The sequence below is a fragment of the Halichoerus grypus genome, chromosome 15 (genome assembly GCF_964656455.1).
Source record: "Halichoerus grypus chromosome 15, mHalGry1.hap1.1, whole genome shotgun sequence".
NCBI lineage: Eukaryota > Metazoa > Chordata > Mammalia > Carnivora > Phocidae > Halichoerus > Halichoerus grypus.
The window spans coordinates 31,998,934-32,140,753 of NC_135726.1; the positions used below are offsets into that span (position 1 = coordinate 31,998,934).

Consider the following 141,820-nt stretch of genomic DNA (forward strand, 5'->3'; position numbering starts at 1 on the left):
CCTATCAGGATATAGAGAACTTGTCCCCTACCAACCACTGTCTTGTCGGCAGGACAGAGCTTGAGGCCACACTTCTCAGGTGGGGACACCGAGGCCTGGAGATACTAAATAACTTGCATCGGACCCACAGTGGGTCAGGATGGAAGGCCTGACTCCTTAAGGGCAGAAGCACAAACGAGGTGTGCAGGCTCTAGCGGGCTCAGGTGTGTGCAGCCCTGGGCCAGCCATGGCCTTGCTCTGTGCCTCAGTTTCCCCATCTATATAAAGTAAGGTTGGACGGAGCTTCCCGGGGAGACACGCGCTGCGCAACGGCACAGAACCACCTGGAGGATGGCCCAGGGTTCCTTTCACCTGAGCCAGCAAGAGCTGCCCCCCGAAGGAGGCACCCTGGCCCCCGCTGACCTCAGCTCTCCCCAGGCCAGGCCTGTCCAGGGGACCCCTCAGCCCTGGAGGTGGGATGGGCTCGGTCACACCCAGGGACAGAGCTGGGACTCCAGTAATCCCACCCCCTCTAGGCCATAGTCAGCAGAAGGGTTCAGACACGGGGCCGGGAATGCGGCAGACCCGGCAGACCAGAGTTCGCGTCCCAGCTCTGCCCCGTGTGCCCCTTGCAGCTCCTCCCTCGGATCGAGTGAAGAAGGACGTAAGGTCGCTTGCACCCTTCTGATTTCAGATTTCTGTGCCAAAGGGGTGCCCCAGCTACTCGCTCCATCTGACCTAATATTCTCATCATCCCGTTTCTAATTTGTCTATTCCAATTTACACCTTAATTTAGAGTCACTGATTTTCAAATATTTCTCCAAGTATTATCAGGTGTCCAATATCAATAGCAGGGACTATTATACAGCGCCTGGTGCGTGCGGAGCCCTGAGCACGGTCTCCCCTACTTGGAACCGTCACGCCAGCCTCGTGAAGGCAGGTTCTGTTCTTATACCCATTTTATGGGAAACTGAGGCACAGAGAATTGCGGGCACCAGGTCCTCTCGTTCACGGATCTGGGTCACAGAGTTACTGCATAAAATAGCCCCCGGCCCTCCTGCTGGTTGCCCTCCCCTGGCCCCGAGGAGGGGTTCCACCTGCGTCCTTGTGCTTCCCCTACTAGCCTTCGGATCGTGGGCCAGCCCCAAGTCTTGGTTCCTTTATCATAAGATGGAGGTAAGACTCCTTCTGCGCACAGAGTCAGTTACATGAGCGATTGGGTGTTGAAGGCAGAGCGTACAAACTGACACGTCACAGACATTCGGCTTTGCTTGTGGGGCAGGCTCACCAGCCGCGTCACCTTGGGCTAAACCTCAGTTTCCTCTTCTGTGATTGGGAGTCACGAAAGATTTTTGTGGGTCTGAAATAAGTGGATGTGAAGAACCTAGGTGTCTATGAAGTGTGTTCCGCAAGTCGTCAGTAAGTGTTTGCTTAGAGAGGGAGAGAGATGGGAAGGATACATCCCTGGACCCCTACTTTGGGCACTGAGATTTTATTTACATGTGGAACATAAATGGAGTATTGGAATGTTCTTCAGGACAAGCCGGCATCTTTCTCCAAGTAATCCCGAAAGCCACTACCTTGGCTTGAAATCACGGCATTTAAAATTCATAGAACTTGATCATAGAAGCATCGTAACAATAAGAGAAGGCCTTGGACTGATCAATCCAGCCAAGAGGCAGCAGACCCAAGCCTCGCATGTGACAGCTGGGCGGACAGCTAGGTGGGCAGGGGAGGGCTCAGCCATGGGGACTATGACACAGATCCTAGCACCCCAGGACCCACCAGGAACCCCAACGTGAGCGGGAAATCACTGTTGTCTCTTGTCCCCCTGGCAGCCTTGGAGCATGGCAAGTCCCAAGCATCCTGGGAGCCCTGGATGGACGGGACCCATAGCCAAGTGCACGGCAGGGACCAAGCAGGAAGCATCAGCCGCTGGCCGAGACCTCCCGTGTCCAGGACCCGAAGGGCACTTAGGTGGGTTTGGGGCTTGGTCAGAGATAGAGGTTTGAAGATATTTGGAATCCAAACATTGGGTACTTCAACATGTGCCATGGAAGAGGGGGTAGCTTTCTCAACTTGGCATAAGAACTTGGTGCCTGTTGTTTTTCTGGGAGAAGTTCCCAGGAATCATAAGGGTACATCGAGGAAAGGAAGGGCAGGAAGCCAGTAAGGTGTTGATTACTGCTGCGGGCAACTGGGCTCAGTCCCAGCGGGGGTCTTCTGCAAGCCGTAGGGAACGTATCTCAGAGTTGTCCCATCCAGGAGGCGAGGAGGCCAGGCTACTACCCACCAGCCCGCCAGTCCCATCCTTCATCCAGCTCCAGAACAGCCTGCTTTAGCTCAAGAAAGCCCCCTGTGTGAGAGCCCTAGGTGCCTCTAGTAGGAAGCCGGGGGGGCCATTGCAGAGCACTGAGTGCGAAGGGGCCCAGCCCCGCGCTGACTGTGTCCACCGCAACGCCATCCCCTGGAGCAAACTGATTTGCTCATTCATGCGGTGGTTCAGTCCGAGCCTATGCCTGCTCTGGCCTTGGCCCCGGGGAAACAGGAACCAGTCCAACACTGCTGGCCCTCAAGGTCGGTGGGGAAACAGATCTGTGAAAAATAATTCGAGATGTCACCAGAAAGGTTGTAGGGAAAAGGTGGGAGGCTCTTACTCTAATGCGAGGGGACAGTCGAAGTGACATATGTGCTGGGTCTTGAAAGACACCATGGAGAAGGGACACCCCGCCCCCTCGGGGGACCCCACATCCTTTGAAATAAAATGCACAATGATCGGTGCATTTTGGTGGGGAAGGATTCTAATCTTTCCCGAGATGATCAGAATGGCGCCCGGGGCACCTGAGGGCTAAGAGACGCTGTGAGTTTTCCAGGTAGGGAAATAGGAGGGTTGCATTTAAGGCAGAAGGCATAGCACGTGCAAACAAAAGCAGGGAACGTGGGAAAGGAGATGAGACAGTGGGGAGGGGCCCACCAGGCTGAGCCTGGAGCCCAACATCCTCAGTGGCTCCCTCCACTGGTCGCTGATGCATGTGCTCAGGCTTCCCTCCCCCCCCCCCCCCCCCACACCACACCGGGCGAGGACACCGTGTCAGTGCCCTAGGGAGTATAGAAAGGAACAGCCACCATCCCTGCTTCTCAGGAGCATGGGTCTCACAGTGGCCAGTCTGCAGGCCGGAGGTGGCTGGTGCGACACACACGTGCGGCATTTCCCAATGGAGAAACTTGCTGGGGGACGCGGGGCTATTTCAGGTTGCGGGTGGTGGGATGGCTGCAGCGGGGTTTGGGGCGCAGGAGTCTGGGTGGGCGGGGCCGGGGAGCGGGAAAGGCATGGCCCTTCCAGATTCGGACTTCCCATCCCCAACAGACCCAGCCATCTCCCCAGACCCTTGTCCCCAAAGTGCACTGACCTGGTGCAAGTGCTGACGGGTGCCGTCCCTCCAGACGCTCACGGCGGCCCCAGCCCCAACTCCAGCATGACCACCGGGGAGCTGCAGGAGTACTGGCGGAAGGAGAAGCGCTGCTGGAGACGCGTCAAGCTGCTCTTTGAGGTCGCGTCCGCCCGCATCGAGGAGAGAAAAGTCTCCAAGTTTGTGGTAAGCTGAGATCAGACAGGGAGGGCGAGGCTTTCACCACTTCCTTCCCGGCCCTGGGCCTCAACTTGCCCCACTATGAAATGGGCCGATGCAGCTTGACTGACAGAGTTCTAACAGAGACAACGGTCAAAAAGCAAGATTTTGCACTGGGCATTGTGTTAAGCACTGTGAGAATTGGAGAGGAGTGAGTCACGGTCCCTGATCCTGGGAAGGAACTAGCCCAGATGAATTCCACGGCAGCCAGAACTAGCCAGCTGTGTCCCTTCGCCACAGTTTTTGATATCCCCAATCATTTATATTATTATTAATAATTATATATTGCATAAAATAATGATAGAGAATAATTAACCTCTTTTTCTTTAAATCTGATTGTTTTTTAAAAAACACAAAATCACTATCTTTCAAAGGGAAACCAGTATCACATAGCATAAAGAAAAGGTAATCTTGAAAGTAAATACAAGGAAAGCTAAATGCTGTCATTAGATTCTAGCTGGTTACGCCATGGCTGGCGGCAAGCTCTGGGCTTGGGGGGCTGCTCTCTGTTAAAATGGGATTTGAGCCCTTGGCGGTGGGGGTGTGCAGGTCCAAGTAGGAGCCACGCTCAACCTTTCTCCCCTCCTGGCCCCTTAACTGGGACCAGGATAACAATAGTGGGGGCTAAGTGCTGACTGCAAGTTGAATCCAGTCCCCCGTGGTTGCAGAGCATTAACTCATTCCATCCTCACCCAGCGAGGGAGGTACTATTACTATCCTCATTTCCTGGACGGGAAAACTGAGGCCCCTTGCGGTTCAAGTACCCACCTAAGACCACACAGCTAGACCGTGGCGGGGCTGGAATTATAACCCAAGGAGCCTGAGCCCTCATCAGTATTCTCTAACTGCAAGAGAACTGAAAAGCAATCATCTCCTTACCATTGAACTTCACCGCGAGCATACTGCCCAAAACCACCTCTCCCGTGTGGCCGGCTCAGGAAACGCAGACCGAACCCCAGCTCCCCAGTTCAGGAACCCGAGGCCCAGTTCTGACGATGGAAAGTCCGGAGCACCCCCAGGCGCCCTGTGTCACCTGCTTCTGTGCTCCTAGTCCCACGAGCCGCCTCCGTGCCGCTGTGTTTGTTATTCTTGGGTGGCCTCTTGTCCCGAATCGCTTGTACAGCTCAGCCGATGCTGATAGCAATTTACAACAGAATTGCATGGAACGGTAACCCATTTTCGGGCTCCGCTTTAAATGATCATCATCATTATTTTTATCTGCCGGGGCTCACTCTGCCGGGGAAAACCTTCCATTAGGATGTAGTCAAATGCTCGCTCTCTCTCTCTGTCTACACTGCAGATGTACCAAATCGTCGTCATCCAGACAGGGAGTTTTGACAGCAACAAAGCCGTGCTGGAACGGCGCTATTCAGACTTTGAGATGCTCCAGAAAAGCCTCCTCAAGACGTTCAGGGAAGAGATCGAAGACATCGTCTTCCCCAAGAAGCACCTGATGGGCAACTTCACCGAGGAGATGATCTCCGAGCGCAAGCTGGCCTTCCAGGAGTACCTGAGCCTGCTCTACGCCATCCGCTGCGTGCGGCGGTCCCGCGAGTTCATCGACTTCCTCACGCGCCCCGAGCTCAGGGAGGCGTTCGGCTGCCTGCGCGGGGGGCAGTACGGCCGGGCCCTGGACATCCTGGTGCGCGTGGTGCCCCTGCAGGAGAAGCTGACGGCCCACTGCCCCGTGATGCTGGTCCCGGCGCTGTGCGCCATGCTCGTGTGCCACCGGGACCTGGAGCGGCCGGCCGAGGCGTTCGCGGCCGGGGAGAGGGCGCTGCAGTGCCTGCAGGCCCGGGAGGGCCACCGCTACTACGCCCCCCTGCTGGACGCCATGCTCCGCCTGGCCTACGCGCTGGGCAAGGACTTCGTGTCTCTGCAGGAAAAGCTGCAGGAGAGCCAGCTCCGCAAGCCCAGCCCCTGGGGCTTCACGCTGAAGGAGCTCACGGTCCGGGAATATCTGTACTGAGCCCCTCTGGCGGGCAGGCCGGAGACTGCGGATGGCCGCGGCTCGGGGCGCTGTTTGGGGGGGGTGGGGGCGGGGGGGGGTCGTGTTTAGTGGGAGGAGCCACTTGAGGCTCTAACTTGCTGGGTGACCTTGGACAAGCCCCTCCTCTGGTCCTCCGCATCCCCATCTGTGTGGATCGGAGGTGCTCCCCGGGGGTCCTCGGAAACCTCTGCTTGTGTCGTGGGTCCCTTTGATGCCAGGCTCACCTCGTCTGGAAACCACAAACCCAGTTGCCAAAATGCCGGAGAGTAAGATCCAGCTTCCTGATGCTTTTGTGCGTCACTGGAGGGGAGGTTTACATTGCACGCCGTGGACAAAGCTTAACCCACTTCCTCCAGGCAGCTCTCCCCACCAGCTGTCTGTCTTTCCTCTCTGCTCCTCCTCCCTGGGCATTGCCTGCAAAGATCCCCACCATCATCCTAACTCTTCTAGCTCTTCTCTCAGCCTGTAGACCCGGCTCAGCAAAACAAAAGCTCACCCATGGCTCCTCAAGGCCAGCTTGTCACCGGGGTGGGGTGTATGTTACCCTTTCAAAGGTGGGAGGATACTGGGCTAAAACGTCATCCTGTCATAAGATTCTGTGAAACAAGGCATTTTTAGGAAAGGAAGTTGCCAACAATTCTCTGGTTAGGGTGCTATAACTCAGTGTCCAGGTGGGTTTTCATTTATAAGGCACCTGGCCCTTGACGAGGCTCCCTGAGTTATATAGACATAGCCCCAAAAGGAGGTGGGGGTGATACCCAGTGCAGCCTCTGGGAAGAACAGAGATTGAATGCTTAACACCTTCCCATTTGAGGGGCAATGTTCTTGGAAGCCCTCTGATGGGTTGGGATGCCCTTGACTGAAGTCTGCTCTCAGGAAAGGACACCAGGAGCCCAGAGTGGAGGGGGAGCCTGGACCTGTAACCTAGGTTCAACACCGGGCCTGAAGCCGATGGTCCAGGCTGGTTTGGGGCAATATGTGCTTGAGGCTGGAAGTCCCTGAAGACCTAAACCATCTGGCTGAGCTTATCAGAGTGAAATAAAGAGCCTGTAACTTGGCATCCTCATGCACGGCACCAGTTTGGCCCGTGCAGGGATCCAGGCTCAGCAAAGGGATCCCTGTAGCAGGGAAGAGGCCTTCACCAAACTGCACCAGAATGTGTTCAACAGCGACACCGTGTGGCAGCAGCTGGACTGGCCCAATCAGGCTCTGCTCTGGAGGCGAGAAACAGCCTGACACCTTGGGATAAAGCCTCAGGTCTCTCAATTTACTGCAGGAGAAGGACACTTTGAGTGGGAGACGTTGGACCTCTTGAAAATCTGGGCATAGAGAAAATTAAAGTGTTCAGTGGAAAAATAAAAGGCCGTGACTCTATTTGCAAAGGTAAAGAAGACCTTCCTGATTGTGTAAGTCATTTCATCAAATATAAAATGCCACCTCGCCTCTCAGGTGCCCCAAATAGTCACTCAGAAGGAAAAAAAAAATGCCCAATCCGGGAAGTTTAATAGGAGTTTCCAGCAAGAAAGCTGAGAGAGCAAAGAGGTAGCTCTCCATGTAAGGGTCGACGTGGGAGAAACCAGCTTCAGAGAAAGGGACAATCAAGAAATGCAGGAATCAAATTTGGCACGAGGTGAGGGGTGGGAATCTCCTCCTCAAATCCGAACTGCAAGGTTTGGGGTCTGAACACATACAGTGTGGTGCACAATACTTCAAGCAGAGAGGTGTCTTCTCCCTTCCCAGGCTTCCTCCTGTCCGCGTGCCCCCATCCAGGACCCAGGGAGTGCCAGGTGGGAGCACCGTGCCAGCCTCACCCAGGTCCAGGAACCCCATTCTGGGCACTCAGGCCCTAAGCCTGAGGGGGCTTGTTCCCATGAAGACCTCCTGTTGGCTGGGGTCAAGTTACCTGGTGAGCCCATGTGCCTGGGATGCGGGTCTCTTGCCTGCCCCCGAGCCGGGATGGGAGGATGGCACTGCGTGTGAAAACCCAGAGCTCTCCAGCACTTTTGGAGCCCAGCTATGTGTCCTGGGCTTTCCTCATCACTGCGGGCCCAGCTCTGCTCAGGAGATATTCTTATCCTATCTTACCAATGAGGACACAGACACCCTGACGGCTGAAGTGACTTGCCTGAGGTCCCACAGCTCACAATGGGTAGAACAGGAAATTAAACTCAGGCCGGTGTGACCCCCAGCCTGTGCCTTTCCCACTGAGCCCAACTTTGGAGGGGAGAGAGGAGAGGAGGCGGTAGGGATATGTCCCCGGTCCTCTCATCCTTAAAGGGCCCTTAAAGATCATTTCTCTCATCTCTGTTTCTAGGTGGGAAACAGGCCTGGAGAAGGAACTCCCTCAAGGTCACCCAGGGAGACAGGGACAGCTCTAGGACCAGGCCTGGGGTGTCCACATCCAAGTGACACGGTCTGGCTGGCAGGGCAGACAGAATGATCCCGGGCTGGAATTCCAAGAGGTCATTGGGGTCACCCAGCAAGACCTGGGGGCGTGGTATCAGTCTGGAAGCTTGGGCCGGGGCCGGCCAGCCAGGAGGCTCAGTTCAGGGTGGGCTCTCCCCAGCATGCCCCTCGCTCTGGAGGTTCCCTTGGCTGTAACTCTGCCCGGGAGCTGCAATCCCACCTGCTGGTGGGGGAGGGGTACTCGCTCAGGGGCTCTCCAGATGCTTCCTGTCCTTCCTGCAGCAACTCAGCAAAGCGCTGCCTTCCCGGCATCCTCCTGCTCAGCCACACACCCCCTCCCCTTGGGGCCCCACAATGCTGCCACCTGTTCCATCATCCACTTGCCATTTTCCTTTCGCTTATGTAAATTTCTTTGAAAAAGAAACTTCCGATTACTGCTCTAGATGGAAAATCAGAATCAGAATCACTTGCTATAATTAGGAAGGTAGCTCTAAAAATCCTCACAATGAAACCTATTGCCGTTAGTACACCTCACAAGCCTTTGTCTGCGACAGGCCTTGAAGGTGAGGCCGCCAGAGGTTCTTTGTTCAAAGAGACAGAGAGACAGGTGTTAGGGATCCGTCATCACCAAGTTGAGACTTGTCTTCGATTTACGCAGAAGGACTGGACAATACTGCAAGAGGAAAGAAGTTTCTGACCATGTGGACTGGATCATTCGATGTTGTCTGTGCATTATCCCCTACCATCTGGGTCTTGCTCCCTGCTGCTGGGCCCGTGGCCCTGGTCCCCCACCCCCGGCCCTGTATTCAGCCCTGCTGACTCTCCAGCTCCTCAGTCGTGGGCCTGGTTTTGACTTTTGTTAACATTCTCGGCTTTCTTTCTTTCTTTCTTTCCTTTTTCTTTCTTTTTTTTTTTTTAAGATTTTATTTATTTATTTGACAGAGAGAGAGAGAGAGCGCCAGCATAAGCAGGGGGAGCAGCAGAGGGAGAGGGAGAAGCAGGCTCTCCCCTGAGCAGGGAGCCCGATGCGGGGCTTGATCCCAGGACCCTGGGATCATGACCTGAGCCAAAGGCAAACAGTTAACTGACTGAGCCACCCAGGTGCCCTGACATCCTCGGCTTTCAACACCCCACTTGGAAGGCGATACCTAGGCTCCAGCTCCTGGCTTCATACCTGATTTCAGGTCAGACCCCCCAACTGGAAGGGAAATTCTGTCTCAGTCAAAACCTGAAACTGCAGTATGTCCTCTGGTTGGTGTCACTGTGCACCCCTGGTATGAACAAGAAAATACTGCTCCCCCAAAGAGGCCCTGCACAGAGCCCTACTCTCATGGTCTGCACGCAGAATAGGCTCTTGCCAGCCGTATCCATCTATCTGTGCATATTCTCATTTTCTCGGTAAACAGTGATTGATGACACTCCCACTATTTTGCTAGACTCTGCCAAGATCTGGGGACACAGGGGTGAATGGCACAGCCCCTGTGCTGACCTTATCGAGGTTAGAAGGGAGTCACTCACAGAGCAAACAGAAGCTCTGTTTGACAGAATGGTCTCCCTCAGCCAGGTAGTCAAGGAAGGCTTCTCAGAAGAGGAGGTGTTTAAGGAAACCACAGAGAAGGCTAAGGAGGTGGACACTGCAGCATGGGGAGGGGAGAATTTTAGGCAGAGGTAAAGCAGAAGCACCCCTAAGCAGGAGCCTCCTCTGTCCCTGGGGACCCTTAGTTGAGGCCCTGGGCCCAGAAAGGGGGCAGGCCCAGGATGCCCCTTCCCCGATGGGTCACACTGACGGTACCCACTGCAAGAAAGGGTTCCAAGTGCTGCCAAATAACGCCTGGCAAGCCCCATGTATGCCATCATCCATCTCCAGTGACTGGCTCGTTGCAAAGTGAGCAAGCTGGGAGCTTGTGTTTAGGGAGCACAGACCCTTTTGGTTACAAGCAACAGAAAGCCAGGGGAGGAATTTATTATCAGAAAAGTCTAGGAATAGACGAGCTTCAAGCCAAGTTGGATCCAAAGAATCAAACCTTGTCATCTGGTCTCTAACTTTCACTTTCTGTCTTTCTCTGTTCTACTTCCCTGCTTTGCCTCTTTCTCTCGACAAGCTCTCCTCCTGGTGACAAGATAACTGTAGCAACACAGGCTCATAGGCTCCCTTCTTGGCAACCCCAGTGGCTCCCCCTCCAAGACCTTGTGAAACCCCTCATCTGCAGGATATATACCAAACACCCTCATGTCCTTTTCTGAGGGGCCAGGCAGGGCAGATCCTGCCCCCAAGTCCGGCAACCACAGTGAGCTTGCCCAGCCTTCAACAGAAATAAGTCTTAACGTATTGTTTCGTAAGCTGCTTTTCAAATTTTAAAATAGACTTTGTGGTTGTTGTTGTTTTTTTAGATCAGTCTCCAGTTCACAGCAAAATTGAGTGGAAGGTATGGAGATTTCCCACATAGACCCAATCCCCACACACGCATAGCCTCCCCCATGATCACATCTTTCACCAGCGTGATACATTTGTTACAACTGATGAACCTGCACAGACACGTCATTATCACCCAGAGTCCATAGTTTCCATTAGGGCTCACTCTTGGTGTTGCACTTTCTGTGGGTTTGGACGAATGTAACACCCACTGACATGTACCCACCCTTATGGTATCATACCGCATACAATAAAATTAAAGTATGATTAGAGTATGATTAAATTTTATTTATATATCATGAGCACTTTACTATAATATATAACATTTTCCATGTTGTTTTTTATTTATTTTAACCGTCTTGTAATGTAATTTTCCTCATTACAGGCAACACCACAACAAAGCCCTGGATGCAGTGTCTTTTTGTATTGGTACACTCTCGAGGCAATTTCTAACTGTGGTGTCTCTGAATCATAAGCACTTTCCATGGTTTTGCTAATGTTAATTTCTCTCCAGAGAGTCTGTGCTAACTCACTCCTCTCCCAGCTGAGTATGAGAGATGCCCGTTTCCGTGAACCTCCCATAGCACTGGGATGGTAGCTCTTTTAAACTATTTCCAGTGTGAACGATGAGAAGTGGTATCCACGGCTTAATGTACATTTCACTGGTGCTAGTATGAACATTTGTCATAGGCTTATTGGTCACTCTCGTTGTACTGAAGGTTATTGAAATGTTCTTTTTCCCCCTTGCATCGGGCACTTCTGGAGGGAGGCGGGACCGAGGCGGGATCTCATCCCGCAATTTAAGAAGCGGCCAGCAGATGGCGCTGCCACACTGGCGGCTCCGGGAGCTTCCGCGCAGTGCTGGAGGAACGAAACCGGAGGGAAATTGAGCATTTCTCCCAAAGGGGCGGGGCGGGGCGGGGCGGGGGGGGGGGGAAGTCTTTGAAAAACCGTTCGAAGGGGTTTGAAATAATATTAAGAAGAAAGTTTTGCTGGGAAGGCGCTGACGTTTCGTTGCCTCCTTTTCTGCCACCCGTCCCCCTCGCCCCCCCCCAAGGACCCTCACTTGGGGTTCAGGACCTCACTTCCCTTTTCTGCTCCCGCATCCTCTTGCTGCAGCACACAGACCCAAAGGGGCGGAAGGAGGCCTCCTTGTGGCCGTTTCCCGCCCCCCCCTCCAGGGCCTATCAGAAGGAAGGGAGCGAAACCGCAACTGCGAACAAAATAAGGTGCCTAAAAATATAGGGCGGCCACCCCTTGCGGTCAGACATTTAAGCTGCTGGCTCCTGGGGGTGGGGGCTGGAGTAAGCCTCCCTTGGTATGGGGGCAGGGCCCTTTCTCAAGTATCGGGGGAGGGAGCGTAGGCACCCCCAGAAGCCCTGCCACTTGGCTTCCCAGGAGGGAGGGTTTGGGTGCTACCTCCGACCTTCTGAGGCCCGGGGTGGTGCTGAGAGGTTCTCATCCATCTGTCTACTGAATTGGGGGAGAAGAGGAGCCACACTCTTTGATTTCTTTTCACCATGAGATACCTACCCAGGGCCTCGCCCAGAGGCTGTGTGGCTTGGATGGATAAGGGAATGGAAGGAAGGAAGAGGGAGATAGAGTGGGAGGAGAAAGAGAAGAGAAATCTACCTTGCTTGTTAGAGTGGCAATGGGTACAACCACTAAGGAAAACCATCCCCTGAAGCTGACCATAAACTATTACATGAGGACCCATCGATTCCTTTCTTAGGCGTATGCCCTACAGATGGATAGGCAAGCCTGTTCACCAGAAGGCATGAACCAGAATTTCCGAGCAGGACTACTCCCGGTGATATCCCCCAACTAGAAACAGCCCAAATGTCCATGAACAGTGAAACAGTTCAGTAGATGGTGGTGTATTTATATTTATATTTATATTTGTAAGTTGGAATATTATATAGCCACGAAAGCAAACTACACTTATACACAATGAAGCAGTCGAATCTCACAAGCAGGGCCAAGTGTGAGCAGTTGGACACAAAAGAATAAAGCCTATATGACTCCACTGAATGAAGTTCAAGAAGACGAGAAACAAAATGATGGTTGTTAAGGATGCTTACTTAGATCGCAAAACCCTTAAAGGGGGGGGAAAAAAGCAGAAGGGGTTAATACGAAAGTCAAGATAGTGGTTCTTACTTCCGGAGTGGGGGGGGGGTTGTGTGGGGGGGACAGGGAGGATCTCAGCCCATGGGTAGTGTTCTGTTCTTAGTCTTGTGTAGTGGTTACAATGATATTTGCTTTGTAGTAATTTGTTAAGCCATGCATGTATATTTATGGGCTTTCTGTTTGCATTATATTTCACGATAAAAATATTTCAATGAAGGAATGGATGGATACAGCAAATATGAATTCAGTATTTATTATGCACCAAGTATGACAGCACACAGGGCTGGAATTTGAACCCAAGGTTTCCGCCCCCGGCCTGTGCTACACCACTGGGTATGGGGCGGGGGTGGGGTGATTACATGAACTTCAGGCCTTAGACTAGAGAACAATGCAGCCTAAGATACTTCACACACACCCAGCTAACATGGTGCTCTGACTTAAGTCCATACTTGCCCTAAACCACAGGAAGGAATCATGAAAGGTGGACACTCAGGAATAGCAATCAGCCAGTGGGGCAGAGAGATCCCTACAGGTACCTCATTAAAATAATAGTGTGTGGTCAACTGGGGGGACGGCCCGAGTTCTTCCCCGCTCCCTGTCTCCGTGCCATTACTATGTGACGCTGCAGTTCGTCTCACTGCAGAGGCGGGGTCAGTTTCCCCACCCCTTGAGCCTGGGCTGTCTTGGACACTTGCTTAGGCCAGTATGATGTGGCACAAGAGACATCAGGCCAGTTCCAAGCCTTGGACTCGAGAGACCTTGCATGTTTCATTCTGCCCCTGTCATGAGAAGAACATACCCAGCGTATCTGGAGGAGGAGAGATTCCAGATGCAGAGCCCAGGGAAGCTGAGATCAAATGACAGCCAGCTACTCCCAGATGTGTGGGCAAACTCCATCAAGATCAGCCACCCTCAACCGTGTGACTTGTGAACTTGAATAATAAATTGTTTTAAACCACTGGATTTGGGTGCTGTTTGTTACGCAGAAATAGCTAACTGAGACACCGTCTGGAGATAGCTGTGGGGTCTGGGGGACTTGCTGGGAGAGGGTCCTGAAAGGAGATGCCCAGGCTGGGAAGTGATCGGTGCCAGTCTGCCCAACACCCCCGCCTTTGCTGGATTCCCTTCCAGGCTCCAAGCAGCCTCCATGTCACCATCACCGCTGAGGCTCCTGATGCCTGGTACGCAGAGAGCACTCATGCCAGGCCCTTGGTTTAGCACCTTACACTCCTAGACTTATGCTACACTTAACCCTCACAGCAGCCCTATGGGTTAGGCGCTGCTACCACCCCTGTTTTACAGGTAAGGAGGCTGAGATCAAGAGGTCAGCTGGCTAGCCCAAGGTCACATGGCTTGTAAGAAGGGGCTGCGATCAGACGTCTGAGCCTGCGCTTTACTCACCTCTGCCATCCTCCTCCCCATCCCAGCCCGCTCCCCTAGCAGCGCTTCCCCAATTGCAGGACACCAAGCCTCTGGGCTCTCAGGAAGACCACCCGCCTCCCTCTGCTTGCTTTCTCCTGGCCCTCAGGGCCCCCCAGTTCCCCAGCAGGGAGATGGTGCTCAGCAGCAATCCTGTCCCAGAAGAACATGGCTCCTACGGATAAACAAGATGCTAGTTGACAGGAACCAGCAGAAAGGATGTTTTGCAATAGCTCCCAAACAGGATGAAGTGTATAGGAACAGAGTTTGTCATTCTGACAAAGAATCTTGGAATATTCGGGTTGGAGGGGGGACTCCAAAGCTAATCCTGTTCAGGTTTCAGAGTCTTTTTTTTTTAAAGCCACAGGGTCGTTTTCAAATGAAATTTGATATACAGAAAGCCGATACATGAGAAATGGGAGGCCAGGGGGCTCTACCTCAGACCCTGGGGTACTCCTGGGGCTCTACGGACCACTATTTGAGAACCACTCTGGTGAACCAGTCAGGTCATTTTGCTGATGGGAAAGAATCTTAAGGTCACAGAGCACTAGTGTAGAAGAGCCAAGACTTGAACTCACATCTCCTGCCTCCCATCCCTGGGCTTGCTCTTCTGTGCCAAGCATCCAGAAATAAAAAAACACTCATTCCAAAAAGAAAGGCATAAACCTGATGGGTTTTTTTACATCCATTTTTTCAAAATGGTGCACTTGTCTTCTCACCTAGTCACTAGGATAGAATTGTTCGGCCATCAAATTTCAAGACCCTGTTTATCACTTTGTTGTGTTTAGCTGGGGGTCCACTGGGACCCTAGGCTCTTTTCCATGGGATCATCTCCCTTGACTCTTATCCTCTCACTTTACTGTGCAGTCCTTGTGTAGCTGGCTCCCTGCAGAGCAGCTACCCACTAGAGCAGCCTTCCCCTGGTGTCTTCACAACCTCCTCCACCTCCTAAGGTGCTGAACAGGCTGCAGGTGCCTGCGGATGCGGGAAGATGCTCCAGAGCATTCCCCCGGTCCAGAGGGAGCCAGAGAGGCCAGGGAAGGAGCAGAGAGTCAGGCATTGGGTGTCTCTGGGTTTCACCCGCCTGCCTCCTTCTGGAAACAGCAGCTGGTTATTCTCCTCTGGGGAGCTGCTCCTCCCTGATTGCAGTCTGTGTAATTGGGGGGGGGGGGTGCTGGAGCACTGGTTGTCTTTGAGCCAGCCCCTCTGTTTATTGGGCTTCAGTTTCTCTGCTTGTAAGTTATATTCGTTTCCTCGGGTTGCTGTAACACATCACCACACACCGGATGGTTAAAACCACAGAAATGTATTCTCTCCCAGCTCTGGAGGCCAGAAGTCTGAATTCAACGTGTCCGCAGGACCACACTCCCTCCGAAGTTGTAGGGCGGGACCAGCGCAATGCCCGACTCTGGGCTTCCGTGGCAATCCTCGGGCTTCCTTGGTTTATCGAGACATCACTCCCGTCTCTGCCTCCATCTTCACGTGGCCTTGTCCCCTCTGTGTGCATCTGTGTCCAAATGCCCTTCTTCTCAGAAGGACACCAGTCATTGCATTAGGGCGCATCCCAGTCCGGTAAGACCTCATCTTGACTTGATCACATCTGCAAAGACCCAATTTCCAAACAAGGGCACGTTCCCAGGTACCAGGGGTTAGGATGTGAACATATCTTTACAGGGGACGCGATTCAACCCCCGACATAAGTGGGTTATGTGCCTACTGGGGAGTGGCATCCCTGGATTTTGTGAGATAAATGTGTCAAGGACCGAACCAAATGACAACTTACCAGCGTCCTCCCCTCTCGGTCCATCATGTGACCCCACAGCCCCCTGCGTGGGCCCCCCTAAAAGCAGGTTTCTAGTCCTTTGTGCTACTCTCTTCAGTGGTGGGGATGGGTCTGTCTCCTCCTTGTCTCCCCCTGGGCACCTGGGGCCACTCCTGGGGGGTGAGTGAGCGGATGACAGGCCTTAAATCCATCTGGGAGTCCTTTAGGTTTGCCCTCCACATAGGCCTTGGACCCCACCCCTTCTCTGCCCCCACAATTCCTGCCTGGCCCCAGCTCCCCTTGACAACTCTGGCACTTCCTGGCTTTCTCACAGCCTCCTCCCTGCCACCAGAGAGAACTTTCCCAACCGGAATGGATCATCTCACTCCCCGGCTCAAAGCCCACCTCGCTGTCTTGAGACCCCAGTGATCTTCCGCTTCTTTCTTTACCAGCCCCGGATCCCCACGGACATCAGCCTGGGGACTGCTCACTGTCTCTCCCTCCATTGTGAGAGAGTTCCTCTGGGGCACAGCTCACCAGGCACTCGCCCTTGGTACCTAGAGGAGGGTGGGGCAGGGCTCGTATCATGGGTGGTCGACCTCTGCAATCCCACGTGACCCCTACCTAGAAGGGCCTCAGGCTTTGTGTAAGACTCCATTGTCACTGTCAGAATTCTCAATACTTTTTGAACAAGGGTCCCCTATTTTCATTTTGCACCAGGCCTTCTAAATCATGTAGCCTCTCCCAGTGTCTGGCCGATAGAAGGTGCTCAGGAGGTAACTGCTGAGTGGTGCCGTAGGCACCCCTTGTGGGGGGAAGCAGATCTTGTGCCCTGCCCACCCCCCACCCCACCACCTCCAATCTCCTTCTGAGAGACTGGGCCTAGACCCTTCCCCGGGCTGAAGCCTAGAAGAGCTTGCAGGGGAGGGGAGGGAGAGAGCAGGGTAGGACACAAAGTGAACCTGAATCCCCTGCCTCTGTCCCTGGCTCCCTGAAGACACCTCAGAAAGAGCAGTGGCAACCAGGAGGGGCTGGGGGGCGGGGGGACAGGCTGCTGGAACCTCCCTGATGTGCCCGCGGGCCCCTCAGGAGCCCACATGATGAACTCATTCCTGCGGGGCACAGCGGGATGGCCAGGTGCGCGCATGCGCGACCAGCACTGGGCGGGACCTCCCGCTCCCTGGGTCCAGTTCATCCCAGACCGGGGTGCAGCCTCCCCAGTGAGCTCATTCTTTAATGATCCCATTCTTTAACCTGAACCCCAGGCTGAGACGTCAGCCCCTTTCTCTCCTGATCATGGCCAGGAGAAAGCCTCCCCTCCCCGGAAACCCACCTCCCTCTTGCCAATCCGGATTTCTACGGAGGGAGCCGCCTCCGCTGGGCAACGTGACTTAGCTAGGATTTGATGACATGCTCTTTTCTTGGTTGTTTTGTCTTCTTATGGACCATTCATTCCCCCCCCCCATTTATGTGGGTGACATAAATATTCCTTATTCAATTAAAAGGCTTACCTTAGGCAAAGGGAATCTTTGTAAATTGTAGCAAGGTGGGGGTGGATATGGCAGGCATTGTGGGGGACCCCGAGGGAAAGGGGGCGCTTCTGAACTCTGGTCCCGGCCCTCAGCCAGAGTGGACACTGAGGCTCAGAGCAGGGAGGGGACATGTCTGGAGTCCCACCTTGGGTGGTGACCCCAGTGCTCTCCCCCAGCTGACCATTCAGCCTTACCGTCTGCAGTTTCTGACAAATCAAAGGCGGGGCTGCCACTTTCCTCCCAGAAACCCCCTTCCACCAAGTCCCTTGGGGCTCCCCTCTCCCGACATCGGGGCTCCTTGGCCCATTTAAAAACCCAGGCTGCAGGCGAATCCTCCTTAGCAATCCTCAGACAAGCAAGTCTGGAGACTGGAAATCATGTTTCTGCTTTGAAAACTGCCACTGACTACCTTCCCCACCTTCTGCTCAGTGAATCTTCACAGGCCCTGTTTTAAATACTCTTTCTCCTTTTGCTGTGATCAAAGGACTTGCTTGTTCCCCTGATAGGTGACAAAAGATGTCAGAAAGACTAATGAGAGAATGTGGTTGCCGCCCCCCCCCTCTTTCTCCTAGAAGAAGGGGGATCACAGGGCAGAGCTTCTTGGGCTGAGTGGTTAGGGTTGCGTTTAGGATTTAAGCAGGGGAGAGATAAGGGTAGAGGCTAGAGCAGGGATGGAGGAGGGGGCCTCAGGCAGGCTGATAATTTGGCGCCAGTGGTTGACATCAGTTGGGTGGGCCTCCCAGCATGCATTTCCCCCCTGGGCAGAGCATCCCAATTTTGCTTTGGAATAACCACCCTGCCTCCACCAACATCCAGCTCAGGAGGCGTGTCTCCAGCCCCAGCTAGGGGCTGTGTGTGTGACTCAGACCTGGCCCAGTGGAGTCTTATATTCTTTTGGCCCCGAGGTGGGTACGTGAGCCAATCAGAACCACGGAGAAGCAACCTTGGGGCTCCAATGGGACTGAGTGCTAGGAGGAAGGACAAAACTTCCAACTCTCCTCTTGCTGCTTCCGGTGGGCAATGTGACCTAGCTAGCATTTGATGACATGGTTTTTTTCTTGGTTCTTTGCATGGGGATGCAAGCCTGGAGCTGCCGGGGAGCTTGCCCAAGAGGGACTAAGGAAATAGAGCCAAAAAAATGGAGGGAGAAATGGTCCACTGAGTGCTGATTATCTTAAGCACCTAGATCAAACCACACCTGCGTACGGACACAGGAAACACCCTTTTTTGCTTCAACTGCTGAGGTTTCTCTTTCATTCTGACAAAAGATGACCATTTCATGATCATCTTTTAACACCTGAATATGTGTCTTCAGATGCCTCGCTCCCTACCGTGACCCCTCCCTATCCCCAAGGATCTGACAAATACAACTTCTTCAATCACATTTCTAGGCATAATTTCAGCTCCTTCCAGGTTCATCACATACTAACACTGGAAGAGTCTCTGTTGGAGGGCACAAGTTCAGATGGGGAAACTGAGGCTCATTCAAGTGCATACCACACAGAGAGTTCCTAAGATTAGTCACACCTCTGGAGTTGTCTCTGCCGGGGTATCCTCGCACCCAAGAGACAGCCTAGAGGAATGGATCAAAAGTCCTCACAGCCCTGTGACTCCTGCAACTTATATCACTCTCCCTGAACTTAAATGTCCCATTTTATAGGTTCAGGGACTGAGGCAGCAGGGATAAGGAATGTGTGATACTCCTACTCTCATCTCCTTATCCTGACACACACTCATCACTTAACCTTACAGCTAGGAGAGAAGGAGACTGAGCACTGACAACATTGATTGTGCTCCTGGATCCAGCCATGCCTGAAGGCCCTAGAACTATCTCTTGGATCTTTCAAGAGCCAATAAATCCTCCTTCAAGATTTATTTCAGGATTTTGTCACTTATAACCAAAAGAGTCCTGATTATATAGCTGTATTCAAATCTCTGAGGGGCCATATGCCATGGGACAAAGGGAACAACTATGCCCAGCCAGCCCCAGAAGTCAGGAAGAAGACCTGTCATAGAAAGTTCAGGCATTCCATGGTCTTCCCCAGTTATCTAGGTGGGTTGGGAGCCCCCGGAAGCAGTGGGAGGGGAGGCCGGCCATGTGGAGACTTGGTGGAAACCAGCATGCATGGGATGGGCATAAATACCAGGACGAGGTGCCCTTGGGAGAGGGCCTGGTCTTCCGGGAACTGGGGCCATAGATGCCCCAGACCAATGGTTCTCAAAGTGTGGTCTCTGGACCAGCATCAGGGTCACCTGGGAACTTGTTAGAAATGCATCATCTCAGGCTCTGCCTCAGACCTACTGAATCAGAAACTGGGTGTAGGGCCAGCATGCTGTGTTTTCACAAGCATTCCGGGTGATTCTGATGCTGCATAAAGCTTGAGCACCATGGGCTTAGACATTTAGATAAATTAACTTACTCGGTGAAGAGAGGAAAGTATTTACTATTAAGAAGAGATGTGGGGAGCCCAGAGCCCAGCTCTTGATCTTTCCTGCTCACAAGTGTCTCAGGGACCTTCAGCAGCTCTGGAAGCTGGTACAGGTTCATCTGCCTCAGGCCCCTTCTGAGCACCCCGTACAGCAGCCTGCCAGGACTGACCCAGAGAGGAGGCAGGGCCCACAGGGCGTGAGTGCAGGCAGAGGTTGACCAGGTGAACTTTAACCCGACATGCTGGGATCATACACTAGTCAGATCCCTGACTGCAGCCCTGTCCCTAACTCAAGTTCAGTAACTGCCTCCAGGTAGTCAGGATAAGGCTGCATTTTGCAGCAGTAACAAACTAATCTGACATCTTAGTGGCTTAACACATGGCACGTTCCTTTCCTGTTCTCACGAAGCCCAGAGCAAGTCGGGACACTTTCCAGGACAATACAGTGTCTCAGCAGACCAGGCTGCTTGGCTCTTGCAGCTCGGCTATCTCAGGGCAAGCCTTCAGGGGCACAGAGAACTGCAAAGACACACACGGACTCTTACCATTTCCACCCACGTCACTCCCGCTTGTAGTCCAGTGGCCAAAACTAGCCTTGTGGTCCCAACTAGCTTTGAGGGGGTTGGGACATACGAGAAGCATGTGGAGAGTTGATGATCGATAGAAATCTCTGCTACTTACCTGTTGGACACCCCGCAGCAGCTGCCCACTCTGCCACCGCCCATGGGATTCCCCATTTCCTCAAAAACACCTACTGAGGATTGACAGAGCCGGGCACTGTGAGCAGCATGGGATGTGGATGGACATAAACAGGACAGACGTGGTCTTAGTCCTTCAGGAGCTGATGCGTGGGGGGAGGGGTGCTGGAAGATAGACAGATCCTCCTGAACGTTCCCCAGACCCCCGTTTCTATGCCACCATCCTTCCTGACTCACCAACTAAGTTTAGTCAGCTTTCAACCCTTGACTGAGGCTCAGTTATGCCATCTGTACAATGGGCATAATAAATGAACCGAAGTCATCCAATAATAGTGATAAGAGTGACTCTCAGAGGGACGCCTGGTGGCTCAGTCAGTTAAGCGGCTGCCTTCGGCCCAGGTCGAGTCCCACATTGGACTCCTTGCTCAGCAGGGAGCCTGCTTCTCCCTCTCTCTCCCTCTGCTTGTGTTCTCTCTGTCAAATAAATAAAATCTTTAAAAAAAAAAAAGTGACTCTCAGATTGGTGACACCTCACAACCCTGGGCAATGGGGCCGGGATTCAAATGCCATCTGTCTGATTCCCGTCTTCCAGTCCCCTGAGTGGTCCTTCCTCTTCCTCCCTGGGTGAGCGGCCCCTGCAGAGTCTCCCTCAAACTTTTTTTTCTTCTTTTAAAGTAGGCTCCGTGCCCAGTGTGGAGCCCAACATGGGGCCTGAAGTCACAATCCTGAGATCAAGACCCGAGTTGAAATCAAGAGTCAGGCACTTAACCAACTGAGCCACCCCGGCGCCCCTAAACCTTTTAAGCTTTCTATAAGAATGAAGATCTGACAGCCCAGCCTCCCTGCCACAGCCAACATTAACCAGGCCTGGCCTCCAGCCAGCCTAGTCCCCTGAAGACAACTTGAGCCAGCCCAGCCTGATCTCCGAGGCATCCTAGGAACTGGCTCCCGGCTCAGGTCATTCCAGGAGGACCAGAGCGGCCCGCCTACCACCGGGGATGCAGACAGGGCCCGCTCCAAGCCCCTCACCTCCCGCCCCCCTTTCTCCAGACTTAGATGTTGTTGAAAAGCTTACCACGGGACCCAGCAAGACCACCACTGCCACCATTAGAAACCTGATCCCGAGTCACTGATTAAAACCAGGAGGGGGTTTTAATCAGCCGGGGCCATATGCTATTTAACTGAAGATGAAAGTACCAATGATAAGCATCATCTCGGAAAGGATGTCGTTAAAGGAAGAGCAGAACAGCGAGTGGTATCTTTTATCATTACAGCAGCCCCTCGCCAAGCTCTCGTTAGGGGCCTGGAGGCCCATCTGGGCCCTGTCTTTATTATGCAGCGCTTACGGTTTCATTGTGTCTGAGATGGCTCCCGAGCCCACGCCATGCTCAACTTCTAAATATACAATTAATGCCTATTAATTATAGTTTTCAAACCCGCAAAATGATCCTTCATTAACTTAATCGCCTCTTCTATTTTATCAGGAAATTGTATTCTCGCTTTCCATCATCGTCGCATCTGAAGCCCCCCCGGGGGCGGGTGGTACATGATGCTTGGCTGACTGGCGAGGGGAAGGCCTGCCTGTCCTCTGGCCATCTCGACACCCCCCTCCCCAGACCACCCTCTGCCACGAGATGGGAAGCCACGGAGCCGGGTCAAGCTGGATCCCAGGTCATATGGAATCGGATTGACATCAGTGTGTGTGGGGGTGGGGGATAGAGAGCCTTACCTTCCTCATCTGTAAAATGGACATGACAGAAAGCCTCCCCCCACAAAGTTGCCGTGAGGATTACGTAGGCAGGGCTTTGTCTCCAGGGGGATTTTGGCACCGTGGCATTGCAGAGAGCCCAGAGCAAGGAACGGGCTGCTTCTTCACCCCAGCTCCGTGCATCCCCAAGCCCGTCTAGACTCTCCTAAAACCCTATTCCAGCTTTCTGTACATTTAAAGCATCTCTACACTTCTCTCCCTCTGTTTCCACAGCTTTATTTTAAGCCCTGTCACCTCATCTCATTTGTGCCTTAGTTTACAGCTAAGCAGGGAAGACAAGTAGGTGTGCTATGAGGGATGTGCCGGGAAGCCTACGAGGGGCATCTGCCCCAGGTTTGGGGGTCAGGGAGGGCTTCCTGGAGGAACTGGTCTCGAAGGAGGCATGGGGCAGGGGCAGCACAGGCCCATGGCCCCCTGCTGTTTCGGCATGGCCGTTAGGGATGGTCGCACAAGGACAGATTCACCTCACCACCCCACCCCCAGCAGAATCGCATCCCATGCTGTGCCCAGTCTTCCCGCAAGGGCCCCGGGCCTTCTCCAGGCCTGCAGGGGCCTGCTTGCAAGCACACAGCCTGCCAGTGGGCCCTTGTCCTGAGGGCGATGGGGTGGGTTTGAAGTAGGGTCCGAAGGGTGACCTTCTGGGTGGGAAGTGGCAAGGTCAAACTCGTGTTTGCTTTCTGTCTGCACTGTGGGGACTGACAGGAGAAGCGAGGCTGGGAGAGGAGCTGACCAGGCCGGGGGACAGTTGACAGGCTTCTCTGCCCAGCTCGGTGCCGCTGGGATGGAGGGCCTAGGTACAGGTGAACTCTCTTCTGGATGGAGAACCGACAAGTCTCAGCGATTGGATGAGGGGTGAGGAAGAAGAAGGAGTTGAGAACCCCCAGGCTTCTGGCTTGGACTACTTGGTGGATTGTATCACCCTTTACTAAGCTTGAAACACGTTTTGGGGGAGGATGGCGACTTTGTTCGGGGGCATGCAGTTGGAGCCCCTTGTTAACAGCCTGGAGGCGGTCATCAAGGCCATGGCCATGGATGAGATCCCAAGAGGTGAGGCCATGGAGAAGAAAGGGGGCCAAGATCAAGACTGAAGCAATGCCGCCATTTTAAACACTTTTTATTTTGCCAATACTTACAGATTCCGCAGAGATAGTACAGAGAGGTCCCACGTACCCAGTTTCAATGCAGCAATTTTTAAAGGAGGATCCGGCAAAGCCTCCTGCTAAATGTGGTCCAGAGGGGCTAGAGGATGTCCAACAGGGCTTGGTGTCAAGAAAGTCATTTCACTGAGGCTTCAGTTTGGTTGCAAGAGAAAGTGGTTTAAACAAGCGAAAAGTTGGTTTCTTCCTCGTTGAATAGTCTAAATGTAGGTGTCCAGGTCTGCAACAGAAGTCCTGTTCCTTGGGGGCACAGGCTTCTTCCAGCCACTCCACCATCTCTAGGGCATTGTCCTTGTCCTCACGGTCCAAAGCGGTGGCTAGAATTCCAGCTATCACATCTGCTTTCCAGGCAGCAGCATGGGAAAGGGGATGGAGGAGAAAAGGGACAATGGGAATAAACAAGCTAGCTTTTAAAAAAGATTCCCAGAGGGCGCCTGGGTGGCTCAGTTGGTTAAGCGACTGCCTTCGGCTCAGGTCATGATCCTGGAGTCCCAGGATCGAGTCCCGCATCGGGCTCCCTGCTCAGCGGGGAGTCTGCTTCTCCCTCTGACCCTCCCCCCTCTCATGCTCTCTCTCTATCTCATTCTCTCTCTCAAATAAATAAATAAAATCTTTAAAAAATAAATAAATAAATAAATAAATAAATAAAAATAAAAAAGATTCCCAGAGCTGCCATATGACACCTCCTTTTGACTAGAAGTTAGTGACGAAATTGAGTTGCGAAAGAGCCTTTATTCTTGAACTCAAAACCAGAGGTTCTATTACCCAGAAGAAAGGGAGAATGCATACAGGGGAACAACAAGCAGCGTGTGCCCAGAATCCAAGAGTGGAGGGAGAATGTGAAAGGAAGAGAATACGGTCACCATCATGAAACACAGCCAAGAAGTCAAGAAAGGTAGCTACTGAAATACCCACTGGGTTTAGGAACAGAAAAGGCCATGGCAACCTCGTGAGGATAATGACAATTGTCCCTCTGACTCCAGAGCCCTTGATCCTGAGTTCTCTACTTTTCCCAGAGGTGGTGGGGCAGGTTTGTCAGGTGGTGGGGCAGAAAGACAGAGGTGACGGCCTGGAGGGGGCTGTCTAGAGAGTGGTGGCAATCCAGCCCGGGGGCTGCTGCAGAGCAAGCAGGAAGTAGAGACAAGGGCGTGAAAGGACGCTGGTGTGGGGAGCAGAACCAGAGGGGACTGTGAGAAGGCCAGCAGTGAGGACAGGGGAGGTGGCAGTTTTTGTGGCTTCTGAGGTGGGGCACTTCTGGGCCCACAGTGACGCCCGGGAGTGGGAGCTGGCTAAAGAAGAGGGAAAAAAGGAGGTCTTTGGGGAGTGGACGGGTGGTTACAAAATGGGGGGGTATCCACTTGAGTGCCCCCACTGTCCACGCTGCTTGGCTTCCCTGTCTCACTTCCTCGGTGCCCTACTGGCACTTCCCAGGATCACTTCGGAAGAAACGACTTGATCTCAAATCTTCACCTCAAGGAGTTTCTCCTGAGAAGAGCCAAGCAGCCGGAGTGCCCATGCTGAGCAGCTGCCAGATACTGTACGAGTGGTACTCAGCGACATCCTCCGGGAGCGGGCCTCCCTGTCTCTGCTCTGCGGTCCTCGGGCCCCTCGCAAGATGGCTGCCACCATGACGTCTCGCAAGCCCGTCCGCAGACTTCCCTTCGGGTCCCATTGGCCAGAATAGGATCACATGACGTTTCCTGAGCCAATCACTGGCAAAGGGGTTGGCTTTGCCGAGGTGGCTTAGACCAATGACAAAAGTAACACAGAAGGCCTCCTGCTTCCGTGAGAGTGTTGAAGAAAGAGGAGAAAGAGGAAGAGGGGAGGAGAGGGAGAAGAAGAAAAGAACAAAAAGAACAAAAGAACCAAAATTTGTAATGCCCAAAGAACAACTTTATGAGCTCAAATATTCATATTTGGCTATGTTATAAATATTAAAACGTGAAATAGTGAAAAGACGGAACTGGTTGATCCTGCATGCCCTTCCTTCCTTCCTCCCTCCCTCCCTCCCTCCCTCCTTTCCTTCCTTCCTTCCTTCCTTCCTTCCTTCCTTCCTTCCTTCCTTCCTGCATATATTGAGTGTTTACTACGCCCTTGCCCTCAAGGAGCTCAGAGGCTACTTGCTGGGGGTCAGGGTGAGCAGACAAGAAAAGCACAGAGGACTAGTGTGCAAAGGACAGGGTGTCAGAGGCATAACCTGTGGATCCCCTGATTCAGCTGTCTCCTCACCCGGTGCGCACCTGCCCCTCCTCCCAGCCATCCAGGATCATGCCTGCCCTACACAGCCACTCTCCTCCAGGAAGCCTTTCCCGATTTCCCTTGGTGTCCAGGATCTACCTTGTCCCTGTGTCCCCTGGGACCTTGGTGGACCAGGTGCTGGGTTGACAGTGTCTTGGCTGCCTTGAAGTGTCCTTATGTCCATTTGTCCTGTCTTCCCCATTAAGGGTGAGGGCTCCAAGAGGGAGGGCGCTGTGTCCCCAGAGCTGACCCACAGCCTAGGCTGACCTGCCCTGCCCAGGCCCAGCCCTCACACCTGCCTCTGGACTCCTCTCCCTGTCTCTCCCATCAATTTCTTATTTCATAAAAATCAATTTCTGTCCCGTTTTTGCCATGTACATAAAAGACTATGGCATCAATTAGCCTTAGTTCTCTCTCTCCCCCTCTCTTTTTCTTCCTCGTCTTTTTTGGAAACCTCTTTGTAGGGAAAATCTCATATTTCAGCAATTTGCATTATCCACACACTCAGCTTTGAAGTTCTAAGTTATGGTAAGAAAAGGACCCACTTATCTGCCCATAAAAAATGTTCAAAGCTTATAAATTCCCTGAAACAGATGTACATTATCATTGGATTTGCCTTTCTTTTTGCTAGAGCATGCCTAATAGAGTTTGGCCGCCCCCTGGCCCCCTTCCCCCGCCCCTGTTAGCATCTTGTCTCCACAGAAGCCCGCTCCCCACTGGGCCAGACTGACTTCAAAGGTCCCAGGCTGTCTGTTAGAAGCAAAGCACAAAGTGGGAACATAGGGGCCTTTTAAATCCCCCGCGTTTAAGTCAATATCATGCCTCCCTTCTTTCCCCTCTTCTGGTGGAAGGACATAAGTCAGCCATTCCTTTTCTGCCTTCACGAGCACCAATTCAGCAATTACCCGAGAGAGAGAGGAAATTGAGGCCTCTTTCTCTCTCAGCCGCTGTATTTGCCCTCTTGTTCTTTCCAACTTTACTTTCTGTTCCTTTCCCCACTTAAGAAGATGTTGCTCAACAGCAAAGGAAGGTGTTGCCGACCCTCGGTGTAGACAAACAAGTGGATCCTTAGCACTTTTGTGGGCAAGAGTGTTACAAGCAGCTTCTGTCCGACAGGCTGCCATGGTGTCTTATGATGAGAGCCCCCTCTCCAGGCGACAGTTTACAATCTCCCTTAACTGACCAGAGAGTCACACCCTAACCGCCCTCCCCACCCTGACCTTCCAACTTTTTGATGTGTCCTCAGAGTAATGAGCAAACTCTCCACGGTGACTGCCGCCCCCACCCCCAGGCCCTGCCCTCCCTGGGCCTCCCTCTTGCTGTCTGTGTTCAGCCTCACTGACTTCCATCAGTTCATCCAATGGCCCACCCTTTCTCCCACCCCAGGGCCTTTGCACAAGCTGTTTCCTCTAGCTTTTCACCTGGATATTTCCTCCTTATCCTTGAGGTCTCCACTTGAGTGTGGCTTCCTGGAGAGGCCCTCTCCAACCCTGGTCTCAATCATGTCTCCTCTGTTATTCGCTCACACATCTCCCCAGAAATGATCACAGTTGATAACAATGTAATTTTTTCTGACTGTTGTTCCCCTACTAGGTTGAAAGCTCTGTGAAGGGAGGGAGGATGTCTATTTTATTTGGCGCTGAGCATGGCTCCTGGTACATAGTGGTTGATCAGTAAATATTTGAGGGTACAGACAGAAAGAAGAATGTGGAGATGAATTTGGGCCAGGTGTGGTCCAGGGAAAGGCCAGCTGGGCCTGAGAGGAGCCTCTCTGAACAGTGAGTACCAAGTTTGGGTCACCCTTTCCTCTGACCGTGTCAGTTTTGGAGTGGTCAGCTCCCAGAGACAGACTTGCAGGAACTAAACCACACAGCAAGGCTGAGTGAGATACTTGAATGCCAACTTCTCCACAATGAAGGAAGGAAGGAAAGAAAGAAGAAACAAGGGAAGGAGGGAGGGAGGGAGTGAGGAAAAAAGTCACATGGACCGCACTAGGATATTCCGGTTAGGAATTTCTGAACAAATCACAGTCAGATGTTGCCTTTTTGAGGATAGAATCAGAGGAAATGAAATCAGGTGACAATGGTCATCTGGGGAGGATCTGGCCAGGGGACAGAGCCACCCAAAGTCACCCAGGTCCCGTGTGCCTGGGACTACCCCAGGAGCCCACAGACCAAGCCCAGTGGTGTTACCCCCCCTCCCCATGCTACCCAAAGCATCCCCAGTACATTCCTGGTTTTCAGTCTGTCCAAATGCCACGACCCATCCCCGAGGGCAGAGTCAACATGTTAATGAACCTGAGCACAATCTGTGAGAGGGGAGACTCCCTGCCCACTTGTCTTTATGAATGCAACCAGCAGAAAAGCCTGGAGCACTAGAGCGGCCCTATGCGAGCTCTAGCCCGGGGTCACATGGGGAGGCCAGAAGGCACTCTAACAAGTGTCTATCTTTTTTTGGTTTTGTTTTGTTTTTAAGATTTTATTTATTTATTTGAGAGAGAGAGAATGAGAGAGAGAGAGCACATGAGAAGGGGGAGGGTCAGAGGGAAAAGCAGACTCCCCGCTGAGCAGGGAGCCCGACGTGGGACTCGATCCAGCGACTCCAGGATCATGACCTGAGCCGAAGGCAGTCGCTTAACCAACTGAGCCTCCCAGGCGCCCCTAGCAAGTGTCTATCTTTGCGGGCCTTTGGGATTACAAAATAATCTTTGGTGAGCAAGACCGTGCTTTGGTGGCCACAGATGTTAACTAAATAATCAGAGGCACAAACAAGAATATACAGCCGATTCTGATTATTCACAGAGTCTTTATTTATGAATTTGCTTACTCTCTAAAATGTAGCGACTTGTAACCTCCAAATCGATACTCACGGTGCTTTCACACTGGAGCAGCGAAAAATTTAAGCCCCTTACATGTGTGGATTTCCAACTGACGTCAAACAAGGCGATGTTCTGCCTTCTTGTTTCAGCTCTCATGCTACAAACAAGTGTCCTTGCTGTTGTCTACTTCATGCCACACTTCTTGTATTTGTGTGCCTTGTGTTGGTGATTTCGCTGTTTAAAATGCCCCCCAAATGTGGTGCTGACATGCTGTCTAGTGTTCCGAGGCACCGGAAGGCTGTGAAAACGCATGTTAAATCAGCTTCATTCAAGCATGAATTACACTGCTGTTGGCCATGAGTTTGATGTTAACGAATCAACAATATATTGTAAATCAGGTGTCTTTAAACAGAAACACACACACAACAAGGCTAGGTATTGACTGGTGGATGAAAACGTTGCAACCAGAGGCTCGCAGGAACCTAACCCTTTACGTCTCCTAAGAGCGATGGTTCAGTATGTGCTAATTCAGGGTTAGCAATGACTGTACAGAACATAACAGGACTCGACTGCAATTATGAACGTGATCGGTGCTATGAAGAAGGGGACCAGCAGGGCACCATCTTGCTGCAGCTGGGGTCTCGGGCTGGGCCAGCAGGCCCACCTCCCAGAGCTTCCCCTTCACTCACATTTGCCCGGACTTGGCTGGTAGAGGAGAGGGTAGGACCAGTCTTTGCTCATCTTTGCCAATGTCCGAAGGCTCCTGGAAAGGGAGAGTCAAGTGGCTAACAGCTTGCCCCCTCCTCAGGTGTCACTCTGTGTTTAACCCTACCGCACATTAACCGTGACCTTGGTATAAGTCACTTAGCAGAATAGTCTCATGGTTTCTTCACAAGGGTGTCCAAAGGTTGTCAGCAAATGCAGGCTGAGCATACAGTAGGTGCTCCATAAGTGATAAGTATGGTGATTTAGACTCCTCAGTGATCCTGGGGCTCAAGGCCTGGTCCCAGGGGCTGGACCAAACTCTCTGAGGACAAGGAGAATCCCAGATGCAGGGCAGCTAAGAACTGTCCCAGAGGCTCCCCGTTTCCCCCACCGGTGGGGGGAAGGAACTGCTGGGCAAAGCTCTTAGGGCGCCAGTCCTAGCGCTGCCACATCTCTTTAGGGCCCAGAGCTGCCACTCCAAGGCCCACTTGTCTGAACCACGGGCAGCCTCATTATGTAAGTGAGATTTAAGGCCCAGAGAGCCGGTGGCGGGGGGGGGGGAGTTATGCCCAAGTTCACACTGCAGGTCAGGTTTGGAAGAAATGGAGTGACCCCATGGAACATGGAAAGGAAAAGTAATAGGGCAGGTGGGGCAGCCCTCAAGACTGCAGCTCCTTCCCCAGGAACCCAGGGGGCCAGATTCTCATAACAGCGGCTGCCGTTTCTTGAGGGCCTACTGCGTGCCAGGCTCTGAGCGGAGCACTTTGCACTCACTGGATCATTTACTCTGATCCTTACAACGCCCCAGGGAGGTGGGTACTCTGATTAGCTCCATGCTGCAGAGAAGGCAACTGGGGCACAGAGAAGTTGGGCCGCTGGGCCCATAGCCGTCCCACTGGTCACACAGCTGGGAAGTGGCAGAACCAGGTTTCAGTTAGGGTCTGCCTGACCCCAAAGTCCATACTCTCAACCACCAGAGCTGAGCCCCCAAGCTTGCATTTGGGGCCTGGCTGCTGGATCCCATCCCCTCCTCAAAGTTCATCCACCAAACCAGAGGTGCAGGATCCAGGAGCCACATCTGGATCTGCAGATGGCGAAGGGCCAAACGCCCAACCTGAACGGTGAGACGCAGCCCAGAGTCAGGAATCACGGCCAGTGCCGGGCCTGGACAGGGCAGTGCTGGGCTTCCCCACAGGCCCACCCTGAGAACCCCCCTCATCAGCAGTCTTTCTGCTGCGTCCTCCAAGAGAGCTGAGCCATGTGGGGATTTGTTCAGGGACTGTAATGTGTAAGACTCTCCTCTTGTATTTCTCCCCTTGCTTACATCTCCGAAGACCCTGGAGCTAAAAAGCAAAGCGGATCTCATTAGGCCCATTTTACAGAAAAGCAAACTGAGTCTCTGAGCAGTGAAGTCGCTGGCCCATGGTCATCAGCTCAACCCAGCCAAATGGAATCCAGCCAAAGTCTTTTGAGTTGGGACTCTTTTCACCCACTTTGCCTCTTTACACAGCGATGGGCATGGTCTCACGCAGGCTGGCACCCTCTGCAAGGGGCCCCAGCCAACCCTGCCCCAGCTAAAGGAGGAATGGGGCCATGTGCTGAGGGCAGATTTCTAGAACTGGCCCCAGAGATCTTCCCCGTGAAAATCCTCCCGTGCCTGGAACGCCCCCATTAGCATCTAAAACTCTGCCTTGAACAGGCCCAGGTTTTCATGAGCATCGCGGGCCCTCAAAGGTGCTTGAGCATCTTCGGGGTCATGAGCTGAGATGCTGCAGGGGCAATCCAGGGAAGGCGCACGGGCCCCAGTCTGACGGGGCGCCAAGACACTGGCGGGCATGCGCACTATCTGAAGGGGCATCCCAATAGCTCCTGGGGATCCCTGCCTTGTTCGGAAGGTGGGCCTGGTGGAATGGCATTTTTTGACCTTTATGAGAAAACCTGAAAATCTAGATATATAGATGAAACCTTCAGATTTGGGAAATTAGTTCAAAATTTTTGAAACCCCAGATGGGTCAATCATGACATGTTGATGGGCATGTGTTGGGTACAGCCCAAGGGATCAGAGGGTAGAGGAGAAAGCCTGGGGAGGCTCAGAGGAGGCAGGGGATGGGAAGGATGGGAGGGCGACAAGCTCTCAGGCAGGGTGGCTCTGAGCCCTGCACCATGCCCGCCCCCCCCCACCCCCCAGGCACCGTAGACGGCTGACTGTTGGACCAGCAGGACAGGCCTCCAACAGTCTGGCTACACCCAAGCTTTGCCTAGGCAAGCAGGATCTCCACAATGGCCCTGGCAGAGTCCCTGGCCCGGGACTGAGGCTGTGGAAACCCTCTCCCCAGACATCACAGATGCCGATCCCCACGTCCCCCAGCAGGCAGCTGAGGTCACAGACTGGAGAGGGGGCCCGGGAGCTGGTCTGGACTCAGCTGCAGGAAGGAATGTCAACATGGACTGCACACGCCTCCTCCGGACTCAGTTCTCACATCTTTAAAATGGGGACAGTAATTCCTGCCCAACCACAACCGGCTGTTCACAAATACGATGAACATTCAGCCAAATGTTCACTGGTTTCCGACGGGGGACGGTGGGGGGGCTGGGGACACCAATGCAGTGAGGGGTTGTTTTTTTCAAATAAAGCTCCATTTTGTCCTTTCTTTTCTTTCTTTCTTTCTTTTTTTTTTAATTCTTTAAACGGTAAAAGACTGCAGTTTTCTTTTCTTTTCCATTCTTATTTAACAAAATTAGAAGCCGGTGATGCTGTGTTGCTTTCCCAGACTTTTATCTGAACTATGACTGCTTTGTACAGCTCCACAGTCAAGGATTCAGCCGCAGGAGAATGCCCATAAACCCTCCAGTCACTAAAGGACTCCCAATCCGCAATCCCCTCCCTCCTGCCCTCCTTTCTCTGACATTCCTTCTTTTCCCTTTAGTGACCACCTACTGTGCGCATGCTCCAGGAAGGGCAGTTCCAGAAGTCCCTGCCGCGGCAGGCGGGCACCTTCCAGCCTCGGAGGAAGCCAGCAGCCACAGTGAGACGCTGACAAGTACTGCTGACTGCCCCTTTGTCTGGGCACCGGCTAAGCTGGCTCCAAGAAGTGAGGCCTTGTTGTTCAAGAAACAAATAGAGTCAGCTTGGATGAACTTCTCCAGAATTTTGCGATGAGAAATATCTAGAAGGGAGTTGTTTTAGTGGAGCAGGGGGGAAGTCAAAGCTTGGGGTGAGGGTAGAGAGTTGGGGGTGGTAATCCTATTGTAGCGCTCACAGCCCCTTAAGGTCTTCATCCTGCTCGCCTCCTCTAGGGGCTCCTCAGATCCTGGTAGTTATTCCATGGCTAGATAATCATACCCTGATTATCCTTCTTCTAAATCTCTGACGCCCCTCTCCACATACCTCTTCCCTCCAGACATGGAGGATTAGGAAGGGCCTTCCAAAGGGTCAGCCCAGACATGGCCCCCAATGCAGACCCTTGGAGGGGCGGGGCAGGGCGCCCTAAGCTTGACCATAACCAAGCCTGGGTCTACAGTGCTGCAGAGAGGGTCAGCTGGTGGTTGCACCAAGCCCCTACTCCCCAAGGCTGGCCTTGACCGAGGACACCAGTGCCTCCCGCATCGAGCAAGGACCCCAAAACAAAGTGGGAAGATCGAGAAAAGGCCACTTGCATCTCCCTGAAGAGCCAAGAAGGAAGGAGAGTGTGGTCCACACACCAGGGGTCACTGTGGACCCATCCTAGTTGGAAGACACGCCTGGGAATCTCACTAGAGCTGGCTGTCCTTGGGTGCCTGTGGTTTTGCAGGGAAGGGTATTGAGGGCCCAGGTGGCAGGGCAATGAGGAGAAGAACTCGGCCTGCACCCAGAGGGCTGTTACTGAATTATCCAGTTTTGTCCTCTGGTGTGGCCGTGGCCACTTGTTCCAACATCAGAAGGCTTTTTGGAGGCTCGCGGTGGGACAGGGGCGTGGGGAGCGCTCTCTGCCTCATTTACACCTCAGTGCACACGCTCCTAAAGGTAGGGCCCCTAGGGTTCCACCCCGATTGCTCCAAGGTGTAGCCGCGGGGTTTCTCACGCTGTGGCCTCTGGGCCCAAGGGCAACAGCACTCCCTGGGGTGGGAGCTGGTCAAGGGCACTCATGCCTGCTGCCATCACAGCCCAGGCCCACATGATCTCACTCTCTGCGGGGAGGTGGGGGCTGGGTATCTGCATCTAACATGCTCCCTGGGAGAGTCGTATGGCCCCTGAAGTGAGGGATTTCCCTCGAATGGGGCCTTCTGAGGTCATCTGGGGAGAATGCAAGGCTCAGGGTTCTCAACCTGGCTCATCGGAAGTCCGGAAGTCCCCTGGGAGCTGAAACACCTTGATGCCTCTTCAAGGTCAAGGCCAGCCTTGGGGAGTAGGGGCTTGGTGCAACCACCAGCTGACCCTCTCTGCAGCACTGCAGACCCAGGCTTGGTTATGGTCAAGCTTAGGGCGCCCTGCCCCGCCCCTCCCGGCTGTTTCCTTTGCCTCTTCCCTCCAGACATGGGGGCTCAGGAAGGGCCCTCCAAAGGGTCAGCCCAGACATGGCCCCCAATGCAGACCCTTGGAGGGGCGGGGCAGGGCGCCGTAAGCTTGACCACAACCAAGGCTGACCGCCCCCCAGACCAGCGAATCAGCATTGGAGGCGGGCCCAGGAACTGGTATTTTAAAAAACCTCCTGGGGTGATTGTGAAGCCCTCAGGATGAGAGTTAGAGGCTGTGAACGTTCCGCTCCACCCTCCCTGCCCCCACCCCCGACGGGGTGGTCTATGCCCAAGTCATGTCTGGAGGGTCTCCTGTTGTCTCCACCAGGCTCACAGGCTGAATGCACCCGGATTCTTCCCCTTTGTGGAGACAAAGTGGAGGGGAAGAAAGCCCAGGGGATGGTCAGTGGGAGCTGGGTAAACAAGGCCAGGCTCTGAGTGTCATTTCCTCCCTGGAGTCACCTTCTGCTACTAGAAAATGGGTCTCACACTCGTTCCCCCTCCTCACGTTAAAGGAAGATGCTGAGGGCAGAAAGCCCTTGGCGGAGACATACATTAATCCATAAAATCATTCAAGGGCACAACAAGCCCCTGAGAACAGGGGCCAGGTTCAGAGGTCTGCGGGTTTGGGAGAAGGTGAGAAGACAAAAACCAGATCAGAGCCCCCAACAAGGCTAGTGATGAAACTTTAATGACTGGGGAAAGGTGCTCTTGGCAGCACTTTTAGGGGTCACTAAAGCGTTCGTCTGAACTACCCATATTGGTTCTGCAAAACACAGCACTTGCACGCGGAGAAGGGGTGAAGCCAGGCCGCGCCCACGGGGTTTGGGGGGCAAGGGCAGGGCTGGGAGGGCAGAGGCTGGGCCTGGACTGGACAAGGGCAAGGCTGCCGTGGGGTCTTTTGGGGCCTGCCTCCCCCAGGTGTGTGCTGGGTGCAACCCTGCCTTCAATGAGCAGGTGAAGACGGGGTGGGGGGCCAGAGGGTGTCCAGTCCGCTTACACCAGGCACCTCTCAAGGGTCCTCTTTCACCCCCGCGAGTGCTGACGGGCCTCCCAGAAGCTGGGGTCATTAGTGGCGGCGGCTGACGGAAACGGTACTTGAATACAGGCCGCCTTCCCCTCCTCCTGCCACCTCCAAGGCTGCCTTCCCTCCGGCCCTGTAATGATGTGACATCTAAACGCTGAGAACAACGAAGGAGAAGCCAAAGAAACTGCTCCCGGCTGTTTCCTTTGCCAAAAACTGTCATTGGCATGGCTGGGTGGGAAGGGCACGAGACCCCCAGGCTCCCCGAGCCCCCAGTGCTCCCCAGGAGATGAGAGCAGTGCTGGGCAGCTGCCAGCCTCACACCTCAGCCCGGCTGGCTGCCTGACACCCCAGACGTCCTCGGGGCCCCATGACAGGTGAGCAGGAACGGGGCATCCTAGCCACCAGCTAGTGATTGTGCGCGCGAGCGCGCGACGCTGGCCAAGCCGAGTCCTGTCCCCCCGACACCTTCTCCCCAGGCCCCAGAGGAGCTCAGAGCTCAGCGTCCTGGAGAAGCGGCAACGGTTCCTCGGGAAAGGATGTCAGGAGATTTGCAAACAAGACAAAACTCACCCATACCAGCCTGCAGGAAAATGTGCTCAAAGCCTCACCAAGAAGTGTGGTTGACCCCTTCTAGTTTTCTTTTCGCTCCCTGCTTCCTTGTTTCCTCCCTTCCTCCCTTGCTCCTCTTCCTTTTTCTCTCTCTTCTTCCTTCAACTTGTAACTATTTGGAACAACTTCTTTTAGAGGTCATTTAAAATCTACCAACATTGAAATCACACATGCCCTTGAACTCAGCAGTTCGGGGCTGGCGCTGTCCCTCTTGCTTCTGCTGGTGGGCACCGGGTCAAGCTGAGCACAAGGACCCTCCGTGCCACTGGGATGAGAGACCCACAGGCCTGGCAGGAGGGGATGGGGCAAGTCCGTGATGGTGCCTCTGAGCAAGAGAAGGCTGAGCAGCTGTTAGAGAGAAGGGGGCCGAGCTCTATAACCACGGGGGTTAGCTCTCCAAATACATGAGGTCACAGAGGAAAGGCCTGAGTATGAAGACTATGTTACTCCTCGGGTAAAAATAAAAAAGTGGGGGTGGAAAGGGGATTAAGCAGCATGGCAGTGTTTTCTTTCTTAAAAATAGATCTGAAATAAATATTGTAAACTGTCAGCTTTTGTCAAATCTGGGCGGTGTGTTCAGTTACTGTTACCGTTTTCTGTTTCAAACCTTGTTTGAAATATTTAATAAAATAACAAAACGGGGCAGGGGAGAGAGGGATGGGTGGGACACAGAGGATTTTTAGGGCAGTGAAAATACTCTGTATGATATTATAATGACGGATATGTCATTGTATATTTGTCCAAACCCACAGAATGTCCAACACCAAAAGCGAACCCCAAGGCAAACTATGGACTTTGGATCATTACAGTGGGTCCCTGTAGGTTCATCCTTGGTTAAAAAAAAAAAAAGTACCATTCTGGTGAGAGATGTTGATGATGGGGGAGGCTGTGCATGCATGGGGTAAGGAGTATGTGGGAAATCTGTGTATCTTCCCCTCGATTTTGTCGGCAACCTAAAACTGCTCTGAAACAAGTCTTTTCAAAGAATTAACAAAATTTGAGCAGGAAGGTATCTTACAGAAATGCATTTATCTTGTAAATAATAATGGCAGCTAACATCTTCGTGGTGCTCCTCTGGGCCGGGCTTAACTCGGTGAATTCTTGCAACAACCCCATGGGCTAGGTCTCTTATGATCCCCCTCTGCAGAGGGGAAACGGAGGCTTGAGAAGTACCGTGTATCGCTTGAAGCACAGAGCACTGGGGAAGTCAGAATTTGAACCCAGGCAGCCTGGCCCCAAAGTCTGGGCTCACAACGCCCAAGCCTCACTGAATGATTCAGCCCAGGAGGGGCCCGGGAATATTAGAGTCAGGGATTCTTTAGGAAGTGTACATTTTACTGCACACCCGCCCATTCTGTACTATTTGAATCTTTAACATGTGCACAGGTCACGATTTTTCAAAATGGTATTTTAAATACATCCCCAGGTCCTAAGAAATCACCGAATCCTGGCGGGCGTGGCGCTGCGAGAGGTGGCGTGGAACCCCCTCTCTGGGGCTGAGGGAACACTCTACAGCCCCTGCAGGGAGACTCCCCACGTGGACCCAATCCCTGGTTCCTTTCCACCTTGCAGCAATTCTAGTCCTGGGTCCCTGCTCAGCACCCTGCCTTTCCTTTCTTCCCGCAGACTCCGCCCCCTGGCCACAGGGGTTGGACATGTGACCCGAGGTAGGCCATAGTGATTGGCCCAGGAGTGGGTACCGGATCTAGCCCAGCCAATCAGAATCCTGCCCTGGACTATCCCTAGCAGAAGATCCTTTTCCAGCTGGTCGTGGGGCTCAGAGGGCCCGCGGCGCCCCACAGCGTGACCAAGCCTATCGAGGTAGAAGTCTAAACCGAGAGCGGGAGGGGTAGGACCCAGCGCCTCTCGGCTTCATTCCCACCCTGGCTCCTGTCCTCTCAAAGCCAGCTCCCTCCCTGCCTTGGTTACATTCCCATCGGTTTGAGTTGGATGCCGACTGATAGAAGCCCACAGCTCAAAACAAGGGAAGCCCTGACCCAGTGGTTAAACCCCCCAGTGGTTACAGGGGTCTGGGAAGTCTAGAATCCCAGCTCGGCCACCTGCTGTGTGATCTCTAGCGAATTAACCTCTCTGAGCCTGACGCTCTCCCTGAGTTCACTCTCAAAAATAACTCCTTACCAGCCACGTTAAACCAAACCCGGAGGCTCTGGAAGAGGAGAAGCTAGCTGGCAGCCACGCAGCAGAGAGCCAGGCAGCTGGCCACTCCTTCATGTGTCCCTCTCTGTCTAGAAAGAACGTCCCTGTGGCCCTCAACAGCTCCCTGGCCTTGTGGCTCCCTCTGGCTCCCAGGGGCTTCAGCCAATAGTGTCTCAAAAGGATGCAGGGCAGGAAGGAGTGAGGCCAGGAGATGGATTTCCCTGTAGGGTCCCCACAGGCTGGCTGCGTCCCCGAGTGACAGCCCCACGGCTCTGTCTGAAGATGACTCCCACCCTCTCTGCTCCACTGTAGGGGCGGGAGTGGCCCCACATATCGCTCGCCCCGGATTCTGCACTCTTTCCGGAGTCTTGGCCCACACTTTGTAAGTATTCCCTCAGATTACCCAGTCGGAGATTGTGTCATGTTTCCCACGGGACCCCGACTGGTTGACAGTGGTCCTTTTCCTAGTCTCCCCAGGCTCTCATCAGACGAAGTCATGCTCTGTGCAGGACACTGCTCCGGGGCCCCAACTCTGGCCACTGTCCCCATTGCCCTCCCAGCTTGTGGACTCCAGCAGGCCTCTCTAAATCTGTCAGACCCCGAGCCCCGAAAAAGGACCTGCCGAGGAGAGGCAAGCGACCATTCGCATCTGATGGACTGTGGTCCCACCGGGAGGCACACAGGGTGACATCTGGGCTCCGAACATGTCTAGAGAAGCAAGCCACTGATTTCGGCACACCGGAAAAGTTACCTGAGAGTGTATATTTATAGAAAGATACATGGAAACGGACAGATGGCGCCTAGCTATAGATAAGGAAGCTCTGGTAGAGAACCACGTAGGTAGGTCTGTATTTGCCAACGGTAGAGAACATGAGGTTTCCACATCTTGGGTCACAACCGACACACACAAATGCCCGATCTGGGAAAACCACGCTTGTTTTTGTGGTCGGGTTCCCTCTCCAGAGGTTTCCAAAACGAGAAGGCTGGTTTCAGGGGCAGTCTTTAAATATGTGTGTGTGTATCGTTCTAAAGAAGAGAGAACAAGGGAAGGGAGGAGGAGAAGCGTATTTTCATGTGGTGCGCGGCAGAAAAGATGGGACTGGTTTGGGGCGAGGACGTGATCCCGCTGGAGGGGCGGGAAAGGGAACTCCAGAAAGGACAGCTAGGGTTTCTAGGCTGGGACATAAAAACACAAGAGCCAGGAAGGTCACGCGTCCGCGGTCCGCTGAAATCCCTTGTAGCACATTACAATCAGTTAAGGGCAAAAGAAAATCAGAATAATACTAAGAGGTAGCAGCTGTTTATCTTCTCGGAGATTTCGAGGGTCTCTGGAAGCGGGCCAGGTAAGGGTGTTCTCCTGGAAGAGACTGGGGTAGGGCACAGTTCTGGCCGAGGGCTCCCCCAGAGCCGGGAAGGGTGTGGACCAGCCTGCGTGGAAACTGCCCCTCGGGAGCCCGAGCGAGCGTCCACCCTCAACAGGCCACTTCCAAACCCAGAGTCATTGTCTTGGGTAAGTTATGCAGTCCTCACAACATATAAATAAGAGTTTAGTTCTGTGTTTCCATATATCTTCTACATGGAGGCTAGCTGAATATTAGTGGAGTAACAATAATTATTAATAACAATAATCGTCATAATAACAATAATTAATAGAATAATAATGCCTTGGGGGGCCTGGGGAAGGGGGGGTCCTTCATATGGCCGGGGTGGGGGCTTCCGGGGAGGGGTCTATGTCTGGTAAAAGTGGTGGTAATGGTGGTGGTGTTCGTGGTGGTGGTGATGTTCATGTCTCTGGACCGCCTGGCCGGCCGGGCTCTCATACACCACCACGGCCGGCAGGTCCCTCACGCGGTCCCTCCCCACGACACTGCCGCCCACGGCCAGGGGCGCCTGCAGACCCCGGCAGCCCTGCTGGCTCTCCTTGGCTCGGTGCTTGTGCTTCTTGGGCCCGAGGGGTGCCAGCGCGGGGAGGAGGGCGGGGCTGGCGGCCAGCTGGGCGGCTGGGGACACGGCAGGGACGGCGGGGCCCACAGGGGCTTTGCTTCGTGCCCCTCTGGCCACGTGGCCCACACCCACGCTCTTGCCCTGGGCCTTGGGGGACCTCACAAAGTGCTTGCTCCCGTCCTGGGCGCCCCGGAGCCGCTGCTGGACCTCCGAGACCTTGGCGAATGGGGTGTCAAGGAAGTGGAAGGAGCCCGGCTCCGCGCCTTGGGGCTTTCGGTGTGGGACGTGGATGGCTTCTGGCTCATGGGAGCGAGACCGAGTGGGGTTGGAGGTGCGGGGGGGCAGCTCTGACTTCTGGGCCACTGATGGGGAGCCTAGGAACCAATTTAACAGATATTTAATGAGCACCTACTGTGTGCCGGGGCTGCCCTGTGCCCCAGAAACCCCCTCCAGCCCCTGTGCTCCAAGACTGGTAACTGTTCGGAGAGCTCCCCTCCCCGCCCTGACTGCTCCTCGCTGCCTTGGAGGAACCTCTCTGGAATGGAACTTGGCCATCTGTGAAGGGGGAAGATCTGTTGCTTTGTTAGGTCCTTAAAAATAAGTAACTCCCCTTCCAAGAGAGAGAAGAGAAAGAGAGAGACACTGGTAGCTGTCTGAGGTCATGGGAACAGAAGGAAATGGACAGGCATATTCTTTAACTTGCGGAGGTGACCAACAGGGACTACACGTAGGAGGAGGAAGGGGAGAAAGGAGTTGGGGGTGTGAAATTAAGTGGGCTACCTCTTCATTTATCTTAGCAGGGGGTCAACAGATGTCAACAGCTGATGAAGACAGAGCAGCGTTTTGCTCATGGAACAGGGGCGAGGGGGGCAGTGGCCTGGGGTGGGGCACAGAGCCACTGTTTCCATTGCACGACAGGCCCTGAGATACTATTTGATTTTGTTCAACTTGGGGCATGTGTTCGTTTTTAAAACGTTTTTAATGTCGTCTCCTCCAAGAAGATTCTTTAACCCGTCCAGTAAAAGCTGCACCTTCCCCCAGCCCAGGGGGGTGTAATGAGCGCCACCCAGCACGCCTCCCCCCCCCCCCAGCCCTCCCCTCGCCCCGCCTCGCAGGTAGCAAGAGCTCCCTTACCGGGCCCAAACTGGGACGTGTAGTTCTCTATCCCGGCGAGATCTAAGTAGTGGTTTCTCCTCTCAATGTTCTCATCCACACAATGGGGGTAGCAGCCGGACTGTTCCAGACGGCTGTCACCCTGGAACCTAGGGCAAGAAGGCCAGTGAGGGGGTGGGCACCGGCCCTCGGTGGGGGTAGCCCCACGGTCTCCTGGGAAGCCACCAGGACGGATCCTTCTGGACCCTTCTTTCACCTCCTTCTGGGTCTTGGGAAAGGGTGGGGACGGGAGGGAGTGGTCATCTTGGCAATCTGTGTCTCTAGTTCCTTCCCTGGCCGTGGAGACGTAGACCTCTGCTGGCCTCCCTGGGCCTTCTGGGAGGACTGGAGAGGCATTTGCTTTGAACAGGTCCAAAGTAAAGGTGAGAGGTTACTGGTCAAAACTTAAGCCCAAAAGTCAGGCTTCGAACCATATGCGCCCTGGGCAGACAGGAGACCTCACCCGTGGGTTGGTTTCCCAGACAGTGTGGGCAGCGGAAGCCCCCAAGCCACTGGAGTTGAGGGGGGCAGGCTCTGTAAGCCAAGAATGGAGTGTGTGTGTGTGTCAGGAGGGGGTGGGGAGAGAGGTGCCCCCAGAGGCCACCTTTCTCCCACTGCGGGAGTCTGGGCTCCCTGCCTCTCCCCTGCAAGGCTCTCTGAGCTCCAGCCCCACCCCTCTCATCCCCCCCCACTCCCCAACACAGCTAGCCTGCAGCCTGCATGCCCCTCCCCACACCGAGCTGTGGCCCCTGCTGGGACTGCCTTCAGTCTTTCCCCTCTGGGCGGGTGCCTGTCCCAATCGGGTCACTTCCTTTCCGTTCCCCGGGGCAGGTGCTGCCATCCGGCCCCTGACTTCCGGCCACGGACGCCTCCTACATCCTCACACCTCCTACACTGCTGTTACTTTATATTCTTGTTTACTCGATGCTTTTCTTTAAACACGCTCTCTCTTCGCTTCCCTCCCTCCTTTCCTTCCCTCCCTGCAGTTAAAGAAATAACAGGTGGAAGAGAATCGCAGCCTTACAGTCCCTTAGCCACAATTCTGAAACGCAAAAAGCCTGAAGACAAAGATTTTTCATAACTTCTTTGGCAGCCGAGCCTGCCCTAAACGGATGTAAAGGGAACTGTAGCCTTTATATCACTGCGTGTGGATATTCATACGTGTCGGCGCAGAAATTTCAGCGTGTGAAATCCCAGGGTGCTGCCCAGACGCCAAGTAGAATATATGAGAAATGTGCTGGGAACATCTCTTCTAAAACCCAATGAATGCTGAATTTCAAAACATTTCTGGCCCAAAGCATTTTGGACAAAGGAATGTGGAGCTACATTGAGTCATTTTCTAAAAACAGAGTTTGATTTGTGAGCCTGTCCTCTGAAATCACTGCCCCCTGAAGAGAAAACAGACTGGCGCCCCCTGCTCAAAATCCCTCAGATGCAGGTACACAGCTGGTGCTCAATATGTGCTCAGGGGCACTAGGCTGTCGTCCACCCCCCACCCCCCGCCGCACATACACCCACTGTACCTGAGTGGGGCTCGCTGCTTCTTCTCCCAGCTTCGAAGCTCCTCGGCGGGCTTGGTCTCCGCTCTGGGCCTCGTGCTCTGCAGGTCTGAGTCCCACCCGAGAGACAGCCAGGTGAGCCGCTTACGCCTGTGCCCACCAGCTTCCTGGCTCTGGTGAGGTTTTCTAAGCTCCCCGGCATGCAACCCTTGACAACTAGCCCCCAGTGGCTCACCATGGCTCTGTGGGAAGGGTTCGCCAAGCCAGGACCAGACAGAGGGGTCTCACAGCTACCTGGCCCCATACCTTCTCCCCCCAGACTCCCCTCCTCCCCAGACTCCTCCCCACCTCCAAGGCGGTGCCTACACAGGGCCTCCCACCTGTAATTCCTTTCTTATCCAAATCCTGCTCTTTCAAGAACCTGCTCAAATTCCACCTGTCCACAAAGTCACTCCCAGGAAAAGACCCCAGGGCTCCTTTCCACTCTTCCCAGGGCAGGGTGTGATCCTTCCTGAGAGCTGGGAGTGGACTGGCCTCTGTGGCCGGGGCGGCCCCCCAGCCCCTCACCGGGGTGATTGAGAAGGATGCCCTTCTTGCCCTGGCTTCCGTCGGGGGCCACCGTGAGCTTCACCCGCAGCGTCTTGCTTGACGTCGGGGAATGGTTGACGGAGGAGTCAACCACCTCGTAGATGGTGTGCAGCAGGCTGGTGATGTCCTGCAGGGGAGCGAAGCAGAGAGCCACCCGGGGCTTCAGCCACAGGGCATCCACAGCCCCGGGAATCAGAGGCCCCAGTGAAACCTGAGGAAGGGAAAGCCCCCTGGCTCCCCCAGAAGTCAAGCCTAAGGCAGAAACGTGCATATGAGGTTCACTTGGGAGGGGATCCTAGGATGCAGGAGCAAAGGGGCAGGGAGCGGGGGATGACGTGAATGAGCGGGTCCAGCCACGGGCAACTGGCCTCAGTGGCGCTTGGGTCCTCGGAGGGACTGTGTGGACCCCACCTCAGAAAAGTCTCATCCCTCCAGGGTAGAGTTGCCCTGGGGGTGACGCTACATTGCCGGGACTTCCGGGCTGTCCTGCAAAGGCTGAGCCAGCGCCCACTTGGAGAAAGCTCTCACGGTGGGCACTGTCCACCAGCAGCAGGTGAACTGAGAGGCAGGTCAGGGAGACTGCTGGCAGAAGGGCCCCGACAGCACCTACTTCGGGTCTGATGAGCTCCTTCTGAGTGAAAACTGGAAAACTAGATGTGTCGCTAAAGATAAACTACTCTGTGAGAACTTGACCCAATCTCATCTTCTCTCTGGGCCTCAGTTATGCCCTCAAGCAGAACAGGGATGTCCAACCCATGCTCCGTGAAGCGTCTCAGAGACTTCTGACTGGGGAATGGAGGGATAAAATAGGTCTCCCTTTGTTCTGGGCGTCTGTTAAGGGCGTTTGTCTGGCGGGGGGAGCATGCAGGGGAGGCTTCCAGTTTTAAATGATGAAGCCTCTGGAAAAGGTATTTGCTCTCTATAGATTGGGCCCACAGATGGCCAGTTATCAGCCCTGCGGCTCTTCATAAACAGACAGACTCAGCCCTCACCTTATTCCCCACCCCTAAGCCATTCAGACAGAGGCGACAGCAAGCACTACCATGGCCAGGCAGGTATACGGATGAGTGACCCGGAGTGGGGAACCCACAGAGGTGGCTCCCACTCGGCACCGCCGACTGGCTCCGTGGCAGTGCTGGCTAAGGGAGGGTCATTCCAGAAATCCAGAATCTTCGGCTAAATCTTCAGAATCTCTGATACTGGAAACTCATTTACTTTTTGTCAACTCCCCGTTTTCCCATCTCCCCAGCCCCTGCTGACCACCATTCCACTTTCTGACTCCATGAATCTGACTCTTCCAGGTACCTCAAAGAAGTGGAATCACGTGGGATTGGTCTTTTTGTGACTGGCTTGTCGCACTTTGCGAGAGGTCCCGGAGGCCCATCCCTGTTGTGGCACCTGGTAGGATTTCCTTTCTTTTTAAGGCTAAATAATACTGCATTGTATGTATATGTTTATCCACCCCTCTGCTGCGGGAAGCCAGGGACACTTGGGTGGCTTTGCCTTTTGGCTCTTGGGAAAAATGCTGCTGCGGGCCTGGGGGTCCAGGTATCTCCTTGAGACCCTGCTTTGGGCTACAGAGACTCAGAAGTGGAATCACTGGGTCATACGGGAATTCTGTGTTTAGCTTTCTGAGGACCTTCCACGCGGCCTTCCACAGCAGCCGTGCCATCTGAACATTCCCACCCACAGCACACAGGGGTTCTGCTGTCGCCGCTTCCTCGGGGACACTTGTCATTGTCGGTCTATTGGGTTTTTTTATAGTAGCCATCTTAACGCATATAAGGTGAGATCCCACTGCGGTTTTGATTTGCATCTCCCAATGATGAGTGATGTTGAGCACCTTTTCATGGGCTTCTTGGCCATTAATTTGTATCTCTTCTTTGGAGAAATGATCAAGTTCCTTGCCCATTTTTTAATTGGGTTGTTGGCTTTCCTGCTGTGGAGGTGCAGTTCTTTTTATATTCTGTATATTAATCTTTTATCAGATACGTGATTTGCAAATATTTTCTCTCTTTCTGTAGGTTGTCTTCCACTCTGCTGTGTCCTTTGATGCACATTAGTTTTGAATTTTGATGTAGTCAATTCATCTATTTTTACTTCGGTTGCCTGTGATAACTTAATTTTTAACAAAACCTTCTGGGGGGCTGGGCCGAAACATCTCGGGGCTACGTTGGGATTGTGAAGGCTGCCAGTTTGAGACCCAGGCTCGCTGGCTCACTCAGCAATCTCAGCTCCTCTGGCCAGGCCCGCGGAGGACTCCTCTTCTCGCCCCTTCTTCCCTTGAGCTGCTCTGCATACCCACGTTTGCCCCCTCCTTCTTAGGAAGTCCATGCAGGAGGACGCAGTGTCTCCATTTTACAGATGCGGAAGGTGAGGTCCACCAACATCATCCCCCAAGTGTCCTATCCCAAGCCAGGCGTGGGGGGCAGGGACTCAGGGTCTAGGAACAGGCCTGCTCGGCAATCCCAGCTGAAAAATCGACTCTTGCCTGTACGGGGCCCAGCACACAGAAGTAGATGCTCGTGAATATTTATTGCACAAACGAACAGGTACTTTCTTCTGAGTTGGGAAGTGAGCCCAGACGCCAGCTCTGGGCCATAGCTGCAGTGAGGTGGGAGCCTGTCTGCCCCAGCGCACAGAAACATGCCTGCAGACAGCCAGAGAGCATGGAGGGGACCGGTATTTATAGCCAGCTTTGAGGAGTGGCCTTGGGGCTAAAAATAGACCAAGGGGAAACACGAGGCTGGGTTCTCCCTGGACTGGAAGCCAGCCCCCTCGCTCCTCGGCAGGAGGAAGACACGATCCAGGGATGGCCTTCTCTAGGCCAGGCTGGGGCACCCTCCTCGGGAACCCTCACCTCCCTGCTCTTCCTCTCATTACCGAGGGTAAAGAAAGGCAAGATGCAGAACCAGACGGCAGTGTCTGCCCGCGGGTTTCTGCAAGGCCTCCGAGCGGGGGGCCATCCCTCTTAAGGTCAGCATCTCCGAACCAGCAAGGAATGAAGGCGGCGGCTAACAGGGCCAGCGGGGTCTTGGCCGCCACACGAGTGAGAAGACAGGGCAATGCCACCCACCGCACCCCCGAGAAGCCCAGCCCAGCTGCCTGCGTGGCCTTGAGAGACAGCTGGGGCCACCGCCATTCAGCTCAGTTAACCAAGCTTCCAGACTGCAGTGTGCTTCCCCGTGAAGATAATTACACCGCAGCGGCCATTCCCAAACAGGATGGGGAGGAACGGTGGCCGCTCACTCCACACAAAGCATCACAGCTGGAGGGGGACGGGGGTTCACCTAAACCATGCCCCCCTCCCCGGCCTCCCCAACATCTCCAACCAAGAAGGGTTTCCACTGCTTCCCAAGTACCCAGGTCCCTCTTGGGGCTTTGCCTGCCCGGAATCCATTCCCCTGCCCCCTAGTAACTGCAGTAGCTCAGACCAGGTCCTGCCCCTGCTTGATTTTATATTGTGAGCCGATTACACGCCCCCTCTCACTTTCAGTCTTCGTGGCTCACATATCTGATAACTTCCCCTCGGCTCCACGACCCGGAATAGGGCCATCTCAAGCATCGCAAACCCACGGCAAAAATGACTGGGTCGGGGCCACTCGTGTGAGGGGGTCGGAGCCAGTGAGATTTAGTTCTGGAACTTCTGAATTGCGAGAGCTGCTGAGGGTCCCGGATAGAGGGAAAACGTCAGCCAGGGCAGGGCTGCTGGGCAATGGAGGAACACAGAGGAAAGAGAGCCACTAAAGGTAGCTAGTCTTGAAGGCACCGAGCCTCTGGATCCAGCCATGCCTGAAGTCAGTGCCCTGGACCACATTTCGGTTATGTGAACCAATATATTCCTTTTTTTTTTTTTAACCTATAACAGTTTGCTGGGATTCTGTCACTTACCTCCCCAAGAACCCTGCATGATTTTAAGTCACTCACAGTTTCTTCCCCAGCCCTGTTTGAATATTCCTTAAGCCACGGCCTGAGGAAGAGATACCCTTTTTTTCACCCAGGCGTCCCCTCTGACAGCTTCTCCTGCACCAGCCACAGAAAAGAAAATCTGTAGCCCTGAACCAGGCAGGGAGAGAAGACAGCAAAGCTTCTCTGGGGACACCCCGGACGCCCTCGTGAGCTGCACGTGAGGCGGGCGCGGAGCCAGCCATGCTGCTCTCAGACCCCTATGCAGACCGGTAGCAGGTCCCATATCTGAAAACCAGGGCCTCCTGGGGAGGGAGAGGATGTCGCAGAGGGACGGTGGGAAAAGCAACAAGGAGGCAGAAGGGGTGGCACCCAGGCCCAGGGTGGAAGGGAGGCAGAGACCGCAGTAGCTCCGACCAGGTCCTGTCCCTGCTTCCCCCAACCCACCGGTGGCTTCCCTGAGCCCCAGGACCCCAGACCAGGGCCTGACACACGGGTCTCCTCCAGCACCTTCAACACCCCGAGCACTCCTGCTCTGCACCTGCCGGGCGCCTCTCCCCCAGCTGCGCACGGCCACGCTCCCCTAGGAGGTTCCCTAGACACACGGGCCCCTCTCTGTCACACTGTTGATCTCCTTCACCTCACAACCGTCCTGTTAACTGTTTGGGACCGGCCTCCCTCAGCAGCTGTTGGAGCCACGGGCTGGGAGCTGTGTCTGAACTGTTCGTCCCCTCGTCCCCACAGCTGGGGCATGGCGGATGCGCACAGTGGGTGCTCAGTATTCAGACAGAGGCGTGGAAGAAGGGTGAGAGGCACACAGGGGGGACAGAGGTGTGGCAGGAGGGCTGAGGGCAGAGACGCCGGCGTTCAGAGGGAGAGGGTGGTGAAGCACAGGCCCGTGGCCAGGCCAGGCATAGAGTTCTCGGTGCTGGGGGTGCTCATTCCTGCCCGGCAGAGGGAGGCACTGCCTGGCCTCCGTGTGCCCACCCGGCCCCAGCTCCTGGGCGCACTGGCTGAGGTGGGAAGTGGCCTGGGATGGTCGCAGCCCCTGCCCCAGCCAGAGCTCTGGGACTCGAGAGAGGAGGCAGGATGGGACGTTGTTGGGACTCAGGGTCCTCCTCTGGGGAGCCCTCAGGGCTCTGCGCCTGCCTCCCGCCCTTCCCCTCCCCTGGGGGGGGGGCAGTGCCTAGGCTGAGTGCAGGGGAGCCCGGCCACCCCGTCCTCTGTCCCTGCTGCCCACTCACCAGGTCTCCCTGAAGCCCCAGTGGCCCGGCAGGTGCACTCACCTCACGGGTGACCTTGCCATTGTTGTCAAAGTCGTACAGGGTGAAGGTCCACTCCTGCCGGCTGTCCTCTTCTACGGACACGTCACACTGTAACTCCTGGACACAGACAGACAACCACGGATGTGGCTGGGGTACCCAGAGGCCAGGTCACGGGGCGGCCGCCTCCCCACTGCCCTCCCCAGACCTCGTGTGAAGGAAGAGCACAACAACCACGACACGAGGGACCAGGTGGGGAGGCCAGGCCGGGCAGGGGAGGTCTGGCCCCGGGAGAGACGCCTGCAGGGGTGCCGGACAGCCTCTGGGTCTTTGAAGGCAAAAGAAACACGGGCCGGGGCGGGGGTGTGAGCTGGGGGTCTGCGAGGAGGCTTCGTGGCCTCAGGGCGACGGAACCTGGACCAAGGGACAGAAGTTACTGGAAGACACAGGGACTAGTAACGGGAAGCTATTACAGGATGCCCAGGGTGGCCACCTGACCTGGAAGGCAGGGGAGGGTGAGCGAGCACTAAAAGGTAAAGCCCCAGCTCAGCCCCGGGTGCCAGCAGGTACATGGCCCTCCATGGCTGTGTGACCCTGGGCGTAGCTTCTCTGTACCTCAGTTTCCCCTTGTGTAAATTATGGGAAAGGCCAGTACTGATCTCACGAGGCAGATGGGAGCATGAAGCGCCCCACCCCGCATCCCCTCGGCATTCCCGGGCAGCTGTGGTGGACGGTTCTTGACCTCCCACCTTAAGCAGCCAGCTTCTGTGTCCAAGGAAGACCCGAAGAGCCGGGGATTGAGTGCCCGGGGCAGTGTGAGGCATTCTGCACGGCCCCAGCTGCTCTGGCACCAATCCACCCATTCACCCACTGGTATTGGCTTCCCTCCTTTGCTGCTCCCTGGGATCACCTGCCAAGTCCTTGCCTCGGGCTCTGCAACGGGGGAACTGGAAAAAGCGTGGAACTGTTTGGCACCTAGAGAAGTCCAATTAATGATAGTAGCTGCCATTGTCTTTGCTGTCATGTTAACATATGATGCACGTAACGTTAACAATGACTTCATTATCATCGCTCACAGGACCCGACGTGTCTAACCACAGGCACCCGAGCTGGGCAGTGATGAGCTCTGTCCCTGGCAGTGCGTATGCAGGAGCCAGCTGAACACCAGATAGAAAGTTCGAGAACGGCTGGCTGGTTTGCCAAAGAGGGTCACAAGATCCTATGAAAACAAGCAAAGACGCTCCCAGGCCATTCCGTTCCACGTCTTGCCTCAGCTGCCCTCTCCTTTTGCAGGAAGACGGGCTCGGGCCCCCAGAGAGGAGTGGTACCTGGCCCCTGAACGCCGGCAGGGATGTGCCCGAGCGCGGCGTCCCTGCCCCCAGCCTCTGCAGCTCGAAGCCAGTTCCCTCCAGCAGTCCTCGGGCGGCCCACGCGGAGTTCAAAGTCAGCCTTCCCTCAGTTGTGACATGCCCGTCTGATACCTGCCAAGTGCCCGCTCTGCTCTGTGAGGCGCCGTTTCATGTAGCACAGTGCTCGCCCTGCACACGTGCCCCCCCCCCCCACTCACACACTCACACTCACACAGCGTTCATCTGATTCCTTCTCGCTGGCCCTCCTGCACGGCTCCAAAGACAGCTCGGGGTTCAGTAACTATCCCCCTCTCAACTTCTGTCATATATGTCTTTGTCCCCCCAGCCCCCCACCACCTGGGCTTCTCAGGTGAGTCCTCCTCATGGGCCGTGAATGAGTCCCGGACAGTCAGCCGGGCCCTCCCCAGAAATCGGCCCACTCGGGCCTCCAGGGAAGTGAGACGTCTCGGTCTGAGCCTTCCCTCTGCCGCTGCACTCGGCCCTCGGCTCTGCCAACCACCCCAGAAGACACGCAGGGACGCTGGTGGGCTCCGGGAAGCAGCTAGCAACCCCAGCTCCCCAACGGGATGCTGCCCGCCCCCCTCAGCTCCTGCATTCAGGGCCCACTGTGACCTGTCTCACACCCTGTCCTGAGTCATCTCCCCAGACCACCCACCATCACTACGCAACACGATGCAGCTTTGTGTCCACACAGCTTGCGGCCCCGACAGGCCTCTGGGCCTTTGCTCCTGCTGTTCCCTCAGCCGGAAGTGCTCTCCTTATCCCAGGGGCTCCGTGTCCTCACCTCTGCCAACTCCTACTCCTGCACTCAGAGGCTCAACTCAGACCCGCATCCGCCCCACCGTCTGCTTACAGCCACCGCCCTGCACACACCCAGGAACTGCCTCCAAACCCTGCACGCCCCAGCCTGACCGAGGCGGCCACCCCTCCGCGTGCTCCCGGACCCCCATCACATCCCCAGCTGTGCAGTTACTGGGTCTAGGTCACTCTCCCGTCCCCCTCACCACACCGTGCTCCGGGAGGGCAGGGCCATGCCCCGTTCACTGTGGCGTCCCCTGGTAACCGGCAGGTGTCAATCAAGCTTGGTTGGAAGGAAGAAGGAAAGTGCTGACGTGATAGTGGACACCCTTTTAAGCATGTTAGGCGCATTAACTCACCAGGCCTACAATAAATACCCCGATAAGAAAGACTGAAACTACCCGCATATCCCAGGGGAGGCCAGTGGGGATGGGAACCCTAGGCTGCTGGCTCCAGAGCTATGCCCCAGTGGCCTCATGGAGGGAAGCAGAGAAGAAGGGAGGAGAAGGGAGGGCAGAGAGAAGCTGGTAAGCTCCGTGCCAACAGGCCCGGGTTCCGCTCTCCGGCACCCGGCCCTGCTTGGTACACAGAAGGAGCTTAACGTACTGTTTGGGATGGGGCAGGACAGACAGACTGCAAGCTCTAGGATGACGTGTTCCTTTAGCTGTTGACCGCATGGGGAAACTGAGTCCCAGATAGGGCCTCCTGCCACTCTGCATCCAGCCCACCCGAGAGCCCCGACATGTTCCCCAGAACAGCCCCAGGAGTCGAATCAAAGGCTTCTTCCAGTAACGAGGAAACCGAGGCCCAGAGGGGAAGGCAGGCCCCTAGTACAGTAATGGCAGCGCCAGGGCCAGCCGTCCCCCCAGCCCTCGCTCACGTCCTCCCCCAGACCGCCGGGTCACAGCCCCGTGGGATGGCGGTGCTGAGTCCTCAGGGCCCACGCGGAGCTGGGGCAGCCCCAGACGTGGCGGGACAAACCTCCCACAAAGGGCAGCTGTTCACACAGGAGGTGAAAGCCCTCTGCATCTGGACGGGCCTCAGCGCCCCTCCTCGAAAAGCACCGCCGAGAGGATAGAAGCCCTACTCTCCAGAGCCCAGCGCCAGGAAAGGGAACTTACTTCAAATTTCAGCTGCTTCTTGGAGCCCAGGCAAGATTCACTCGCCTTCTCCCTCCTCTTCTCATCTCCGCTGGCCAACCCGTCTGTCTTCTCGGGAGGCAGGGCCACTGCGGGGAGGACAAGTGAGACAGCGTGAGGACCGTCCCCAGCTGGGCCTCGGGGCCACCACACCCACTGGGGCTTTGGTCTGGGGACCAGGCCCCTTCCTGCCCTGCCCGTGCGCTAAAGTCAAAATCACTTGGCTCTCTGGCCTCGGGTAATGTCCAGGGCTGCCCGAGGGGAGCCCCCCTCCCAGGTCACCTGTGCCGGCCACTCAGATGACCCCAGGGCGCCTCAAGGCCGCCATTCTCTGCCCCAACTATACAGCCCAGATAAGCAGCCTGCAGCCAGCCAGACCAGAGGCAGGTGGACAGGAAGCTCACAGACCGTGGCCACTTTCCACACAGTCTCACTGCCTTCCCTGCTGACATTTTGGCCTCGAAGATGCTGCCGGCCTGGGCCCAGGCAAAGGCACGCCGCACGGGCAGTCAGGAGGACTGAGGGAAACAGGAGGCGCGGGGCCTCCCTCAGGCGGCCTGAGGAGCAGCCTCAGTCTCTGCTTGGGTCCTCCTGACACTATGTGTGACCCAGGGTGGGTCGTGTACCTTCTCCAGACATCTCGATGGTTTCCCTGTCAACAGGGATCAGAGCAGTCCCCTCCCAGAGGATCCTTGGGTGGATTCAGTGAGCTAGGACTGAAAGGGCCAAGAGCCCAGGGCCAGTACACAGGGTCCTAGCAGCTGCGAATAGTTACAGTCAAGGGGAATGATGTCCTCTTCTCCCTCCCACCCCAACTCGATCTCTCCAGAATCAGCACAGTTGGTAGCTAAGTTTTCTCAAAATGGAGGCCTTGGGAATGCAAAAGGACACAATTCGTATCAAACACAGGCAGCCTGGGATGGGGAACAGCAGGGAGGGAGGAGCTGAAGATAAGGATGCTCCGGTCACCAGTCCAGACGGGTGGGGACAGGAAGGCCACGGCAGCAACAGACTGACCTGGCTCCATCCACAGCTCCCCTCCCAGAGGGGCCTGAGTATTCCCTTTCTCTTCACTCCGGGTACACCCAGACGGATTCAGGGGGACCCCCCCCCGCTGGCCCGCAATGCCCCCACAGCAAGGCAACAACTCCTTAGAGCTGTCAGGGATCCAGCGGGAGACCCTGTCTCAGCCCCAGACCCCAGCTCCCTCCTGGTGCTTTCACAGAATGAGGCTGATAAGGACAAACCTAAAAGGAGATCCAGCTCCTTGGAGGCCTCCAGGGCAGGGGGGGGGGGGTGGGGGGTGGGGCCTTGACGGCACTGACGGCTTCTGATCTAGTGAATAAAACCAGGTCCTGCCCTCCCTGCTCCTCCAAAGCAAACACCACCATGGCCAGGCGGCACGCCAGCCCAGTGCAACGCTGAGTCCTGGGGCAGTCGAGCCGGCGGGTAGCCAGTGACCCAAGGACAGCCAAGCACGCAGCCTGGGCCACCCTGATTCCCCCACCCCAAATCTGCGGGTCCTGCTGGGCCCGAGCATCCGCCATCGTGGGACCGGCCGGGGTGCAAGGCAAAGCGCTCGACCAGGCCACAAAGCAGTGGGCACTACGGCCGCCCCCACTTAGAAAAAGGCAAAAAGGTCTAGAGAGGCTTGTCAGAGCGAGTCAGGGAGCGGAGTCTCTCTCCATTCCTAGCCCTCAGCTCTAGGAGGCCCCAGCATCTCCGGTGGGCGCAGCTGAGCTCGGCGGGAGCATCCTGATGAAAGGACTGATACTCTGGGTCCATATCCCAACCCTGCTACTGACTGGCCTGGGCAACGTTGGGTAAGGCCCTGGACTGCTCAGGATCTCAGTCCCCTCGTGTGGAAAATGGGGATGAAATGGTTTCTTCCTCACAGGGTTACTGGGGTGGGTGGGGGGAGGCAATGAGGAAAGTCCCTCCTTAGCACAGTGGCCTGCGTGCAACAGGTGCTCAGTAAAAGCTTGGCTTTGCACAAGATGGAGAGGAGCCGTGGTCCCAGCCGATAGCCCAGATCCAGAGGATCCCCCTCACCCCAAAACCGCCCCACTGGAGAAACCATGGTGCTCTTCTGGCCGGCAACATCCTCTTTTCGGCCCCCCTGTGGGGGGCGGGGGGAAGAAGAAAGGAAAACAAAGCCCAGCTCCATCTTCAAAGCTGCAGCCTCCCTCCACAGAGGTCCTGGCTGGAGATGTAAGCCAGCCAGGCTTATCGAAACCAAACTTCAAGTTCAAAGAGAAGTTATCAGAAAACCACCTTCAGGTTCAACATTGCCTTTCAAGTTCCACTTGATAAAACCCAAAGAAAAGAAAGCTCTGTCCCTGCTCCCTCCTTCTCTGGAGCACCCCTCCCCACATGCAGGCCCTCCCTGCCTCCCCTCCTTCCTCCTCACCCAATGGGGTAGAAAACGCCCCCCTCGACCACTCACCCTCTTCCTGTGTCTTCTCTAAAGACCAGTGTGGTCTGGATTGCCTTCTCTTCACCAAGGGGTCCCTCATCCCATCCCAGCTCAGAAAACCCCTCAGACACCTATGGGGCTGGCCACCGATGGGTAATAGGACTGGGAGCCATCCTGCCCCCGAGCCCTGGGGGCTAGGAACAGGGACAGTCAGCTCCCTCCGCCCCCACCGAAGAAGGCCCTTCACCCTGTCACTGTCCCCCGCCCAATGGCCAGAGGAGGTGTCAGAGATGATCGGAAAGCCTAGCAGACCCCAGTGCCAGAGGCAGGGGCTGGGACTTGGGGCCCTGCTTCTACACCCACATGTGAACCCTCTCAAACCAAACATCGACCAGCAGCCAGCCCCGCCACCCCTGCACAGAACAAACTGCCCTCCATACATCCATCGTTGGGCTCATGGGCAGGCACAAGAAGGGTAAAGGGTACCCACTTCGGGCTGCCAAGGTCCCACCAACCAGCAAAGAGAATGGCATTTTTGTCGAGATGGGCTTTGGCGCCAAATTCTGAGCCCATTCTCTCTCTCCTACTCCTGCTCAGCCCAGAGATTTTTTTTCCCCCCGAGATGATCTTCTTGGGGGGCATAATTTCAGAGGGACTCTGATCATTCTTTAATCACTCACAGCAACAACAGGAGATACTGCTAACTTGAAAGAAGAAAGGAAAGCTGGAGGAAGAGTAGAGAAAGGAAGGGAAGGGTTGGAGCAAGGAAGAAAGAAAAGTCTTCACGTTCAAAGACTTGTATTCTGGGTTTATAGCCTACGTTCCTATCATACCTTTAGATGTGACGTACCTGTAGATGACTTAGAACAGCCAGCCCACCCACCACCTGTTTTTGTAAATAAAGTTTTATTGGGACACAGTCACGTTCATATGCACTGTGTATGGCTGCTTCGCTCTATGATGGCAAAGTTCAGTAATCACAACAGAGACTATATGGCCCGCAAAGCCTTAAAGTTGTACTCTCCTGGCCCTTTATAGAAAAGTTTATGAACTGCACTTAGGTACCCTTCCCACCAGGGTACCCTGATAAGCAGGGTGCAGGCTGGATTTCACCTGCTGCTCACCTGCTTACCTGGAAACTCTTGTGCAGTACACAACCTGCCCAACCATACACAGTAGGCATGGAAGAAAGAAAATGTCAACTCTGATTTCTTCAAACCAATTCTCAGCTCAGATGAGTCTGGGGGTGGTGTGTGGAGCTCCTTCTCTTTGGAAACCGCTCCCTGTCCCTTCTCACACCACGGCTGCGAGGAGCCTGCTGGCTGTGTTTACCAGATGATGGCTCTCTCCCACATTAGCTCCCAACCTGGCATCTCTCCACCCCCAGCAACTGCCAGATTAAATGCATTACTTGACCATCTTCACCCGGCTCCCTTTGATGTTCCCTTCTCAAGCTTCAAAATACCTTTTGGAGGGAGATCAGACAGCATTAAACAGAATTACTAATTAATTAAGCAAAGTTAAATTTTAAACACTGTTTGTTGTGTTAGCCAAAAGCCTGAACAGAACAGACTTTTTTCCTCCACTGAGATCAAAGACAGTCTCTTCCCTGTCCCTCCCCCAGTTTAAAAAGAAGAGGGGGCTGGGAGGGAAGAGAGGGAAAGAAGAGAGTACAGAGGAGCACCAGGGAGCGAGGAAAGACCCGAGTGGGGATGAGTGGGGATGGTTGGGATGGTCATTGGGGGTGATCGTGAGGTCGAGACTCCCAGCCCTCACCCCGCAACCACAATCCCAATAGGAGGCATCAACAGCTCATTTGGGACCGCATGCTGGGAGAGACCCGGTCACTTCCTGTAGCCTGTTTAGCCTGGCAAATAGCAGTGACCCAGGGAGCAGGATGGCACAGCCGACCCAGCACGAGCTGCTGATAGCTGGCACCACCCAAACGGCATGAGAATCAGCTACAAAACAAAACAGATCTGCCCTCCTGCAGCCGCACCCTCCCTGGCACCCAGGCAGGACAGGCACCTCAGGGTTCTTCAGGGAGCTTAGGGTCATCTGAGAGATGGGTTGTGCAGTGTACAACTCTAGGGGGCGCCGTTCACAGGCTGGACCTCATACGCTTGTATATCGCCAGTGACATTTTTTGGACAGATGGCAGAAAGGTGTCTTGAGGCCGGGGGGAGGGGGTGGGGGGGAAGCTCCTTTCTCTACATTGCACGAATGCATTTGTTGCGAGCAGAGTGCGGTCTCTCCCCATCCGGCCCAACACTTCATTCTGTGCAATCTGATCTGGGATCTTCCGATTCCTTCACAGGAGCCTGCCACATCCTGGCGGCCAGACTGCAAGTCTCCTGGGAGCCGGGGTCCTGCCGGCTAGTGCCCCTGGGATGCCCACAGCACATGCACAGGGCAGCCAATCCACCCCAGCGTGCAAAACTGCACCAAACCCCACAGGCAGACACAAGTAAGGCTGCATAACAAACACACCATAAATTCTGGCTTGACTGAGATTGGGAACCGGCGGGGAGAAAGGTAGGTCTGTTCCTGAATCCCATACTTCGGCTAAAATCCAAACCCTGGATGATAGGAGCAAACGCCAGCTTATTTTAACATAATCCAGAAAGGCCTGGTTGATAATAAACTTAGGACGTACGGACAAATTTGAAATCCCGTTATGACTATTATCAGCCCTCCCCCCCTCCCCAGAGACCAGAAATGACTGACACTCAGACAAGCGGTTCTCTCCTCCCGGTTACCTGCCACGTTCTTCTCCGTTGATACGACGTAAGATCTAACACAAGCCAGAGCTTCCTTGCTGGAGTTTGGACACCCGCCCTAACGTCTCCACTGGCCTTTCTCAATTGTCCGCGTGCAGATTATCTGCTGCAAATATTTTAGTCTCGGGGTGGCTCGCCAGGATGTTTCTGACTCCCCAGCCCGCCACCAGCAGCTGTTAGAGGGAATGCAGATGAATTTTAATATTAGCCTATGCCAAATATAATTAGGTGGGTAAATCTGCTGCCAGTAAAAAGAGAAAGATATCATATGTGCATTCCAGGCCAAATGGTTTCTCGCATCATTTGTGCGAGGTTCTCCTGAGGGAGCAAGGGTCCGGGAGGCACGCAAATCTGTTCGTTCAACGAGCACGGCAGCGGGCTGGTGAGGTTAGTGGGTACGTGCAGTATTCCATTAGGGCCTGTTAAGAACACCAGGCAGGGTAGGTTCCTGTTTGCATCGAACCAAAGAGGAAACTAATCTTAAGAATCTTAGCAAAATGGATTTAGCCATGTAGTTCCCTGCTGAAAGTGATCTTCCCGCTGCTGTCTCTTGGCCCTGTCTCTCCCATGAACTGCTTTTTAATTTGTAACCCAGCCGTGCTCTCACACTGTTATCCCTGCCAAGAACACTCGTCCTGGCTCGCCAGTTCCTGCTCATCCTTCAGGTCCTCAGCCCTCCAACCTCTGAGAACGTGCCTGCACGCTCCCAGGACCTAGGTTAGGGCTCCCTGCTCGGTGAGTCCGTCTTACTCCACTATTAGCATTATTCTGTTAATTCGATCTTCCTAAAATAGCCCCAACATACAGCACAGTGTCTGTCACCCCACATCTAGGCGTATCAGCACTGTCATCATCATCATCATCATCATCAAAACGAGACAACAGTAAGTAGCACAAGCGGGATTTGAACCCAGAAGTGTAGAAACAAAAGAACGAAAATCCCTGTTTCCTGATTCCCCAGCCTCTGGTCTGTCCACTCCATCACCCAATAGTAGACACCTGCTCTTGCGTGTCCTGCAACCATCGTCCTCCTTCTGAGAATAGCATCTGGGTTTCCTCTGGTGGGCCACCCCTCTCCCATCTCAATCCACATGGATTTATGGAGGGCTGATCTGACTCCGGCTTTGGGGATGCACCCAGCACCCAGTCGACACAATGAATTTCATCCTGACGGCCACTGGGGCTGCTCCTAGGTCAGTACCGAGGGAGGGTGCATCCTGAAAGCCAGTGAAGCTGAGCCTGTGGGCCCCTCCCTTACATGGGCCCTGGCAATGTGTTCACATGGTCGTTTGGTTTTCTGATACTTTCAAAATTAGGTATTTTAACCTCAGTTGGTTACGACCACTGTCTCTTTCCATTCTGACTCCCAAACGTCCTAATGTGTCACGCAGTGTTGGAGGGAACACAGGCATTTCTGGAATTGAGCTAAGGGAAGGTTGAGTTGGAGATATATTTCTTCAGGTTTAGGGGGATAGATCTATCATCTGGTTCAAAGTTATAAAAGAATCGTGCAAAAATAAATAAAAGAATCATGTATTCTTTTTTTTGAAGATGGCTCCCAAACTGGGATAAACTTCAGGTGCCACACAACCTAGATCCACCTGGTGAGAACCAAACTTTTGCAAGAAGAATTGAGACTTGGGGGCTCTCTTTCACCTGAGGGGGCTGAGCTCATAGGATGGGAGTGCCCAGAGCTGGGTAGCTACCCTTTGCCACCTTAGCGGGAGAGACCAACACAGGGGCAGAGGGAGAGGTGACTGAGGGAAGGAGAGAGAGAGAGAGAGAGAGAGGGAGGGAGGGAGTGGATGTGTGTGTGGATGACATGTTTTGAGCTCCAGGATCCAGCTGGCCCTTTTTAGGCAGGATCCACCCTAGGATTTTTCAAGATCATCAGCCAAAGCTTCGTCGCATTTGGGTTGAGTGTCAAAAGAACCCAAAGAATCCTGACTTAACTCTAAGCCCCTGCTTATCAGGACAAAAACCACCACCACCCAAAGAGGAATTGACCTAATGCGGCGGGATTCTCCAAGGTAGTTTCTGGCCTTTCCGCCAGTGGGTGTCTACCCCTTCCTGAGACCAGACATGCCAGCCTGGGGTTTTTTTCCTCCACAATCTTGCCTCTCCAGGCTGCATTTTACTGTAGGGAGATTTTATTTAAGGACCAGTGGTGACTGAGGAGAAAAAGGAAAGGAGAAAAGAGAAAGGAAAGAAAAGAAAAGAAAAGAAAAAAGAAAAGAAAAGAAAGAAGGAAAGAAGGAAAGAAAGAAAGAAAGAAAGAAAGAAAGAAAGAAACCTTCCCAACAAATAGCATTCCAGCCTTTTACCTCATCAGAGCACAAGGTTGATGGCCACTCTGCTTTGAGGTTTGAATCGGTTGAAACGAAACATCTGTTCAGGGGGCGACAGGGGGAGGGGGGGATGCCGGCAGAGAGGGAGCAGGAAAGAGAAAAAAGCTTTTTTTGGGCTAAAAATACCATGTCCCTTCCACTCTCCCTCCATCCCTGCTCAAGTTAAAACATGTGATGCAATTCAACTTTTAAAATCTAACCCCGAGCTACTTGAAACTACTGAAGCCTGCTCGGTATGTGACACAAGTCAGAATTTCCACCGTTCCAGCTGAGCTTTTATGAAGAACAGACTCCAGAGTGGTTGCCGTCACCCGGGCTGCTGAGGGGACTGCCGCCGAGCGGAGTCGGGCCCCACTGACACTCACAGGAGGACGGGCTCTGAACTGAGAGCGCGCAGCCGGCGGGGTGTGGCCCGCCTGCCCTCCGTCGGGGGGTCCCCGCTGCTCCCCAGTCATCTCCTCCTCCTCTCAGACTTCCAGGGAACCACCGGCCAGCCCCAGTGATTGACCAGCCTTTGCTGGGGAGACGTGCAGGGCCGTCTGTGGAGACGTCCTTAGAAGTCCTTCCCCCCCTTTCCCTCTCACTGTCTCCCCGCCCCCCAGCTGCTCCCTGACCTCCAGACTCAGTGTCCAACTGTCTGTCTACTTGGCATCTCTACTTGGATGTCCAACAGCCATCTGCCACCTGACATGCCCCCAACAGACAGTCTTCACTGTCACCTGCCCAAACCTCCACCTCAGAAGTGGCCCCAGCCTTGCCTTTGGTCCTTAAGCCGGTGGTGGTGGTGGGGGGTGCCCAGGATCCCTTTCTTTCCCTCATCCACCCCCTCACCCCACCTCCCGTCTCCCACGCCTACCCCCAGGCCCACCCACTGCTCTCCAGCCCCATGGCCTCCACGCTAGGCCGACGCCCCCACCCTCGCCGGCACTACTGGAATCATGTCCCACTGTCATGGCCTCCGTCCTCCTTCCCCCGCAGGGCCCATCCTTCCAAGAAGCCACAAGTACTTTGTTAAAATGGAAGTCAGAAGCTGGCACTCACGTGCCTACAATTTTCCAACACTTTCTCTTCAAAAGCAGCGTAAAAGCAAGCGCGTGGTCCCACCCTTGCTGACGGGCCCACAGGTCCCCCTTTTGTGCTTCCCTAAACCCCAAGTTCCTTCCCGCTTGGGGTTCTGCTTGCTTGCTCCTCCTGGCTGCTCTCCCTTCACATCCTCCACGGCTGGCTCCTTCCCGGCACCTGCATCTCTGCTGACACGTCACCTCCTCAGAGAGGCCTTGCTACCCTCTACCCTCCACTGGGTTTCACCTCTTGGCAGAGCACCACTACCAGAAACTTGCACGGTCCTTCCCGCGTCCCGCGTGTGACATCCTGCCAGCAGGTGCTCAGTAAAGACTCCCCGAATGAGGAGGAGTTACAGACCCGAGTTCGGTTCTCAGTGTGCTGTGTGACCTTGCACAGGTCACATGCCCTCTCTGGGCCTCGGTTTTCCAACTACAAATGAAGTGGACGAACAGCCTCCTGAGGGCTCCTCGGGTCTGTGAGTGGTCGATATGCCACACCTAGGGGCCGGGACAAACTGACCGGGGCCGCGGGGTGGAGGGGGTGGTACATGGGACCTGCCTGGGTGGCCCTAGGGAGGGGACTGCCTGACTTCAATGACTTCATGCTGTTGACTTCATTCTTCCAGTGAGTATTTATTGAGCACGTATAGCATGCCAGACTCTATGTCATGCACTGGGAGGAGAAGGAGAGGTTCTAATAGGATTAAAGAAGCTTTGAAAATAGGTCTTCTTTGATCTGGACTAGTAAATAATTATAAACACCAGTTGGCTCCTCTTCAAGAAGGGACGCATGAAACAATAAGACTCCTCCCAGCTCACATAGGCTGGGCACTTACTCCGCGTACCAGGGCTGTTCTCTGCACTTGCATAAACGACCTCACTGTCTTCACAGGAACCCTGCAGAAGGGCTCTGATTACCCCCAAAAAGGCAAATGAAAAACAGAGTCGTGAAACGATTCACCCAAGGTCACCCAGAGACTGGTGGTTAAAGCCAGGCTGGCTCCGGGGTCTGACTTGCAAATTCCCAAAAAAAGCCCGAATAAAGGTAGGAAGGTGCCTCTCACGGATTCGGGGGCAGTGGTGGTGAGACAAATTTCGGGGCCCTTGCAGAGTCAGACGGGTCCTGAGCTCACAGTGGGGCTACTCAGACCCCCAGAGCCAGTGGGGCTACTCAGACCCCCAGAGCCAGTGGGGCTACTCAGACCCCAGAGCCTCAGGCCCAACACCACTGCCCTGCTTGGCAGGCCCAACTACTCTAACACATCCATCCTGGGACCAGGGAAGTGGGGACCCCCGGAGGCCCAGCCTGGGGGGAGAGAGGCCTGCCCCGCAGCAGCCCTGGGGGCCTGGAGGGAGGGCCTGGGCCCCCAAGGGGTGGGGCCGCCTGACTTCAAGCCCTCTGACAGTTCCTTTACGGGCGGTCTGTCGAATCAGTTTTCCAGAGATGCCAGGCAGACGGCAATGTGCCTGCTTCCAGCCCCAAGTGGAGGTCGGAGGACAGGAAACAGACACGGTGTTGGGGGTCTGTGGCCAGAGACTGGAAGTCAAGCCCCCTGGGAGGGGTGGGGACATCCCTGGGTGGCAGGGAGACAGGGGACACAGAGAGAAGGGGCTTGTGACCACGCACAGGTCTTTCCCTTCCCAAGTGCCCAGAGCAGAAGCTGCACCGAGTGGGGAGGACGCCCCCAGACCAGTGCTTCCGGGGGGGCCACTCAGGGTACGATGGGTCTGCCAAACAGGTGTGGCTCCAATTTGTACCTCAGGCCACAAGCCACAGGCTGCCACCACCTGTCGTGTGGCCCAACCGACGAGATGGGGAAGCCAGGTGGGGACCGGAGTGAAGGGTGGGGTGGGCCCTCCCCTGTGCTCAGACCCCTGCTGGGTCAGCAGAGGGAGGGTCCCTCTCCCCTTCTCCCCTGGAAAGCCAGCCCCGCGAGTCCCGCCCCTGCCACGCCCAGCCAGCTCTCAGAGCTTGGGACTTTTGATGTTTACTTTGTTCTCTCCACAGTTCAAAAGGAGCTCGGCAGCCCTCGCACCAAGCCCAGACTTAATCTGCCCTCCGCGAGCTCCCAGCTGGCCAGTTAAGGCGGTTAAGATGCTGGATTAGGGCCGGCTTTACATAACAACGCAGGAGCTAAAGCTGTCCTCTCCTGGGATGGCTAAAAGACTTCTTTTTATCTTCACGCCTCAGATGGCCTTTTTTCTCCCTTAAACAGCCCTCCAGCCCGCCAAGAGGCAATGAACTTGGCCAACAGGAAGACAAAGAAGAGATTCAGGATTCGGGCGGGTAGCACAGAGGGGTGCCGCAGCCCCCGCCCCGGGCCAGGTGGGTGCTTCTCCGTGGCCGTGGCTGGGACCATGGGTGACCGTGGAACCACAGACGGTCATGGGTCCAGCATCCCTCCCACCAGTGTCAGAGCCACGCAGGCCGGCCCAGGCGCAAACTGGAGCAGCCTCACCCACTCACCGTTTTCACTTTTTAATTCTGCTTTGAGTCTTTCAATTCGTTCTTCTTGGAAAAGTTAAAACATTCATCCCCGTTAATACTACAGCCCTCTCTCTTTGTGAGCTCTTTCCGGTTTTAGTGTCCTCTTCCCAGGTCCAAGAGGAGCCTCCTATCTTTGTCTGTCGAGCCCTCCAGCTACACAGTAATACGCACGTGGTCTCTACTCACACACGTAGGAAATACAGAGCGTTCTCTCATGCCCCTTTTTACATAAAACATACTGGCCATGGCGTACTGAGTCTCTCTGCAATCTGATCTGGTTTATGTTCTCTGCTTCTGTGTAAACTTTTGTTTGAAGAAAGAGGCCGAAAAGCTGGACCACCAACAACTTAGTCTGACCCCTAGTTGGGAAACTGAGGTAGGAGAATGGCTCCTAACCCCCTCCCTCATGAGTGGTGGCACCGATGTGCCCGGATATCACCAGGGACTAGCAAGGTGCCTGGGCTGCCCTTCGAGCCTGGCGTGCGGCTGGGGGGCCATGGGGTCAGACCGAGTGCCGCCAACCCAACACCCTTTCCCCATCAGGAGCCGGGACCCTCAGGCGCCTCATCTTCATCCCCCATCCATCAGCCAATGTTTGTAAGTGCTGCCCTCCCCCCTGCCGCAGGGCTTCCTTCTCCCTGCAAGGAGCCCACGGCCTTTGCGTACCCACAGAGTCCAGCTTCATGTCCCCACTCATCATGTGACAGAGGGCAAGGGGGCTTAGAGCTGGGGGGACCTGGCCGCGATCCACAGTGGGCTGCTACCAGGGCTGGGAGGGGACCCCGGTCTAGGTGCTCCTCGGCCAGCATTCCTTCTACATCATTCCAACGGGACTCACGCACTGAATGTAGACAGTGAACAAAGTAACCCTCCCCTCCAGAGGGAAGTGGATTCCATGGGTAGGCCATTTCGTGTCTGTTTGCAGGGAACGACATCCCATTTGAAATCAATTACATGGTTGTAAACTGAGCCTCGACGGACAGAGAAGTGCCCCCTATGGGGCAGTAAGGAGGGGCTCAATACATGATGGATAGGCAGACAGACGATGATTGGAGGATGGGTCCATGGATGAAGGGATGAATGACGGGGGATGAACACACAGGCAGAGAAGGGAGTATGGATGGCTGCATGATAACTCAGAGTGGCCGGGCTGGTGGACGGGGGACAGGAGAGTAGGGCAAACCATGGATGGACGGATGGGTGGGACATGGCCAGTGGGTGGGTGGGTGGTGGGACAGTGAGGAGTGAGGGATAAGTGATTGAAGGGACAGACAGACGAGTGGACTGGTGGCTGGTTGGATGGGTAGCGAATGGGTGATGGATGGAGTAGGTGGAGGGATGGATGAACAAGAGAATGAACTTGCTACTGAGTCACCATGCGAATGAGGGGGAACTGAATACATAACCGGAATGAGAGCCGCAGCCCATGGAATCAGTGTCTGGGGTCACTCCAATCCCCAGGGCTTACATCCTGCCCACCTTTACCTGACTCCCCAGATGTCAAGGCACCAACTCTTGGCATCTCTCCACGGAGCCAAAGACAACAGTTGAGGCTTGGGGGAGCCCAGGGGAATGACAAAATCAAGGCTGCAGAGCCTCTGAGTGCAGTTACCAGCTCTGTAGGCTGCACAAAGCCTTCCATCCATGGGACTCCCCCCAGCCCTTGATTCAGGACCTGCTCATATTTGAACAAAGTTTGATAGATACCTGGGTCCCGGCAGGCCTCCATCTCGTAGGCAAAGAGTGAATCTCTTAAAACAGCGCTTCTCAAAGTGTAATGTGCGCACAAGCCACCCGGGGAGCCTCTTCAAGGACAAATGGCCTGGGGCTGACAGCTCTCAGGCTGCATGTGGCCACAGCCCTCAGGTGTGGCCCAGGCTCCCCTCGAGAAACTCTTGGCACTATCTGCTCCTCTCAAGGCCCTACAGGGCACCAAGGCCTAGATTCCCGCCCCGCCAAGCCCCTGGGCCCCCTGGCTCTCCTGCGAGCTGCCTGTCCTCACCTCCACAGCAAGGCCCCTACTAACCTAAGGCTTCCCCAGTTCAGTGATTCTCTTCTCTGAGTATAAAATGGAAATGCTATCCCACGTAGCAAATGCTTTCCAGTGCCATCTGTGCTCCGTACCCAATGCAGGGAGTCAAGCAGGGAGAAGGCTCTCATTCCCACTCTGTAAGTGTGGCAACTAAGGCTCTTCTAGAAAGGTGGCGTGCCTTGCCCGAAGTCAAGTGAGGGCACCAGTGGCCGGCCGGCCCTCTGCTCCAAGATCCTCATCCTTCTACACGGTGCCTCCCCTTGAACAAAGGCAGGAGAGAGAGCTACAGATATGAGAGGGGAGGGGCTGGTGGGGGGCTGTTTGTATGTGTGCTTGTTTGTGCTCCAAGTGAGTGATGTGAACTGAGAAACGGGGAAATACAACAGCTACTTTATGTAGTGCTTACAGTATGGTCACCCCCCACCAAACGGGAAAGCTGAACTAAAACAACCTGTCCAAGGTTCCCCGGCCAATACAGAGTAGGGCCAGGATGTGAGCCTCAGGAACCTGGCTCCACTCTGGGCTTGGACCCATGAAGGGCTACACTCACTCCCTTCTTTCTTCTCACCCCACCACCCCACCGGCAGTCAGGGTCTTGTCCTCTGCCTGGTCTGCAGATTTTCTGGAGCGTACCTAGGGCATGTGGTGGACCAGATGGCCCCTTCCCCATCTCACTGCACCCTAGGAAGAGACCAATGGATTCCAGTACCTTCTAGCCGAAAGTCTTCCTCTTCCTCCTCACTGAGCGTTTCTCTGAAAACTTCACCCACGAGCTCCTAGAGGAAGATAAAGCAGGGACGTTAAGTAAGTATCCGACAGAGTCAAGGAGGAAACCAATATTGGGACGGTAAAGGTGGCATCATGAACGTGTGCCTGGCTGGTCACAGGGAAGCAGGGATCCTGCTCTGATTCTTCTGATGGGAAATCAGGTCAACTGAGGTGGATCCTCTCGCTTGAAAAGTGAATTGTCCCCATGCTTTTTAGGAAGTACCTTTTTCTTAGCCTACAGCTCACTATAAAATACTGCACGCTTCTCCCTCAGAAAGGAAGTTCCACCCTCTGCCCTGGAAAAAGACAGAGACAAGATGGGAAAACGTCCCTCATCTATCCCTCGGAGTCAACTTTGATGGACTCAGGACCAACAAGCCTCCTCTGTGGGGCCCAGGAAGGGATCTCAGTGTGAATCCTTCCTCCAGCAGAAGATTCCAGGCGGGCTGTCTCCATGGGTTTGCAAAGAGGGCCTGGTGTGCACAAGAGTGGGTCTCTACAGCCCCTAACATAACCCCCCAACTCTTCAGCATCACATTCAGCAGCCTGCATGCTCTGCCTCCTGGCTGATCTTCAGACATGCCTGCCGCCTCTCCCCAGTGCACACACATTCCAGAAACGAGCCTGATCCTTGCACTGCCCCACGTGTGAGTTCAGGATGCCCGGTGGCAGAGTTGCTCCCGACCAGCCTGGTCACGCTGCCACTCGGGTGTTGTCAGGTTGGCAAGGGGAGTTTGGTTAGCCCACAGGCTGGGAAGTTTCTGGAAGGTCGACAAAGGTACTACTTATCTCACCCTAACCCAGCAGGGTGACCCTAGATATGGAAGAAGCAAGACCAGCACTTGTCAGACCGCCTTCCGCATTATTGGTGTTCTGCCGATAAGAGTTCTGTGATCCAAAAAGATTGTTTTCAAGTCAGAGAAGATCCCTTACTGAAGAATTTACTATGGTAACGGACACCGTGAATATCCAAGTGGTAACTTATGCTGCATTCCTCAAACCTATTGAGACCATGGAGTTTCGTGTCTCAAAAGCATCCCATGGGATCTGAGTTCCAAGGAACCCACTTTGGGAAATGCTCCTCTTCTGGGGAAGAGACAAAGTTGGGAGGGTTACACCGCCTTATCTCTTTTGATGCCACGACAATGCTCTGGCAGTGCTTCTCGAACCACAAAATGACAAGCAATAAAAAAGCCCAAACTCAGCAGCTGTCACCAACTTCTCTTTTTTGGGGGAAAAAAAAGTGCAAAGAGAAAGAAAAAGAGAATGCACCCTCTCCTTGAAAAATTAGGAGGGGGAAAAAAATCCCACACTTCAGATACTTAACAGAAACACCAGTGCTTGTCTTGATTAACAAAACCAAAATCACGCTTGGTAGAGCTGATCTTACCAGCTGGACACAGCTGGAGATAAGTCTCTAGTTTTGTTTTGTTTTGTTCTGTTTGTTTTGTTTTGAAAGGATCAACAGCTAACATTTTATGGATTAGGCCTGGTGTTCTCCATTCTCCCTCTTCTTCCAAATCGTCCTGGGGCATCACACTCTTTCCCCTGCAGGTTGTGAAAATGTGGTCATTCAGACTCCTGGTGTCCCATTGACTTCAAAACCAGGCTCCTTGATTCCTGGAGTCGGGGTGGCTTCTCCCTCCACCTCCTCCGCCAATTATCATAATCACCGAACACTTCCTGGGCTTGTAAACTGGCTGTTTGTGTTAACAGCGCCGGAGTTGACAGGGAAGCTGGGAGCCGGTGACAGGGACGGCACGCGCTCAGGCGGCATCATTAGGTGGCTGGGACACTCCGGCAGCCAATTAGAGCCCATCTTTCATGCCAGAGGAAGACAGATGCTGCCTCCCCCAGACAGGCTGGCAGGCAGCACTCCCAGGAGCTGGCGACCGGCTTCAAGGGGCTCGTGCTGAGGTCTTCTGGAAAGCGGGGGCTCAGCGCTGACCTCGGCCCGCCACCCTGGCCGCTCCCAGCGAGGCGACCAGGACCTGCCAGGCACACCCCTGCGAGCGCTCACGTCTTCTTGCCGGCACACTTGGAGGAGTTTAGAGACTGCCAAGGTCTCCCGCAACAAAGCAGCCGTCTGGAACCCCAAGTAATGATGCCTCGCGGTGTGCATCACGCACTCTGAGAACTGTCTGCGGGGAGGACCAAGCTCCCTGACACAGTAAAGGCATGCCTCTGCATATGAAAGCAGAGTTCTGGCAAGTTCCGGGGTCCGCCTCTTCGTGCTAAACCCTACACTGCTCTGTAGAACCGTAAAAGCTCCCCAGCACCAGGGTCCGCGGACTCATTGTGAGGCACAGGTGATTGATGCCGGCAAAAATCCATTTCACCCGGGGCGCCCGGGTGGTGCAGTCGGATGAGTGTCCAACTCTTGGTTTCGGCTCAGGTCGTGATCTCATGGGTCGTGAGATCGAGCCCCGGCATAGGGCTCTGTGCTCAGCAGGGAGTCTGCTTGAGATTCTCCCTCTCCCTCTGCCCCTGCCCCCACTTGCTCGCTCTTTCTCTCTCAAATAAATAAATCTTAAAAAAAAAAAAATTCATTTCATCTGCTAAGCCAGACGCCCAGGGAGTGCACTGTCCGTGGTCCTCAAGCTTTGAATCACTAAGCCAGCAGCAATGCGGTGCTGGGGCAGACACAGGATCACGTCCTGGCTCCATGGCCTCCCCTCGCCCTGGGACGTGGGGCCAGCCACTGCTTTCTTGGAACCTCAGTCTATCTCTCTGTAAAATGGGCACAATGACAGGACAGCTGACCTTACTGGGCATCTCCTCAGTGCCAGGCACCACGCGAGACACCTTGTAAGGATATTTATTATCTCCCTCAGTCTTCACCATTGCCCTGCACTTTCCATCTCTCCAGGAATAAACGCTCATAAAAATGATCTGCAATTCGTAAAGTGAGAGTTATAATTGTTACCCTTTTTTTTTCCTACGAAGAAAGTGCCGTCAGTCCTCGAGGGACATAGGAGACAGGAGATAATGGGACCGAGGGAATCCTCACAAGAACCTCCAGGGAATGGGGTTCCCAAAAGCCCTGTATTTAAATGAGGAGGAGGCTCCACAAGGCCAGGTGACAGGTTCTGGATCCTCAGCAGAGCCAAGATTTGAGCCAGTTCTCCCAGAAGCCTGGCCCGAGCTAGTACAGTGGAGTCAGGGTTCCTGTGGGCATGGGACAGAGGCAGCCAAGAGCCCCGGTAAGTCACTTGCCAGGGACCAGGGATCACATTTAAAGATGTACAAAGAGAACAGCCCTGCCACCAGCTCCGAGGGTGGTGGCCAAGGCCCCCTGTTTGTGCTACAGGACTCAAAGGGCCCACAGCTCCTCCCCACTAAGGTTGGGGACTCAGCAGAGCCCCGGCCGGGAGACCCGCAGACAAGGTGTGGGGCCAGGCCCTCGGGACCATCCTGCAGGAAGGTACTCAGACCCCTCAACAGCCACGGGCCCCACGCGGAGCCCCAGTGCGGAAGGTGCAGGGCATGGAACTGGAACTGGTCAGACCTCGGTTCAAATCCCAGCTCTGCTTCTTACCAGCTGCACCGTGTGGGCGGAGGAACGTTCTCAGCCCCCCATTAGTACACAGGGATAGTGCTCGTGATGTCTCCGGGGGGTGTGAGGATTAAGTCAGTCATTGCATGGGAAGTGCTTAACGTGACACCTGATACCACGACTGGGGCTCCATAGACCAATAGTTATTGTTTATCGCTTCTTCTACTCCGACGGTCAAATAGCTACCAGAACATTGCTCAGAGAATCTCAAAGACTCACCAGCCCCAAGGCGCCCTCAAAGACACTGAGAAACACTCTCCTACCCGGCACACTGTTTTTAATGCTTCGCATTTAATCCTCATGGCAATCCTTTGAGGTCATACCACTATTATCCCCACTTCACAGATGAGCAAACTGAGGCACAGAGAGGTTAGCGACTTGCCTAAGGTCACACAGCTAGTAAGTGTCAGAGCCGGGCTGGAAGGCAGGCGCCTGGCTCCAGAGCCCACACCCTTCCCCACTGCCCTGTAGGAAGCCCAAGTATGGGGCTTGGTATGAGTGACTTCCCTTCACTGCTCCTTTATTCAGCCATCACTCCAGCCCCTGGTCCCCAGCCCCCTCTCCTCTGGCCTCCACGACAGTCAGCATCAGACTAGGCTCTAAGTTGTTATCAAAGGCCTTCCTGGATCCCCGGACCTCCTGCTGCACCCAGCCTGATGCCAGGCTACCCCCTGCCTAGTGGCCAGGCTTGGTAGCCTCTCAGGCCACAGGGCCCAGGCCTCCCTCCCTCCCTCCCTCCCACGCCCCGGCACTGCTGCTACTCTGCCCCACGCTGGGCCCCAGGAAGAAAGACCATCTCCTTCAGGCACTGAGTGTGCAGTCAGCACCAACCCAGAGCCCAGAATTGCAGGCATAAGGCCTTATAAGGCCTCCGGGGACGGGAAACCACATCAAAGCAGGGCTTGGGAGCGGGCTGGAGTTCGGTTAGGGTTTTTCCTCTTTGTCTTTGAGACTCCTACTCCTGAGCTTCATATCTTCCCCCCACCGCCTGCCCAGCAGCTCTTTGTCAATGTTTCTGTTCTCTAAGAGCTAACAGATGTTGGTGCCACGGGCTTTCAAAGCAAACTCCTGGTGCCCAGAGAACACGGCGCAACTTCTAGATCCCAAGAATGCACAGGACTGGGACATGCCGGGGAAGAGAGGGGTGGGAGGCACGACCCAGCCACCCTGTAACCCTTAGATCCGAGCAGTCTGCCCTGGAGCTGCCCCAGGAAATTCCTGGCGAGCTCCGTCTTCCCAGCACGCTGTGCAGAGGCAGGCCGGCCGGGCGTGCCTGGGGGTCCGGCGCCACTGTGGGCAGGCCTCGCCGAGAGCAGGCTCTGGCCGTCCAGGGCAGGGATGCTCCATTCCCAGAACCCGGCGGGACCCGGGAGTCAGGGCGCCCGCCCGCCCGCCCGCCCGCCCACCTGCCCGGCCTCAGCAGCTGAGTGACAGCAGATGCCTTCCTGAACCACTCTGGCTCCCGTTCTGCTCTTCTGTAACCTGGGGATTCAGATGTCAAGGGTCAGTGAGAAAACGTAGACAAAATACACGTAGTGGGAAACACTAAGTATGAGCTTCTCTGCACCTTTTAGAGCGCCCTACTTCTGCCCCACGCTTGGAACATTCTCACATTTTACTCCTGCAAAAACCTCACGTCCAGTGATTCAACACCTCAGTGTCCACCCCGGGACAACATTCTCACGGGAGCACCAGGGAGGCCTGCTCAAGTTCACCAACAGTCTACAACACGCTAAATGCCTGAGAAAGGAAACTGTGCTAGATCCGCACCGTGAATGCCACACGGTGGTTCCGAAGAAACAGGCAGATCCGTAAATCCCGGCATGCGGAGTGCCACGCTACATGGGAGACACACAAAGTAGAGTGCGACTTGTACATCTAAGAAAACACCAGACACACACGTACCGTTAGGGCACCCAACGTACAGGTATCCCTGTGGTTACCGCCAGGGAGAGAAGGCACGAGAGGGGGATGGGAGGCGAGAAACCTCAACGTTCTCAGAAGCGTTCTAGTACATTCCTGTATCACTTGGGCCACTGAAATCTGGTTTAATAAAACCCCACACAATAACCCCCTTTATAAGAGGGATTAGAGTGTGTGACTGGCCCCAGGTCACTTAAGGAGAGAAAGTGGCAGAGCTGGATTAGAACCACCCAGGCCCTGGGGCCCTTGTCTCTAGTATGGGGGTAGTGGGCCAGGATGATGCTCGTGGTCCCCTTGAGATGAGACCTTCTGGGGCTCCAGCCCCCTGACCCAGCAGGAACCAAGAGTGAGAAGAAAGCTGGGGCCATCCACTTTCTGGGCCTCAATGTCCCCATCTCCACAGTGCACCTTAATCCGTGGACCTCTGTTACTTCTGTCCCTGAGAGCCACTCTGCCCAGGAGCATGGCAGGTCAAAAATGCGGGGAATTACCCATTTTACCCCCACCTGTGCAACGTGCAAGCCTGGGCTGAAAGATAACCACTGACAAAGGGCTGGGGGTGGGGAGGCTCCTGGGGGCCCTGGATCCAGTGACAGGCCAGGAGGGGCTGGGGGTTCCCTCCTCCCTGGGGACTCACTCCTCCCGGATGTCAGCAGAACCTAGACCTCACGGCTGCTGCCAGAAAGAAATGGCCCCTCTTCTCAAACAAGTGACATGGGGGGCAGAGGCCTCAGACACTCCCCTGAGGACACCGCAGCCTCCCATGGCCATGGAGCCCCCAGTGAGGGCCACGGGTTCTGCCTGCCCCAGCTAAGCAAATTGAAGTCCTCCCTGCAGATCCTTCTCATAGGAGCTGGCAAGAAAGAGGTCTTCTCTGGTGCCAAGGCTGCATCCAATCTCATCTCCAGCTGCCTGAGACAGCGCAGCCCAGGTGAGAGCTCACAAAGGGACAGACGCCCAGGCCAGCGCCCAGGCCAGCACAATCATTCAAGGCCTTAGGTCAACTCGTTTCTAGAAGTCAGCTCCCCGAGGACAGGAAACTGGGGCTGTGCTGTTCTAGAACAGGGCCTGATGTATAGTAAACAATAAATATCTGTTGGATAAACCCTGGGGCCAGATCCACCCTCACCTGCCTTCATCGCTTACAGCAATTCAGGTTGGGCTTCTACTTGGAACTGAAAGCTCTGACCCACCCCCCACCCCCAGACCCTTCAGAACCAAGCCACAGTCCCTTAAAACCAGAGCCCAAGATCCCAGCCAAGCTTGGAAGCCAGAAGGAGGAAGGGTCGCCACCCGCTAAGCCGTGGGCACCTGCACAGGTATCTCCCAGCTGGAAGGGGTGGGGGTGCTGAGCAGAAGAGGGGACGGCGGCTCCGAGGGCTTCCGTGTGCAGAGCTGGCCTGCGAGGACCAGGCCTTCAGGACTCCAAAGATGTGCAGCAGGAATTAAAATTCCTTGGCTTTCTCCCCGACTGTTTTTATCTGCTCAAGATGTAATCCCTGTGCTCCCATTGGCACATCCCAGCCTCTGCCCCCCCACATCTCGGGGGCTCCAGCCTGAGCTGGCTTTCTGGACTTGAGGGACTGCTTATCAGGAAGGTGGATGACGGGGAGGGAGTGGGATGGCATCACTTAGCAGGAAGGATCTCCAACCCTGGGGTCTGACTCCGGGGCCACCACACTCCCTTTCTCTGAGCCTCAGGCCCTCCACCCTACAGGGTGCAAAAAAGCCCCAAAGATGGCTTTGCCCAGTCCCCGAGACACAGCCAGCCAGAGACAGCAATGGGCCAGCAGAGTCTACTTCCTGGGCTGTTGTCACACCAACAAGCTGCCAGCATCCACACACCATCATCCCAGCTACCCCCAGAACTGGGTCTCACCTGGGCTTCCACGAGTAATTCACATTTTTCTTTAGATTGGCTCTCTTTCCCTTTTTCTTTCTTTTTAAAACCTAGTCTTGCCAATAAGATCAGTGAAATCGTGGGTGTGATGTCCTAGTTACCGTTGGGGTTCTCAAAAATATATTTTGTATCAAACAAATGCAGAACCATTAAAATACAAGCTGTCCACCACTTACCTCAAGCCTCATCCCCCCAGCAGAATGCGGATCATGCTTTGGGAACTATAAGGTTTAAAGAGCCCAGAACTGAAGTCTTCTGCCCCCCTACCCTACCCTGAGCAATCGGACAGGTAGGAAGGGGTGGGGGGAGGAAGGAGGGTGACCCCAGGTAAGCGGCCAGGCCCAGCGGACACTCCCCCCATCCGGTCCCAGGCCCTCCTCCAGGGCTTGTGCTTTGGGAACAGGAATCCTGGGCATGGAGAGAAAAACAGGTAACGCCAAGAGAAAACAGCAAAGTTTGCCATTACCCAGAGCCTGCCTTAATCTCCAGGCTGCGGGACTTGAGCGCTCTCAGGAGGACATGAACCAACACAAGGCAGGTTGTCCAGGGCTGGGCGGGACATGGGGCTTTAGGGCTTCTCTGCTGGCGTGATGGGAATTTTCCTACTAGATGGCAGTTCAAAGGAGTTTCTACAGTGGAAACCAGGATCCGATGGGCTTGTCGGGGCGTGGGAGTAACTGAGGTCACGAACATAAAGGACTCAGTGATAATAATTAGCAGCATTTCTTTCACAAGTGGCTGACGTGGGCCAAGTGCTCTGTTCAGCACGCTGGTGCCTAGCTGAACGCTCCAAACAGCCCCGTGAGCTGGGGTGTCGCTGTCACCCCCTGTAGGCAGGAGGGAGCCCAGGCCTAGGGAAGTCAAGTGACTCCCGTGAGGGTCCGACCTGAGCCCTGGCTCCTCTGCCTGATACTGTGTGACCGCGTACACGTGATATCCCTGTCCGTGCCTCAGTTTCTGCACCTGAACATGGGAATGACAGCAGTGCCAGGGAGGAGCACTTGGAAGGAGAAATGAGATCGCATGGGTAAGGCGCTCAGCGCACCCACCAAGCAGTCAGCAGGCCATAACGCAGCCGTCCCCTCTCCGCTCTCAGGGGGCGGGGAGGGGGGCCCCCGTCCTTCCCCCTCCGCCCTCCCATCTTCTCCCCCACCCCCGCTGCCTTCAGGGATGCCCCACAGCTGACCAAAGCCGGACCCAGGAGCGCCCCAGCCGGCTGCCAGCACTCGGCGCTTCCCCGTCTCTGCCCACCCCCCCTGCCTGGCCACCCACCCTTCCCCGGCCAGCCACGCCGCCGACGCCGCTACGCCATGGACCCGCCAGGCCCCCGCCTGCCACACGGCTAGCCTGCCACACCACTGACCTGCCCCACCGCCGGCCTGCCGGGCCACACAGCCGAGTGCCGAGAACAGGAGAGGCCTCTGATCCCTGAGCAGCTGGGGCGGCCTCTGCTAGCAGCTCCTGGCCCTGGGACAGGCCGTGGGTCTGCTGCCAGGGTCCGGCGGGTGTGCCCTGCTGAGCGGGGTGGCCGGGAGCCAGGCTGCTCAGGCCTCACAGCACTGTCATCTGTCGGCCAGGGGACGGTGCGTAGAGCCGGGGCCACCGTATTGTGGGCAGAGGCCAGCACAGGAGGGGGCCCTGTGTGGCCTGGGGCCCTGGGGAAGCATGATGTCTCTCTCAGCCTTGGGAGTGAGGGGCTTGGGCTTCCGGTTTCTCCTCACTTAAATAAATACAGGGAAGAAGCCCGTCTCATTTTGTACATGTAAGGAGGCTTCATTTTCATGAGAGAACAAGAGAAAAATGGTTTGGGCCAGACTCTGGGACCCTCCTGCTAGACGCGCGCGCGCGCACACACACACACACACACACACACACACTCAGTCCACCCCATCTGGCCTGAAAGCGCTTGCAAAAGTCATCTTCCTGGCCCTCCGATGCCTGTCCACACCAGACCTCCCTCTGTCCTGGCCTCCTTCTCCTGCCCCACAGCCCAGCTCGCAGGACCTCTCCCCAGCCCCCTCGCTGGCCGGACCCCACCTCGGGGCCTCCCAATCCCCTCCCGTGCTGCTTCCTCCACCCTCAACTGCTGACTGCCTGCTGGTGAAGTCTCCCCCCCCGCCCCCACCAGTGTGACTGCTGACTCCCAACGTCCCCACCTCGTTGCATTTGGGCAGAATCAAGGGTGGCACGTCTGAACTCCCAGAGGAGTCCGTGCCTTCAGAATCTTAGCCGTTTCTGTGCCACTGGATCTGTGGTTGCAAGTCTCCGTGTCCACACCCACAAAATGGGCCTGTGACACAGGTGTGCCTTGAAGGTCACATAAGAAGGCGGACATGGAAGAACAGAAGGGTTAGCAGCGCTGCTTGGGAGCCGGGGCTCCCAGGCTCCCAGGTGCGCTTGCACGGGGGAGAGCAGGTGAGGACAGCTAGATCCCACTGGGCTCATAAATAAAAGAGGCATTTTCTCCAGAACGTTTCTGGAAGGACACGCTACCCGTCGGTAACAGAGGCTCCCCTGGGGGAGCAGGAATGGGCAGTGGGGGGAACTGTCCCCTTCAGCTGCCCAGCTTTCTGGACAATCTGGATTTGTGCTGTCTCTCCTCCCCTCCCCTTCTCTCTCTTTCGCTCCATGTTTTGTAACCAAGAACATGCAATGCTTTTATACTCAAAAGACACCAGGCTTTCTAAAGCACTGTTCCATCGAAGAGACTGCTGTGGCTCCCCGGCCCACTGGCCATGTGCACCGAGCTGCTCCACAGGCCCCTGCAACTTCACGTGTCCAAACTGACTCCCGACCGCCCCAAACCCGTCCTCCCAGACTGCCTCCCTGCACTCGACCAGGGCCGCGCCCCCCTTCCTGTTCCTCAGGCCAGCAACCCGGGAGTCAGCCTGCCGCTGCCCTTCCAACCCTTCCAACCAATCCCCACTACATCCTGTTGGCTCTACCTCCAAAACATACCTGGAAACCAGCACATCCTCACCTCCCCCCTCCCTGCACCCCTGGTGCACTCCAGGCCCTGCACAGAGGTCATCCTCTCTCATTGGGACGATGGCCACCATTGCCTTTTCTCTGCCCTTGTACCCCCTCGTCCATTCTCCAAAGTCGTACGAATGCCCTACAAAGCCCCACCCGGCCAGTCTGCCCCATCGTCTACCTGCCCTGCTCTTACTTCCCTGCATGCATTCTGCCCCAGCCACCCTCACCTCACCCTCACCTCCTTGCTGCAAACACACTCCTACCTCAGGGCCTTTGTACATGCTGTTCCCGCTGCCTGAAACTCTTTCTCCACATACCCCCTCCTGCAGCAGCCCCTTCAGGCTTTGACTCAACCTCATCACCTGGGTGAGGTCTTCCAAACCCCTCTATATTTAAACTGCAGCGCCCCCCCCTCCCTTTACCCCTTCTCTGCCTCAGTTTCCTCTGGGGCACTCACCACCATCTGACATACCACATATTCCCTGACAGAGGAGGTGCTCGATGAATGTGTGTGAAACAACTAATGTGGCTCTGACTAAATTTACTGACTCAGAAAAACATTCCCCACATTTTCCTCAAGGAAAAAAGCAGTCGCCAAAGCTCAGAGAGAAGGGATGGCATCCGCTAAAATTATCTACACGCGTTTCCATGCGCCGTGGTCAGAGAGGCCCATCTGGAGAGAGTGGCCGCCAAATTCCCAGAGGTGGTACCTGGGTGCTGGAGTCGAGGTTGTCAGATGGCTCACTGTGAACCTGCACCATTACTTCGACAATCAGAAATAACAGCGAAGTGCTTGGAAGAAAACATGTTACAACACACGGCAATGGGCCACGTTGGTTCAAGAAGGACTCGCCCACACAAGTCGGCTAGAAGGGTCTTGGCCCTAGCAGGGGGTGTGGTCTGCCACCTCCAAGGGAAATGGGGCGGTTTTTGGATCCCACCTGGGAGGGAGGGAGGGGGCAAGGGACCTCTCTGCACCCCAGACCCCACTGCTCCCTCCCATGCCATGCACACAGCCCACAAAGAGAACCCACCAGGAACCCGCCTGCTCCCGAGTGCGCTTGGCTGTGGGTGCAGAGGAAGCCGGTGGGGGGTGGGTGCAGGCAAGACCTTCTTTGTGGTCATGTAATGCAGACAGGCTTTGATTCCAGAAACGGCACGAGGCCAGCTGAGCATGTGAACCCCGGCGGGCTGTCCTTGGGAGCGGGGGAGAGTAGCAGCTTTCTCTCCAGACCCCTCAAATTCTACTCTTTCCATTCTCAGGCAAGCCAAAATCTTTGGGGTTTTTTGTTTGTTTGTTTGTTTGTTTAAAGAGGGGGGTTGTAGGGTGGCTGCCTGCCCCCACAGGTCATACCAGGGACCCCTGCCGCCATAGTGGTCCCCCAGGAAGCCCACGGAGACCTAGGAGATGCTGTGTGGCCAGCATCCAAGGTCAGAGGATGCACTTGGGTCTGAGGGCAAGAAGGCATTCACAGCAGTGCCCGCATCTGTCGCACCCTGTCCCACTGCAGCCCCTGGGTCGTCGGACTCACCCACAACCCTAAGAGGTCAGGAAGGAGCCCTCACCCCCTCTTACACATGAGGAGGCAGAGGCTCTGAACGGGGAGGCAGGAACATGCAGTGCAGGTGAGAGGGACCAAGACCCCCCAAGAAGAAGGCCAGGGGCTCCTGAGCCACGAACCCTGACGTGTTTCTGGATGTCGAGGAACAAATGCCTGCAGATGCACACACACAGTCCCTTGGACCACAGGGTCGGGGCCAGACCAGAGCCCTCGTGCAGAGCTTCTGACCAGAGGGAAGGTCCAGACCCCCCTGAGAAGTCCCCCTGGAAAAACACCACACAAGTAAAACTGCACATCGAACCTTTCTGTGAACTTCAGTTTAAGACCCCCTCAGAGAACAGACGGGGAAACTAAGGCCCCAGAAGGAGACTGCACTTGCCCAAAGTCACAAAGCCGAAGAGTGGTACAGCCACAGTCAGGATCCAGGACAGTCAAAACCGGCAGCAAGAGCCGGCAAAAATCAGTCCCCACAGGGGCCAGCAATGAAGACGAGAGCGCCTCAACTCCACCAGAAGCCAGGGGTTAGGTGCTCCGAGTCAGCAAGCTCAGACCCTCAGACCAATGTCCCCACGAGCAGGGTCCTGTGGCCCATGTGGTTGGGAGAAGAGCCCAGGTCCTTCGCTGTGGGACCTCTCAAATATTATGGACGATCTGCACGAGGAGCCACTTGAAGTGCTCACAGTGTGCAGGTTTCCCCGACTTCCCTAGGCCCTTTGCTTATGGCTCCCACTTGGATCTCTTGCCATTTCTGCATGGCCCCCACCCCCACCTTCAGTAAGCTTTCCCCACCACCAGCCTGAACCTGTGAGGCATCTTCAGAGGCCTTCAGAGAACTGCAAACCTCCCCATCCCACCCTCTGCCAGGTGGCCCTGAGCCCAGCTTCCTCACCTCCAGTGGGGACCAACTCTGAGGCAGAAGTCATACTCCAGAGCTCCCTGCAGGAGCTCCCTCCCTTCCTTCCTGGTCTGCCCTGGGAGATTATCCTTCATGAATCACTTGCACATAACCCTTGTCTCAGGCTCTGCTTCTATGGTATTACCTGATGGCTCCCCACTGAACTACCTGGTTCTTTGGAGGAATCCTGACACATTTGGTAAATTCACATGGAGCAGACAGGCTGACCAGCAAGCTGGTTAGTCTCAGACAAAGGTATGGGTCACCCCAAGGCCAGTCCAGAAAGGTGATGGGCAAGGAGCCCTATGCCAGGGCTCAGGCCTGATTGGCAGACAGAAATGGACATTTTCTCCCACCCAACACTCACCCCACCCCCATTTCAATATATGCCTCTCCCCATCTCTGGGGCCTAATTCAAGTACAGGGAGCCCTTCCTGACCACCTCATCCTCCAGTGACTTCTCTCACTGAATATCCCTAGCTATCAGGGCTGACTTCAGGAGGAATCCAAGGCCGAAGGAAAGCTTTCTATCCCTCTCTCTGACTCTGTAGTGGGCTCCTGTGATTTGGACAAACAACTCCCCACCCCCCACCATCCATTCCTCCTCCTTCTGGTAACACTTTGATTTTCCCTGGAGACCCACCCCTCCACAGGCTGGCCAGACCTCACAAACAAAAACACAGGACACTCAAACTTGAATCTCAGATTCAGTCATTGTTTAATATAAGTATGTCTCGTGCAGTATTTGGGATATACTTATAGAAAAAAAAGTGTTATTTATCTGAAATAAAACTGGATGTACTGTATGGTATCTAGAAACCCTACCCCTCCACCACTTTCATCCATGAGGCATGGACAGGGCTGATTTCTCCCCCTCACCACAAGGGTGGGTACATGATCCAGGCCTGACCAGTGAGAACTTTGCACATCCCTGGCCACAGGGATTAGTCAAGACTGGGCACATGACCCAAGTTTGGGTCAAATAGATGCAATCCCAGGACATCAGCTCTTTTTCTGCTGACATTAATGAAATGGGAGAGTGGAAATCTGACACTGAAAAAACATTTTACCTCTTTACAGGGAGATTCTTTCAAAGAAAAAACCAACATGAAGGAAAACAGATGCAGGAGTTGAAACAATAGAAAATGGGTCCCCACAACACTGAGTGCCTGGATCAAACCATGCCTGAAGCTAGTCCTTCCCCTAGACTTTTCAACAACATGAACCACTAAATCACCCCTTTTTACTTAGACCAGTTTGAGCTTGTTTTCTGTTTTCACGGGCCACTGAAGTGCTGCTCAATCCAGCCTCCCCTGACCCCATGCAACCCTGTACAATGTGGCACAGAGTCAGGCTCAGTGAATATTTAAGTTACATACATCTCTGACTTTACACTTTACTATGGAAGGTGGCACGGGATTATGGGAAAGCTGAGCTTTCAAGTCAGACAGGCCCGGTTCCCATTCCAGCTCCATTCCCATCCTCTTTCCAGGGCCTGGCCCAACTTACTCGAGTCTCTGTGACCCTCAGTTTTCTCATCCGATAAAATGACAACACTAGTACCTAGATTCTGGGGTGCCCATATAATTTTATTGCCCAAACCAGGTCACTTTTGAGAGTGAAAGGGGGCGCTATTAATAACTGGGCCAGGCCAACAGGAGTGAGTTGCACGGTCATGGGTAGATGGGCCAGTGGTAGCCCTACCTACAACCGGCCTTGCCCACCTCCACCCACCCCTGTGGTCAGTGCCTTCCAGGCTGTCCACCCCCCTCTCGCCCCATCACTGCCCTCTGCCCAGGCCACTCCCACCATTCTCCACTAGCTGCCACCTGATTCCTTCTCCCAGCGCAGCTGTAATGTTCCCTCCTGGAGAAGCCAGCCCAGGAGCCCCCAGACTCAGCAGGGCCCCCACTCTGTGCCCCCCCCAACCTGTGAGGGCCTCACTGTGGTCCTTAGTGCTCGGTAGGACTACTACTTCTGGATCGCCAATCTCCCCACGTGGCCGAGGACAGGGACCGTACATTTCTTCCTCGTTACCGAAGGTCCTACAAACCTGGCATAGAGCCTAGAGCACATAAAACAGCAACCCAAAAAGTAAACGACTAACCCTCCTTTGCCTCCTCTCCACAGGTCTTGTGTTTCCTCCGTGCGTCGCCAGAACCATCCTGGGGGAGATATCAGGAAGGGACGAACGGGGCTATGAATCACGGAGCAGGGAGAGTGTGGGGCGGGGGGTAGGACTGGGCCCTGGCAGGCCCGGATGTGCTGATGACTGTCTCGGAGCCAGGGACTCTGGGGACAGCAGCGCTGGGAGGCCCCGCCCATCTCAGCGGCCCGCAAGCGGCGGCAATGCGCTGGCCCTACGACAGTTTTCATTGATCAGGGGCCAGTGTGGACTGGGCCTGGGCCGGTTGCCTATTCCAGAATCCAGCCCTGGCTCCTGCTCAAAACACAGGCCCGGCGTTTCCCTGCAGCCTCGGCCAGCTCTGTCCTCGGCGGCAGCCAAGTCACTGCCCAGAACACAAATTGGGCAGGTGCAAAGGGCCTCTCCAACCTGAAACCAAGGCCAACCCACGCACAGCCCGGGTTGTTCCACTCATGAGCAGACAGCATCCCCTTAGGTTGCCTGGCCCCCACCCACACGGCTCTTCTGGCCCACCCTGGGGCAGCCTCACCCGCCTGATTTCTTGGTTCATCCAGGCTCCTGGGCTGAGGTCAGCTACCTGGAAAATGCTTTGCCGACCAGCTCCTTGGCTCACACCCCAATCCAGATGACACACTACTTCTTTATTTCCACAGGCTCCCTCCCCTGATCTGCAGCCCTCAATGGCTCCCTATTTCCAACCAACTCAGATCCCTCTGTAGGCTTGTCCTACCTTCCCAGTCCTGCTCACCAGGAGACAAATGGTTATGGTAGGGAAAAAAAACACTGGCCTGGGAAACTCACGTTCTGCCTCAATTTCCCCATTTGTATAAAGGGAGGAGGCAAGGGGGTGTCTCCAAAGGCCTCCCTGCTACAACAGGCCATGATTCCATGGGCTCATGAGAGGGTTGATTCAGCCAGGCCCTGACCTCCATCCTTCCTCTGCTGTCTTTAGGCCACCTCACGGAGCCATCACCCATTCACAAAGCCACCCATGTTAAATACCCGCAGAAGGACCCCAGCAGCCTCAGCCTGACAACATGCACCTCCAAAGATAGCAATTATCAGGTTAATTTTACAATAGGTTGAGTCCTAACGGCTGTGAGCTCATAACAGCACCGAAAGGAGCCTGCAGCATCGCTGAGTGGGGTGGGACCCAGATTCTGCCCCAGACCACCTGGGGTTTGGGTCTTGGCTCTGTCACCTTCCAGCTGCAAGATACTAACTTCCCTGAGCCTCAGTTTCCTCCTTTGTATCACAGGGAAATGATATCTACCTCATGGAGTTGCTGTGGTGATTAAAGTGAGTGATATTTGCCAAGCACTTAATGCCTGGCTTATCGGGAGCTCTACAAAAATGTTCATTTAATAAACAAAAATAAAGGTTCCTATAAAGTGCATAAAGACATACTTACAATAGAAAGGAAGGAGGAGAGGTCATCCAACAAAAAGAATACTGTTTGTAAATATCTTGTGAGCATCTGTTGGTTCTGACCCATAGGAGGGTATGAAGGCATGTGGGTGTTTTTGCTTCTTCTATTGGGCATCTGCCAGTTTTCTATGAGGTATTGATATGTTCCTGGATTCTCTGTGCGAGTACAGGAGGATAGATATGGGGAGATGAAGTTAAGCCCAGCAGTGCTGGAAAGGACTGGGCCCCTTCCGAGGTGGACTGGCAGGAGAGGTCACTATAATGCCAATGTGCAAAGAGTGCATGACAGAGGGCTCCCACATGATCTGTTTGCCTGATCCCATCATAGGGGAGCAGGACCTGCCCAGACTTGAGCTACCTCCTCCTCCAAGGAAGAGCCACACACGGGGGATCCCTCTAATTATAGGATGGTGCAAGCAAGGCACAGCCCTGTCTTAACAGTGCCCCTGACCGGGCTGATTTTTCACAAGGCCAGGGGAGTGAGCTGTGAGCGCTAGCCACACGGGGCTTCCATACGGAGCATGCCGGGCCACAGAAACCCAAACGCAAACAAAACCTCCAAGTTTCTTGTACACAGCACATCATCGGGTTATTTTTTTTTTTTTAATCCATTTAGCCACTCTGTCTTTTGATTGGAGAGTTTATTTACATTTAAAGTAATTATTGACAGGGAAGGATTCACTATTATCATTGTTTTCATTGTTCTCTGTTAGTCTTAAGAGTTTTTTTGTCCATCTTTCCCTCTCTTGCTGTCTTCCTGTCTTCCTCTGTGCTTTGTTGATTCTTTGTACTACTGATGTGCTTTGATTCCTTTCTCTTTCTCTTTCATATAATTTAAAAATTTTCTCTGTGGTTGCCATGGGGCTTACATAAAACATCTCATAGTTCTGGGGCGACTGGGTGGTTCAGTCGGTGAAACGTCCGACTCTTGATTTCGGCTCAGGTCATGATCTCAGGGTTTTGAGACGGAGCCCAATGCTGGGCTCCACGCTGGGCATGGAGCCTGCTTGAGATTCTCTCTCTCCCTCTCCCTCTGCCCCTCCCCCGCTCTATCAATAGATAAATAAATAAATAAAAATATCTCATAGTTCTAACAGCATCCATTGTTTGAGCTGCATACAGAAATTCAACTTCTCCCCTTCCCAGCCACACTTTATGTGATTGCTGTCACAATTTACATATATTTGTATTGCATATCTATTAACATATTTTTCTAGTTTTTGTTCATATTTTTGTCTTATAACTTTTATAGTAGAATTCAAAGTGATTTACCCACTGCCATTACAGTATTCTGTATTTGTCTATATATTTGGAGTTTTATGCTTTCTTATGCTATTGCATTGCTATTGAATGTGACTTGCACTCTCTTCAGTGTTCTTGTAAGGAAGGTCTGGTGCTCCTTACCCCAGCTATTGTTTGTCTAGGAAAGACTTCATCTCTCCTTCGTTTCCGAAGGACACTCTTGCTGGGTATACTAATCTTGGCCGGCAGTTTTCTTCTTCAAGCACTTTGAATATATCAGGATCCTGAAGATATATTAGCCCTCCCATGTTCATAGCAACACTGTGCACAATAGCCAAGTATGGAAACAACCTAAATTTCCATCAATAAATGAATGGATAAAGAAAACATGGTGTAGGGATGCCTGGGTGGCTCAGTTGGTTGGATGTCTGCCTTTGGCCCAGGTCATGATCCCAGAGTCCTGGGATCGAGTCCCACATCAGGCTCCCTGCTCAGCGGGGAGTCTGCTTCTCCCTCTCCCTCTGCTGCTCCCTCTGCTTGAGCTCTCTCTCTCTCTCTCTGACAAATAAATAAATAAAATCTTTAAAAAAAAAGAAAGAAAACATGGTGTATACATACAATAGAATATTATTCAGCCTTAAAAAGGAAGGAAATTCTGCAATATCTGGCAATGTGGATGAACCCCGAGGACATTATGCTATGTGAAATGAGCCAGTCACAGAAGGACAAATACTGCATGATTCCACTTATGTGAGGTACTGAAAATAGGCAAATCTATAGAATCAAAGAGCAGAATGGTGTTTGCCAGGGGCTGGGGAAAGAAGTTATAGGAAGTTGCTACTCAACCGGCATAAAGTGTCAGCTAAGCCAGATGAATAGGCTCACAGATCTGTTGTACAACATTGGATCGATAGTCAACAATATCGTATTGTACACGTGAAAATTTGTTAAGAGGCTAGGATCTCATATTAAGTGCTCCTACCACAATAAAATGAGAATAAAAAGATTTTTCTAAGTCTAAGTAAATAAGTAGGAAACCTATGAGGACGATACAAGCTTAAAAAGCTCTATTATCCCACAAGTAAAGTTTACTCCTTAAAAAAAAAGTCAAGAAAAATAAATAAATAAATAAATAGAAGTCAAGAAAGCTGACTGGTTGTTGCGTCTGGGCGATTACTTCGAGGGGATTCATTTCCATACTCTCTCTAGTTTTGTGTAGGATTGAAATTTTCTTAAATACTTCTTAAAGTGGTGGGGGTCGGAGGGGAGCGGATGCAGCAGCCGGAGGGCAGCTCAGCCGGAAGAACAAGAGCTTGACTTTGAATCATCTCGGCAAAAGCAGCCAAGTCCAAGACTCACCACGGATAAGCTGGTCAACAAGCAGGATCCTGTGATGCCAGGTCATGGGAAGAGGCTCGATTTCTTTCAGGCACAATGAGATCACAACATAACGGGAAAGGGCCAAATCTCGTGTGGCACTATGGGCCAGACACCCTCCTAAGCACTTTGTGTTTATGAGCTCATTTCATGATGACAACAACTATGAGGTAGACATTGCTATTTCCCCCATTCTACAGATGAGTAAACTGAGGCACAGGGTGGTGAAGAAATTTGACCGAGTGGCGTTGGGATTTAAGCCGAGCCCCCTAGTCTCGGAGGCTGTGCTGGATCTAACCACCATGCTGAGCGGCCACTCCCTTTCTGCCCAGAGCAGATCACAGCCCAGCAGAGTCAGATAAGGAACAGAGAAATACTGGTTAAAGCTACAGCATCATGGCAGCTTTGGAACAGGTTGAATCAGAAGTGCACTGATAAGTCCCTAACCATCGTGCTCTTGTCAGCGGGTTCGATCTGTCATTCTCAGGTTGTCTCCTCTGCCCCACAGGTTTCCGGGAATGCAACTGGAAATTAGCATTTAAGTCTTTAAGAAAAATCGGCTTCTCTATTATGTAAGTTGAACGAGCCCTGTAAGTACAAACAGGTGTCGGTGGTCTTCTCTGTGAGCAGCAGTCCCTGGGACACGAGGGGGTCCCACTGGCAGCAGGGCACCGACCCATCGCCCACACCAGGCTGCTTCACTCACTCGCTGCCCATGGCGGCCACGCCTGCCGCGAGAAACCCCACTCCACAGGACCCGGAGGGACTCCCCTCACTGACTTAGCTTTGGCTAGCCACATGATACACCCCAGGATCGGGAGCAGAGGGACTCCCAGAGGCAAGGCATGTCCCTCAGAGATCCTCACATTCTTTCAGATCCATGAAGGCTGTATGCAACCTACAGGACAATTTCTCCATCGATCACTGGCTCAGACTCAGAAGCCAGAGGACAAAAGTTACCTTGACATCCAAGATAATACTTCTCCCCCCTTCGAGTACTACAATGTCAGCCTGCTTTACTACAAGTATTGTATCTTCTATCATGGGACATGATGATTCTACCATCACTGGAACGGAATAGCCCCTACCTGGAAAATGAAGTTTCATTCGTAAAGAAAGACACAACTACACGAGCCTTGCTATTCAAAGTGTGGGCTGAGCACCAGCAGTCTCCACACAGCCTGGGAAGTCGTTAGACATGCAGGGTCTTGGGCCTCGCCTGATCTACTAAATCGGAATTGGCATATTTACATGAAATCCATGTAATTCATATATACATTCAAGCCTAAGAAGCCTTGGTCTAGGGGTGACCAGAAAGATGACTGCATAGTTAGAGCTGATATTTATTTACTCAGCAAGCCCTGTTTGAAGTACTTTATAGGCATTAACTCATTTAACCCTCCCTCGCAAGAAGTCTGAGCTAAGGACCATGGCTATCTCCATTTTGTATTATGATAAAATGACTCAGACTAAGACATAGACTCAGACTCAGAGAGGCTAAGTAATTTATTCCAGGGCACACAGCTTCCAAGTGGTAGCACTGATAACACAAGGGTAAAGGTTGAGAACTTTGAGGGTGGAAGAGGCCGGTTTCCTGCCTTCACACACGTCAGCAGACAAAGAAGGCCAATTCGGAGTGTCTCTCGAAGACAGAGCAGGACTCAGGGCAGAGAGGGCCAATGTTCTCTATCCTTCCAGGAGCTGAAGCTATCCAACAAAGGAAGAGGCCACTCAGAATAGTGAGCTACCTGTCACAGGAGGTATTCAAGCAGAGGCTGGGTGGCCTTCTGTACGGGATGTACTGGAGAGGGTTCCTACTCTAAGAAGGAGTCAGGCTTGATAGGGGGGACTTTCCTCTTTAATTCCAGAGTTCTGGGAAGACCAGGAAGTGAAAATGCCCCCCTTTACCACCAAGGGCTGGCTGGGGACAACAATGGCTCATGGACGCCTAGGAATCCTCTCTGGCCTTAAGAGTCTGAACAGAAAATGGGGCCTATTTTTAACCCTCCGGCCCAAACACCTTCAACCTGGATCGCCGATAGTCCACAGACAGCAAGCAGAGCTAACTGACCCCTGGCTGGGGACGGGTGGGGAGGCGGGCAGACACCCCTCCTCACTCCCTCTGAAGCAAGGAGACACCTCTGTGGCTCCGGGATCCGAGCTTTCGCAAACAGGAGAAACCCCTTGAAGAAGATCCTCATTCATTCATCCAATGGCCCACACCTTGACTAGGCAGACTCTACCCGCCGGCATCTTCAAGTAACTGCAATTTCTACCCGGCTCACAGAACAGGGTGCAAATGGAAAACTCTGATGGGGACTTGTCTTCTAAAATGTCAGACCATGGGAGCACCTCGGTGGCTCAGTCTGTTAAGTGTCTGACTTTTGATTTCGGCTCAGGTCATGATCTCAGGATCCTGGGATCGAGCCCTGCATCAGGCTCCACACTGGGCATGGAGCCTGCTTGAGATTCTCCCTCTCCCTCTGCCCCCTCCCTACCAGCCCCCTGCGCCCCCCTTCCCGCTCACACGCTCTCTCTCTAAAATAAATAAAGAAATCTTTAAAAAAAAAAAAAAAAAGTTAGGCCACGGACATCATTCAGAGGGACCCAGCATGGCTGAGGGTCAGAGCCTGCCCACTAGAGTTGAAATCACAGCCCCACGTATGAACTGACTGCTCTGTGCCCCCAGTCCTCGTCTGGAACATGCAGATAAGAATGGTGCCCAGCGTACCTAGAACAGTACCAGGCACACGGTGAGCACATCTGATGAATAAACACAACCAGTGGACGGAAACATCCTCGCAATTCCAAAGAAGGGCGAGCTTTACCGGTGAGATTCACTAAGCAGCACAAAGATGCCACGAAATACTGAGCGTGGTGCGCTTGGCATGTCCATGGCACATGGAAGTCTCTCAGTAAATGGTCATGGACATCCCTGCCCATCCTGCTACTGTCGTTCTTATTACATTACCAGTTTCTAACTGGAGAGAAGAGGAGAAAATCAGCACCGACCACACTGTGCAGCCCAGGGAGGGCTGAGGCGCGGAGGGGGGCTGACAAGGGCAGCGTGGGGAGGTGGGGAAGGCCCTGCCTGGGTAAATGCCTGGCGGCTGGATCTTGGAGGCAGCGAGGCCTCCGGAGGGCCAGCTCCACAAGCCTTAGAAGTTAGGCCAGCTTTCAGTTCCCGGCATTCGGGCCCCAAGTCCCCCCGTCGGGCCTGCTGCCCAGGGCACTCAGATTCTTCCAGGGCCTGGGATGTGCTTCCAAAGTGGCCTCATCTCCAACTCAGACCCAGAATTCCTTGGCCAGCAGGGACCATGTCTCCACGAGGCTGACAGAGCCCAGCTGCCGGGACGCTTTCTGCTACACTCCCACAAAGGCCCCGTCTAGCTCCTGAGTGGACAAAACGGGAAGTGCCAGCGTCCCCAGGCCCTGTGCCAGCCACAGGTTTGGTACACACGCCGGCGAGGGGCTATGGCCACCCCTCTTGGACCCTTGGTGCTTGAGCGGTGGCGGGTACTGTGTGGTCAAACTCTGAATCTAACGACAGGAACGCAATTCCACAACAGGCCAAGTTTGGAGGAAAAAGAAACAAAAGGGAACCCTCTCTTTCCTCCAGAGCGGCACATCCTGAATCTAAACAGCATCCTTGATGCTCCGGGGAGCCGGGGGCGGGGGGGGAATGCCATGGCCTGGGCCCCCTTATTCCTGGTGTCTGGGACTTGCTACCATCCACAGGTGACAGGCTGGACACTCGGGGCCACGGGTGATGCAGGACAGGTGCTGGGGTGTCACGAGGCCCTGCTGCCCCCAGTCAGGGGGAGATGGGCTCAGCGGGGGCCATCCTAGATGGAACAGACCCCTTGTTTATCCACGAAGGCCAAAGAAGAGAAACCAACCAGCCCCGGAAGCTCCCAGTTACCACGTACCTGTGACGTAGGGTCACTCATACGTTGGCTGATAATTATAATTGCTGATATTCACCATGGGCTTACTCTGTGCCAGACATTATACCACCCGCTTTACATTTCTCTTCTTTTGAAGCCCTTGCAATAGTCCTTCTATTATTATGCCCATTTTATAGATGGGAAAACTGAGTCACGGCCTGAATAATAACTAAATCACCCATTTGGAAAGTCGCAACCCGGGGACCAATGGGCAGGAAACAGAGCCCTCAGCCCCATTGTATCAAGCCGATTGTATTAATGGCCCCGATTTGTCCACACTTCCCTGCACTCATGACCCTTTGGTGGTGTCCTCCCACACGGACGCCGGGCTTAGCCATGTGACTTGCTTCGGCCAATGGAACTGTAGCCAACGTGAGGCAAGCGGAGACTTGACACGGCACCTGGGATTTCCACTTCCTCTCTTAGACATCCGCCGAGATGATGAGAGGCGCCTGGGCTTACTGGCTGCAGGGATGTGAAATGCACGTGGAGGAGACTCACCTTGTCCCAGCCAATTCTCTTCCAGACCAGGCAGCTGCCAGTCGACCTGCCAGCCATCCTCGGAAGCCTGAGCAAGCCCAGCCCAGAGCAGCCCAGCCTGGCCCAGGTCAGTAAAACTGCTCCGAACAAACCGTACATGTGTGAACAATAATGAATGGTTAAGTCACTGAAGTCATAGGGTGGCTTGTTACCCAGCAAGAGCTACCTGTATGTATTTGGTTATGTGCATGTATATAGTTACAGTTCTATATAGTAGATATATATCTACCTGTACACATATAGTTACATGTTAAAAATATATATACATATAGATACTTAGATACTCTTACTGCCCATTCTCTTCTGACATAGGAAATAAACCTCCTGAGCTTAACAGGGTGACGAGTGATACTATTTTGAATGAGAAACCCATTAAATCAAGGGGTTTGCTTTAAATGAGGGATTCTCGAGGATTTTCTGTATTTGGAGGAGGCTTTGAATCCCAGAATTCTTGACAACACCCGGGAAGGGATGGAGCCGCATCTGCGGTCCTGACCCTGGTCCCTCCACCATACTGTGCACCAATGTCCCTCAAGGGAGACCATTTGTTGCTCGGCCCTTCTCTCTTCGATACTTAGGCGATGCTCCACCACGTGCTAGGGGACACATCATCTTTCTTCCATGCAAGCTGACATCAAGCCACCCGTTTTGATTTTCTACTGCTGTGTAGCAAACCACCTCCGAACTTAGTGGCTTCCAACTACCACCTTCTAACCCCTTGTGATGCTACGGATTGACTGGACTCAGCCAGGCAGCTCTGCTGGTTGCCCCGAAATCTCCCACGTGGCTGCTGGAGGCTGGGGCTGCAATCATCGAGAGCGGGTCTGGGCCGGAACACCCAAAACCGTTCACCCCAGATGTGATTCTGGGACAAACACCTCAAAGCAGCAGCCTGGGGGCCCCAGGATCCCTGCTGGGTCATCCAAAGACCCCGAGGCCCCTTGCAGACTGAACGTGTGAAACGACTAGTGAGTGGCACTGCTCCTATTCCTGCACCTACACGGCGACGTCTGGCAGGTATGAGGCCACCATGCTCTTTGCAAAGACCTCAGTCTGGAAATGAGCACCTGCAAGATCCAGCTTCCCTTGGGCCCTGGGGACCCGGGACAAAAAAGAATCACATCTCGGCAAGCGCTCTAGGCAGAGGCCTGTGGGACTGCCGTAGGAAGGGCAGCCCTGGGAGAGCCCTTAATCGTTTAACTAAAATCACATTTGAGGCATAATTAGCAGACGGCTCCAAATTCATGATCTGAGGCCCATCGGTTCGAATGGACTAATTAGCTGAGACATCCTTGGGCGGGCAACGCACTCTGGCCTTCTCAGGAATATCCCAGGATGCTCAGCAGATCAAGGCTGACATCTGGTCCAGGAGCTGTCTTACTGGGGCCAGGCAAGGAGACAAAGGCGTTACTGGGCAAGAAATACACCTCACGGCACACACAGCTCAGGGAGATGGACCAGGCAATCTCCCGATACATGATTCCTCCCTCCCCAGATCCCACTCGTCGAGCCCTTGTAGACTCACAGCGACTGAGAGCTGGTGCCAAATAGCCCAACATCATCCTGGATCAGAAAACAAGTCACCAGCTCTGTGGAAGCCCACAAAGTACCCAGAGCCACAAGCTGACCACAGAGAGAGGGCACTGGCTGTTCAGCCAGCTCGCTCAATCCAAGTCGCTTCTAAGCAAGTGGCAGGGGCCCCACACAGCAAGGAGGACTCGAAATCTCCGAGGGGAGTTGGCAGAAGACAGCTTTGCCGAAGCAGAGTTTGCATCTTGGGGAGGCCCTCAGTGCATCTAGCCTAAGAGCAGGTACACGCAGGGGATGCAGTACGCAGGCTGGGTGAATGGGAGAGACAGCACTTAACAGTGTGAGAGCACTCAAACCCTACAGCTCTGCTTCCCAAAGGGCTCCCTGGTCAGAGAACATTGGGAAACTGGCCACCAAATCGAAAGAACACCGAGTTATGCTTAAAACCCCATTTTGAGATTCATAGTGTATCTTGGCACAATAAAGGCACTGAGAATTCCTGCAGTAAAGAAACGTATTAATTTGGTTAGTAGATCTACTGTTTCCCAAACCCTATTTTAACATAGAATCTTTGACCCCCCAGAATTCCTAGTGGGATACTGTATTTGGGAAATACTGTCCTATAGGAAGCAATACATCAGTGTAGGGCAGATGTGACAAGCTCCAATCCTATTGGAGCTAGGTTATTTATATGAATGAAGTGGGCCACATTTAATATTCACATAGGAAACATACAGAACCTTTCATCGCCACGGAGAAATACGCTCTCATTTTGCTTAAAGAACCATCTTGGTTCATCTCCACCCCTCCCCCCATCTTTGATAGCAATTTTTTTTCTTTGCGAGAACTAGAAAAACTTATTAAAAAGAAACACATCTCGGAGCGCCTCGGTGGCTCAGTCAATTGGGCCTCCGATTCTTGGTTTCGGCTCAGGTCATGATCTCCTGAGTGGAGGGATCGAGGCCCGCATGGGTCAGCAGGGAGTCTGCTTAAAAATTCTCTCACTCTGCCCCTCCCTCCACGCTCTCTCTCTGGCAAATAAATAAATAAATCTTTTTTAAAAAAAGAGAGAGAAGAAACATATCTCTATAAGAAAACATGTGCAAGAACAATGATGAAGGGCCGAGAGAGAAACAGGATTGGCGGGCGCCACGGGGCTCTGGGAGGCGTATACCGTGTCCAAAGGCCCAGCCACACTCAGCCCCAGCTGAATGTTGCCAGGCTACAAAGCTGATGCCAGTATTACCAGCTTTTCCAATTTTCAAAAAGGAGGCAGAAATCTGGACTTCTAAGTGAAATCCTCTGTTTTGAAGCATTGATCCTTTTTTTTTTTTTTTTTTGCAATTAAATCAGTCAAATAAAACAAGCCGGGGGTTAGATTCAGTCCACCCATTTGCAATCTCTGCCGAAAGGAAGGGAGTAAAACACACTAAGTAAAGTGCTGTCGGCTTTCCTGAATCTTCTCCGGCCAGGGAGCCCTCGGGAAGCCAAGCTGCAGGGTGTGGGCACTCTGGCTGTGTTGGGTGCTGTTACTTACATTCACCCAAGCCCGGGCACTGCCTTCCCTGTGTGTACGGGTGCCTGGGCCCGATGCATCGAGGGCCTCCCAAAGATGCAGGCTTTGCCTTGGCGAAGGCTCCACCCCAAGCACTAGGCCCCGCCCCCTACTTGGGCTCGCCCTGGCGCATGTGGGAAGGGGTGAGCTATGAGCCAGCACATGATGAGAGGCCAAGGCCATCAAGAGAACCCGTCATGGTGTCGTAACACTCAGGTCTCTTTAAAAAAAAAATGGGATTTGTTAATGCAATATATATTAAGAAAAGAAAAAAAAAGAAGAAGATAGCAGGAGGGGAAGAATGAAGGGGGGGAAATCGGAGGGGGAGACGAACCATGAGAGACGATGGACTCTGAAAAACAAACTGAGGGTTCTAGAGGGGAGGGGGGTGGGAGGATGGGTTAGCCTGGTGATGGGTATTGAGGAGGGCACGTTCTGCATGGAGCACTGGGTGTTATGCGCAAACAATGAATCATGGAACACTACATCTAAAACTAATGATGTAATGTATGGTGATTAACATAACAATAAAAAAATTTTTTAAAAATGGGATTTGTTCTCAAACTGAAAACAAAAACAGAAAACCAACCTGGAAAGACCTACAAAGGCAGGTGCAGGCCACGGGATAGACAGAATGCATGTGTGTATGGGGTTAGACTGCACAGTGAGGGACGCCGGGGACCCTCAGGATGGCCAGGGTTTTATGTGAGCACGTGTTTAACTTGTACAGATGAGGCCGATGGACATAAAGTCACTTCTCCAGGGTGACACAGCGACACTTGCATTCCCAGAGACAAAAGCTGCCTCTGATAGGACGAGGCATCATGAAAGCAATGACCCAGCCCCAGCCCAGCCCCACAGCCCAACCAGCTCCCAGGCTACCCAGGAGGACCACAGGCCTGCAGGAGGCCTCCTGGGCATTCTCAGAATGTGACAGCCAGCCACAGCAGTGCGAGAAGTACGTGCAGTGTGGGCATCCAATCAGAACCTGGGTGTGAATCTCCCAGAAGGCACCAGCAGCCCCCTAGGGGCTACGCCACTCCACATGGGAACAGAGGCAGAAGCTTCTGTAACATGGAGCTAGATACGGCCAGCTGAGAAAATCAGCAGAAAAGGAGGCCCAGGTACCAAGAGACCCTGCAAAGAATACAAGGACGCAAGCGGGGGCTGTGACAGATAGACACCTGCCCCCCAAAGAGTCATGCTCTCCCTTCCATGGTGTGGGGTTGCCACTGGGAGGTGGCTGCCCAGAAAGAACTACATTTCCCAGCACCCCTTGCATCAGGGTCAGGTCATGTGATCTCAGCCAGGGATCTTAAGGAGTGGGTGTTTTTTTCATTCTTTCATTCCCCCTTTGCCAGCTGGAAGCGGATTTGGAGAACCTGAGCTACAAGATGGAAGGAGCCCAGGCCACTGAATCACTGCCTGGGCAAGAGTCACCTTCCAAACAAGATACCTGTTTTACACTGGTACATGAGCGATAAAGAAAATTCTAGCCTCATGAGCCACTCCAACATCAAGGTTTATGTGCTCCAACAACTAGGGTCACCCCGTCTAAAACAGGAGAAGAAAGAAAGAAAAATGCCAGGGGTCAGGAAAACAGATCCTCACCAGAGTGAGCAGCTCAAGGCAAAACCAAGGCAGGAAAAACTCACCTTGCTAAGTCAGATCAGCTGCCACCTCCTACATGCAGCCCACCCTGAATGCCCCTACATAGAGGTGCACTTTAAGACCCCTGGACACTCAGTTATGCCTACTACCTTGATCAAGAATGACTTAGGAAAACTTATTTTGAAAAAAAAAATAAGTGTTCTGCCCACTCAACAACCTGCTAGAAAGTTACTCCTATTATGTCCATTGACAAGTGAGGACCACGGGATCAAGAAATTCGGTGACTTGTCCAAGGTCACGTAGCTGGGAGAGGCAGACTGGGTTTTGATTTGTTTCTTCCACCAACCCTTCCTGCTCTGGAATATTTTACACCTTTTCCCACAAATCCCTTTCTGCACCTCCCGCTACACTGGGTTCTTCCTGAAGGGGGTGCGGAGCCTGTCCTTCTGCAGCTCACAGTGCCCAGCTACAGACCCTTAACTTGAACTGTAGGGAGTTATCGATATTTAAACCAGGAATCACTACCACTGAGGGGCATCTTCTTTGCTGCCTGGGGAAGGGGAAGGGGAAGGGGAGGGGGGCAGGGAGGGGCCAAATGCCTTCCTATACTACGGCAGTAGGGGTAGCGGCTCCTATAAGCTCTGTTCTGGGTCGTGCCTAGCGGTCAGTACACGCACGAGCCACCAAGCACCCATGTGTCTGGGGCCGGGGCAGGGCCCTGGGAGGAGTGAGGGCAAATTAGCACACAGTCCCAACTTTGAACAAAAGGCGGGAATAAGCCAAGAAGCTAGCAACCAATCTCGGGAACTCAGAACCTTCTAGAAGCCAGGAGTGGACTTGGTGGGCTTTGCAGGTGCTGCGCCATAGCAAGGTTTGTCAACCTTGGTGCTGTTGGGGCCAGATAATTCTTTGCTGTGAGGCTGTCTGGTGCACGTAGGGTATCCAGCAGCATCCTGGTCTACCCCCCAGATGCCCGTAGCACCAGCCCCCTGGCGTGATACCCAAGAATGTCTGCAAACACTGCCAAACGTCTCCGTTCCCATGAGAAGCCCTGCTCTAAAGGGCACAGCCACTGGTGACCACACGGAAATGTAGGCCTGCTGTTTTGAGGGCACAACCCCCTTCCCAACGCTGCAGCCCCTGAGCTCCCTAAGAGCCAAACTCGGGCCCCACAGCCCTGGCAAAGAGCTCCTCAGACGTGAGATTCATACCACTGAGGCAGAGGCAGATCAGGAATCTGCCTTATTTCTTGGGGAACATTGTCACGACATCGCTGTCTTTCCAAACACCCCTCCCAGAAATACAGGCCGGCAAACCCGTCCCCAGAAGCCCAGACCGGATTCCCTTTGCAGGAACGCTGACTGTCCCCAGCAACATCCCACCCCCCACACTTCGCCCCTTCTCCCGAAAACACAATTACCCTCCTGCTGATGCTCCTAAAGCCCGGGCCCTGAGCGGTTCTGGTCTGTGAAGCGAATACCTGCCAATAAACCCAGCCGGCCTCTGGGCACGGGTGAGTATTTCAGTGCCCGAGTCCCCCCAGAGGACTGGTCTCATCTTCTAGCCCCTAGTTAAAGAACTTGTTCTGAGCAAGTTTCCTTTACTTCTAGCAAAAATCTGGGTTACTAGGGGGAGGGCAGTGGAGAATCTAATAAATCTTAGAATATACTTCTTGGCTAAAGGGGAAAAAAAAAAAACCTACTTACTGGTGTCATGAAACACCTTTCCTGCTCTCTGAAGAGAGCCCCGTTCAGAAGTTACTATTGTATTCAAGCTGTATTAAATCAAGCTGTGAGCAGCACCAGGGTTATGCTTTTAAAGAATGCCCTGAGCCAATTCTGCTGTTTAAAGGGAAAAGGAAAAGTTTCCAAGGCTTCCATAAATTCCAGCGAGAGGAAGTTTCAAACTTGGGTGTTCACAGTCCGTGGCCCCCACATGGAAACAGCTTGGTTTCATGTATTTGGTTTTACTGTTCAAACTTGAGGGTCTTTTAACTTTTTATTTTTACAGGGCTCAGAAGAAAAGGGAGAGAGAGAGCCATTTGCTCACCAAGTGCCAAAGAAAACCGCCGAGCCTCCCTCCAGAGGGCCTCTGCCTGAGGCGGCAGCAAGCAGGGGTGTGGGGTGGGGACCCCCTGGCTCCTGGCATACCCCCAGCACAGCTCCTGCCCGCTGGAGGCCAGGCCAGCAGGACCAGCTGCTAATTAACTCCGACAAGATCAATTCAGGCCAGAGCGTGAGTGGAGAGCGGGCAGGGCAGTCATTTGGCTGGGTGGCTGGGCTCCGGCCGCCCGAAGGCAGCAGGAGGAACAAAATGGAGACTTTCCAAAAACAAGAGGAGGCCCAGCCAAGAGCCGAGGAATCCTAAATTTAGTCCCCGGGGGGGGAGACGGCTGTGTCTCCTCAGCCAGGGCACCAGTGAGGCCCAGCATCTCTCAGAAATGTCAACCAAACCAAACAGGCCCTCCCAGGCCACCTCAGCCCCAAGCCCCGACTCCAAGGAGCTCACCCCTCAGTCGGGAGGGGTGACTCACACACGCGGGTTCCCAATCCTCAGTCCCGCTCTCCAAGTGCTGGCTACCCAGGAGGTGGCCAAGGCAAGTGGAGTGTGCCCATTTGACAGGCAGGAACACTGAGTCCTAAGAGAGGCAGTGGTGAGGCAGGATGAGCACAGCGGTCCTGAGTTTGGATCCCATATCGAGGTCCATTGCTCGATACTGACCTGGAAGAAGGGACCCTGTCGCTCAGAACCTCAGTTTTACCATCTGGGATATGGGAGTAAGAATGCCTACTTCAAACAAAAACCTAGAAATGTATATGTATCAAGATGCATGTATTATACATACACACATACATGTGTGTGTTTTAAAAAGAGACTCCTGGGCTGCCCCCCAGACATACAGTCAACAGCTGTCGCTCATGCGGCCAGGCACCCCTCCCCCATCTGTGTGATACTCCTCGGGGCACCATCCCTCCCCTCTCTCAGTCCCTGTGGCTGATATGGGCCTGACCTGTTTCCACAAGCGTTCTCATACCTACTGAATCAGACTCACAGGGGGTTGAACCCAGAAGTTATTTACTCACTTAATTTCCCCAGGTTATTCTGATGCACACAAGGCCATCTAGAGCTGCCAGAAAAACCCCAGAGGGCTCGGAGAGGGTGTTAATCCCCCCAGGAAGCTGCACATCTGCAAAGGGTCTCAGATTCCAAAGGGCTGTGAAGACGGGACCCTCTCCCAGAACTGAGCCAAGAGGAGCTTCCAAGAGGGGAGGTCCCATGGGGCAGAGAGCAGGCAGCACACTGATCTGACTCCAGAGAGCCCTGATTCTTCCCCCACCGGCACCCGCCTTCACACTGCAGGGCAGGTCAAGGGGAGGATGGAGGCCCAGAGTCTCCAAACCGAACCTCCCTTTGTCCCCTTGACCGTCACCTTCGGGCCCTAGGCGGGCATCACAGGATGTCCACCCAGCCACAGGGCAATTTCAGCATAAGGGGGTGTCCATAGCAACCCTCCAGCTGGAGTAATTAATGAGTCACCTGGTGACCAGACAGGGTGCAGAGGGACAATGGAGGGACGGGGACGGGGTGAGGCTGAAGGTAGAGGTGGGGGTTTTCCAGCAAGGAAGGACATAACAAAGACCTTTCCATGGGGTAAAGAAATTTCCAGAAAGACTTTTCCTTCTCCTATTTCCTTCTCCCTCACAAGAAGCAATTTTTAAAGGGAATATGTATTAGTCATAATAAAAAGCAGATTTACTGAGCACCTGGCCTACACCAGGCCACAGAGGTTCACATGCAAGATCTTACTGAACTCATACACCAACCCCAAGGGGGAGGTTCAACTGGTAGTCCCGTTTTACAGATGAGGAGACTGAGGCCTCAGAAGGATCAGGAAAGCTGCCTGAGGTCACATAACTGGTAGGAAGCAGGCCCAGGATTCCAATTCCCCTGATCCCAGAGCCCATTCTCCTGCCCTCTTCCAAATAGCCCGTCAGCATCCCTTCTAACCTCCGCATGCTCTGGGCTGGGCAGAGACTGGCTTCGGATCCAGTTCTGCCTGACTCAGAGGTTCACTCGAACCCAGTGTCACGCTGCCTCCAGGCTGGTTAAGAAGAACCATGGTGGTGGTGATGAGCACCCATTTTTACCAATGAGGTAGTTGGCACACAGAGGATTTCTCTTTCTCCCGGGGTCCCACAGTAGACCCTGTGAGCCCCAGCCCAGCTAGAGCACAAAGGAAGAAGGTGGGGCATGTGACCCTGCCACACCCAGCCTTCCAGCCAGCCCCAAGCACCATATGGGGTCTCAGAAAAAGCACATTAATTCCAAAGAATATCCAAGATGGAAGCGACTTAGAAGCGACTGAGTCCAGCTATCCCCACTATTTACAGACAGGGTAGTTGAAGCCCAGAGGGGAAGGAATGTGTCCAAAGCACAGAGCAAAGCAATTCCATTCTGCAAGTTGTTGTGTTTGTTTGTTTGCTTGTTTGTTTGTTTAAGTAGACTCCACACCCACCGCGAGCCCAACACAGGGCTTGAACTCACGACCCTGAGATCAAGACCTGAGCTGAGATCAAGAGTCAGATCCTAACTGACTGAGCCACCAGGCGCCCCCCATTCTACACTGTGGTAGGCCTGGAGCTGCAGGGGTTAATAACAGCACCTGCCCCGGATACCACAGAGCTGATGTTCATGTGGGAGGTGAGCAGCAACTCAATCACCACATGAATAATTTGCTAAGTCTGAATGGTGATAAGCACCCCCCAAGTTGAAGGAGCTGGGAGAAGGAACAGCAGGAGGAAGGAAACTCACCGTGAGTGGGGTCTCAGGGAAGGCTGCGCCGAGGCAGTGATGTGGAAGTTGTGTCCTGAAGGGTGGGTGAGGAAGAACCAGGCAGAGAATATCAGGAAGAACATCTCAAGAGAGGGGACAGCATGTGCAAATGCCCTGAGGTCGGAGTGTGATGGGTGTGTTCAAAAAGGACCAGAGTGGCTGGGACCAAGGGAGTGAGGGGAAGGCAGTGGGAGAAGAGGTGGGGAAGGGGCCAATCGTACTCAGTCTTGTAGACTATAGGAAGGATTTGACATTCTTCTAAAGGCTGCAGAAAAGCACAGTAGGGATTTAAAGAGGGGCATGATTCTGTAAAATTCCAATGTGTCCTGTAAGGTCAGCCTGGCTGAATGACAGAAGGTAACATCAGAGGCTTTGGAACCCTCCAGGAGGGATATGATTGTGGCCTCGACCAGACAGGGACAGTGACGAGGCAGCAGACAAATCGAAGAGGTGTTTGGTCACAGAATTGACAAAAGCTGTCCATCTGCCGGCTATTCAGTTAAGAGGGTTGAGAGGAAGAGCCGGGAATGACCTCCAGCTTCCAAACGGAGCAACAGGGGAGTGGAGGGCCGGTCATGGGTTTCCCAGGAAGATGGAGAGAGCTGTTTGGGACGGGTTATGTTTGGGTGTGTGAGCGGCATCGAGAGCAGGTGTCAAGCAGTGGGCACCCAAGGTCTCCGGATCACCTGAAACCCCCAAGACCCCCACTTGCCCCCCCAAAGCCACCATGTGTGGAGACTCCAGGGTTGGGGGGGTCCAGTGGGCTGAGCGCCCAGCAGGTCTTCCTCACCCTAGCCGTGCGGCCCAGCGGCCTCGCTCACCACCTCCTCATACAGAAGGCACGGCCCGGCATCTGTGCCTCTCAATGGTGATCTCAGAAGAGGGAATCTGGTTTTGTTATTAAAAGGCAGCAGTCCCCAGGCCAGGGTCCATGTCACTAACAATTTCCAAGGCCTTGAAAGGGACCTTTAATCCAATTGTCTGTGTCGGGCAGTCAATGGGGCAGCCCCTCCTCCCCCCTCCATCTTCCCGCAGGCTCTCCCTTTGAAGGCGGCCCCAGGGAGGAGATGCCCAGCACAGCCCTGGCCCGGCCCTGCCCTGACAGCTGGACACCCCGAGCCCCTCTGCCACGAGCCTGGCAAAGGCCACTGATGAACGGCCCTCAGTGTGGACCCCCCCGCACCCAGTGCCTGGCGCACCGCTAGCATGATTGGGGATGGGGGCACCCAGCGCTCAAATACCCTCCAGCCACATGTCCGTGCCCTGTACAAAGTGCTCTGCAGACGTTAAGGTCTTCCCAGGGATTCCAGATGGAAAATCGGGAAAACAGGCATTACCGTCACTCTGTGAGTTGGCCTTGCTTATCACATACGAATAAGAATTAACAATAATAACTGCCCTGTTTATCAGGTACTGAGCAAAGTGTTTCACCTTTAATCTACACAACAGCTCTGCAGGATAAGGACCATTTCTCCTCCCATTTTACAGATGAGGAAATAGAGGCACAGAGAGGTTAAGGAACTCGCCCAAGGTCACACAGCTAATAGGAGGCAGAGCCAGCACGTGACTCAGGTCTGACTGTCCCTGGAGCAGAGTTTCTCAGGCCTTGTTATCTGCCCCCTGCCCCACACAGAGCCTACTTAAACTTTTTTTTCCCAATCACTTGAAATTTTAATACCACAAATATTCTGTGTAACTATTTATGTAGACCAATATGTATATTTGTGCTTCATTCCTAAAATGAATAAGAACTTTTTGCCCCTGCCCCCCCACGGCCCCAAGAACCAACTGTTGCCTACTTGGGGACAATACCATCATCGAGAATGGTCTAGCATCTAGACCAAAGCTGCTCAATAGGAAATGCAAGCCATATGCGTAGTTTAAAATTTTCTAGCAGCCGCATTAAAGAAAATTAATTTTAATAACGTAATTTAGCCAATGCATCTAAAAATTGCCCTTTCTAAGTATTATCATTATACGTCATCAATGTAAAAATTGTTCATGAGAAATTCTACATCCTTTGTTATCATACTAAGCCTTTGAAATCTGCGCAGTAGTCACAATCCAGCCCAGCCGTATTTCAAATGCTCAACAGCCGTGTAAAGCTCACGGCTACCATAGTGGGCAGCGTTCTAACCACCCTGCTGAAGCAATATTGTTTCTCTTCCCCAGAACCTTAAAAATTAGGTTTGAGAAATTTTCTCCATCCAAGGAACCCTAGGGAGAGTCACTCCCCCTCCTAGCCAGTGGGTTCCACTTACTATGTTCTCAGGGCGTACTGTGGATGAGACATGCTGAGATGCTTTCAAGGAGCCACAAAGAGGAGTAAGAACTGGCTTCTACCTGGGCAGCTTATAATCTAAAGTGGGGAGCGGAGGGGAGTGAAAAACGTGCCAGACCCTTCTGTACACGTGGCCTTGAGGCTTCCCACCCATTTCCTGATGGTCCTCATCCTCACCCTAGAAGAGGGGGGAGGGAGTCCTGTTATTTCCAGCCCCTTTTATGGATGAAGAAACTGAGGCTGGAGAGCATATGGGTCTTGCCCAGGGCCCATCTATGGGACTTGGCTAACCCAGGTCAGGACACAGCAGGTGTCAGCAAAGCGACAGGAAGGCTTTTAGGAAAGAAGGGGGCAGACTCGGAGAATGGCTTTGGGAGGGGTGGGGTTAGTGAATGAATGATGGAGGTCTCATGGGAAGAAGAAGGACACGAGGGTGTCAAGGATAAAGAAGGACCGGGTGTATCTGCAGGGAGTGAATGAGCAATGTGAGGATTCCTAGCGGAAGGCACAGCACCTCGAGCCTTTAAGAGGCAGAGATTCTGGGCGCTGAGATGTCTCAGCATGTACCCGTGCGTGAGGCACTGCATGAGAAGGGTCCACGTCCAAGCATCTAGCCATGGAAAAGCACCCAATGCCCAAACCCACGGGCCATAATGCCAGTGGAATCCAACTTCCCAAAATATTTACCAGAAGGCTCTGGGCACCAGACTCCATTCTGTAAACTTGGATGCCATTCCAAAGCCAAACCAATAGATCTCCTGGAGAACAAGATAAACTCTCCCTCACATTCTAAATAACGAAAGGGAGGTGAGGAAGAGAACGACATCAATCAACCCTCTCCAACCGCCCAACTTAAAAGGGATGGTGGTCAGCAGCAAGAAAGGGGCAAGGATGCTGTCTCCTTATCAGGCGCATGGCTGCCCCAGACACAAACAAAACTTTTGGCAGGCATTCTTCTTCCACATCGAGGGGGGAAGGGGAGAACAAAGTCTCCATCCACAAAGGTCAAACCCATCCTCCTTGAGTACGATCAAGCCAACATCGTCTCCCCTGATTTCCAGGTGAGAACAGTCCCTTCCATGAACTGAAATACTAACCAGCTCAAGGAATGAGGCCCATAAATCTCCAACGGGCTGGGGTGGCCCAGATCTCAAATCCCTCACGACTGCACTATCAGACCAGGAGTCTCTGTTCGGGGCCCGCTGCACTTGAGAGACTATAGCAAAGGAAGCGGCATGATGAGCGGCTTCTGGAATGTGGACTGGAGGAAGGCCGGTCTCCCTGCCTCAAGTCATCACCGTGGACACCACGGATCGAGTAAACGAGGAAATGCTGAGCCTGGGTAGTCCCACTTCATCCTCACAAGCCCAGGTTACACGCGGACCCAGAGTCACACGCCTGGTTGATGGCACAGACTGCTCTGACCTAGGCCTGCTTCTCTCCAGCCCGGGGCCTCACACACTGGCATGCCACCCCACGGTCTCCCCCTCTCTGCCACGCACCCCCAGGCCCAAAATCCAGCTCTGACCACCGCCCTTCCCTGCTCTGTGACTTTAGGCTTCCTTCCGCCTGTGTAACAAGCCCAAAATCCCCAGGGGAGGGTTAAGAGAAGGTGGGTGCATGCCCGGGAGCCCCCCAGACCCCTGCACCATCTCTGTCACTCACTCCCAATTCCAGAAATGCAGCCCAGCCCCTCACACGGCCTGTCGGAGAAGCGGGCTTCCTAGCATAATATTTTCCTCCCACAGAACAGGAGAATAAAGGGCTCTTTGCTTGTCTCCTGAAATAACTGGCTCTCACCATAAAGCAATCTTCTGCCCAGTAAAAATATTTCTGTAAAACTGGGAAACTCTATCTGTGGTTCCTTCTCTGAAAGTCAAAAATCTTGGAGAGCAAAACATGGCAGGGGCAGACTATATGACAAGCTCATGAAGTCATGTCTACCCAGACGTTCCCTCCTTAATACTGTGATTAATTTGCTGTTAACCACAGGGACTTTGTGTCTTAATACTCTCAAAGCAGAGCACCAGTTCGCGTTTCTACAGAACAATACCCACCACCCCAGACCTGGTGTCCAGCCCGGCTGGCGGCAGAGCCCCCAGCTGGGGCTTTGCTGAGATTGGGGAACTCCTTCAAGCCCCGGAACGCACAGGTGAGCCGTCACCTATGACCCGTCCTTGGCCAGACAGGAGACACGGTTGTGAAAATAAGTGAGGGGTGTCCGAAGATCAGAACGTAAAGGTACCCACGATCACCCCAAACTAACCCCAAGACACCTGCATGAGTCACGGGAGCCTCCTGGGCCTTAGTTTTCCCAAATGGAAATAGAGACGAATCGCCCCAGCAACTCCTCAGCAAACAAAGATGTTCTCTCTGAACTTCTTCGTCCACCAGACAGAAACCAAGCCCCTTCCAGGTGCTGTGTTGGGCCCCCAAGAGATGTGAGTGGGTTTCCCGGGGAATCTTCCAGAACCTACCAGCAGCTCTGGAGGCCTTACTGAGCTACCGAGCATGTTTACTGAGTGCTTACTGCATGCTAAGCCTTAAGTTGCTCCATGCACTATTTCCTTTAATCCTCGAAACAACTCCAAGAGGTGGGTACTTCTTTTTTCTCATTTTACAAGTGACGAAATTAAGACCCAATGTCAATACAGTCAACATGGTTCCCTATAAACCCACATCCAAAGGCCAGGTCCAAAGCACTGTGGCCCCTGGAATTAGAAGAAGATCCACGTGAGAAATAATAATAATGATAATGAAGTTAAAAACAAAAAAGCCGGGTGGCTCAGTCGTTAAGCGTCTGCCTTCGGCTCAGGTCATGATCCTGGGGTCCTGGGATCGAGCCTCTCATCGGGCTCCCTGCTCGGCAGGGAGCCTGCTTCTCCCTTTCCTGCTCCCCCGGCTTGTGTTCCCTCTCTCTCTGTCTCTCTCTCTCTGTGTCAAATAAATAAATAAAATCTTCAAAAAAACAAAACAAAACAAAAAAGCCATACAAAATAAGGCAGAGGTTCTTAACTGGGAAGCTAATGGGTGCCCTGAAATTGGAGTTAAAGGTATGAGAGCCTTTAGTTGAAGAGAAGGACACCATCAGATTTAGCAGATTCCCAAAAGGGTCTTGTTATCTACTCCCTGAAGGTTAAGATCATCATCACTAAGAAGCTAGGAGCTTGAAAGGAAGGCTGTGGCCCATGTGGGCTGCGTGGAGGAGGGGACAAACCACCAGGGCTCTTCTGAGATCCAGTGGCAAGGAGTGGCTGTCCCTAGAGAGTCAGCTGTCGGCTGCGCTGTCCCCACCCACATCCACCAGCTGCTGACAGGAGCCAGTCAGTGAGTTGAACCCCAGGGCCCAGGGAGGACACAGATGCTGGCCCCCTCCCTCCAGTGTGCCTTCTGCAGCTTTCTCCTCACAGGTGCTTTTTCTCTGGGGAACTGCCCACCCTCTCCCCCGAAGCCCCTTGAGGTTTGGGACTGATCCCGGTCCCACTCCAGGATGACCATGTTGACCCAGGACCATCAGAAGTGGAGGGATTTGTTCTGTGATGGGCACGTGACCCAAGTCAAAACGATGGCAGCCCAGCTTGGGATCTGGCTAAACCACTCCCTTCCAGCCTGGAACAGCAGTCCGGACCACTGGGTGCCAAGCGGCCACCACCTGGGGAGAGCCTGTGCCTGAAAACAAAGCCAACCCCAAAGAAAGCAGAGCTGAAGGCACAGACCACCGGCCTGGGACGGAGTTGGAGCTCTGGGATCCAGCGTACTTGAATTCAAGTCACCCTCGGAACTTGCCGGTGACACAGGCCAAGAACACGCCTTTGTATGAAACAGTGGGGATGGGTTGAAAACCCAAGGGATCCTGACTAATCCACACCAAGAAAGGTCGCACTTACTTAACCACAACCCCCACCCTGAACCCACAGCCCTCCCGCATTCTGAAGACACCAGGCCAGGGGAGAAACTCTGGCTTTGCCAGAAAAGCAGTAGAACCACCCCTGATGACATCAGGGTGTGCTGTGTGTGTTGGAGCTGGGGTGTGCATGCAGAAGAAGAGCTATACAAATGTACACCGTTGATCTAGGGTAGACTAGAGGCACAAGGCCCAGAGTCACCTAGCTGCCCAACAATAGGGAATCAGTGCAGTAAATTATGGTCCATCCTTAGAATGGAAGGCTTGAGAGCCTTGAAAGGCAATAAGATTCAATGTACTGATAAGGACTGATTTCCAAGATGCACTATTAACAAAGCAAGGTGCAAAACCAGGTTATGACTGAAGGGAACACAAAGTCTCTATCACTTTTTCATGATTCCCCACCTCAAATCCATTTTCAATTAACCTACAGATACCAGTCCAATTGGCCTAGAGGGCTCCTGCTGTCTGAGCGGGGATAAGGGTGCACAAACTCACAGAGCAAGGCGGGATGCACTGGAAGAACGAGAAACAGCAGGTGCCCGGGGAGAGGGGCGCTGGGAGGCCAGCGGCAGTGTGGCAAGGAGGCTTCCTTTTCTTTACATAACCTTTAGTACTATTTTGAATGTCTTTATTTTTATTTACCACGTGCATTACTTCATTTACGAAAAGGAGAAAGGTGAGGACCCTTTTGAAAAGGCAGGGGAGACGCGAGAAGAGGCTCTCTTTGAGGGCTTAGGGAGTGGAGGGACAGGACCTGACTTTCTGCTCCTCTGGGGTCACGCACCCACGGACCAAGCTGCTAGCCACTCTCAGCCCCGGCTATGCGGCAAGTGTTCCTTGAGCACCTGCCACGTGCCAAGCTGTGCAAAAGTCCGCGAGGATGCCGTGGTGAGCCACACAGAACTGGCTCCGTGGACTCTGCCGTCCGGCCTCCGTTCCCCCCTCGTATTAGTGCTGGCCCTGGCCAGCTTTCTCTAAGCATTAAATGCCTGACCAAAGGAGGGCTTTGCAGACCATAAAGCCCTGGCTCTTCCTCCTGGAGAAAAGCTGGCCCCTCTCAGCACTGCCCCAGGAGCGGGTTGTGCCTCCAAGCTCAGGGCCAAAGGGACAGGTCCTCACCCAAGAACCCCAGAAGCAAGATGGCAAGCAGGCCCCTCCCAAGGTTAAGAAGGCTGGGAAGGCCTGATTTGTGACACCAGGAGAAGGTGCTCCAAGCCACCCCCCTGGAAGGACCCCACGATCCTTCTCATCACTGACATAGCGGTGGCCGGTGGGGCTGCCTGCCTCCGAGCTGGAGGGAAGTCATGCCTCCAAGGAGCGGGGTCTGGAAAGACCCCAAGAAGGGTTTCACCAGGGCTTCCCACCAGCGCCTGCTGCAGATTACTCCTTTGAGTTATGTCCCGCTCAGGATGGGGGGTCGCCTGATGCGTCGCAGCACTGGATCTCTCCCGTTGGTCCAGAGCTGTGCAACCCATGAGGGAGCCACTAGCCCAATATATTGAAAATTCAGTTCCTCAGTCCCAGAGGCCACATCCCAAGGCGACTAATGATGCCCCTATTGGACAGCGCGGACACAGAGCATTGTCATCATCACAGAAAGTTCTCTCGGACAGCGCTCGTCTCGAGGTCCTTTTAACGTCTCCTTCCTTCCGGTTACAAAACGAGAGTCCTGGCAGGTCTTGAAAGAAAGGTCAGGTATCCACAACTGTCAGTAAAGATCGAAATCCACTTGTAGGTTTCAGACGCCACAGCCACGGGGAAATGCACAGAAGCAGACAGAACCATTGGCTGAGCTGATCGTGAGTCAGGGACTGCGCCGGCTTCTCCACGGGGCCACTCCCGTGGGCAGCGCCGTCCCTGCCTCAGCCCTCACCTTCCGGCCCCTCCCCGACAGCCTTTCCAAAGTGTCCAGGCAGGACAGGCATCACCCAATACAGAGAGCTCCAATTAGAGAGCATCCCGGCGGGAGAGGGCCCCCAAGGGCTCTGCATCCGAGACAGCACGTGGGAGGTTCCGATGCAGGTGGTCCTCGCTGTACCCTGCGCCCTTCCCCACCCCCACACCCCCCTCCGGCCACTGTCTTCTCTCTCCACCCCCTCCAGCAAAGCCTCTCCATAGATCTCCTGCACACGCGATCCACTTCTCATCTCTCATTCTCTTCTAAAACCTATGGGCTTTTTGAAAAATACAAAAGTATCCATGCTCATTGGACGGGGGGAAAAAAAAAAGTCAAACAATGTAGAAACATCTAATGTGAAAAGTGAAACTCCTTCTTGCCTCACCACCTCCCACCACTCCAATCCTCAGGGAAGCAGCCTTTGACAGTGTATCCTTCCAGATCTTTCTCTGTGCACCTGCAAATATATAGACATGGGTCTGAATAGACTTTTGTATCCTGCAAAAAACCGGGACCACGTTATACTTCTGTTTTGCTCTCGCTTTGCTCATTCAATAGCATTTCAGGGCCTCCTTCCCGTCAGCCCGCTGCCCACCCTCACTCGCCCTGGCTTCACAAGTCGCAGAGAGATTCGTGACACGGCCACCCCGTGTTTGTTAGCTGTCTCCTAGTGATGGATATTTGAGTTGTTACACATTTTTCATTCTTCCAAATAACGCAGCCGTGGATGTTCCTGCACGTGAGCAGAGCACATACTTGCAAGGCTCCCTCAGTCCCTTCATGACGCAGGCCCGTCCCGCCTTTGCTGTCATCCCACCAAGACAACTCCTGCCACATCCCGCTGTAAGCACCAGGATCCCATATGCATCGGACACCTTGCAGCCCCTTTTCCGACTCAGCCTCTGGGCAGGTTCTCTCCAGGAGGCCATCCTCTCTGCTAGACTACCTTGATGGTGCCCAATAAATGCCACCTCCCAGTATTTCTGCCCCCGTGTAGTCCCTTCCCCTGAACCTGGCCTCGACTTGTGACCTGCTTTAACATTGAGAATGTGGCATTGCCAATTCCAGGCCTAAGCCTTCAGGAGGCCTGGCAGTTTCCACTTCTGCACTCCCAGGAAGGCAGCCACCAAGTAGGGAGTCAGCTTACCCTGAGACCACCATACTCTGAGGTGGCCCAAGCTAACCATGTGGTGAGGCCGTGTGGAAGAGGACCGAGGCCCCAGGCTGGGGGTTCCCCAGTTCCCCAGTTCCCCAAGTGGAACTCTTGGCCCCTGGCTGTTCGAGCCACGCCAGCTATGCCACGTGAAGCCACAGACAAGTTGCCCTGCCAAGCCCAACCCAAATTACATAATGTTAAGCAAATCATAAAAGAATTAAGTCACTAAATTTTGGAGTAATTTGTTACACAGCAAAAGAGAACCCAAGCACCCTCCTTTTCTTCAGTGTATTTGGAGATGCAGAGGCGAAGGCCATGAGAGGTCACGTTAGCTACCTAATAGCCAAGCCAGGGCCACCCCCAGGTCAGGATACCCAACACAGTACTCTGTCCAGTCCCCAAAGATTCAGCCACGTGTTCTTCCAGGAGGCAGTTGCTGCTCAGAGGTTGGTTCTCAAGTGAGAGGGCTTGGGGACACACAAAGGACTCCTCATTCTCTTCATGCCCAAAGCAAAGGGAGTAGGTGGGCAAGAAAACACCCCCAGCCATCCTGGGAGAATCTGTCGTGACCAAATAGTCAACAAACCAAAAGGCCCTGAGGTTAAGAAAGAAAACTTCGGCACAGAGAGGTTAGGGAACTTGCCCAAGGTCACACAGCTAGTGAGCAGCAGAGCTGGGGTTTGAAAGCAAGCATTCAGGCTCAGAGCCTGCACTGATAACCAAACATCAGTGTTTTCCAACACCTCAACCCGCAGTAAGAATTACATTTTAGAATGGGCCTCTATGTATACGCATTTGGGTACAGATGTGTAGGTAGATATCCACAGATCTAGACTGATCAATCTATTATCTATAGACATGAATATCCATGCCTATAAACTAAACAAAAAGTCATGCAAAGCAATATTTCCTCTTACTTTAGGCAATGTCCTCTCTCGTTTTTATTCTATTTTTTTTTTTTAATGACGGTCACTAAATTGATTTCATGAGCGACGAATGGGATTAAAACATATGGTTGAAGGTGAAAAAAAAAAATCTCATCTATAATGATGGAAGACAACTCTAAAATCAGATTAACCTGAATTTGAATCTTGCTGGAGCAAGATTCTACTTCCAAGTCAAGTGACTTTGGGCAAGGAGGTAGACTCCTTTAGTGCCTCAGTTTCTCCAGCGGTAAAAGGAGGATAGTAAGAGCACCTGCCTTCTAACAGTGCTGCGAGCGCTGAGCAGTATGGGCCACACATGGCTCAGGGCCTGGCGTGCTGCGGATGGCTTGGCGTGGGGCGCAGAACAGAGTGGACACTTAGTAGCCACACTGAGGCTGCAGCCATAGAACACTGAAAAACGAGGCACGAACAAGACCGAACGAGGCATGAACAAGACCGATCGAGGTACCAGGCTCCTTTGAATTTCCAGGGCAGGGGAATAAAGGCGTCTCCCCAGTGCCCATTGAAAAAACAACTTCATTCTTGGTCTGTAGCATTTTCTTCATCATCTTTTTGCTTTTGAAGTCTCTCTAGATCACTGGGGGAAAGACAGGTAAAGTAACAGGGTCAAGGTCAAAAACTGCCCTGCAACAAGGCTCCCTCGGGAAGCCAGGTGGGGCATGGCCATGGCACCCCGAAGCAGCAGTCCCAAACCCACTCAGTGGGGCCACCGCAAGCCCACACCTCTGTGTGAGGGGCCTGCCAGCCTGCGTGGCCTTCTGGAATTAGAAAAACACCCTTGGGCCTGAGCCCATTTGGGAGGCTCTGGTCTTCCCCAGCCCTCACCTGTGGCCTGAGGGTTGCCAGGCCAGCCCTGCTAACAGGGCCCCTTTATGCTCTGCCCTGGCCTCTTCGGGGCCCCAGATCAGTACTCAAGGCCAGGGGGTTTGGGCAGCACACAGCGGGCCAGCCAATCAGCTCCATGCCTTCTCCCCTTACCTCCCGTCCAGCCAGAAAGGAGAGCAGGCAGAGTGGGCAGACGTCAGTAAAAAAATCAAATCACCTGCAGTGGGTGGACCAGGACTCGTGGTGGGTTGTGACATATAACAGACCCCCCTCTCTCCGCCCAACCCCAGGCAATGCCTACCCCCCTCTGCTGGGATATGCTTTTCTGTCCTAACATCTCAGAGCCTGGAGTCTGGTCTTGGGTCAGACACTCAGGAGGGAGTTGAAGATCTTCTGCACTGATCACAGACTTTGCACTTCCCTCTGTCTGAGATGCCCCTTTCCTTAGCCGGCTACTTATTCTTTGGGTCGCAGCAACTTAAATGTCACCCCCCAGTCCACAGTCGAACCTCCCTTACTCTCCCACCACAGCCTGCTCTTTTCCTCATCACGTTTAGCATGCATCTGGCTGATCATTAGCAAGCTGTAAGAGGAGAGACATCTGCTTTACTCTCCCTGATTGGCTGAGAGGAACTCATTTCCCACTTAGAACACTCCATGAGCTAGGAACCAAGATTCTACCCATTCCACAGATGTGGAAACTGAGGATCAGAGAGGAGCCCCCCAGCTGGGGAGACATGCAGCTGGGAGTCAGGAGTCAGACCCAGGAAGTCTGATTCCTTAAGCCACGCCTCTGACACCTGCTCTGTGTGCACACGGGGGCCTCAGCACAACGGGGCCCAAACCCAAAGGCGGGTCTAATGGAGGTTAAGAGAACCAATGCAAGATGCTAGATGCAAGCTCGAAGTATGGACAAATGCTGTCCACAAAGTGGCCCAACCCACATCTCTCCGTGTTTACCCCACCTGCCCCTCCCACAATGTCCTGCCCAACCGAAAAATACTGTCCCTGACTTCCCAGCCCCCAGGCTTCGCTGGGGCTGCTCCCTCTGCTCAGAGGCAGCCTGAGTCAGGCTCTCCCTAGCTGGGCCTGACACTTCCATTTGCTGAGCCCGTCTCTCATCCGCACAGCATGGGGGAACAACACACGGAAAAACCGCACGTAAAGCATGAGGCCGCTTTCGTACTCACGTGTATGTACTATTACCACTAACACACTCGTCCCCCACCAAAATCTCATCTCACAAGCCAGGGCACAACAGGCCAAACCGAGCTGCCTGGGTCCACCCAAAGAAAGTATTTTCTAAAAGTGTTATTTGGTTGATGACAATTTTTCTTTTAATTAGAATGATTTCACATAAAAATCCAGATGGCTGGATTCTCTTAATCAGATGTGGCAACACCAGGGCCACATTCCCACACGGCAACCACTGGCTGGGGCTGAGCGGGGCTGCCCCCTTGAGACAGGACGTGTGCCCCCAGGGGCCCCCAGTCCCCACCCCTCTGCGTGTCTCCCACCCAGCCCACTACGTTCCTTAATATGACTTCTCTGGCCCTTTAAACTCTGACCATCCTTCAGAGCCTCCTCACACACCACCTCCTTCAAGAAGTCCTCCCCAAATCTCCATAGCCTGGTGTCTCTTGTGGCTTTAGAACCTTAATAGTTCACTTGTACTGAGCACACACTTCTGTGCCAGGCAGTTATAACCATTTTACAGTTTGAGTCCCCACAACCACCTTGTGAAGCAGGTCCCATTACCATCCCCGCTTTACAGATGAGGGAACCGAGGCCCAGAGTTGATTCTTCTATTGGCCTCCCCACCCCCATCCATTCCCCGCCCTCCTCTATGCTGCTCTGTGCCCCGGGAAGCTGACCCCCTTAGACCAATTTGCTGAAGCTTCCTGGTCTCTGGCTTCCAGCTTCAGCCAATGGGAGGCCCTGGCAGGAAACCCGAGGATACAAGCAGAGAGAGGTTGGGGTATTTCTCCCCACCCCCGACTCCCTCTGCACCGTGTCTCTGACTATGGTTCATCTTCCATATCTAGAGCTCCTGCCTGGCTTTTTCCCTTCCTCAGCTGTGGTTTCTACAGGGATCTGAATCTAAAATACCCAACATTTCCTCCCCTGCCCTTTCTGCCCTGGGATGGTAACACCCCCTGCCTTTGCCAGGGGCCAAGCACTCCCTGGGTGCCTCAAGACCCCGTGAAGGTGCTGTAACCCTTCCCACAGCTTCACAAGTTAGCTTCCATTAGTTTAAACTGTCTAGAGTACAGGCCCCTGGCTGACACAGAGATTAGATACTATGCCCAAGGTCCCACAGTCAGAAAATGGTGCCGCCAGGATTCGAACCCAGGATATCGGGCTCCAGAGTCCTTACTCTTTAACCATCACACTATGCTGCCTTCCGTCCTGTTCTCCTTCTCTGGGTCCTTCATCTGCTGGTAGCCTCCTCAAGGGCCCCCCGGGTGACCCCCAAGAGTCAAGTGCTGTGCCTGGATTTATGCAGACATTCCAGAATCTCTCACTGAGCCCGGAAGACAGAGTTACTTGATTCCTCTTTATCCTCCAGAGTATTTTTACAACTGAGAGCCCGTCCCCACATTCCTTCTTCCCGGGCATGAGAGCTCCCCCACTTCTGCCCTGCTGGCCCCTCACATAGGGCTTGCCACTCGTCTTCCCTCTAGACAAAGACCAAGGTCCATAACATGGCTGAGAAGGCCCCCAGGCCCAGACTGTGACCCCTCCTCGGCCAAATGAACTTCAATCAGCATCTCAAACAAACTGCCCCCTTCACTACAGGGCTCTCTCACACACTGCTAGTCCATCTAGCAGACACTCATGGTGCCATTACACACCCCCTCCCCCTGCCTTGCTCCCCACCACCCCTTCCCCAACTCACCTTTGGGCTGAAATCACAGCTCCTCCAAGACCACCTCTGACCCAAGGCCAGTTGGCACTCCCTGCTCTAGACTGTCAGAGCCCCCAGAGTGTCCTCCAGCATTCCCCTAACATTGTCTTCATTGCTCAGTGTCCACCTTCCTAAACTATGAGCCAATCTAACATGAATATCGATGCAAAAATCCAAAGTGAAAGATTAGCAAATCAAATACAGCAACATTTTAAAATAGCAATGTCTCGTGATGAAGAAGGATGGTGTTTAGGAATACAAAGAAAGTTGAACACTAGGAAATCTAGTGATGTCGATCATGCACATAATCATTTGTTACATTAGCAAAGGATGACAACAGCCCAACAGCATTTGACAAAATTCAGTAATTATTCCCGGTTTCAAAAATAGTAGCAAGCCAGGGGTTGAAGAAAGCTTTCTTAACTAGATAAGCAACCAACTATTATTAAATAGTATGGGAGAGTCTAACCAATGCAATAAGATAAGAAAAACAGATGAGAGGCAAAGATGAACGTTTAGTCCAACTAAACTCTAAGTTTGGTGAGGCCGTATGCTTCATAGTTTCCACGCCATCCTAAGCACACGCAAATATCTGTGGAATGCACAGCCACCCAGATGAGGTCTGAACCCCATTCAGTGTTCTCAAAGCACCCCAGTACTCCTCCTTTGAGCTACATATCACAACTTAAATTGTGTCCTTTGTTTTTAAAAATACTTCTCTTTTCCTACTAGAGCATAAACTCCATGAACATGAGTGGCATGCTCTACTGGCAGAGTAAATGGATACCTGGCCTAAAATAGGTACTCAACATCTCTCGCACCGATGCAGGAAGGACTATCTGTGGACTTGAATAAAATGCATTAGTTGCTAAGTTATAATAAGTGATTTTATCCTACTTCTCAGCTGGAAAAACCCGAGGCCCAGAGAAGGGAGGAGATGCCACACCACTGTGAAGCCCCCCTCCGGGACCCTGGGGTCCTCTGAAAGGCATCAGCCACACACAATGCCACGCACACAGGGTGCTGCCCACGTGGCCCAGCAAGTATGGAAAGTGAAGCCCAGACCGATTCCTCTAAACAAACGCACACGCAGGGCACACCCGGGTGGGCAGAGCCGCCTTTCTGGGGCTAGGGATGACCCATGGAGGGACCTGAGCCTTCCTCACAAAGCCCTGTGACTGCTGCCTACATGGATAAACAGCCCCCTCTGCTTCCCCGTGACGTTATCAAAGAATTACTTATGTCTCTGGAAATGCTTGTTTGGAAAAGGTTCTCCACCCCACCTGGGCTTGGCAGGAGGGGCAGCATCCTCGGGCCTGCCCTTCGGGGAGTGATCAGGCTTTTCCCCCAGCCCCTGAGGGCTCTCGGCCATTCTTCATACGAAGAGTCTGAAGCCAGCCATAAAGAAGCAGGCAGCCTCCCAGGATAAACGGAGCACGGTGACATCAAAGACCGCCTTCCAGATTAAACAACTGAGGCCTTCAGCTCTCTCTGGCGTTTCTTCCAGGATATTCTGGGCTCCTGCCTCAGTTCTCCCTCAGATGGAATGGCAGATATTTTGTTTGTGAGAGTCTGAATTTTTTCCTTCCTCGGGGAGAGGGGGAGAGGGAGGAGGAGAGGGGAAGGGAGGGTGGGGGGAGAGAGTGAGCGAGAGGAAGAGAAAGAATGTCTGTGAGAGACAAGAGCCACAAAAAGAACATGTGTGAGCGAAAAAGAAAGGGAAGTCAGGGAGGCAGCCGGAAGCGCCTGCTTTGGAATCCAACAAGCGACCTAAAAATTCCAAAAGTTTCTAAACCAAAGCACACTGTGAACCCACAGCCAGGGAGGGAGGCTACAAGAGCCCCCAAGCCGGGATGGGTGGGGTGCCTGGCTCCCAGTGCTAGCAGACCCCTTCGTGGGCACTGGCCCCTTGATCAGAGGGTCCCTTGGCACTCCTTTTTCTCAGACACATCAGGTAAACCAAGGCAAGGGGTCCTCTTCCCTCAGCACAGGCTCACAACGGTTCTCTGGGGTTGGCTTGTCACCACCTCTTATCCCCTCGTCCTTGGGGTGCCTCTCTCTGCCTTGAGCAACCAATCCAATCCCACCCCTCAGGCCCCCCATATCCCACCACAGCCGGGCTTCTGGCCCTCCGGCCGACGCCCCCTCCCCACAGGAAAGCAGGGGCCACTGATCCATCCAAACAGCTGGAGTCGTGCCCCCAAGGCCCCAAGTCCATGACACGCCACATCCATCGGCTCTAAGGCACGTGCTGCTGGCTAGGGCGGCAGCTGACTACCCCCGCCCCCCCGCTCCTCCACCCCGCACACCTGTCCAGGGGACAGGTAGCTCGAACATGCCACGAGCCACTAATGCGCAGGGCTTTTCAGAAAGCCTGAGCTCCAGGAGAGCTTTGCAGGTTCCACAGGCTACAAGCCACTCGGAGTCCACCCTCCCGGCGCAACCAGCACCCAGTTCCCAGGGACAATGGCAAGCCTGGGGCCTCCCACAGCTATTCTGTGCACGAATACCAACTCTCTCCTCCCATACCCTCTTCCTCACAGCCTCTCAGGTCTCTGCTTCAATGCCACCTTCACGCAGCTTCTCCCGAGTGCTCCTGTCCATTAATGTGCCTGTAAGTACTGATTTCTTTGTCTCCTTTATTAGACTGGAAGCCATGGGCGGGCAGGGACCACATCTCGTTTATGTACCACTGTGTCCTTGATGCCTGGTCCAGCTAGGGAGTTCTTAGGAATAACAATTCATTATTGATCATAATTAATAGCTGAGTACCTGAAAGCAAAGGCCTGATCCCACTCTTCCATCTGCCTGAGGAAGAGGATGTGGGAGAGAATGAGGCAGGGATGGTGGCCTAATCTATCTTCATTCATTCATTCAGCAAACACATCGTGAGTGTCCACCATGTGCCCTGGGGCTACCACAAGGAAGATGTATTCCTCTCAAAAAGTGATTCTTTCATTGCTGACGTTCCGTGTAGCTGTTTTAAGCCCTCATAGGGACAGTTTGTTCCCTGCGGGTGGTACCGGAGCTTCCCGGGGCTAGGAGTCCTCTCTGCCCAGCCGTGGCCCACCCTCTCTGCTCACTCCGGCCATCCCCACTGGGTGAGGGGATGCACCATTCCCCCAAGTTCTAGGACCCCAGGAGACATGCCATGCTTGCTTCCTGGTTCAGCCTCTCCCGGGGTTTATTACAGTTTGTATAAAACGCAAATGTGCAGAGGCTGTTCCTGAATTCCAGGGACTAGAACACACATGGCCCTGACTCGGGGGAACTTCTCTCCCAAAGAAGAAAAGTTCCAAAGGTAGGAAGAGATGCTCCTCGAAGTCTCCCAGAGACCACATCACAGAGATTCATTAAAGCCTTCAGAATATGACACCCTTGCCCACCACCTGCCCTCCTGAGGGACCCAGCCCTACTGGAAACCAGAAGCCCCACCTGGCACTTTGCCCAGCTCAGGCCTCCCCATTCTTCCCCCCCCTACCCCCCACCCCCGGGGTAGAGAAAGCTGCCAGATGGGGCTAAGAAGCTGGTCCTGGGTGCCATGGGCAGAGGAGACCCTCCATGGAGAACCCAAAGATGCCAGCAAGCAGAGGCCCAGATACCTCCCCCAGCCTCAAAGCAAATCATCTTTTAATTCTAAAAACACCAAATATTTAATTTATGCTTTACCTCAAATGTCAAGTCTACCTCCCGGCACATAGCTTTGAAACCACGTAAGGAGGCCTAACGCTTTCCATATGGTGAAGACATGGGGCCTTTTAATTGTGCCAACTGGTATCATTCAAGGGTGATTCCCCTGGAATCCGGCAACTGGGGCAGCAGCTGGGCCAACAGCCAGCCTCCAACCTCATCACCCAGCCCCGCACGGCCCCGCGGGCTCCGACGCAGCCTGCGCCCTCCCAATCTTCCCCAAGTATCAAAATGCACTAGGTGCCCCCTAATCAAATTACCAGCCTGCCTGGCGGCCACCTTCAACCCACAAGCAGGCTTGCCGGCACCGCAGCTCTCAGCCCGCCTCTTAAGGCAGATCTGCCATAAAAGAACAAAAGGGCCAAACCCGGGGTTGGGGGGATGGGGGGGCCAGGAATTGCTGGTCCTACACGTTCATGTCCGCGCACGCAGGTACACACCTCGGGAGCACAGTGCACCCAGGTTCTGCTTGTCCAGGGGTTCACCATCAGCCTCCCTGTGTCTGCTACGCGGCTCCATCCCTCTACCAAGTTTTTGATTTCACCCATTATATTATATTACGTTTTCCAGACCCGGTATTCACAATTGGTGTTCTTTTGTAACCGCCCGTTAGTTTTGTGTTTACCTCTCCTTCTTTATCTCTTTGAGATTATTAGGCTTATTTAAACTTCTAAGTGTTTAGCGCACTGTTGTCTGGCTTATAGATTGTTCACGTCATTGTTCTCTCATAGTACTTGGACCTGTCACCATCTCTCATTAGTTTTCTCCTCTGAGCTCATGATTCCTTGAAGCCCCGCCCTTAGCCCATTGTCCATCCAAGTGCGTCTACAACGGATGGTGGGGCAGGGGAGGGAGGAAACTTCTGGATTCCTAATCTGGGTTCCCATCTCTGCCCCACCAGTGCCTCAGCAAACCTCCTGGTACCCTTCTCCCTTTTGAACTCTTTTTCCAAGAGTCACATGCCATAACCCGGCCAGGGATGAGAATATTATTATACCCATTTTGCAGATGAGCTTAGGTAAAACGGCTTATACAAGGTGGCAAGCTACAGTGGCAGAGCCTGGCCTCATTTATTTTTGTACTCAGGATGGCAGGCTTAGGTTAGCGCCAGCAAGATCACCCTCTCCCATCCCAGGACCTTCCAAGCAACTGGGACCCACCCTAAACACTTACAAAGCTACTGAGGCCCGGTCAGGAAGGAAGAGGGCAAGCAGGGGCCCCTCCTGTCCCTGCCTGCCCCACCACCCACCTCTTCCCAAAGTACTCAGCAGCTGGTCAGCATGCTGCCTCTCTGGAAATGAGTAAGGGAGGCAGTCCCCAGGCAGATGCTCTAGCATAGGGCTTTGCCACTCATGGCCCCTGTTTTCTAGAAAGTGCTCCAGAAAGAGAGAAAGACAGAGTCCACATCAGCCAGCTGGCAACTTTATAGGGTTATGAGGAGGAGTAAGACAATGTAAGCAAAGTGCTTGACATACACAGGCACTTAATAAATAATAATGTTCACTGCAATAATAATAATGCTAGTTGGGTGAACCACTAATGTGCTTCCAGCCACCTTAGTGAAAGGCCGGGTGGAGTGGAGACAGAGACCATCCCTATGCCAGGCCTGGGGCTGGTGGGGGGACCTCTGCCAGCCCCTGGAATCCAGCAGACCTTGGAGCCCACACCCTACATCCTGATGATCTAACGGAAGAACCTGCCGCCACCCTTTCTGCACCACTGGGAATCAGGGAAACTAAACTAGGAGGGAGGTTGCCCACTGCTGTCTCATTCACTATTTCTCCATGTCTCCCAAACTTTGGACATTCCATTTCCATAGTCACAGTTTTGACCACTTTTACTTAGTATTTTGCTCGGAATCAACTTTCACCACTCTCTTTCAATTTAGCTTCGTCCTAAGTGATACTATCCGTGAAATCATGGGTTTTATGTCCTAGTTACTATCTTTTCTGGTAGCAGAAATGCTTGCCTATTAAGATAACAAACATTCCTCCAGGTACCACCTGAAATCAGTGCACACACCCCCACTGTGCAGCCCCCGACCTTGCGCTTCCCCTGACCTCTCCCAGGTTGGGCTTGCCATCCCCCGCCCCTGCAGATTCGGTGGCTGGGCCAGGGCTGGTAGGAACCCCGGTGTCCGGGTCCCAGTCACCAAAGCAGAACTCCCCAGGAAGCAGAGGTTCCCTCCCCTTAATACCTTGGATGGCAGTGCCGGCCCTCCACTACCCAACATATGTCACGCGGCTGGCTCTGTGTCTCACATCTTCAAAAGTGCTTTGAACAAACATTAATGACCCCTCAGTGTTTCTCTGAGAGAGGGGGCGAGGAAGGGAGGGGGCAAGCACCACCCCATGCTGTCCTCAGCTGGGGGAATAAACCAGGCAACAAAATTCCATGACTTCACCAAAGCCACAGACTTAAGCTGGGCCCCCTCCCCACCCTCCCTCATTTCCCCCAATGGCAACTTTTACTGCCTCACATTCCTCTTGCTGGGAATACTACTATTTAATTAAAAACGACAGACTTTTGTTTTCCTCTCCTTCCTTCCTCCTCCCTCCCATCCTCCAGGACTGGATGCCAAGGAGACCCACCAAAAACATGCGGGTAACATTTGTTATGGCTTTGAAGATAAAAGTCAATTGAAGTAAGCCCTCGCTGTATTTCAAGTTTCCCCTAAAGCATGGAGCAAGCTGCCTGGCAGTTGAGGAAAGGAAAGAAAAAAGGGGGGGGGGGGACTGCAAATAAATGTCATTCTGCAGGAATACTTTGTAAAAATAAACAGGCTGAAAAAACCCAAAACTTGATTAATGGAAATCCACTCAGTTGGCCTCTGTCTTGAGCTGCAAATGCATTTGTTCATATGGCTAAATCGGATCATTTTCACTGGGCTTTAAATAAGTAAGTAGATCAAAAACTATAAATGGTGGGGGAAGAAAGGGAAGTTTGTAGTTCTGTTTCTAAAGGGCCTCAACCGCAGTGCCCCCCACCCACCCAGTTTTGACCTTTACTGGGGGACAGCAGCTCCAATTCCAGCCCAGCCAAGAGATGAAGAAAAATGGAGAAGAGAAAGCCCCCCAGCTAAGCAAGGCAGTGGGAGGAGGAGATGGGGGCTTTTCCCAGATGCAGAGATTATTGCATACGTGCACAAGAGGGGACTTTATCCACAGGCTCACTTCCCAACACCGGCCCCTGCAACTGAGCTGCAACCAGCCCAGGTGCCACGGCCCCAAAACACACACACACACACACACACACACACACACACACACACACATACCCCACACATCTGAAAACTCCACAGGCCCCTCCCTAGCCCATGGACAAGACCAAAGAACTAACCAGACCTGAGACTCAGTCTGTTCCCCTCTAAGTTTAAAAAAAAAAAAAAAAAAAAAAATTAAATGTCACATCAAAAAGTTGATTCATCCTTTGATCCTTGGCTTGCTCGAGTTCCACGCAGACCATCTGAAAGCCCCGTGCAGAGTTCCAGAGCTCCTAGGACATCTGTGAGCACCAGTCCCAGGCCAAGAGCTGGGGCTGGACTCACTCACTTCCCTGTCACATCGACTGCTCCCCCAGGAATAACTCCAACTCAGGGTGGGCCCTGCCTGCAGCAGCAGGAGACCCTCTCTCTCCCTGTGGGCCAAGTGAAGGGGTACCAGGTCTCAGTGCCCCCTAAGCTCTGCTACCTTGATCACAGCCTCTTCTACTGGGGTTCCTGGGCAGATGGTACTGATGAATGCCACAGACACTTGGAACACATTTGGAGGCCAGCACAGTCCCGCCCTCCACCCAGACACCCCTAGATGCCTTCCCTGTCTTCCTAGCAACCCCCCTCCAAATCTACCTTTGAATGCTGACCGCAGAAACAAGGTAGAAGTCAGAGCAGGCCCCCAAATCCCTCCAGCACACACAAGCTTCCCCACAGACTGGACCCGCACCACCTCCCCACCTAGGACTTTTCTCTCCCCAGACAGCCCTCCACCCCCAGCCAGACAGGAGACTGACACCTGAGCCACCTCTAAGATTCCCCAAGACATGGGGTTACCAGTGGTTTTGGTGGGGCAGGGGCAGCTGCAAAGGGACTTTCTGGACTTAGGAGCTGTGCCAAGAGGGTGCTAAAAGTTGGGGTGGGTAAGGAGACCCGTCTCTGGGGCTGAAATGTAGGTGGGGATCGTACCCGGGTTCCTCTGCCAACGGTGCCCGCCACCTGCAGCTGTCGGGGTCCAGAGCTGCCACCTGGACAGCGCTGCCTCCCGATCCACTCCTCGATGCCCTTCCGGGCCCAGGCGGCGCTCACGGCGAAGCTGTCACCTGGGGCGGGGAAGACACGGAGCCCCTGAGTCTGGCCCCTGGGCCGAAAGTTACCCGAGAGAGGAGGGAAAGAGTGGGCTCGGCAGAGGCAGTGGGGCCAGGAGGGGGTTGAGCATCGGGGCACAATCTGAGAGAGAGGGACGCAGGTAATTGGAAGAAAGGGGTTCAGCGAAGCCCCAGGAGCAGAGACCCAGAGGGGAGCGCATAAGGGGGAGCAGCACCCCGGAAAAGGGGTCTGGGGATCAGAAGAGCGAGCGCCAGAGGCCAGGACGGCAGAGGAGAGGGGTGAGGGTCAGAGGACGGGTGCAGTGAGCACGGGATGAGGGGAAGTGGAAAACTGAGGGTCAGGAGAGGGGCGCAGTGGGCGCAAGAGCCCACAGCTCGGGAGAAGGGGCTGAGGGCCGGAAACAGAGGGGCAGGATCTTGAGGGAAGGGGCTTAGGAGTCTGAAGAGGGGGGCGCAGTGAGCGCGGAGGGCGGGGACCGCAAAAGGAGGGGTTGGGGGTCAGAAGAGAGAGCACAGGACGGCGAGGAGGGGGTAGGTGGGACAGAAAAGGGGGCGCGAAGGCTGCTCCCGGAGCGGGTCTGTGGGACTGGTGGCCAGAGTTGGGGGTGGGGGTGGCCCTGGTAATAAGATCCCGCGGGCTAGGCCATTCCGCCGCGGTCCGCGGTGCTTCCCCGTCCATCCCCCCGGTCCGTGCCCCGCGCGCGCCTACCTTCCGGGCTCTCCCTGCGCTTGCACACGGCGGCTGCAGGCACATCGTGCGCGGCGGCGGCGGCGGCGGCGGGAGCCGGAAAGAAAGGAGAGGCAGAGAGTTAGCAATCGCGGGGGCGAGGGCGGCCGGGGCCAGGGGGCCGGCGCGCGGGCGGGGACACTGACCCGGCTTGGAGTGAAGTTTCCCCATGCTGGGGGCGCGGCGGGCGGGGGCGTCCCTAAGCCATGCGCCCGGCCCGCGGGGCCCGCGGCTCGCCGCGCCTCGCCTCGCTCTCCTCCTCCCGGAGCAACCCCGAGCCGAGCGGAGCCCGAGGCGGCGCCGGGACGCGCTCCTGCCGCCGTCGCCGCGGCCCGACTGACGCCCGGGCGCGCCGAGCCCCCAGCCCGCCGCCGCGGCCCGCGCCTCCCCGCGCGCCCATTGGCCGGGCGCGGCGCATCAAAGGCGAGGCGGGCCGCGGAGGGGGCGGGAGGGGGCGGGATGGGGGGGCGGGGCGGGGGCGGGCGGAGGGCGGGGCGGGACGGCGGGGCGGGGCCAGGCGCCGCGGGGCAGACACAGCGCCCCCCTCCAGGCTGAGGTCTTCAGCCCCGCGCCGGGGGCCGCGGGGCCGACAGGTCGAGGGACCTGGGGTCGGAGACCCGGGGACCCGAGTGGAGAAAGGGCCTCTGGCCAGTGGGCGTATCGGACCAGACACCCTCCCGAGTCCGGTCTGCTCTAGAGCAACCGCTGCCCTCGCTAACAGTACTGTGCCTTCCCTCCGCTCTATTTTTCCTCGAAGAGGGCCGGGCAGGACTCAGTGGCTCCAATTTACAGGTGATGTGACTAAGGTCGGGGGAGGAGACGCGGCTGCGGCGCTGAGGTCGGCTGCGCGCCTGCTGCGCTGCCCCTTCCCGATCTTACCACGACCTGCCTTTGGCGGAAAGTGTTCGCTTATTACTCGCCCCATGCTCCCACTCCTCCCCTCTAAGTTTTGATTTAGGATCCAAGAGGAGCCCCCACCGCGCCTCGAGCCGGTTGTTGGCCCAGCTCACTGCTGGCGGCTACAAGTGTCCGACAGCCACGAGTTGCCAGCCAATCGCTCGGATGCCTCATGCCGGGCCCGTGGGTGCCCTCCCCGGGGTCGAGGCGCGCTGCCAGCCGCGCGGCCCGGAAGGGGGTAACCGCTGGGTCTTTGATCTTCCCTGGTTTCCGCTCCCTGCTGCAGCTCGCCAGACCCAAGGGCTTGTTTGTTTTGTCTGGGGAAGTCTCTGCGGAGGGGAGGGCGCCATCAAGGGGTTCCACCCCACCTTTGTGGTTCTCAGGGAGAATGCCTGCTCTGCTGGGGACAGCGTGGGCCTGTTAAGTTCAACCTGTACCGGGCGGCCTGGGCGTGGGAAAAGAAAACCCTGTGCTAAGGCATGAGGAGCCGGGCTCTGCCCCTGGGAGTGAGTTCTCTGTGTGAGCCTCAGTTTTGTGGTCTGTAAAATGGAGGCTCAAGTCTCCCCATTTTGCCAGCTCCTTGGAGCGGCATTGCCCAAGAAAGATAACGTAAGCAACATGTGTAAAGCTAAACTTTCTAGTAGCCACATTTTTTTAAGTAAAAAGAAACAGGGATTAAGAGTAGCACTTATCACGATGAGCACCGAGTAATGGATAGAATGGTTGAATCACTGCATTGTACACCTGAAGCTAATACAGCACTGTGTGTTAATTACACTTCAATAAAGAAATTAAAATAAAAGGAAAAACTTTTAGAAGCTTGTAAGAACACTAAAAGAAAAAATAGGCCCTCTCACTCATCAACATAGAAAAAAAGCAAAAAGAAAGAGATGAGATTAACTTTAATAATATATTTTATTTAACCTGATACGCCAAAAATATAATTTCAACATATAATGAGATATTTTATATTCTTTGTCTGGCACTGTTTGAAATCTGATGTGTATTTTACACTTAGAGCTCATCCCCACCCAGACTCCGCCACATCGCAAGAGATCAATAGCTACGTGTGGCTGGTGGTTGCTGTGTTGGGCATCCCAGCTCCGGACCCTCTACCTGTCTCAAAAGGACATTGGGAACTGCAGGGGCCTCCAGAGTCATAAATCTCTTACAATGTCTTACTCCACAATGTCTCAAGAATGTCTTAACTTCCACCGTCCAAACTTCATGCTTCCCACACCCTTGTTGGTGAAAATGAAGACTAATCTTATAAGCAGGTATATTAATGTCCTTCGCAGGCTGGTTTCATTTGAGGAGCGCTGGGACTCCCCAAAATATTGTTACTGTCTATTTTATAGTGCACTTGTTTACCCAGCACCTGCTACGAGCCAGCCATCATCCTAAGTCATGGGTAGCCCTCACAACCACTCTCTGACGCAGGCTTGGACTTGTTCTTTACAAAGAAAGGAAACCACCAGGCTCAGAGAGGTGAAGCTGCTTGTCCAAAGTCACACAGCGAGCCAGCGACCTGGTGAGGAACTGAACCCAAGCCTGTTGATCCAATTGGCCGGGCTGTTTTCACTCCATGAGGCTGCCCCAACACAGTCTCAACCTCACATCCCAAAATGTCAATATTGCCAAAATGAACCCCCCCTCCGCCGCCCAAGCTGTAGGAAAACGAAAAGAAGAGCAGGATAACGGGAGTCAGGAGTAGGAGGGAAGTGGGGGGTTTGAGTGTCTGATTCAGAGGGCAGGAGCTCTCCTGCAAGCCCCTCCAAAGGAAATGGCATTCGGTTGGGGTTGCCGTCAGACTCTCTCACCTCCCACCCCCCGCCGGTGCCAGGGTGCATCAAAATCAAAGCAAAAACTCTGCTCGTTCTTTCTCACAGTGCTCAAAAAGTTGGTTACTCCCTTAAACCGGTCATGGCTTTCTTCTTTCATGAGAAAAAAGTATCCCCTCTTCCCCTTGGGAATTTCTTTTTACAGTTCAAAAAGAGATAAAAGCAAGAACTAAGACTCCGCAGTTACCAGTTTGAGTCTTGGGGGAAGTAAATCCCAAATGTCCAGCCCAGACACAAAGGCCCCCCTCCACCTTCAGGCTGGCCCTTCCCAGCCGGGCAGGCGCCGGGGACTTCGCTGCTGCCTCCGCCGTTGGAATCGTGACACCACCACCCCCACCGACCTGGCCCTGGGGCGAGAAACCAGAGAGGTGGGCCTTGTGGTGAAACCTTAGCCTGTCCAGGACTCCGAGGAGGGGCTCTCTGGGCGCCACCAGCCCACCGTCCCCCTGGGGTGGCTATTCGGCCTGCGCCAGCTCCCCGCCCCACGACTCACTGTCTTTTTATGTGTTTTAATAATTTATCTGGCCCACTTCTTGGGCTGAATACTTACAGTGACACATCTTTTTCTTTGAAGATTTCCCATCCTTTGGGGGAGGAGAATGAGAAAGGATGGGAAGGAAGAGATAAGAGAGAGAGATTATAACAGAAATGGTTTTCATGGGGCTTGAGATTTAGCAAGGCTGGTTTAGGTGAAATCTGTTAGACGTGGAGCCAGGGGGGTTTTTTTCTTCCCTGGTTGGCCACCCCCACGCTTGTCCCCAGGTTATAGCTGTCAGCTCTGGCTCCCTTCAAAGGCCACCTCCTAGAGAAAGCCCTCCTGACTTCCCAGCCTGAACAGCTCTGACCACTCGGGTTAGCCCAGCTCCCCTCCCCTGCCTCTGGGCTTGGCAGTCCTTATTTTATAATGAGGGCACTCAATGTTCCTCCTGGAGTCTGGGCTCCTTAAAAGAGGGGGTCTTGCCTGACTGGCATCTCTAGATGCAGTACCCAGCACTGCCCATAGGAGGTGCTCTAGACAGACTGAGAGGAGCACGCTGAGTCCCACAGACACCACCCACCTGGCGTGTGTGGGTGTGTTGTCCATGAGAGGGTTGGCCCCTGCCAAGAATGTGCTCTGGGATACACTGAAGAGAAAATTAATGTCTAACTCTGCTGGTTCCCCCTTGGTCCCTGGGTTGCTTCATTCCGCAACCCCCACTGAGATTTGGCATTTGCTAAGTGGCCTGGAAACCCGGTTTGGGGTGAGGAAGGGAGAGTTGAAGTAGTCTGCATGAGAAAGTCACAGGAATTTTGGAGATGACAACCAGGAAAGGGAAGAGACGTGTGTCAAGGGGACCAGAGAGTATGGGAGAAGGACACTAAATGAGGGCCTTAAGAAGGGGCAATCCAGTGAGGAGGGGGGCGGGGTCAATCACTTTTCAGGACAGTGAGGTCTAACTTGTGATTGGCAGTTGTCACCTGCTCGGCTGTAGGGTGGGATCGCCCTCTGTTACTCCCAACCTCTGCAAAATCCTAACCACGTGTGTGTTAGGGGCACAGGACAGAATGAAGGAATGAGCCCAGCATAGGTCATCATAGGGCAATAGGCCACAGGCAGTGGAAATGTTCATCGCGGGGCGGGGGGGGGAGGCGGACGTGAAAGATGGGAGCCGGATACAGCCAGGAGGAGAACCAGCCCCAGCATCACTCCTTAGAGATGAGGTAGAAGAGGCTGGGCTTCCCCTAGAACAAGGGGTGAGGTCCCCCAAGCCATTCTATTCAAATCTTACGGGAGAGAGGCCCCAAAGACAGCTACACTACTTGAGCCTAAGTATTGGTTGAACTGAATTGAGTTTTTGGGCCTCCAGCTTCTCCCAGGTCCGGGGTGTTTTATTTTATTTTATTTTATTTTATTTTATTTTATTTTATTTATTTGAGGGAGGGGAGAGACAGCACGAGCCGGGTGAGGGGTGGAGGGAGAAGCAGATTCCCCGCTGAGCAGGGAGCCTGATGCAGGGCTCGATCCCGGGACTTCAGGATCATGATCTGAGTCGAAGACAGAGGACTGAGCCACCCAAGCGCCCTTGGGGTGTTCTAGCAAGATCAGAGCACAGGCTTACTCGGAGGGAAGGAGAGAGGGAGGGAGCCAGCCTGGCCTCATCATGCTGCTCCTCGGTGAGACCCTGCTCTCTCTCCTGCGATCCCTGCCTCTCGGCCCTCGTCCCGTGCATCTGTGAAGCCCTCCCAGCTAGGGTGCCGGTCTGTCTACTTCCAGACTTCTGTCACAAAAGGGAGAAAGAAACTTCCACCTTCCTGAGCCTTTGTTTTTCAGTTACATGCAGTTGACCTGGGCCCTAATCACCACACTCAGTCTGCACGTCCATATAATAGAAAGCAGGGTGCGGCCAATCAGCATTTCCCAAAGCAGGTTCTGTGGAGAACACCAGAGCTGTGAGATGCTATCATGACGTGAAAGAAAGGGTTCTGTGGGAAACTTTGGGCAGCCCTGGCTTAGCTGAAGGGTGACAAGTTCCTTTTCTGCAGGACTTGTCAGAACCTTCAGCTTTGTGATTCTTCAAGCGGAAGGCATCCTAAGCAGTGTTGCTCAAACTCACCGACCTGGGGAACCCATTTTAGGAAGTTTGAGTGCAAACAAATGGTCATGGCACACACTTTGGAAAATGCCGGACTAGACGGCTTCTAAGGTTCCTTCCAATCTGAGATTCCAACTCCTAATCCAGGGACCTAGCCTAAGAGGATGGCAGGAAGGAAAGTCAGTGAGGACAGAGCCAGTGTGAAAAGATATATGCACCCACGTGTGTCTATGGTGTGCACTTAGCATGTCCCAGGACGTATATGTCCACCTCCAGGCCCCTGAGCAATCGGACACCCACTCAGCATGAGGCTCCATGGCCACAGTTTGAGGCAAGAAGGAAGAGCATCACTGTAGGAAAGCTCATGGTCAATTTGCCTGCCTCACTGGCCTTCTCTTCTATCTCAGTCTCCTCCCCCGCCTCCTCCTCCCCCTCCTCCCCCTTCCCCTCCGCCCTCCCATCGCCTTTGCCACCACCGCCACCTTCTCCTTCCACCCCACAGAGCACAGCTTCAGGGGGGCCCTGCTGCCATGGCGGTACCACATGACCCCTTCGCTCCTTGGCCACAGCCGGCTGGATGCCTGACCCGGGAGCCTGCCCAGTCAGGAGCTCTTTGTAGGATTTGAAGAGAGGCCCAGGGTCTGGGGTCCGCTTGCTGGTGGTCTCCAAAACCCAAGGGCTCCATCGTTCCAGGGGCTGGAGCAGCTGCTTGGGGTCCACGTGGGCTAAGGAACAGGCAAAAAGAAGCAGAACTAGGAGCAGAGAGAAGCAGAGATGGTAAAGCAGGTGGAGAGAGACACGCGGACAGACTGTCTCGGTCCCTCATACAGCCTGTTCCCGGCTCCTAACCTTGTTGCTTCTGCCTGTGTGTTCTGACCTTGGGTCCCTGACAGACCGTTGGTCCCCCTTTCCTGGGCCGGGGTCAAATAGCCTAGCTGAGGGTTCCTTGGAAGTTAACGTGCATATGAATTCCCTGAGATGGTGTGAAAACGCAGTCTGGGGTGGGACCCGAGAATCTGCATTTCTAACAAGCTGCCAGAGGAGACTGCTGCCACTGGTCTGTAGACCACATTCAAAGTTCAGGAAAGTTACGCGTTCTCAGCAGCTGCTAGGGTTTATGACTTGCTTTGTCACTGAGTAAGTAGCAGTACTCAGAGGAGAAGGAGGGACAGAAGTCAGGGAGAAGGAACCCGAGAAATAAAGGTGTTTCTCTTTTACTAATTAAGTCATTCAACAAAGATCTGTTGAAGGCCTAACTTATACCAGGCTCTTATGTTAACAAACAGACAAAAATAAGTCCGTGAGATAGATGGTGTATCTATGGGGGGCAAATCAAGTGGGAAAGAGGGAGAGGAAGTACCAAAGGAGGGGTTGCAGTTTTAGGTAGAGGGGTCAGAGGGTAGTCTTTGAGTGAAGACTTGGAAACGAAGAAGGGAGCCATAGAGAAGCATAGGAAAGCCAGAGGAAAAGCAGGTCCAGGCAGGGAAGAGCGGGTGCAAAGGTCCTGAGGCAGGGACGTGATATGAATGTTTTGGGAACAAGGTGGTCTGTGGCTCTGAAGCATGGGGGAATGGGAATAGGGTGTGCAAGGGGGAGGAGATGATGTTGGAAGGTGACAAGGTTCATCATGAGAGCCTTGTGGGCCTTGCCAAGGGCTTCAGCTTTATTCTAGGGAAATGGGGGTCATTAGAGACCTGTGACCTGGAGTACCCGTGCTGCTGTGTTGCGAGCAGAATGTGGGTTAGGGGGTGGCAGCAGGAGACCTGGCAGAAACAAGGAGACCAGTAACAAGGTGACTGCAGCAATGTCGTTGTGACATGATCGTGGCTTAGCCCTGAGTGATAGCAGCCAAGGAGGTGAGAAGTCAGCTGTGACCGTATTTGGAAGTCAGAGGCAACGAGGTTAGCTAACACAGTGGACATGGGGTGGGAGAGAACGAGCAGTTACGGAAGATGCCAGAGTTTTTGACCTGATCCGCGGGAAGGAGGGAGACTGCAGGTGGAGTTGGGTGCAGAGCGGGGAAGTTCCCGGGCTCAGTCTGAGCACGTTACTTGGAGAGGCCTGTTGCCTAGCCAAGCAGCAAGGTCAAGTGGACAGGTGGATCCGTGAGACTAGGGTTCAGAAGCAAGCTGCAGTCTGCAGAGATCCACCTGAGCATCATGAGCATGTAGACAGAACTTAAAGCCTGACAGTGGATGCGATCCCCTGGGAAGGGAGTGTAGACCGAGAACAGAATCGAGCCCTGGGGCCCTGCCAAGTTTAGGGGTCGGCAAGCTTCTCCTTAGAATCCAGCACCACCTCGACCTCTTGACCTCCATTCGGTCCCCACAGGCTCCCCTCCCAGAGAACCCCCTTCTCTTCTCGGTAATCCTTCTCATACCTGCTCACCACTGCCTGCATCACGCCCCCCCCCCCCCCCCTCCAAGCTGGCAGATTCCTGGCTCAGCATCTGAACTCTCAAAGCACTTCTTTGTTCAAACCAGCCCCGGAGATAAATGAGACAATGTGTGTGAACCGCTTAGGGCGTCCCGCACGGACCGACCGACCGGGCAGACGCCAGCTATCCCTGAGGGCGGTCACAGCATGGCACCTCGCCCTCCACGTGCGGGGGCCCGGCCCTGAGTCGGTCAGGTCTGTGCCGGCCTCACCACACCGCGCCTGGCGCACAGTAGGGGCTTTAGAGATGCTTGCCGTAGGCAGGAATGACAGCGCAGGGACCCATCTGACCAGAGGCGACACTGTCCCCCACGGCCTCTCCTGGCCTCCTCCAGGCCCCTCCCACATCATTTTGGTTTCTTCTGACTCTGTGCCCAAGAGGTCACTGCCCACGCCTTCGCTCCAAGCAGCTTCCACTCCCAGCCGGGGCAGGGGGACAGATGGAGACTGCTGCTCAGGCATCCCCTCTGAAACCACAGGGATGAGTGTTTTCTCCCCCATTTGCATCTTCCCACAGTGGCTGGGGGAACATCCTCCACCTGGCGCCTCTTTTAACATCACGATCTGTGGACTTCTCTGGGTGACAAGTATCTTTGTGCTGGGCGCCCCCCTCCCCAGCCCCTCCCTCTATCCCTGGGTTCTGACTCAACCGGCCGGCTTCCGTCTGCACAAAGGGACCATTGAGAGGCAGGCGGTGGGACGCCGCCTTTGATCTGGGGTTCTAATAACGTGTGTATGTTTGCGTCCCAAAACAATGCAGCCACCTCGCAGGAAGGACGGAGGCAGGGGGAGGAAGAGAAGGTCCGCAGGACGGTGACACTGGGGGCTTGCTTGTGCACGTTGGCCGGCACATTTGAGAGTGCCTGCGCAGAATCTCCCCAGTGAGGTACACCCATCACACGGAGGAAGGCCCTGGCACCGGCTGGCACAGCAAGCCAAGCTCTGAGAGGTCGCGGGGACAGCACAGGGGTGCCATAGAACCGGGGCTCACAGGTTCACCAGGGGAAGGGCAGCGAGTCTAAGGGAGGGGCTTGGGCCAGCGAGGTCCGGTGCCATCGGCCCAGCCTAAAGGTACAGTACTGCTCAACACCGGCTCCCACCCGACGGCCCAGAGTTGCTAGACCTTTGGATTCTTCGAGAGTAGCTGGAAAGCCAGGTTTCGAAGTGAAATCTCCCCCTTTTTTTCACTTGGCAACTAATCGTAAAACATGTTAAGTATGAAACAGGCCTGCCTGCGGGCACCCAGCCTGGGGAACCCAGCATTGGAGACAGGGAGGGTGACTTGTGGGGAGGCAATCATTCAGACCAGGCCCCAAAAGGGAAAACTTAGGGAGAGGATGCCAGCCTGGTTCCTGCTGCTTCAGGGTCCCCCACAATTGCCAGGCCCTGTGTGAAGGGCTCTATGTGTTTTGTTATCTCACATCATCCTTACAAACCCCCTGGAAATGAAGAGACTGTGATGATCATTTCCACTTTATGGATGAGGAAGTGGGCTCAAGGAGAATAACAGGGCTTCTCAACCAAGTTAAAGAGACTCGATCCCCCACTGCCTGCCAGCCAAGCCCTTACATGTGGCCACTATTGTACACTGTCTCATGGGCTACAGGATGGGTCACCCAGGTTTATGCCACATACCACTTGGAGTTGTGCAGTGTCTCAACTGTGCAACTGTACATGTCAACCAAGTAAGTGTTCATCAGGGTATATGTAAAGCCCTGGGGCTCAGCCAAGGAATGTTGAGTCTGGGGCCTCCCCCTTAGATCCTTCTTTTTTTTTTTTTAAGATTTTTTTTTAAATTTATTTATTTAACAGAGATAGAGAGAGAACAGAAGTAGGCAGAGAGGCAGACAGAGGGAGAGGGAGAAGCAGGCTCTCCGCCGAGCAGGGAGCCCAATGCGGGGTTCAATCCCAGGACCCTGGGATTATGACCTGAGCCGAAGACAGCTGCTTAACTGACTGAGCTACTCAGGCGCCCCACCCCCGAGATCCTTCTTCCCAGCACAAATCTTGCTTCTGGTGAAGAAACAAGTTCCTCCTTTGCCCAGATCTTCTGCCTTCTGTGGGTACCAGAGAGAAACAAAGACCATGCAGAACATTAGCTCTTCCTGTCTCCCATATCTGCCCTCAGTTCTCTCATCTGTAAATGGGGAATGTAGCTAGGAAATGAGCATGCCAGAAACAATTGGAGAGGGTTCTAAGCTATCCGAGGTGGCTCTGCCTTCCTCACCTACCAGCTGGGTGACCTTGGCCAGCTACTTGGCCTCACTTTCTCCATCTGTTAAATGGTACGCAGTGCCTGGCTCAGGGTGGATTCTCCATAGGCATTGGCCATCACTAATGCTTGTCGTCATATGAGCCCTCCACCACGGGAACCATGCTCAGGAGAGGCCGGGTCTCCCTCCTGTGTAGAGACTTCCATGGCTCCCACTTTCATCTGGCATCAGGCTAACTTCCAAGAACTCACGAGGCTGCACATCACAGCTGACCTTTTGTGTTTGCAACAGAAGCGCAAGGTGACAGAGCTCCCACACCATGTGTAGTGAGGTGGAACCCACACTCCCTACTGCCCTCCGTCCTCAGATGCTGTTCCCCGGAGCAGGGGGCCAGGGGCAAGGGCCAAGGCTCCTCCATCCATTGCCATGGGTGTCTCCAGGGAGGGCCCTGGCCATAACACAGGATCCAAGGCTGGCAGGTCAGGCCCTGGGAGAATGGAGCTGACCCCAGCAAGAAAAGTGGAGGGGAAGGAGGGGCTGAGAACAGGTCCTGGGAGCCCCTGCCCCCTCTTCTTCCTGCCCCTCCCCTGTACATGAACCTGCCCTTGTAAGAGCCCGCTATCTATCGGGCGCCCAGATGGTCCAGGAGGACATACGGTGGACTAGCAAACTTGCGAAAAGTTCTTTGGCCTCACAAAAAACCCAAGCGATGGGAACAAAACAACAATAAGTCAAGGTTTTACGCAAGGAGAGCTGTGGGCCCTCTCAAAACCAGTGCCCCTTCCATTCAAGTTAGTGTTTTAATGCACATGTAACATCCTGGATATCTCTAACTCCAGGTAAAAATAATTCCAAGTTAGGGACGCCTAGGTGGCTCAGTCAGTTAAGTGTGTGCCTTCAGCTCAGGTCATGATCCCAGGGTCCTGGGATCGAGCCCCATGTCGGACTCCTTGTTCAGCAGGAAGCCTGCTTTTCCCTCTGCCTGCAGCTCCCCCTGCTTGTGCGCTCTCTCTCTCTCTCTCTCTCGCTCGCTCTCTTGCTCTCTCTCTCTCTCTTTCTCTGGCAAATAAAATAAAATCTTTTTAAAAAATAATAATAATTCCAACTTGAAAAAGTTGTTAATGCCAATAAAAATGCCTTTTCTGTTCTTAAAAATTAGCAACCTGGGCTGAAATCCGGAGGGCCAGTGTCGGAGTGCCCACTCTCCCCCTCACCTCCCACCCGGGCCCCCTTGAGCGCTACCATTGGGCCAGTTCCATGGAGGCCCCGGCGGCCCCCTGAGGCCATGACCTCTCTCTGCTGTTCTGCTCCCCACTCTCCCCACTGCGGGCTCCTGCTAGTCCTTCGATGCCGGCCTCAGTGTCACTTCCTCGGCAAGCCAGCTGCCAGCCTCCGTGTTAACCCCAGGCTGGAGCCCTGGGGAGGCCTCACCTCCAGCCCCAGTGAAACAGACAGTTCCGAAGGAATTCTGGAGCCAGCTGTCAACATATTAATAGGGAAGGAGGCACTGAGGCTTGGGTTTGCAAGATGAGCAGGAGCGGGCTCCTTCCCACTTTTAGGCAGCCGCCTCCCGAGGATCAGTCCCCACACAACTTCTGGCCAGAGGACCAAGCCCCTGTGGCCGGTGGAATCTCTGTGGTAACAGACTGTCTACACTGACCATCCCCTTCACCTCACACTGAACGCTAAGTCCAAGGTGACCCACTGTGGGGCTGGCATCAGGCTGCCCTACACCTCGTGCGGGCCAGGCACCGGCTGGGTGCTCTGCACGGTGTTGGGACAGAACCAATCTCAAGGAGATGAGGTACATGGAAAGTGTCACCACGCATACAAATAACCACGGACCAAGGTGAATCGTGAGCCAGTGTGTGGAAACACTTGGCACAGAGCCCAGCAAAGAAACATGTGATAAAAGGGGCTCTCATCATCATCATCATCATTATTATTATTATTATTATTATGAAAGCACTAAAAAATAATGGTTTTTTTAGCACTTTTTGGTTATAAATGGCAGTGACAAGACCCACCGGAAACTAGCCCAAGCAGAAAGGAACTTTATGGGCTCACATAACCCAGGTACTGGGACGACAGATCATGAGCAGCTTCAGACTCATAACCTAACAACCTTGTGTTGAGACTGAAAACAGAATTATTCTTCCCAGCTCAGGAGAGAAAAATCCTGGGGAAGGGCTCTGATTGGTCCAGCATGGGTCATGTGCACATTTCTGAACCAATCCCTACAGGAGTTTGGTTGGTCCCCCCTGAGTCAGATGCCCAGCCCTGTGGCTTGATGAAGTTGATTGGCAGCTCCAGCCCCACCCCCACCACAATATTGGTTGGGAAGGAACAAGTCCCCCAAAGGAAAGGGGGAGACAGGAGTCATTATCTCACTTGAGGAAGGCAGAATGTCCTTATAACTCCACCCTCCAGTGTGCAAAACTCAGGGCCTGTCAGAGAAGTATTGCCCCCACTTTATGGATGGGAAAAATGAGTCTCAAATCTGTACAGTAACTTGCCCAAGGTCATATCATCTGTAAGTGGTGGCCCTGGGACTCAGTCTAGGAGTGTCTGCCTCCATAGTGTCCCTTCTATCTATTCCCTGTGCACCTGATATGAGGAGGAGAAAGACTGACCATGAGTAGGCACTTCCTCCCATGTCCAGAACGGAGCCTGGTCTTTGGAGATGTCTTCAAATGCGTAGACTTGACCTCTTAAAATTGACCCCTGGGAAAGGGAAATGGGAGACAGTAGGGACACAGGACTGAGAGACTGAACAATCTGAGGAGCAAGTTAGCAACTGTTCTTGGACACACAGGTGACATGGAGACCAGAAGCCACAGATCTGAAGGAAAGCTGGCTTGGTGAGGGAGCCAGAGGCTGAAAAAGAAAAGAAAAATCTGTATCATACTCTGACCCAGGCCGCCCTCCAAAGCTTGGTCTCAATGTTCAGGAAGAGGATTTTGGGATTTTCTCCTAGTGAGGAGAACCATAAGATGTCCTTCTCCAGATGGAGCTGGGCCTCCAAGGACAGAGGGGATCCGTGATGGGGGCGTTGCCATCAGGACTGGCCCCCTGGATCAATGGGCACCGCTGGGAAGAGGCCAGTGCTGCCCTTGAGGGGAAATCATTCCGTCTCCGGCAGGATCTGCAAGGTCTTCATTCTTCAGGATAATGACAAGCCATTCTCCTTCCGTCTCCCAGACCTTCCCATGCTCCATCCTCCTCTGGCTTCCGCAAATCTCCTCTTCCAGAAGCATCCAGCATTTCTTTTCCCCCCTCCCCGCTCTCCAAACTTACCTGTCCCGTGTCCTGTGAGAAGCCCAGCTCATCTGACTAACGGGTACCTGCCAGAGTCATTTGAGGTGTCCCGGGTGAAGACACCAATCACCTTTCCCTCCCGGGGAACACATTTAATACATGACAGTGGGGCCACTCCATGTGAGAACCCCAGAGCTGACTCCACCTTGGCAAGCCCTCAGGGCGAGGCTCTCTGGGCATCTCAGTTCTTTCTTCCATGACCAAAAAGGTGCCAAGTCCTGACAGTTCTTCCTAAATGTCTCTTCCATCTGCATCCCCTCCCTCCACACCGCCACTGCCCAGGTGTGATTGATTGAAGATGGCTTACCTGTCCCTCTCCCTATGAAGCAGACTACTTATTTTCCCGCTGAGTCTGAGCTGGTCTGTGACCATGGAACCAACAGAGTCTGGTGGAAGGATTCTGCACAACTGCTGGGCCTTTAAGAGGATGAGCAGCTTCTGTTTTCTCCCACTTAGAATGTTTGCTTCCGGAACATTCCCTCTCAGAACCCGGCTGCAATGCTGGAAGCCCAAGCCACACAGAGAGGTCATGTATGTGTGCCTGTAGACAGCCCTAGCTGAGCTTCTAGTGGAGAGCCAGCGACGACTGCCATTTTGGACGTCTAACATAAGAGAGTCCCCGGGCGACTGAGGTCCCTGTCGCCATCACACAGAGCAGAACTACCCCACGGAGCCCAGTCACCGCCCAAATCACAAGAGAACATTTAAATGGTGGCTGTGTTGAACCACCGAGTTTTGTGGTGGCTTGTGACACAGCAGAGGGACCTGAACAACAGGCTCAAGCTTTCATGATCTCTTCTGGTTCAGTTTGCAACCAGACGCTCCCTGACTGATCTCCCGGCCTCCACGTCCGTCAGTTGCTCAAAGCTGTTTTCCAAGTGCAGGACTGATGATGTCCTGCTTCTGCTCAAAGCCTTCCACGGCCTCTCATTGTCCCGAGCAGGACGACTTATCCCCTGGGAGGGCACATGAGAAGGACTAGCGCAGCTTTTTCCAAATATTCTACTCAAAGGCTTGGAATCAGGGCTTCAGACTGGGGAAAAACTCCTGGTGTGGTAGATGAAATGATTTGTCCCCAATTCTTCCCTGTCCACTTTCACATGATTCATGGTGAGCAGAGGAGGCTCTCCCATACCCAGGAAGTTGGACTTGGCCGTGTGATTTATTTTGCCCAGTTGAATATGGGCAGGGCTGACACAGTGCCAGTTCCACACCAAGGCCTTCAGAGACATTTCATCTTTCCACTCCTCCTCCTCCTCACTCTTCTACGATCCACCATGAAAGAGTTTGCCCCAGATAGCCTTTCAGCCTGGGTCCCCAAATGAGAGACATGCAGAACGGATATGAACCCAATCCCCGGCCCAGCTCAGCCAATTCTAGTCAAACGCATCAGAGTCCCCCAGCTGGTTTTCAGAGCTGTAGTGAGAAAAATAAATCTTTGTTGTCGTATGCCGCACGGGATCACTCGCTATGCGACATTACCACAGCAACAGCTAACGAATACATCGGGTGATTCGGAAGCTCATCCCCGATTTAGAACCACTGGCCTAAAGGATAAAGTCACAAATGCTTAGCCTGGCGCTCAAGACCTTCCTCAGTCAGTCTTCCATCTCTCTCTCCGGCCTCATCGCCTCACGTCTTCTTCTGAACCAGTCAAGACTCTGAGCGCTAAAACAGAATCTAACCATGACTAATCCTAACAGAAAAGGGACGCACAGGTAGCTGTAAAATCAGACTGAGAAAATGGGCAGAAAGCAAGTAATGTCAGGCAGCTGGGACCAGTGCCAGAAGAGTCATAGCTGAGGAACAGACCACCCCTGGCCCCCTGGACTCTGGGCACGGGATCCTCAGGCCACTGCTTTACAGAGTGGGAATCTTTGGCTCCCCCTGCTTCTTTGAAGAAGGAAGCATCCCATTGGCCCAGCCACACCCTAGCCATTAGAGAAGAAAGAATGGATATATGACTCCTAAAGAGGAGAGGGTCAGATGCAAGGCAGCCCAAATCCCCAGGATCCCTTGAATCTTCATACTCTTTACAAATATGAAAACTCTTGAACTCGTCCTAGTACATAGTAAGTGCCAGATGAATGTTTCTCAATAAATATTAAAATATTCTAGAATATTCTAGAATATTCCAAAACCTTCTAGGCCATGAACTAATTAGGGCCGTTTTGATTTCCCTTTTCCGATACGGTAAGTTCAGATCCTTCCTAGGTGGGCTCAGAATCTGCCCCTTCCCTGAGGCCTTCTCCGATCTTCAGGTGGGAAGTGGCATCTCTTTTTCTCAGCACTCCAACACGCATGGTCTGCCTGTCTTTTCCGATGCTGAGCAGCAGCTGGAGTCAGTGAATCTGTGAGGCCTGAGGTCTTCCCAGTGCTGAGGTCAGTGCCTGGTGCCTGGTAGGTGCTTAGGAGGCCCTGGGAGGACACCAGAGCAAGAGGCCTTTTACCACCTGTGAAACTGCAGCCTGTCTCTACACCCTCAAAATGCAAGCACTGGGAATACGGCGTGAGCTTAGGCTAGTACGTGCATGCAGCCTGGCCCAGCTTAGAGCCCGCTGGTGAAATGCCACGGTGCAGAGGGCCTCTGGGTCAAAATCCTCATTCCTCAGGCTGGGATTTCAAATAACCACTCCCAGCTTTTGAGCTGAGCACACTGATTCTCCTATTCAGAAGTGCTTTGCAAATTGGCAGCCCCAAGAGGAGCACCGTGGAGTTCTCTGACCCAGAGAACAGAAGCTGCTGGGCCCACCCCGCGCCTTCTCTAACCCTGGCCCCTCCATTAAAATCATCTCCAGCTTCAAGTCTCCTGTGCGAATATGAAAGAGACTGCTGAGGACAGAGGGTTTGCCCGCACCTCTTCGGACCCCTCTACCCGACCCCTGATGTGCTCTGGTTCCCAATAACCGGCACCTGTATCTCATGGCTGGCAAGCTCCCTCCGAGTGACTGGAGAACTCAGCCAATGCCCAGCAGAGTGAGGAAGTCACTCTCCCAGTTCTCTTGCTTCTCTGCCACTCTGAGCCGTGACTCATGCATCTCCAGAGCACCCATGTGGCGGGGAGCCCACACGACCCTCTGGGGGTCTTTGCTCGATAGCCCATCCTTGCTAGCTCATCCTAGCACATCCCTGATATCCCACCCTTGCTCGACACTCCAGCCTTTCTTGATATCCCATCCTCGCTTTATACCCCGTCCTCGCTGGGTACCACATCCTTGCTTGAGTATCTGTGCCCTAACCGACACTTTCCCTTCCCAGCCCCACTTTCCCACGTCCCGCACATTCCCTCCTCTTTGGAGCTGCTTCTGGGAACCCAACCTAAGAGAGTAGAGAGGGAGAGAAGCTACAGTGATAAACGTCGCCACCACTTATCACCATTCGGGGATAAACTGAATGCCACTCTACCTCAAGATCCTTTCATGCCTTATCTCTTTCATCATCTCAACAGCGAGGAATCTGTATTCCCATTTTAAAGATGAAGAAATGGAATCTCCGAGAAGGTGAATAACTTGCCCAAGGTTATAGCATTACTAGATGTTAGGCCAAGATTTTCTCACTATAGTATGTGCCGCCTCCCATTAGAAAGATGCCACCAATAAGGTCTACACACATATCTGTAAGTTAAAACTTGAGAATGAAAGCCGTAACCAGTCCATTAAATAAACACGGGTCCGTCCACGGGGAGGTTGAAGGTGTGATAGTGAGGTTTTTGTCTATCAGGCAAAAGTCCCCCTCTTGGCCCCATCTTTTTTCTGGTATCAGACAGGGTTGGGCACGCAATCCAAATCTCTTTCCCCAGACCTGGCCCTTGAACTTAGGGGGTTGAAGGTGGCTGCAACCAAAGCATCAGGAGACAGATCCCTTGTTCTGACATCCTCTGAGATATAACCTCCAGATCCAGTTCTTCAGCCCTTTCTCCAGTCCTCTGAGCTACCCCGGGTATATTCCAATAAAAGCCCAAATAGCTCAGGTGAATCAGAGCCTGCGGCAGCCACCTGTCCTCAAGCCACCCCACGTGATACAGAAATTGGTACCAGGAGTGGGGTGTTGAAAGTGACCTACCTTAGAAACATGAAATCGTTTAGTGTGGAAGCCAATAAATTCCCCCTTTGTTGTGTAAGCAGGCTTGAGTGGGATTTTTGCCCCTACCGCCACAAGGATCTCGAGTGATGTATAAATGAAAAGGGAGAGAATAACCCCTCTTTGGATGAGCTTCCTTCAGCTATCTCCTTCTGTTCCTTCTGTCTGTTCTCTCCGACTGTGCGTTACAAGTTTGCTTAACTTCTTCCCTATGTAAAGTCTGCCAGTGTTTCCCAGGTAACACGGGAGAAGGAGTCGGGTGGTCAGCTCGGGTAGGGGGTCACCTGGCGTGTCCAGGGGCACGATTCTTCTAGCAGTTTACCCTGTGCCCTAACTGACCTGTGCCCTCCTCCCCCAGTTCACACGACATTCTCAGAGGCCTGCCGTCCAGGTGCCGAGGAGCTAATCTCCAACAAGAAGAGAGGGAAGGAAGGAGGGAGGCAGGGCTGGGAGGGAAAGGGAAGGATGGCATTTATGGGACACTCATTCTGTTCCAGGTAGCTATTGCCAGTATCTTGAAAGCTTGGATTTTATCATTGGCAACACACACTCCCCATTATTTTCCTTGACGTGACAGGCATGTTTCATTCATTCATTCATTGGCAAGGAAATGTCTGTCGGCACTCAAGTCTGATGAACCATAATTTCTCTGTGAGTTGTTTTTTTCTCCCCCCCAAAGTAAAAGTGGTGTTCGGTGAGGTCAGCTCACAACTCAAACTACTACACAAATACTTCTCCTTAAGACAACTGTTGTGTTTCAGTCTGCAGGAGAAAGGCTGGATGCGTTTGGTGGCCGAAGATATTGAATTGGTTATATCAAGTGTGGAGAAATCAACGCATTAATAGATTTTCCTGCTTCGAGAACATTCCTCGGTGATCCGGTCTCTTTCTGTGTTTTGTCTTAACTGTGAGTGCATCGTTGTGCTCCAACATTAGCAGGTCTACCCATCATTACTCTTGCACCTCTGGTGTGGAAAGGGCACATAACATCTCAGTATTATTATGAAAATAGTCCTGACCTCGTAGACCCCCTGAAAGGGTCTTAGGGACCCCCGGGCATTCTCCGGCCATCCTTTGACACACACTGCCTTTTTTTTTTTAATATATATATAAGCATGTAAACTAACATGCCTGTGCACACCCCACACACTCAGCAGCTAGCATTGGATTTTTAAAAAGGCATTTAAATATCAAAAACAGAAGGACATCATCTCAGAAGAAAGGAAAGCCCATTAAACGGAATGCATTTAGATCTATGAACAACCCACGGCATTGTCCTTACTTTTCGGGTTTTGCCAAGGCCAGGGGGCAGATGTTGGCCGGGAAGACTGATGTGTGGCAGGCCTCCAGCCTGACACACCCTTTCCCGTACAGATGGGAGAAATTCTGCCCCGAAGGGCTGTGCGCCGGTTGGTGGGGGGCACACAGCTAGAAATGGTTCAAGGGAGCTGGGCCCTGGCTTCGCCTTGGGACAGGGCACCAACCGGCAGGAGGACCCCGGGTGAACTTTCACAGCCACTCGCCCCTCCCAGGAGAGCTGGGAGCAGAGAGAGCAGCCCCTGTGCAAGCCTCCCGGGCACGTGTGCGTGGAAGTGGGTTGTGTCCGAAGCAGGTGCAAGGCTGGCTCCCTAATGAGGATCCTGGGGAATCGGTTTTATTCTTCAGCTAGCCGACCCTGCCTGGCCCGTGCCCTTGCCCTGGCCCTTGCCCCCGGCCCACAATCCCATGTCCACTGCCTGGGGTTGCTTTGTAGGAGTCACTCACACTCACATCCCCCTTCGTGTGCACAGCCCACCCCTATCAGTCCCACACCTGCCACGCACTCTCACGCAACGGGTCTTTGGCAAAGGCGAGCATTTTGAAGGCCCCCCCCACCCCAGCAGCCTGGGTGAGCGGGGGCCAGCCAGGAAGTACAGGTAGCTGGGACCCAGGATTGGTTGTGACAATAAGGGAGGAAATTTGGAGGTGGTAGGTCTGAGCGGTGTGTGTGGATGTGCGGTTTAGGGGGTACCGAGCACTCATCAGCCAGGATGGGGAGACGGGAGTAGAGTCAGATTTACCCTGGAAAACCCCTACCGTGGCCCAGAGAGTGGCACATGTCTTTCTAAGGAAACCTTCCCTGCCCAGGATGCCAAGCCAGTGCGCAGAGGGGCAGATCTCCACCTCTTCTTCAAGGAGTTGGCTTCTGTGGGATGTGGCGATGGTGAATTTTATGTCAGTTTGACTCAGCCACAGAACGCCTAGACGTTTGGTCAAACATTATCCAGGGTGTGTCTGTGAAGGTGTTTCTGGATGAGATTAACCCTTGAATCAGCAGACTGAATAAAGCAGATCGCCCTCCCCATGGGGGATGGGAATGCCAGTGGACCTTTGCCAACAAAGGAGCCTTAAGCCCCCCAGAATTCTACAAAGGGCAGGGACCCTCTACAATGTGCTTTGGGCCCCACTGGGATTTGTATTTGGCAATGTGGTTGGCCCATTAGTGGGGCAGAGGTATGACTTCGTGACTCGAACTCAAAAGTTTCAAAAGCTTGAAGGATTTTAAGTCTGTGGCCAGTGAGGAGAAAAATACACATGGGGGCTCTAAAGGGGCCTCCAGAGTGGTATTCTGGATTTGCTTGTCCTTGCTCAGAGGGAAACTGGCTCGACCTTGCAGACTTGGTGACCTCCTCCGTTTCAGGAACTAACTCCAAATCCCAGCATTAGAGCTAACCACCTTGGGTCCCTCTGGCTTGGAACTTCCAGGAGGCTGGGAGCCTCCCTGTCTTCTTAAAAAGTCACTGAATCCACAGGAACCAGGCTAATGTCTCCCTGACATCTACTCACTGGTCATTCAGAAGCAACCAACGTCAAATCATACCAAATTGGTAGAAACTACTAATTAGCAACAGAAAAAATAAAATAAAAGCTAAAGGAACTCCATGTGAATCTTTTATACCTGGAAGACAAATCCAGACTGTCCTCGGGCAGTTTCCCGAGAAGCAGGGCCCCCTTGCAGGGAGGAAGGAGAGCAGGGGTGATTTCTGCTACCTCAGCATAGAGCGGGGAGAGGTGTGCTGGATGATGAGGGTGCCAAGAAGGAGGAAGACCCCATCACCCCGGGAAATTTCTGCCCAGGGATCCCTGCCACGTGCCGGGGACCAGCGTGGTCAGGGACGGAATTAATATTCTCCCCCCAGGCTTTCTCAGATCAATGGAACCACCAATTTAGAAGGGGAAAGAAACCACAAGTAACCAGAAATGGGGCAATGATGATGGTAAGATAGCATAGCAGACAATGTCACGGGCTTTGAGCACCCAGCTCCTTGCCTTCAAATACCCACAACTCTGCGGCGCCTGTGTGGCTCAGTCAGTTGAGCGTCCCACTCTTAATTTGGCTCAGGTCATGATTTCAGGGTCATGAGATCGAGCCCCATGGCTCAGCATGGAGCCCGCTTGGGATTCTCTCTCTCCCTCTCCCTCTGCCCCTCCCCTGCTCACTCACTCTCTCTCTTTCTCTCTCTCAAAAAAAAAAAAAAAACAACCACACACACACACACACACACACACACACACAAACCAAATACCCACAACTCTGCGTACTAAATGTCCTTGGGCAAGCTACTTCCAGTCCACCCTCTGCCTCAGCTTCCTCATGTGTAAAATGGAGATGATAATCACTCTACCACCTCATCAGGATGTGTAAGGATTCAAGGAATTCATAAAGACAAAGCCCTAGGAGAGCGCCTACAGAATACCTCTTCCAGGCTCTCACCTTCAGTGTCATATCCTGTTGTGGTAAAACAGGGGCTTCATGGGCCAGCAGGACCCACATTCCCAGCTTACTCATCTTGCCCAGAGAATATCATGCAACCTTCTGAGCCTCAATTTCC

The 141,820-nt window shown here is 53.8% G+C and overlaps 2 protein-coding genes across 4 annotated transcripts in view; one reads left to right on the top strand and one right to left on the bottom strand.

The window, feature by feature from the left end:
- SNX20 (sorting nexin 20) overlaps positions 1 to 6,989 on the top strand; it is an 8,456-nt gene extending 1,467 nt beyond the window's left edge. The window contains exons 2-4 of one of the 2 annotated variants that reach the window (XM_036120011.2): positions 1,818 to 1,956; positions 3,347 to 3,575; positions 4,909 to 6,989. In XM_036120011.2, the coding sequence (XP_035975904.1) occupies positions 1,859 to 1,956; positions 3,347 to 3,575; positions 4,909 to 5,577 (996 nt within the window). In that variant the 5' untranslated portion in view covers positions 1,818 to 1,858 and the 3' untranslated portion in view covers positions 5,578 to 6,989. The remainder of the gene's footprint in view (positions 1 to 1,817; positions 1,957 to 3,346; positions 3,576 to 4,908) is intronic. The other variant, XM_036120022.2, reaches the window with a different exon arrangement.
- Positions 6,990 to 38,104: 31,115 nt separating this feature from the next.
- On the bottom strand, positions 38,105 to 120,918 carry NKD1 (NKD inhibitor of Wnt signaling pathway 1). Of its 2 annotated transcripts, XM_036119990.2 has the most exons (10): positions 120,737 to 120,918; positions 120,573 to 120,605; positions 119,724 to 119,857; positions 64,853 to 64,919; positions 50,998 to 51,104; positions 47,733 to 47,828; positions 42,520 to 42,667; positions 41,977 to 42,061; positions 40,436 to 40,563; positions 38,105 to 39,675 (listed from the first exon to the last, which is right to left on the bottom strand). In XM_036119990.2, exons 1-10 carry the CDS (start codon positions 120,759 to 120,761, stop codon positions 39,086 to 39,088), a joined length of 1,413 nt encoding a protein of 470 aa, XP_035975883.1. In that variant the 5' UTR covers positions 120,762 to 120,918; the 3' UTR covers positions 38,105 to 39,085. The 2 variants fall into 2 exon arrangements, with proteins under 2 accessions (XP_035975883.1, XP_035975891.1); XM_036119998.2 differs by lacking the exon at positions 47,733 to 47,828.
- Positions 120,919 to 141,820: the final 20,902 nt, after the last annotated feature.

Coding starts and splice junctions, on each gene's coding strand:
- NKD1 (XM_036119990.2), bottom strand. CDS start 120,761: ATGGGGAAACTTCACTCCAAGCCGG. Junction 120,606..120,736: donor GAAACTTCACTCCAAGCCGG/GTCAGTGTCCCC, acceptor ATGTGCCTGCAG/CCGCCGTGTGCAAGCGCAGG. Junction 42,062..42,519: donor CATCCTTCTCAATCACCCCG/GTGAGGGGCTGG, acceptor GGTGGGACTCAG/ACCTGCAGAGCACGAGGCCC.